We start from the raw sequence: 144,179 nt of genomic DNA, 5'->3' as shown, positions 1-144,179 counted from the left end.
AAGACAGGCAATTGAAAAATCAGTGTCTGGACACACCAGTATGCCATGCATCAACCATTTCGGTATTAGCGGCATTTTGGCATAAAGGCAGAACGAACATCTATTTTCACGACTGTGCACAGCATGTTAATCAACACTAACCGAATTCCAAAATTTTCCGGAATTTTCCCACCACAAATTAGAACTGTTTCGTGATATTAGTTCGGATATCTAGATAGAAATTTATAGTACAACTGCTCTATGAAGTCTTAAATAAATCCCATGTGACCTGGGCATGGTTTTTCTGATGAAAATGCTGAAGACTAGCTTTTCTGAACTGGACAGCCTATAGACAAATAAGAAGTATCAACAACTGGCAAAGTTATCACGTATCGTAACACCTTGTTCTTTTTGGTTTGTGCAAAATTTTCGGGTATCGATGGATGTGTGACAAAATTAGACGTTTTTATCTATATCTTCTCACAGGTACTTGTATCAATTTGACCAGAGCAATATGCAATATTACGAGGTTGAAGATGTCAGTTCCAGCTCAGTGATGCCACGGTTGGCAGAAAAGTAAGTGAATTGTGGAGACAGGTTTAATTCAAACCTGACCTGCAGAAGAATGTTCTGACGTTATAGTGACGTGGTGATTACATTGCTGTTTTAACGCCATTATAAAGAATTTGAGTCAGGAATGCCCCAATGGCATCTTGAAATTCCCCTGTCTGAGAACGGGATGAAACCCACGTCATGGGCACCTAGCGATTGAAAGGCAAGCATCCTAATTATACCCACTAGAAGTAAGAATGCCGGGCCTCGCTGGCTCATATGAGTTAAGATTACACGAATCGGCCTCAATTGCCTGAATTGCGCACGAGTAACCTTAAAGCGCTGACGCTTTCTGACAGTCACGCCCCTTGAAACAATGAGGTCGCATTTTCGAATCCGGATCTACAGCAGTTTCGGCTGCAGCTTTGAGTATAGAGGTTTGTCAGAATGTAGGCCGTGGCCAGATTAACCAAACATAACTAAACGATCGATTTCGTCCACATACTAAAATTCTGAAATCAGTGTACAAAGTTTCATAGCAGAACACTGTTGGAACCAAGAGTAAATAAACTAGCAAATGATAAAAAACATTAAAATGATAAAAAGTAATATGACACCCTCCTACCTTATATGATTGTTTATTTATGATTTACAACCTTCTTAGGTACTATAATCACTTCTCTTGGTCTCTTCTGTCGAGGTATTCCCGCACATAAACAAAAGGAAGGAACGGCTTATTCTCCACGTTGAAGAATACTTTACATGATTTAATTCAGACCAAATAACCTCATTGATCAGATTATACCTTCAAGTTACCATACATATTGTGACTACAAAGCTATCAAGCCTACCATCTATATTCATTAATCATGGGGAAATTTCAAACCTACCTTTCACAGGGAAAAGGGATTCATTCCACAGTAAAATTGATTTACTATAGTCTATTTCATTTAGAGAGTCGCCTACATTCAGCTCTCTGTAAAATCAGTCATACTCGCTGCCATACATGAACTGCTGTCAACTTAACTGTACTGACACTGCCATATTTGAAATTGTTGACACGTTTTAATATTATAAAACCTTAATAAATGATTGTTATTTTATTTCTTGTAGTATATTATCTCACGTGGTGGCGGATTTAGAGATGGGTGTTAGGAAAAGCCGTGTAGTCCATTCGTAGATACAGTAGTGTAGGATGTGTTTCTAACCGTTGTTGGTGCAGCCATTGTAAAACGAATTACTCTCCACGCCCATTGTCGAGCATGCAACTTGCTTTTGAATAATTATGATGTCACCCGATGCAGTCAGTTCTTGGTCTTGAAACTAAGCTTATGGAGTTTAACATTATGAGTTAGAAACAGTATTTTAACAGCATTTTTCCTGTAGTAAAATGAACGTTCCACGTGTCAAAGTGTACAGCTTTGATTGTTACGTGTCACTGGCTAAAGGCAAATTTTGGTAACGAGTATGACTGAGCAGGGAGCTGAATATAGGCGACTCTCTAAAAGAAATAGACTGTAATAGTAGAACACTGTAACATACCATGCAAAAGAATGAACTTTCTGGTTGTTTTAAGAATTTATCAAAGCAATGTCTATACAGCAAGTGGCTTCAATCCACTTTGCAACGCCTATTAAGGAAACTTGGGTTTAAGCATATAAGAGGTTAGGGGCAATTACAATAACTGCAGTGCATATATTTGATCGCGTCGTCTGTTTAGTGGTTCGATCGCTTGCTACCTGAACAAATGGGGGTCAAGTAATCGCAATGTAAAAAGCAATTCCGTGTTGGGATAAAGAAATTAACTAACTGCGATATATGCGTGTATAGTGACTAGGCTAATGTTTCTACAGTAGTGTTTCATGAGTCATGCGCGGGAGATAAGGAAACTGTTAGACTCCACTTCTAGAAAAAACATTTGCAAAGGATCTCAACTGTTAAGTCATTATTCATAGCTGTTTAGTGTATTCTGGGTAATACAAGCGTTGATGGTGCATACGTGTTTACGTTTTTATCACTTAGCGCGTGATCATAGTTATACGCCTAAATCTATAATTCATAGTCCCGAGCTTCCCGCAGGCTGCTAAAGTAAAAACATGGAGGACAAAGAGAGATGTATCAAAGCATGGTTCCTGGTATTTGCCATTCGCTCACATGTAACACGTCTCGTGGTTCCTTAAAGACTTAACCACTGCTGCTCCGTCTGGTCTGAAATGTAGACATGGTTTATCTAAACGGAGCCTCACAACTCAAACCACAGCCAGACTTTCTCATTCAAAACATGAAAACTATGGAAATCATTTACTCATGGCAAAATTTGTCAGTGACCGCACCGTTTTACTTAGCAATAGCCCAGTGTAAGTATTCTTTAAAATCACGCTTTCGGAGTTAAAATGGCGAACATCTTACTCGGCGGAATATGATGAGATAATGAGATTCATTATAAATTATCTGATGATACTTTTCATTTTATTGTAGGGTTGAGAAAGTGGCAGAGCGCGGTTTCCAGGAGCTCTTCGGTTGCCTGAAGATAGTGTTCATATGTGTGGTGCTTTTTACCGTGGAACTTATGAAGTTTTTGTTCCGAACTGTACTGGGTCCTATATTGTCAGGGTTTATCAGCGCTGTGGGAGATCACCTGTTAAAACCGGTGTTTGCGGGGCTCTTTAACTCCTTGCTGCATCCAACTTTTGCTCTTTTGTGGAATATCCTAGCAAGCCTGCACAACGCCTTAGGTCCACTGCTTCAAATCACCAGAGAAATGGTTAGCCAACTGGCCTTGCTATTTGCGGCTTGTCGCTTGGTACAGATAACGACAGTGTCAGACAAGAGAGCCGAGCACTCACAGACAATACAGAATGTTTAGCTGCATCTTGGCAAAAAACAAAACACTTTTAACTAATATTACATTTTTCATGATTCTGTACACCATATTTACTACGTTTATTGTTTTATTACTTGAACTAAATCTTTGACGTCATATCAAAAAGAATTATGATTTTATAAATTAACATTTTATGGTATTTTCATTTGTGGGAAAGCACTGATCGATATATTTTTTCTGCTCCAAAACCATCATGATTCTTTGCTCTATATTTACATGTCGATAATATATATTTTAATAAATGAACTATCATTTTGATTTTATTTCAATGACCTCATTAATATAAAATTTAATCATAATTATGTGGTATTGTTATGAATTAACGTATTTTTGGAATTGCCTTTTGTGAGAAAGGAAAAATAGATATATTTATCGGTTCAAAAGTGTGAAAGCAAACGGCAACCTGCGATAATGTACATTTTTCACCTCATATGTCAACGATACATTTTGCATAAAGAACCGTGGTGAACATGCAGTTCAACGTAAAAGCTGTTAGGGAGTTGTTTGAGTTTTTGACTTTCGAGATGGCTGTGTTTGCGAATGTAGGACACATGGTGTATTCTAGGCATATAGGCATTTTCACTGAATGATGTAACTCTTATTAGTGGGGGCCTCTGTGGCTCAGTTGGTTAGCGCGCTAGCGCAGCGTAATGACCCAGGAGCCTCTCACCAATGCGGTCGCTGGGAGTTCAAGTCCAGTTCATGTTGACTTCATCACAGGCCATACGTGGGAAGGTCTGACAGCAACCTGCGGATGGTCATGGGTTTCCCCCGGGCGCTGCCCGGTCTCCTTCCACCATTATTCTGGCAGCCGTCGTATAAGTGAAATATTCTTGAGTACGGCGTAAAACACCAATCAAATAAATAAATAAATCTTAATAGTGATATGGTGTGCTTCTCACATTATGAACTCCTTATTTAATAAATTTTTAGTTGTACTGTTGGTGTTTTTTTAACATTGCTTTCAACATTGCTTTTAATGTTATTTTCATCATAAAAAGAATCCTGATATTCGCAGCATATAGCTTTGTTACTTTGATTTATTTATTTATTTATTGGTGTTTTACGGGCTGTTGGTGAAGCCGGGCACAGCCCAGGGAAACCCACGATCATCAGCATGTTTCTGGCAGATCTTTCCACGTACGGCCGGAGAGCAAACCACTATGAGCTGGACTCGAATTCACAGTTGTTACTTAGAGGACAGCAAGCTCAGCAAGTTCTAGGTTATGAATGAGAGAGACGGCAGAACAATGTTTTCATGTCTGAAAACTGAAATGAGAAGAATGAAATAGATCTCAGATCTAAACAGAAACTTGCGGATTGAACGTATAAATTTGGCTTATTTGCCAACTATACAGCGGGTAGCATAACAACCTGGCACAGTTGGTTTTTCGTGATGTTGACGATGAATTGATATGGCTCTTTATCACAGCAAATTACGGTATACGCGATTCCGAATATTCTGCCAACGCTACAGCGTATGTAAATGTGTTTGATTTTCTCGGTTGATGGGCTTACTTCTTTCATATACAATACGAAAAATATAGGAGATAAATGTTTAATCTTTGTGTCCTGTGTTACCTTCCTGTAGTGGGACAATGGATTTCACAATAGACAGCGCTTGCGTACAACTTTACAGTGGAAGCAGCGCAAGTCCCAGAATCTGACGCAGAGGGTCTGACACGGAAAAACATGGGATGCCCATGTATCTAGTGGTGATTCACTGTTACAGTATTCAATACAAGAATAGATCATGTTTCCGTTTCGATGAGAACCTATAGGCCGGACAGTGTATTAAGAATAGGCTCGAGTGGACTGATCCATGCGACATATATGTGTTAAGTTATGTGTCAGTACGTAAGTCCCTTGTTCCAACAGAGGTGGCGAAATGATATAGATTATATAGGGATTTCCAGGGTAAAACATTCGAATAGAGCAGTTTCAAAATTCCAAAATGGATCAAAAATATAAATTGTCATCAATCAATGTGGACAAGCAGGAGTTACTTAACTGAATGGATGAAACTATATGTAATCGATTAACACTGAGGGATGAATTAAGGCTTTGTTCTATGATGTTGTACTTATGGCGTTGCTGATTAACGATCTTTCCGTACACTGACACCAATAAATGTTGGCTCTACGTCTGCTTAAGCTTAAGTACAAAACCATGTCGAGCATACTGTATCGACATTTTGCACAAGGCAAGCCCGAGAATGCAAGTGGCATTTCGGGTTTGACAACACTGAATGAATATACGATCAGGCCTCTTAATTGTGAGTTTACCTCAGGCTTTGTTCTAACTAGTAACCACCTGAACATACCCCTCAGCACAATGGCTTAAGCAGAATTAGGTAAAAAAGGTGATTTGATGTTAAGTGCAGTGATGCTATAAAAGCATTGTATTGAACGTCTCCGGTCTACCAACAAATGGTCGAAACAATGCAGAATCTTTGTTTGATTTAATGAAGGACACTTACGGCCAAAGGGTTTGAAGGGCAAGCTCAAAGCATCAAGCTGTCACATGTGGTCCATGTGACCAAAGTGATTAAACGATTATCTATAACAAACCTTGACCCTTATAAAAAGTCCACCTTTCGGTTCAGTGATTCAAAGTAAAAGCAAAAAACTTCTCACACGCATATACGTGTAAATATATACTTAAGTCGTCAGTGGCCCTTGATGTGTATGGATTTAATACTGAATCCTGTGTGCTGGACTGTATTATATGGAACTTAACACGCCCACCTTTGTGAGAGTTCGCACCTGAGTGTCCTTTGAGTACAGAATCAGCCAGTGACACCCAATTAAAATTGTAGCCACAATATGGTTACGAGAGGCAAAATGACACTGTTATGGGGAAAAAGTCATGGTTTGACACTGAAGTTGTCACAGCCTTCCAAGCCCCTACTGCGGCGTTTCTGCAATAGGTCTTTCCTCTTCTGTCGAATTTCCCAGCACCTGATTTGGACGCTGTCAGCCCTGGGGATACGGCGCTGGTGGGCAGAAGCGGGGGCAGTACACTGTGTCTCATCGTCCGACTGGGAACTGTCCTCCGTGCTATCAGCTGTAATGACGGCCCTTCTTCGCTGGGCGACCTTCTCGTGTCGGCGCCGTGTGATCCGCAGAGACCTATCCTGGATACTGCTGACTCTGGACAGGTCAGTGACCAGTTGGTGGTTCGCTATCGACTCGGACAACTCACAGACCAGGTTTAGATCACTAACAGTACCAAGCGACTGACCGTCCATCACAGCCGAACTTCCCAAGGTGTTGTTTGCGGCCGTGACATTAGCCACATCTGTCGCCTCGTCAGAGCTGAAATACGCACTGTCATCTAACCTGTAAATGCCGGAAGTAGAGCTCTCCACACAGTAATTATCATTTTTAGCAGGCTCATTCCTCAGTAGATGAACGTCGTCCTTTGAATAAATGACTTTTCTACCGACACATCTCTCAAATACACTCCTCCATCCGCTAGGAAACTTGATCCCAGGCATTTCAGTAGAACACACCAAACCTGAAAGTAAATGAAAGTAGTGAGATCTCATAGAACTTGTATACAAACGAGAAGAGCTTATAGTTGCAAGCATCTGAATCAATGCGTATATGAATGACACAATTTATGATCATAATATCCTATATTACATAATTGGACAAACATATTTCTTAAGGTAAAGTTCAAACGATCAAAGCCATTTTGCTGTATAGTTGAATGCCTGATATAGTTGTTGCTATCATGAAGCCTCCATTTGTACTAGGTACATGTACCGTAGACAAAACCACTATTCCACAGTGGTGCTCAGTATTAGAGATCAGAGGAATGCCATCCTGACAGAACCTCAGTGAAAATGAACGTGCGCAATCGAATATGTTGGGTCATATATTTAAGAAATAATATTCGCGTCAGGGTAGTCTAACGGTAGTTTTACATCAAATCGATGTGGAAGAGTTTATCTTTTAGGTCGAAGACTCTTCCACATCGATTTGATGTAAAACTACCATTAGACTACCCTGACGCGAACATTATTTCTATTCTATTACCTTGATAGAAGCAAAATGTTTTCGTAATTATAACAAAAAAGCCATTGCGGTATAGATTAACAGCAAAAAACGCCCCCACTTTCCGACACGTTGTTTTCGTCCAACCGAACGTTCTAAAGGGGCGTGACCTAATTCTGGACGAAACCATGATGTGTTTTACAGGGGGTGTTAAAATGAAATGCTAAATATTACGGACGCGCTTCACGACTAGAATGGAATAATAAAAAGAATACATTTGTTTCTCGAAAACAATTCCTACTATAAAATATAGCACTATAAAGTAAAACATCTGCAGGGTTGCTTTCATATTGTCCTGCTTTCAGCTAGGTCGCTGTTATCACGGTGGGCTTCGGTAAGACAGGCACGGTATCAAACAGCCAAAAGCACTGACAGTAAGCCGGGGAGGTAGCTCGTTGCTGGCAGCGAGAGTTTGGGCAGGTCAAAAATTTTCCCAAACTCTGTCTAACAGAGCTAAAGGAGCTGGAAACCTCTGGCATCAGCAAAACGACAACAAAAGTGGGGAGTTCAACTGTTGAAACGTAATTAAAGTCTGAATTACGTACGAAAAAATAATAATTGAAACACACAAAATTAGGTTAAAAATAGTTTGATACTGAATTTTATTTGGTTTACTTGTGTAAATGCTTTGCGGTCGTGTTGTATTCTGTATCAAATTCATAAACACTGGGTAACGAATGTTGAAATAATGGAACACTTCAGTTTACATTTTCAATTGAATGTGAATTTCTCAACATATGTTGATAAATAACAAAACAATAAAAACATCACGGATATGTGTTTATGCTTATTATAAGTAAGCAAATAAATATATTATAATTTATATGATGAAGGTATCATGAAAATAAATATGATTTGCGTTTATTGTATTGTGAAATACAATGGATGGCTATCACAATTTAAATTTGTAATGACGCAATCTGTACAAAGTTATATGTACATTAAACCAGCCCCATGCACGTGTTTCACTCAGTGCGCTGTACCAGTTACGTAAAATCTACACGTCACACTCATGCATAAAGGTCACATGATGTACCAAATTTGAAGATCTGGGTCAACGGCAATATATTGGCGGCATTCAGGCAATAGCGTTTGCGGAGAGGAAACATGAGTAAAACATGAACATTGTGGGAAAAAAAAAAAACAGTTTAACACGGATAAACATCAAACAAGGATTGGTGAGTTGAAAAGGACGATCTACAGCCAGTCCGTTATCCAGAGGATGTGAAGTTGATGTGAACTGTGCTCTTATTTATTGTTGCATTGTTGAACAACCCTCCAAAACTTTGACTGAAAACTGGGATTTTGCCATTTGGATGGTATTGCTACTGTTACGTGTAACATTACAGTCGACAGCGTCGGGCATTTGCACTGGGAGTGGCGTGACTGACATGGGAGTATTTTCCCTCAACTGCATTTTCACTTTCAGCATTTTCTGATAACACACTTGAAGCATGCAGGATAATTTCACGGCGTTTTGAAACGGAGGGTTTGGTGACATAACTCCTTACATTGGATTCACTTGCGGTGGGTTGTCAGACATAACGTCCATCACAGAAACCAGGGCATCAGCAAGAACTGTGGCTGTCGTAGCCCGGACGCAGTGATTCGTGTACCAGCGACTAAGTTTTGCATAGCGGGAAATATCAGACATCATGGATCCGATGTTTTTTTTAGACCCATTGGTTGGTTGCCATACCGTGGTTTGCGGTCAACTGGGACGTTTAGGAGAGGCCGTTGAAAGAAAGACTCGGAGGAAGAATTATCAGGTCCGTATGTTAAAAAAAAAAATTTTCGTGAAACCATTATTATCTCTTTTGTGTAGCATTTAAACGTCCCTATGGGCTTTAAATTATCTGTAACCTGATACTTTTCTTCTTTAAAATAAACGTTCGCTCTGACAGAAAAAATGGCCATTTCGTTTCTTTGTTTATATTTGTCGTCTGCTTTATTCAATGTAAACAACAACCTCTATCCACCCATAGAACTACAATAGACCCGTCCAGAAGTCAAACGCTTCTGTCTCGTGATTGGTGGGGGGGGGGGGGGGAGGATATCTAACGACGTAGAGCAGTGCTTGGGGCTATGGAGTCATTGAATCATTATAGTCTTCCCTAATTGTAAACAAGTAATCTTGCAATGAGTCTAACTTAAAAACCGTTCACGCAGTCATGTTTTTGGCATGGAATCGAAATATAACCAAATCCGACATGGAATGCGGCCAGTAACTCCAGTCGCACTGATGCGAAATACAAGCACAGCTGGATCGATATAATATCCCATTTATCAGCACATATACCGATATATCAGTCCGGCTTATAGTGCAGATCACACCAGCAGGCACCAAAATCCAAGCTGGGTTAAAATCAATTTATCTTTTGACCTTTATGCTTAATATAAATAAATAAAGAGTACAGGAAAGAAACTGACGTGAATATATATCGACTGGGGTGCTAATGACTATTCTTATGTTACTAAGGCTTAGATTTATTGTTGTGAAAAGACAAATTGCTCCTTGTCGTTTTACAAGATATATATATATATACACCCGTGTAACATTGAAACTGACAGGCGAAGCTGCGATCTGGTTTTAGTTATGGTACAAAGGCCTAAGTCATACGGGATTGATTGTCACTCTTACATATAACAGTGTGTTTATTGACCTAAGTGGGTAATATATTTTTATACCTGATCATCAAACAAAAGAGAATCAAAGAAATATGGTGATACACTGGGGAAGAGTGGAATTGGCACATCTCTAACGTGACCAATATCAGTATTTACCCAACCAAATATCACGAGTGTCATTATCACAATATAGGCCATCCTGAACAGAAATCTATTTGAATAACAGAAATGATCGGTTTACTATCTCTTCACAAACAAATAATACGATTGACACTTTAATTACTTGTCCTAAAAATACAGCGAACAAATATTACAATGAAGTGTCTAGACAACGCCTTTATTTGTCCCCATTAAGAAAGCAGGGATATTAAGACTGGTGCTACAGTAATTAGATGTATACCTTTAGTCGACATTTTGCCTTGCGTGTGAACTTTATAACATCAATAATTGACAGGTATTAATTGTTGACAGAATGTTAAGCACAGCCGATTCTAAACACCGGCATGTTGTTTGGTGGCAATATTACTTTGTATTATTATTTAAGATAAAAATTTTCTAACTTTATACATCACGAGATGACAACATAGAGAAAATAAGTAAAGGTATACACCTTAAACAAGGCTGAGATACAACCTATTCATCAGTAAGTAGTTAACAACATCGAAGTATTAAGCTTTGCATATGTGCTTTCTTTCTGCAATCGTCTTGATATAAAGATTTATCCCATTACACACTAGGAATGGTTACCTCTTCATTATCACACTGTAGCCTGTTAACAATTACGCATTTGTTACAGCACCGCACTCTTTGGACACTTATGTCACACAACAACCACTGGACGGCCATGTCGTGATTGCCACACTATACACATTTTGATCAGTTATTTCCTAGGTATCACACTGCACCTTTTGGTCAGTTATTTCCTAGTTATCACTCTACATCCTTTGGTCAGTTATTTCCTGATTATCACACAAAATCCTGTGGTCAATTACTTCCTACCTATCACACTGCACCCTTTTGTCAGTTATTTCCTGGTTATCACAGTACATCCTTTAGTCAGTTACTTCCTGATAATCACACTGCACACTTTAGTCAATTATTTACTCGTTATCACACAACACCCTTTGGTCAGTTATTACCCACTTTTCACACTTCGTCCTTTAGTCATTTCTTTTCTATTTATCGCACTACATCCTTTGCTCAGTTATCTCCTGATCACACTACACCCTTTGAACATGTCTTATTTTATCACACTGCAAGATGTTGAGAGTTAGGTCACAGAACAATTATTTCCTACAATTATCATACTACACCCTCTGAACAGTTAATTCACATATGGAACAGTCTCGTTCGTTTTCATCAATTCTAATGTGTTTCCAAACACATATATTTTTTGCTATTTTTATTTTGACCCAGTTGTGACCCTAGTCGACATTGTTAATCACTTGTACCACCATTGTTTTCCGTTGGAATCTAATTTGTATAGTTGCTCAGTATAAGGTAAAAGACTTTACACTGAAAAGTAAGTCCCAGCGTGTGTAGTAGAAAAACAACATTAACAGCTCTACAGCATTCATTTATTATTTACAACGTAGAGCATTATAATAAAATTTCCGTCACCGAAAAAATATTCGTGTAAAAAGTGACTGCCACAATCTGTTTTGTACACGTGATCGATTGACAGTTCACGTGACCGAAACACCCACTCAGATGTAACGAAATGCAAACCATCTATCTGGAGACCAAGACGCGAACGGCTTTTAGGTGCTTAGATATCCTTACAGAAATCTGTTTATTTCATCATGTTGTGTCTGTATCGCAACAACATTCTTTTAGTCTAAATCAGATAATTAAATTTTCTTCAAATATTTCCCACCCAAACGCGATTTAACGGATGACCACGAGGGATCAGTTTGTACCGGTATTTTTTTCAGATTTAGTTCATTTTTTTCGCTTAGAGTGCTAAAAGGTCATTTATTATGTATTTAGCTTATGCCACATATTACCAGTAATATAAATATGGGGCAAACATATTGCGTGGTGAGTGAATAGTACTGACCGTGGTAACATATGATTGATTAACAGCTACGATTGACTTAACCTGCACTACTGTGCGGCCGTCTAGAGCTGATGCCATAGTTTCGTACAATTCAACCTGCACCTTGACCCAGATTTATAACGTGTTGATTATAAGGTTATTTGTCCAATAACAGCCATTCCGACTCCCCCCCCACCCCCGCCCTCCAAGAATAACTGTAGGTTAATATTAATTCCCTACCTCATTCAAATAAAGAAGAAAGGTAGGTTTTATATGCCAATTAACTATCTGATTGAGAGATTTATTTGAAGCTATAGGCCACGAAGCAGGGGCCCACTTATTAGCACATACATTCAAACAAACCACTTCATTTTACGATCGATCTGATTCTACATCCCTTGCCTATACAGACCTTATTTCGCTTCAGTATTTGGTGAAAAGCCGAATAAACTAAACCATATTGAAGAACGTCCGAAAACTTGTTTATTACCTAAATGTTCAACATTTACTATGACACGTATAGTTTGAGTGTTGACAACAGTCGTTGAATTGTTTATTTAATATTGTCTACCTATCAAGGCATATACCTACGTGTAACCTTATCAGTCGATTCCTATTCATATTACTTGGCCGTAGTCACGATAACGAAATATTTGTTTGGCAAGACATAAACCACTAACTAAACAACTAATGTTTAGTGTACCAGGTACACTCCGTTACGCTCTGACGCTCAGACAAATTCTGACAAGGTTAAGTGTATTAGAGATCAAGCGTCAAGAAAGATAACATTGACTGCGTGAAGGAAGTAGAGTAGTAATTGACAGGTTCTGTGGAAGTGACTACAGAGGGGGAGAAACTCTATCCCAAACCCACTGTAAACCCTTTCCTCTGTAAACAATGGCGACTTATTACTCTGTTTGAATGGCCTTCCGCCTGTCCGACAATTACAGCACTCCGCAAACATAGCGTACACTGCTGTTCTCAGCGGTCAGTTTCCTGGCCATTCAGCCATGCGCTGACATGTGACAAGCATTTAACACAACGTAGTGATGGTCGAGGGGAACCAACTTCCGGTTCGCCAGGCAGACTGCATGATAAAGTAACGTTGGTCCATCTTTCGACGCGCTGTAAGTACCAGTACTACTGCCATGTGGGATGCTTGTAGGACTTTGGTATACACTACCAAACTGATTTATCAGATAAACCACCCAGAAAAAACACAGACCCATAATTCAACTGTTTGTCATATATTTGACGCAATACCAGGATTTCTGCTTTTATATCTCTGGCGATATCTTGTATGCAAGGCGTAAACATGTATCTTTTTTTTTGCAGTGAACTTTTCTAGCCGTCATAATCAAGAATATTTCACTTCTACGATGAAAGTCAGTGGAATCGGAGTGGTCGGGGTAAACCACCGACCTTTGGCATGTTACTCAGATACTTTCTCATGTGTAAGATAAAGGTTTGAATCCCATGTTGCTGAAGACAAACGGTCTGTCACGAACGTAAGGCTGCATGCGTAAATATCTCCACGAGCACCGCCGACCGCTAATTGTTACAAGTGCTATCAACACACGAGCAATTAATGAGCTGTCATTTAGAATCTCCCTGTCCTTGCAAGGTCGGATTGAATCCAACTCCCAGTGATTGGGGGTCGCACACCACTTATCCAACTCCCACTTCCGTGCTTAAATGCAATCTAATCGTGTACCAAAAATATATTACAGACATTAAAATGAATAATAATAGTTGTTACTATTTTTTCAAGTTGTTAAAATTGAAATATTAAGGCTCCTACCCGAAGAGTTGCGTCCTTCTCGCTACAAGTTTTCATACATTGTGATTTTTATTTTCTGAACGCATTAATTGCTTGCATCAATTGGGCTGAATCTTTTTTCAAAAGTCTGGAAAACTACATTAATATATCGAAAATCCTTTTTATTTAGCAATAAAATTAATAAGCTAATGCTTTACATCATTAATTTATAAATAAACAATCAAAAGTATGAGCGTGGAAATCTCTACACAGAAATGCTTTATCCAGAATTATAGATCTGTGGATATGACCATGTACATGTGGTACATGTGGTTCAAGCTTGCAATGCTAACTATAAAGCATACGTATCTATAATATCAGCGTTTTCTGTTGTAACGTGTAACATGCATTGGTAAAACCATTATCACAAAAAATCCTAAGCAAATATGCCAACGTAATAATCTAAAAAATTGCCAGATATTTTCATTTGATAATCATGGCCTCTTCCCTTTAACTGGTACCCACCTGAGATGTTGATGGCGCTGCTGGTGAATTGGGTATATCTGGTCTGACAGGTGTCTGTTGACGGGCAGAACTCGTTCTCCCTCAGAACATTTAGCCTACCTCTTATATAGACCCCTGTACTCAACAACCCTGCTTGAACAATGCGAGTCACTGACAGTTGAGTAGATTGGCCGAGGGTACTGTCTGGTCAGTCTATATTAGCTTAACTTCGTGTGGCTAACCTCTGGTACGTGGTCAGCCACGGTTTGAGGCAGGACGGGGTGGGTTAGGGGTGTATGCCTGACCGCCACTGTCAGGTATAAAGTTATTGACACCATTCGATCAAGGCTCACCCCGCTGCCAATATCTGACTCACGCTTTGTTTATGAATCCTCCCCCCACCCCTCTTTTAAACCACAGATATTGTGTCCCAGGAACGTCCTGTTTTACTTCGCCGTCTTTTACTACCCAGGAGACAAACTCACTTATCTGTTATTCATTGGTATTTCTATGCTTGACGGAATATCACCTAACCTCGCACGTGGATGAGACTGACGCATGCTCTAAGGTGAATACCGGCGTCCTCTCTCACGCTGATAAATGGAATCGTCAATCACAGTGCTTCACAAGTTACATACACTTGTGTATAGGTTAGCCGGTGCAAAATTACCAGAGATACCTCTACAAAAACAAAGTGGACCCCTGCGTCGCGGAATGCCTTTTGACTGACTTTTGCCAAAACACAACGCGGCAATAAATTCTTCTATGTTATTCAGTGTTAAATCAAAACAACTGTACCAAAAAGTTCATTTGGTGCTTTCTGGTGGTTTTGGTCCACAAGAAAAAAATTACAGGGTTCCAGATTTAATACATAATCTTCGATTTTCATCAAGTGAATGTTATTATTGTGAGACAAAATAAGTTATAGGGTGTGAGTGTTAGTGCTAAATGTATCATTAATTAATTTATTTATTTGATTGGAGTTTGACGCTGTTCTCAAAAGAATCTGACAGCGATGAGCTGAGTGCAGAAAACCGGAATTTCCGGCGTGAGCCCCTGAGGCTAAATCGGTGCGTCGAAACAGACATTCGTATACCAGCCGTCAACCTATAAAGACGTTTCTGGTCAATAATCGCAGGGCCAATACCCAAAACGATCCGGTTTGACGGGAAGGTACGGATATACTCCCCTGATCGAAAAAAGACTGATGTTTTTTTAAATAATTCATTCATAGTATAGGTGGTTATAGAATACCTTGATGTTGCGGTAGTTGTTGTAATATTAAGCACAAGAAGGTGTAAATGGAATGTGTTTCACTTCGCCTGTAATGTGGAGCTGGAGTCTATTTGATATATTCTGTAATATGGAATGTATATGTGGGGCTGGAGGATAATTTAATTCCCCGATAATGTGGAGCTAGAGAATGTTAGCTTCCCCGATAATGAGGAGCTAGAGGGTGTGTAACTTTCCCAGTAATGTGGAGCTGGAGGGTGCGTAACTTCCCCAGTAATGTGGAGCTGGAGGATATTTAACTTCCCAGATAATGTGGAGCTGGAGGGTGTGTAACTTCCCAGATAATGTGGAGCTGGAGGGTGTGTAACTTTCCCGGTAATGTGGAGCTGGAGGGTACGTAACTTCCCCAGTAATGTTGAGCTGAGGGTGTGTGTCTTCCCCAGTAATGTGGAGCTGGAGGATGTTTAACTTCACAGATAATGTGGAGCTAGAGGGTGCTTGACTTCCCCGATAATGTGGAGCTGGAGGATGTTTGACTTCCCTGTTAATGTGGAGTTAGAGGGTGATTGACTTCAACGGTAAAATGGAGTTAGAGGGTATTTGACTTCAACGGTAATGTGGAGCTGAAGGGTGTTTGGCTTCTCACGGCAATGCTGAGCTGGAGGGTGTTTGACGGTCCCGGTAATGTGGAGCTGCAATGTGTTTGACCACCCCTGTAATGTAGAGCTGGAGAGTGACTCCCCATGTAATGTGGAGCTGAAGGGTGATTGACTTCCCTGATAATGTGAAACTGGAGTGTGTTTGACTTCCCCTGCACTGAGGATCTGGAGTATGTTTGACTTCTCATGTAATGTGGAGCTCGAGCGTGTTTGACAGATAATGTTGACCTACACTGACCTATGTGTTGTGGTTGTTGTTGCACATCAGGAGATGGTCAACCTGTAGCCTTGAATTTTTTCAAAAAAGCAAGCTGCTCATTAAATCTGGAAAGTAACATAGGCGGATATTGGTTTATTATAACTTTTGTTTTCCGTTAGTGTTATTACATTTTGTTTACACTTCATTACAGGAGATATTATGTAAGGGTTATTCAGTAATCCAGATTCTGTTGATATTTGGGACGCAGTCCAGAAACTTTTCTTATAGTTGATTGATCATGACATAGGGTCTTACTTAATCTGCATAAAAATATATTCTACTCCGCTTTCTGTTACGGACCGTATGCAAACATACATGTTAAATAGAGAGGACCTTTCAAATAAAAGTGAGTGTGTTACGCAACATACAGGCTGGTACCTCCCCGAATGATAAACCGTCTTGCTTTTTATTTTTGCACATAAAAGGTTTTGTACTTGTTGATTTGTGTTGGATTTGTTTTTAGGATTTATATATACTGTACGAATGTCGGGATTTCCTTCAGTGAGAAAGGTGCTCTTCCACATAGATTATAGATATCACTTTTGATATCACAAAACTTTACCTGCCTACGTGTACGTCACGCAACAATCAGACACGACTTTATTCATACCCTGAATTTAAATATCTAGGTCAGCTATTCAGCTTGAAGTTGATTGATCTAACATTCTTGAGCTCTGCGCATCATGAAATATGCTGTTTTTTCCCAACTTTTTTTTCATTTTTAGGGCAGAAACGCTGAAACGATGGCACCATAAAAAGAAGCTGTGACACGATAATGTGAATATTCTTTCCTCAAGTGATGATCGCCTCAAGTCACTACCATACATTCCTGATGAATTGCCCAACATTAAATACACATAATGACAAAAACGAGATAAAACCTTCCATAAAGGAATTAACCATTTAAAACATTGATTTGCCCTCGGTTATCTTGCAAATAAAATACAGGCAGATAGAGTTGGTGGAAACTGGGGAATATCCACATACAGGTGATTCCCCACAAAGGGTTATAGGCACCTAGCACATAATTATCTTTATATTGTTATGTAAGAATGGAATGGACTTGCACTCTTTATTTCTAGGAAACTGAATCTCATGTAACACTTATTCCAGGAGTAAGATATTTATGTCCATAAATAAGCTCTACAGCGGAATAAACAAATGGGCCTGTATTTATTTATTCATTTATTTATCTGCCATTTGTATTTTACGCCGAACTCAAGAATATTTCACTTAATGCAGCCAGCACTATAATGGGAAGGAACCGGGCAGAGCCCGGGGGAAACCCAAGACCATGCGCAGGCTGCTGGAAGACCTTCCCACGTATGGCTGGAGAGAAAGCCAGCATGAGCTGCACTTGAACTCACAGCGACCGCATTGCTGAGAGGCTACTCGCTGCCACGTACATTAACTACTCCGCCACGGATGCCCCAGATAGGTTTTTTGTACAGTGTATATTGTTTTTATTATATGTAAATAATGTTGTTGAATAAAATTGGCTTAGAAATAAGATTATTTAATGCAATGTGTGGAGATAAATAAAAAGTATTATTAAATCGTTAACTTGAAAAGTAGACCTATATATGTCTTCCTGTCTTATCAGCCCTAATCAATCATTCATTAATATCAGCATTATGGGCTGACAACTCAAATGAGCTCTTAGTGATTCCTATCATCCCGTGCACGAAAAGATGAAATTGCAATCTGCTGTTAAAAACAGACTCGTCTGAAACAAAATTAGCCGCATAGTTAGCACAATACGTCATTGAGGAAGTTGATCCCGTTCAAACCTGACGAGTTTTAAATCTGTAAATCTTCACTGTGAAAGACGTGTAAGGTTGTGTTAAATACGAACCTGTGTGGATAGAGACTGGTGCATGACATTACGTGGACATATGACCAGTAGGCTTTCGGTTTAACATGTGCACTCATAACATCAGCCGCCATACCTCACAATGATGCAGTTCGTTGGAGCTGCAGAAAAACACAGGCCCATTGTCCGTTATACGAGTACTTTACAACATGCGTGAACCAGGGAAATACACCAGCTCTACGAAGGATGTTTACCTTGACAGGATAGTGACTTTCCTTAATACGTTTCCCATCACTCTATAGCGTCTGGAAACCAACTGGCAGTAAGTTTATAATTTAGTATTTTGACATAGCTGCGGAATTAAATCTTTGTATCGACCAACATGAAGTGTTGAGAAAATTACGGGGAATAACTGCTTCTAATGTGTCAGATCGATGGTAAGCCACATTTACCGCATCTTCACGCGCGCGTTAAATCTTCCCTTGCGTAAATGGATGTCAACCGAGTGGTCCCTATAATGAACTAACCTGTTCTGAGTCTCACCGAAACAAAGCGATTCATAACAGTCGTATTAATTCACAAAATAAAATGAGTTTCAGATACAAATAATTACACCTATATATATATACAGTTAAAAAGGAATCCCCCGCTGACGATGTTTATCACCACTACCTGTGAAGGTGTAACTTCTGAGGACGGACAGGTAGTGTTGACAGTAGTGTTCGTGATGCCGAGCTGTCGATGTATGTTTCACTCCTCGGAAATATACACAAATATAAGCGTCAAGTCCGACATTCATATACCATTCGTAGTCCGTAAAAGGCCTTAAAATCGCAAGATCCATTTCCAAAATAACGTTGAACACTAACTCCCAAAGACAAAGGTATGTAAGAAATTATACAAATAAGAAATAAAGCCGGCAACACACAAGAGAGAAGCGGTCATCAGTTTTCAATGATGCCGGGCAGACAATGAATATTCCAGGCATGAATTCCATATCAAATTCGTAGTCCGTGAATGAGTCACTTCAGGGTGAACTGAGATGAAATGTACGTAATCACACAGAGACGATGAGCGATACAAGCTCCAAAATAACGATTTAATTTCAAAAATAGCAGGTGGCCAAACACAAGTTCACAACATGCTACGTACAGAAAATGGAGTGCAAATGACTAATGTCGAATGGCGTGAATAATATCTCTTTGGATGACGGTAAATATGACTGCTCTCAAGTAGACCTGAGTAAATGACTCCTCACAAGGGGATTTGAATGAATGACTAAGAACTTCACAACTCCGTCGCTCATATTTATAGACTAACGTAAAAGAAAATTCTGGATGGTTTGATGGTAAACATGTTTACAATACCGACACATATTTCCAGAATGTATACTCTATGCACAATAACACCGAAGCCTCGAGAACGCTCGACTGAATTACAGCACAGGCTATATATAAAGATGTAGGTCAGACACTGACCAATATAAAATAAAAAATATGTTTAAAAACTGTAACAGAAAATTATCTGAGGAGTAGTTACCTTCTTCAGTGGGACAGCTTCGGGAAATCTAGTATCTGTATCAATAACAGTCAAAAGATCCTTGTATCCTGACTTCGTTCTAGGTAATGGACCAACGCAATCAATGGTTCACCAAGAGCAGCAATTGGAATTAAGGGTGCTAGGCTTACGCTATGGTGTGGTTTTCTTCCAGTTGACAGGTGTGACATGTCATAGAGATATTAACCACATCCTTGTGAATCTTAGGCCAGTAAAAATGGCGAGTAATTTTACTTTCTCTCTTTCTAATGCCTAAATGGACCTATTGAAATCTCATGAGCCATCCTAAGTATTTCCTGTCTGTAACTTTGATGTAAGACAACTTGATTAAATATTGACTAATAATCGTTAGCTGACACATAAGGGGGTCTATACTTTCTTCTCAACAGCTTATCCTCCATATAATAATCAACACGTACCTCAGCTATTTTCTCCACAGATAAAGCAGACTTATTTAATTCCGTTAACTCGGGATCTGACTGTTGTTGCTTAACCATATCAGATCGAGAGAACACAGTTCTGTCTAACTCATGACCATCCTCTACACCATCAATATCATGAAAGGAAGTTTCAGATAAATTAATATTGCCCGCTGAATTTCCAATGGTAATAGAAGAATTGTCTTCCTTCTCCCAAGGTCTTTTCTGCGACCTGGTAACCACACAAGAGGGAAATATACCTGGAAAGTTCCGGAAACCAGACATGAGGACACACCTTATGTCCTGCTAAGTCATTATAAGCAAAAAGGAAATACCCTCTACAGGCAAAGTATTACCAACCCCTACAGTTATTTATTTATTTATTTGATTGGTGTTTTACGCCGTACTCAAGAATATTTCACTTATACGACGGCGGCCAGCATTATGGTGGGAGGAAACTGGACAGAAGCCGGGGGAAACCCACAACCATCCGCAGGTTGCAGACCTTCCCACTTACGACCGGAGAGGAAGTCAGAATGAGCTGGACATGAACTCACAGCGACAGCATTGGTGAGAGACTCCTGGGTCATTACGCTGTGCTAGCGCGCTAACCAACTGAGCCACGGAGGCCCCTAAACCCCTACATATACTAAACCAATAACCAAATCAAAAGTAAGGGTAACCTCCAGTACTGGAAGAGACATGAACTTTCCATTAATACCCTGGATCAAAACATGTCTGTTTGCCTTATCAGAATTTGCACGAATCACATCTGCCAACATCAAAAACTGACTAGTCCAAGTATCCCTAAGTATAGCAACAGGGGAGGTAACTCCATTACCAGTAACCACACCTTCAGAAATGAATCCCCAGTATGTCTCTGCAGTCTGCACTACCTCCTTAACTTGTCGTTTAACGATAGGAACAAACACATGAACTCTTCTTATCGGAATTCCACGTTGTCTGGAATTTAGGTTGAAATTTTTGTCCATTAGTATTACGATTTAACTCATATTCATCGGGCAAACTGGTTGCGGTCTTAACGCCCTTGACCTGTTCATCTAAATAAACCTTGACCTTAAATTCCTCCAAGACAACAACCTCCCTAAAATTCTCAAAAGAATGATCCAACTTCAGAGACCTGTACCAAATGTCAAACAGTGTTTCTTTACCCCTGGCAAACTCCATGTAAGTTTACAACGGACTGTTTCCTTAATTGTCTGAACTTCTGTCGATAGGTCTTCGGCGCAACCTCATAAGCAGACAACACCGCTGCCTTAAGTGTGTTGTAATCTGAAGACTGATCTAACATCAAAGCAGAATAGACCTCTGCAGCTTTACCTTCAGTAACATTGTACAATACCCTTCAGGCCACTCCATGCTAACAGACGCTTTCTCAAAGAACAGAAAAATCTTTCTACATCCTTATCATTAAATCTGGGCTTGAATGTTGAATGTTTCGAGCCAGTGAAATCCTTGTTGACCACGACTAACAGCTTCATTATCATTACTTTTAAACTGGAGTTCCTTCAGTTTGAACTCTAACTTCAACTTCTCTCACTCACACTCTTTCTCTTTCTCCTCTTTTGCTTAATTTCTCTTTCTTCTCTTTTTCTTTCTTCCTTTTCTAACTTTCCACCTCTAAATGAAGTTTAGGCAACTCAACATCACCACTTTGGTGATATTACCTAACTATCCACGATTGCACTTTTTCTAAGACTCTGGCTTAAGTCTAATTCAGACTAGTCAGATATTTTCCTTAAATCTCCTTCCTTAACTCAGAAAGGCTAACAACTAACAAATCCAACTATCAAGGAATGCCTCTACATTAAATTCCTTATAATTCCTTATAATATTCCTTATAATATTGTGTCATAATGACACAATATAGTGCACAAAGAAACTAGAAAAATAGTTGTACGAAATGTGAATTTCTGTTTGATCCAAAACAGGAGCCAAAACTCCGTTAAACAAGCTGGGAATTGACGAGCTACAATCTAGCACAAGCAGGTTTTAGTTCCGGACATGCCCATAACATGTAAGGGTACCACTGTCGGAGAGTAAAGATGAAAAACAAACTGACTTGTTTAATTCTCATATCTGCGATAGGCCTTACACAAGATCAAACAAAGAGACACGAAGACGCTTGAATAAGTTCAATAAGTTGAATAAGTTTAAGACATACATTTGAACAATATTCAGCTTTCAAAGGCGAGTCAATCCATATAATTATAGAATCCACAGTTAAGAGGAATTCCACGCTGACGATGTTTATCACCCCTGCCTGTGAAGGTGTAGCTTCTTCCGGCGGACGGGTTGACAGTAGCGTCCGTGATGCCGAGCTGTTTGTTTCACTCCTCGGAAATATACACAAAGTCACTTTCATCGGGATGAAATGTACGTTATCGCACAGAGACAATGAGCAATAAAAGCTCCAAATTAAAGTCTCAAAAAATAACAGGTGGCCAAACACAAGCTCACAAAATGCTACTTACAGAAAACGGAGTACAAATGACTAATGTCGAATGGCGTGAAAGCCGATATCCCCAAACCCGATGAAATCCTTTACAGTGGATGACAGTAAATATGACTGCGCTTAAGTGGACTTGAGTAAATGACTGCTCACAAGGGGATTTGAACGAACTTCACAACTCATAATTATAGGCTAACGTAAAGAAAATTCTGGATGGTTTGATGGTAAACATGTTAACAACACCGATACGTATTTCCAGAAAGTTTACTCTATGTACACTACGTACAAACTAAATTCATAAACACCGAAGCTTCGAGAAAGCTCGACTGAATTACAACGCAGGCTGTAACGTGCACTGAGGGGAAAATGTAGGTCAGGCAATGACAAATAAAAAAACAGGATACAATGTTTAAAGATGGGGTTTGTAAGAGTAATCAGTATATTGAATACAATTGTGTAGAAAGAGTTTTAATGTTTCCTGGCATCACTTCCTGTCTGATTACCGTGACACAAGTGACCTCGGCGTTGGTCAAGATTTCTATACAAAATTTGCCGGTGGTGGCAGTGATGTGAAGCGAGGGTGGAGAGCGGCGCATGCGCTCTAAATGGTTTGAAGCGTCTTGTGAATAGGTTATTTCTCTTGATCGTCTTTGAGCATCTGAATTAGTGGGTCCTTCGCAGGATAAATTTTTTACTCAGTTATTTATTGAAGGTTACTGAGGTTACTGTCACCATATACATGTATAGCCGTGTTCTGTCTTTGAGTAACTGTGTAACTAATAAAATGTTATTGGATATGTCTGTGCTTTTGTGGTTAAAATATAGATTGGCAGAGGAACTACCATCCCAGTTCAATAGGCGAAGGTACACGAGCGCTTCAGATAGCCGGACGTGTTTTAGGAGAATTTTGGAAATTGAATCATGGTAGCAAAGCAGGATAAACAGCTAGATTTTTCGGCGGCACGTATATATAGTTTGAGGTCCTGAGTGTATGTAGTTTTGGGGTTTTGAAGCAAGAAAACTACCATACCAGTCAAGTAGGTTGCTATGACATAGCAGATGATGCGTTTTAGACGACCTTTAGTAACTAAAATTATGGTTGGAAGACAGGATGAACAGGTCTGTTGGCGACACGCCATGTATAGTCTTGGGGTCTTTAGGCAGCAAAACTACCATCCTAGCCAAACAGCCCAGGATACAGTGGTCACCTAGTCCCCCGAGGTTCTGGCCTTTCAGATAAGAGAATTCATTTTAGATGACTTTTGGTTCCCAATGTAGGCGTCTAAAAAGACATTCGTTCGTCAACCATAATTTACGTCCAGGGTTAATAATCACAGGCCAATTTTCAAAATAACGTCCAACACTATATTGACTGAAGAACTAACAATCAAATCAGTATATACAGTGCGTTACAAATTAAGTCATTGTTTTAACTTAATGTTACAACATTGCAAAATCACGGTGCAATTCTTCATTAAAACTGTCTCAGGTTTCTAAAATGCATCTTGGGATGAGACAGTTGATCTAATCTTAACTGTTTGCTTCCTGAAGCACTGTCATATTTTCGGCCTGTTCTGCCGACGAAAAAAATAGATATCATAATTTCAGACTGTGAGCCTAAGCATTTACACTGTGATGTATGTATTGTATGATTCTGGTTTCCATTCTGTTATCACCCTCTAGGCCATAGACGGATATCTTTCTGGAAAGTCGCCTGAAGTCGTTTTTCTTACTCTTAAAGTCTGCATTCCTGCCCATTAGCAGACAACAAGGATTCAGATCTGTCTCGTGTCAGATTTGGTACGGTATTTAAAACCGGAATGAAACCAGAATTTAACATATCAGAGGAATCAAGAGAATGCTGCTCACTGTTCCTTCCCGCATCCGGTTAATGTTTACGTGTGTTACTGTTTAAACTGTTTCCTTTTACAACAAGAGAGATAGTTTAAATTTTGGCATTGAGATTATGCTTAGTTACATAGCAATGTACCGAAGGGTGAAGAATATGACGTGTATAAAGTGTATATATCTCCTCTTGTAACGTTTGTTAGATCTTTACCTGGATCTTGTACGATTTCAATCAATGTCAAAACTTATTACCATAAAAATTAGTGCGTCAAGGTGCCGAAATTGATTGATGTTTTACGCCATACTTAAAATATTTCACTTATACGACGTCGACTAGCATTATGGTGGGTGGAAACTGCGCAGAGCACGGAGGAAATAGAGGACCATCCTCAGGTTGCTGGCAGACCTTTCTACATACCACTTACGACCCGATAGAAAACCAGCCTGAGCTGGACTTGAACTCATAGCGATAGACAGAATTATGAAACAATGCAAGTTAGATTCTGTTAACCCCTTCCATATTTATTCGTATGAAATAAACGTCTTCACCCAAAGTTTCATAAATTTTACAGAGAGTATATTTCTTTCATACGAATAAATATGGAAGGGGTTAACAGAATCTAACTTGCATTGTTTCATAATTCTGTCTATCGCTATGAGTTCAAGTCCAGCTCAGGCTGGCTTTCTATCGGGTCGTAAGTGGTACGTGGAAAGGTCTGCCAGCAACCTGAGGATGGTCCTCTATTTCCTCCGTGCTCTGCGCAGTTTCCACGTACCATAAAGCTAGTCGATGTCGTATAAGTGAAATATTTTAAGTATGGCGTAAAACATCAATCAATTTCGGCATCTTGGAGAACTATTGCCTACCGTTATATGACTACGTGCTACTTTTGTATTTTAAATACTTTCTTAGTACTTTGGTGGTTGTGTTGAACCTGAACTTGTTGAAACTGTTTGTCGATTATTGCCGGACCGGAAACCTCCAATATGGTTCTGGCCTTTAGTGTTGTCTGAAATGGACTACCCGATCTTCAACACAGCCGGCTTGGTCAACGTGCATGGTGTATTATCAGCCTATCAGAGGGCGTTATATCCATCTTCCGTCGACCGGTGAAATCACGTGGCGTTGTGATATAGACAACATAATAGAGACTGCCTCTGAGAAAGATAAGGATGGGAGATTCCCAAACGCCGACAAAGATCTCATCAACTTCATATTCTTTTTCATGAACTCCTCCTGTCTGTCTGTCTGTCTCTCTGTCGGTCTGTTGCGAGTTTACGCGGTTTTCCTTGTTCGATGTTACCAAAGGACCTGATATGGTCAGGCAGGGAATCAGCCGCACTGCGAGAAACTGCGAACCTCGAATGGCGAAACTGACAAATGCAGTGACTATGGCAAGCATGTGATTTGTAAAGCTCGAAACATTCAGTGAAGGGATGTCTCGTTCATAAAATCGAAAAATTGTAGTCGGCTTCAGTCACACTGAAATATCTTTTCTCTTGCATAAGACACTGTAGAATTGTAACAATGACTGAACCACTAATGTAACTTTCTGAAAAATTCATGAGCGCACAGTTATGTACAAATCAACTAAATGAATATATAACAAATGTATCTTTCAGCCTTATGCTTCCGCTACGCATAACATGCTAATGTTAATGATAGCTAGAGGACCACACTTGCTCTCAACCAGGATGCACGCATGATTACGCTATAGTTGCCAAATGTTACGTAATACCACTGCTTATCCATTTTATCCATTCTAATTCATGATAAAATTTATGTGATGCAAGATGGCTTTATCTTTACTCACAAAAAAGCATGTTTCCAAAGGAAAAAAATGACCAACAATGACTTGTACTCTTCTTCGAGGTGCAGCCTGTTCTCAACAGGGACTTCGTTAATTTTGCTGCATGACAGATCATCGCAGAAATACTGATTTTAGACTTGCTAAAATATGACAAAAACTGATCACATTATAAAGTTTATGTTTTACATATTAAGACAAACGTTAACCAAAACCGAAACTTTGACAGCACGTAGAAATACACACATGAAAGTCTCAGTAAAGATATTTTTTCTGCTTAACGTTGATCTTCATACTGTAAATTAAAACACAATGTCTGGTTTAAACGAAAAATTGGCACTTCTGATCGAGATTGCATTATTATTACTATGTATCCATTTGTTTTATGGCCATATAACTTTTATGGGTGCTTCTACCAAGATTTATTCGTCTGATTTGGAAATTTACAGATGTGCAGCCATTTCGAAATTTGCACTTTCTTATTGTACTTCTCAGGAGTCGATTCTCCGCCTTACCCTACCAGGTCTTTTGATTCTGTCACGTCAGGCAAATCTTAAGATTGGGTTCTGTCTCAAATAACTTTAAAAATCTTCTACCATTAACGCGAAAACGTAAGCCCCATAGCTATCAGTTTACAAACTGCCTGCAAATGCATCTGATCGAATTAGCAGTTTTTCGTATAAGTGAACTTGACAAAAAAGTCTAGAGACACAATAACCTTCAGTCGTAACACTGTCATCGCGGCATTGATTTATGTCGGTTGGTCATCACATGGTTCCTTACTTTGGATACGGATGTCTTTTTTGTCCACTTGTACTGCCGTGCGAGACGAAGGCAAAATGTGTCACCTGGTGTCAATCAGTCTTGAGGTCAGACGACAATTCACTGGTTGTCTGTCCTAGCGACTCACCACCTGCCTATTTATTAATCACCCTATTGTTATATCTTACCTGTAATTTAAAACCGCCTTCATAGTTCCGCAGGTGCCTTACCGTCGTAATTAGTATAGTATGCTTTGGCGTGACCATTGTACAATAGTTGGCTGTACCATTACGAGTTGATTTGTGTGCTTTAAAAGAAAAAAACCTCTGAATCTCGAAGTAGGCATCATTTAACAGACCACCTTAGCCTATACAGAAGGACACTTTCATTTATTTTATTCCTACTTTTGTGAAGAGAGTTAAAGGCGTTCACCTGTTTGAATTCTAAGGTGTGCTTTATGGACCATACCATCCGTGTTTAGAACTCGGACGTCACAGGAAGTTTTTCCAACTGTAATCCCGACACGGAATGTTGGAATTACTCTCTTTACCCGTAAGTAAAAGATTATTGAAATAATGTTCTCAAAAATTCCTTCTTTCTGGTGAAGATGAGGAAAAAAGCTGATGATCTTAGATTTCTCATAAAGTCCATGCTGGGATTCGACTATTTCAATGCCTTTGAACACTCTTCTAAAAATCTAAAACGAATAAATGAAAGTATTTTTACGCATAGTTTTCAGCTGTCTTTCTTTTCTTCATATTTTAGCTTTCTTTTACTTTAAGTGTAAACATACGTAGATGTATTTATCCTCAGGCTATCGGTTGCATTTTAGGCCAAAGACCATCGCTCGTTATTTCAATAAATAAGTCCTCGAGTCTTCGATTGCACCAATCCATAGGACCACGTTATTAAAGAGCTATATCTCACTCTCGACGGCTTTCAAATGGACTTGTTCTCTAAGTTTATTTACCTAATTTTAACGAACTGCCTTAATGCATACGGGGAGCATGGGGTTAGTAGAAATCAGATAAGTAATGAAATTATTATTTATTTAATTCAGTTTTAACAGAATCAAATATACCCTTGTAGACAAAGTCTCCAAAATGAAGACAGTGATATTTAAAAGTAGGGAAAAAAGACATTTTTTAGAGTAAGCCAGTTGCTAGTTCGACTTCAGGAATTGGCCTTGGTAACATATTAACTAAACAGCTTGAAATTTCAGCTGTAAATAGTTGTCAATATTATTGCTGTTTCCCGAAGCCCATCTTCAAGTGACGTCTTAAGTTCATGTTTATTCAGTTAAAAGCTATATTCCAAAGATTCTGGGATAACGTTGAAGTTGAATCTATGCGTCGAAACCGACATTCATATACCAGCCCTCAACCAATATGGAGGTCAATAATAGCAATCCTAATTTCCATAACGACCTTTGACACAAACCACCAAGGAACTAAGAAAGTATATAAAGTACGGAATTATAAATTATTATTCAATCACGTAAGAGAAGCAGACAACAGTTTTCAATGATGTTGGAAAGGCACACGGTATGTTCCAGGCGAATGAGTGAAATCAATGTTCAAGTTGTGTACCATGCTAGAATAGAAGTTGTCTATAATGAAATACGTGTCTCAGCTGCGCTTGGATTGCAGCTGTTCCAATGTGGCCATCCAGCTCAACACGATAAATATGACCCCTTGCCCCGAGTTAAGTGGAATGAGGCATGACTCATGAAGCAGGGTGCCAGAGATTCTGGACGCTTTGTACATACTTACTTACAACAGAATTATACCCATTGTAAAACTTTCAAAACTTTGAGTGATGGTGTTTGATTGAATAACCTTGACACACTAGTGAATGAATTAATAACTTGTCAGGTTGAATAAAATCTTCTCACTACACGCAGGATCTTACAAACGGTACAAGGCAAGAAATGTGCACGACCCTTTGATATATTTCTGTGAAAGTAAGGATAATTTACATTGTTAAAACTGAAAATGTCGCTCTTCTCGTAAAGCCTGCAAGATGGGAAACCCCTTCGGTCTTTGTACAAATATAAATCCAGACAGACACCTTGTGAGTCCTGTGGTTTCCTGTAAGTCCAGCAAAGGTGGATATACATCTCTCACAGCCTTTGTTATATATGGATTATTTAAAGCTAGCAGATCGTCCATACACAGTTTAGAGGCGCCGTCCGAGGGGGTTAACACGCCAGCACAGCGCATTGAACCAGGAGCCTCTCACCAATGCGGTTGCTACGAGTTCAAGTCCAGATCATGCTGGCTTCCTGTAACGTCGTACGTGGGAAGGTTTTTCAGCAACCTGCGGATTGTCGTGGGTTTACCCCGGGCTCTGCCACGTTTCCTCCCACCATAATGCTGGCGCCGTCGTATAAATGAAATATTTTTGAGTACGGCGTAAAACACCATTCAAACAAATCAATAAATAAAATATACCGTTTAGTGAATGAGAAAGATGGGGCCTGCTGGGGATTACTTCTTAATAGTTTCTGTATACAGTCGTATTCATATAAGAATAGGTATATAGTGAGCAAAAAAAAGGGTGGCACAATTTGTACCCATACCAATTTGTACCCAAGGCATACGCTGTTGACATACGGTTTCGCCGGACTGAGTACTAGCATTTGTGTAGATGTTAGTGTGGATCTGGTTTTTACCTGAGTATAGATGACCTAAACAACAAAAGAGAACGTATATTCCTGTTTGAAACGCAAGGACATTATGTGAACAGAGTAAATATAGGTGTTCATATATACCGAGAAGCGGAGGGCTTGTGAGGGGTAAGCGAAAATGAAAAAAAGAGGGCCGGTCTAAAGACAGGAACGGCGGAAAGATCGAAAATATGAGGTAAAAACAATTTTCGCCTCTTATAATATTTATGGTTACGATACCACAGATTTAATATCGGTACTTGTAATTCTGATTTTGGACAATTGCAGTTTATTCCGGGGAATTCACTTTGCCTTTGTTGCGGCTTTCAATTGATACATCGTCTCGATGCTGTTTTTGATGGACTTTTATGAAGTGAACTTTTCTGTACGAATAGAACATTTCAGGTGCTAAAATAGGATGATTTCAACCATTTGCGACTCCCTCAATCTTGTTTTTCTACAACAAGAACAAATTAAGTAATTAAGTTACAGGAACTATTGAATAACTCCCTAGGTACACTAGAAACCTATCTAATTTCTCAGTTGATGATGTATTATATATCCAATTTTATTATTCAAATTTTTCATTCTTGCTTTTGGTTTAAGAGTATGACGTTTGATCTTGTTTTTTACGCAACATTGTAGCTAGATGCAGCCGATCCACCGGCGACACAATTGCTCTCAGAATAATACAAGTAATTTGAACGTGTTCATCTTGCTTATGACTGTCTTTTGTGTACAAAGAATTGCCATCTCATAATTCAGGGGAGAGAATATATATGCACTTTAATTTGGGTTTCCAGATTGATACCGGTAGTCTCCCTTATAAATATTCTTATTCTGGAATTTATCTATGTCCTGAGGCTTTTATGTAATGGATTCCGTTGCTATCAGTTACCCGGACAAGTGTATTTGAAAAGTGTTTTGCGTTTTAAGCTAAGCAAGTGAAATGACTTAGTTAAATGGTTTGTAAAACACTTGAGCAAAACTGTCTGAGGTCTTGATAAATGTCAACCAAACTTTTACCTTATCTCCTGCAGCTGTTGATAAAATTTTTAGTAAGAAACTTTTTAAGAAAGTGTTAAATGCGATGTCCTCGTTAACTTTAAGACGGTCTATAAGGCACTTGCTTGCTGCAACTATCAGGCCCTTGACAAGTGAGGTTGCGTGATCGAATTCAACTTTCGTTACTTTGTCAGCGGGTTTAAGTCAACAGAATTGCAGGGTACGTTGTGAACAGGGGCGATTACTCGGTGAACTTTGGCTCCGCCCATAAGCCTGACCACCATATAACAAAATGAATTCTTTAATGCGGCGTTAAACACGACAAATATATGACGGGAAAAAATGAATAACCTAATACACATAGCAATCTCAAACAAAGTAGGCCTACGTGGAAAATTTCATAATGAAAAGTAAGAAAAAATCATTATATTGAAACAGGATTGTGTGATATGATGTTTTATTGGCAAACATATGTTTATGCTTTTATCTGCAGATGTTAGATTATTATTATGAATGTCCCTTTGAAGCAGCCTTGTGCGGCCCGAGGCTACCTTTCGAAATAAAAACCCTATGTACTTATGTTTTTCCGAACTACAAATGTATAACAATAGACAGAGCAAGGGTTAAGGAAGAATTGTGTGAATAGTTCAAATGTAGACGAATGCATACACTCCTGTACCTGTAAACAGCTCTAGGGGACACACACGGACAAAACAATGGTCTTTGACCCATGAGGTTGCGAGTTCAAATCCAGCTCTGTTTAGGCTTCTGCGGGTACTTTGCGTCATGATTGTCAAATGTTTTGCGCGGTTAGTTTGTTTATTATCCCAGGATCTGTACAATTTCTAACTCTTACTTAAATGAACAAACAAATGTATAACCATAAACCTACTTGAATGCAATCATTATGACAATGAAAGGCAGCGCATGTTGCCACCACACAGCGGACTGCACGCAAGTCTTGTTGAGGACATATAAACGCGGCCACTATTATACAGACTCTTATAGTTATCCATTAATGTAAATCACTCTACTATGGCCGCAACACATACTTTTATGCGATCAGCTAACTATTTTGTATAATAACTTTCCTTATTTTTTATATTTGCAACATGACTGACCATTTTCTGGCGAGAACTTGACTGCCAATGCTTTCTACGCATTTTCTTTCTTTTTTATATGAATGTATTTTAATTTCTTAGGGGATGCCTAATTAATATATGTTATTTGCAGCATTATTATATTCTTACAGTATACATAATACAGCCATTGTCTTAATGTGTGCTTCTTGTAATAAACGTAAAAAAAGTCTGTAAACAACGAGTTCCAGGGGCTGGCCACAGCTAAATTATATAACATTTAATCCATCGTGACAAACCCAGTCATTAAAATTAACAAACTGTCAACAAATCCTTTATTAAATCACTTCCAGCCAAGAGGATAATTAACACATGTAATAGTACAGAAAGATGTATACTGATATAAGCGCGCAATATCTAGTGTCTTTGGAAGCAAGCCATGAAAATAACAAGCATAAATTCCCTTAAAGCGTAAATGTTGTAAGGGATAGTAGGCGCAGGATAAAATACCCAGGAATTAAAAAAATTGATCGACATACCAAATGACTGCTTAGTGACAGTCTAATACACAATTCTAATATCACATAACAACGGGTTTTCTCTGAGTCGGTTTTCAAAGGTAGACGTATTGCAAAAAAACACCTTGGGCAAGTTAAAGGCGAACTTTCCCAAGTGTAACGTACAAGCTTGCAGGCCATGTTGGTAGAAGATTGAGCAAACTGTGAAAAGAGTCGATCGCATCTTTTCACGAAGGCCCCTACGAACAGTGAGAGCGAGGTAATCTACAAAATCCCTTCCCAAGGCTGGGATAGAACCCACACCACTTGTGCGTCGTGGTTAATAGTAAGTGAAGTTATCACGGCAGATACTATTGTTTTGTTTTCGTTTTTATCATATTCTGAGTTTATCTATGCGAAATGTAGGTTTACACAGCGATTTGCACTCTTTTCTGTCCCTAACACTGTTAGCTATAACATACAAGCTTGTCTTTAACAAAGCATAAATTATCTCCTTCAGTGGTCTGCAATTATAAATTGGACGAGACAAGGGTTCTAACTGTAGGTGTGAACACGAACTGAATAAAGACCGAAAGGATTGTTCTCACTTTCACAGGAGCGTGAATAATTTACCCCGAATAATTGTTTTAAATGAGGGATGTCAGATGTGGCACGTCTCAGCGTATTAGTCCCGGAGCGATGCAGCAGCCCGCTGACACCTGAGGAAAGTATTAAACCGAGAAATGAACACCTGTTGTCTCACTTAACTATTTGTGAGCATGGGTACTTTAACCGACACACGCTTATCTCCCCTTTCTGTAATTATCCGAATTGTTAGTTCACTTGCTCGTAAAGCCATTCCACCAGATAAACCGCGCTATGTCGATTCTAAAACTACCTTCAAAACACTCATTTTTTAAGTATATTTTTATTGCATTCGAGATCTATTATAATACTTGAAGTGGTGGTGTAGGCGTCACAAATGAGAAATGTATTAACTTTAATCTTCAGCAGAATTATTTTTACGTCCCAAAAAAGTATGAGGTGAAAATATAGCCACCAGTCTCATGAGGTTCCCGGGTTCTTTGTCAATTGGGATAAAACATACTCACCGAGGGCCGTGCAACGTTCAGATCAATCCACCAAAATGCCCAGGAATACCGCATAATTATACATTTATTTTAGCCGGTGACCCAGTGGAACTTCGTTGATTGTTTAAATTGTTGATTGATGCTACATGTACACAAACGCGCATTGTTGAAGATATACTGTTTATGTTAATTGCTTTTGTGCCAGTTTTATCCAGTCACCACATTAGCGTGTATCCAGGAATGTTGCATTTAAAAACCTCCCAAAAATCCGACTGAAGTATGTGTTAATAATATCTCCATCGGCCGGCTGGGGTATGAATATCTGTTTCGACGCATAGATTTTTTGCTTTAAGCGGATAAAATGTTAGACCGTCAGTCCACAAGTCAGAAAAGACCTCTGTACCGGTAGCTTTTAAATCTATATGGGGGTCTCCTGTTAAAATGTGCTCTAAATTAAATAAAGTATTAAAGACGTAAATCACAATTGTGAACTGATCGTTATAGCATTATGAAAATAAAGAGCAAAGCATTTAGGCAATCTTTGAGAATATCTGATATCGCTTACAATATTACGTGCTGACTGGCTAATGGTACGTAACTAATAGTTCACGTGCGGCAGAAATGCACAATACATGTTAGAGGAAAGGCTGTGTAATCGAATCCATCTCTGTCTAACAAATCCACGCTGTCCTGACACCCACGCCAGTATATACATGCAAAAGAGATATGGCTGTCTGCATTTATCGTCAAACAGTTTACAGATGCAGTGCGCCGGAAGGCCACTTTTTGCACTAAAATCTTGTGTATTAATGCGTTTTCGTCACGACAAACGAAAGAAAATGAATGTAAATACTGACTTGTGTATGTAGTGTAAAATAATAACCTATTTTTTTTATAGCCTTGTGGAGAAGATATGCTTTTCCAAAGGAAATGTAGCATTTTTCTCTATATTTGCTTGAGAAGAAAGGTTTCAATAATCCCATACATTAAGGTGAAACTAATGTAAACAGAAATTGAAAACAAACAACTTTTCCACTGAACTAGAAGTAGATCAGGGATCTTTCATTGCTAAACTGAACATATACCAAGTTCATATGGTCGCACGTGGGAACGCAAAATGGGGATATTTAATCCGGTTTATTTGTCCCAGTTAGCGAAGTTGGTTTTAAGCCAGTTTTTGAGCTTGAGCCGGTTTATCTATGCCGTGTGAACGGTAACTGGATTAAATGTCCGTGTGCATGGAGGTCAGGATGACGTCGTAATGACTAAACCGGCTTAAATCCCTAAACTGGTTTAAAACTGGCTTGGTCATATGGTTTTACAACTGGGGTATAAGTTAAACATTATGACAGTACTTTGGGGAAGGTTGGGGAGGGGGGGGGGCGACAATTCACAGTAGTTATATGGGCTGATATGGATGAAGACAATTCTTAGAAATAGAAACTGTTGAACCTAACAGACACTTCGTCTCATTTAAATGTCCTAGACAAAGATAATTCGTATCAATTAAATGTGCACCACTGCACAAAGATATTCGCATAAAAGGAATGTATTAAATCAAATGTACTGAACTTAACGAACATAATTTATATAAATTTATCACGCCAAACTAGAACAAGATAATTGAAATGAATGTACTGTGTTTAATTGGACGTTATTCTCCACTGCACGGCAATGGTGGACAATGGACAATAAACAACAGTGAAGTTTACTCATCAAGCAGCATATTGTGTACTCAGGATTTTATCCGTTTGACCGTCTTTTTAAATCCTGAAGAGAAAATCTGTATTCTTTCTAAGCTGCATAACTAGGTCACTATTTAAGGCTGCACCAACAGGTCAAAGTCGTTCTGTCCGTTTTTTTTGTCAGTCTGTCCAACCGTCAGATTTGACATTCCATCTTGTGACTTGAGCTATTCGCTAAACGATGGTCCTTTGCGTGGATGTTGCAGCTACTGCGAATTTACGCTTGTTTACATGCAAGACCAGCGAGAAAACTACTGTTACCGAACGAAATGAAATCACTCGCGCCACGTAACATTAAATGACCCGAGATTGTTGTCTTCTTGAAACAGAAACAAAATGGCTGCGTTTAAAATTGTCTACCTATATGGACAGATGACTTGTTCCACACAGAACCCTTCGCACTCATTAGGTATACGTGTATTAGGTACAGCAGCTGTAAAATAATTCATTATTTTCAACTCAGGATACAGGAAGCCAAGGCACTGCTATCTCATCGAAAGAAACTTAATCATGGTACAATAACACTTCACTGGGGACGCTAAAAATAGTTTACGCTAAATGCTGCACACTTAGCGTCTTATACATGGAGCCTTATCGATATCAACACCATCTGGGTTGTAACATACATCTTCAGCGTTTCTGTACTAGTATAAAGTTATGAAAGAACTGATGACATATGTTTCTGTCTGTAAACACTCTCGCGACCCGAAAAATTAGATTTATTGAAAGTTCATTAAAGTTTATTGGCTTCAAACACGCTGTAAAATCGTAAATTGCACTTCTGACTTTGCGTAAGGCCCGTCTCTTAATCAGTAACATTTTTGTCCGTATTGCGCATAATGCGATGTCATGCCTTGCCCAATATCGTGTCTTAGATATCGTGAATAATGTGTGCTGTCATCCACATAACTGATATAGCACTTAAATTTGAACCTAAAAACGGCGGATCTGCAAAGAAGTCATATCATATTCTTTTCCGAAAAAAGGTATGTTTCTTGATAGATGACTTTAGATAAGTCATTTTTCTCACCTTGGGCTGAGGGTGATAAGCTGTCGGGAGGCTCCCTGCCAGGCAATGTCCGCGGAGGTCGAAAAACGGGAATGTTCACAAAGCTTATAATCCGAAGCCGAGGCGAGAATTTACATCGTAGCTCGATTGTTCGGCGCGAGTTCTTCCTTCTGGTGAACTCTTCATTCTACAGGTTTGTAAAACTATATATTTCACTAATTTTAATAAACCGAAGAAGTTCTAGGAAACAAAGTAATAAATTATTCCCAACGTTTAGCGCGAATACATCTTTGTGTATTTCTTTTGAAGCTGTCGAAATGAGCTATGTCTTCTCACGATATTGATGTGGTTTAACCTGAAGTTCCCACGTCAGTGTATCTTGAGAGAGAGGGAGAGGTGCTGCGGGAGCTTAAGTTATTTTGCTTTTGCTTAAGCAACATAATACTATACTTAGGAAGCGTTTGACTTAAGTTTGTCGAGAGACACTCCATCCTGAACTTAGGCAAAAAACTCCGACTTAAGCAATTTACTAGACTTAGGAAGTTTCGTGAAACCGGGCCCAGCTGTCTACTGCTCTTGCTCACAAAGGCCAAAGAGAGTTTCCCAATAATGGAGATGGTAAGAAGATTGATGTCGGACACAGAGACCCGATTCCAACTCCAGTTATTGAAGCAACCAGTCTTTAAATGGAATCTGCTGTGTTAATAGTAACTTGAACACCAAGGTGCGAGAACAGAGTTGAGAAGTAGGTTCAGACACCAGAAGGTGGGGTTAAGAAGTAGGTTCTCATATTAGAAGGTGGGGTTGAGAAGTAGGTTCTCATACCAGAAGGTTGGCTGAGAAATCGGTTCTCATACCAGAAGGTGGGATTGAGAATTAGGTTCTCACACCTGGTGGTGAGGTTGAGAAGTAGGTTCTCACCTCAGAATTTGGGGTTGAGAAGTAGATTTTCATACCAGACGGTCAGATTGAGAAATAATTTTTCACGCCTTAAGGTGAGGTTGAGAAGTAATTTCTCACGCCAGAAGGTTCTCAGAACTGAAGGTATGGGCAGCTCACCGTCCATGCACCAAGTGGTTCAAAAGGAAATACAGACATTGAGAATATAGACGCATGGTGAAAGTGATGTTACCCATTCCGCTATATCTGGAGGACGCATCATAAATGATGACAAACCAGAGATGTCTGATGATATATGTACGCTTTGAACGCTTATGAAAGTCAGACGTTGACGTGCACTAGATTATGATTGATAATAAAATGTAATGATATATACTGATGATTGATAACAGAGCATGTTTGCAAATACTCGGTACACAATATAAAATAATACTCATGGCAAGTACGAGTAATTATTCGATAAAATACCAAGTGCCAAGATCCACATTAATGCTGGCTGCCGTTGTATACTTGAAATGTTCTTGAGAACGGCATAAACGCCAATCAAGTAAATAAATAAAAATAAAAAGTTCCAAGATAACTGATGCTGCAGGAAATTGGTGGCATGTACTATAACAGAGGATACAGGTTTTGAAACAACTGACGGCGTGGGCGTAAAAGAGATTAAAAACCTCAGAACTGTTTGTGTTTCATCCTACTCGTTACTCTGGACGATACGAACAATAGAGCGCGAAGGTGAGCACTGTTAGCGTAACTGGCCAGGGCCCTGAGGGCTTTGGGTCAGCGGCCAGGGTCCAGCACCAGGATTTAGAATCTGAATCCCCGCTGAGTTACTACCCCGACCTACAGCTGGGCACTCCCGACGGGGGAGCCGTCACTTGACGTCGGAGTCAGGCCGGGGTAAGATGTGCAACACCGGCTACTCGTCTCCCACAAACCCAGTCATCAGGTCAGAACAACAAGCGAGATTTACTACAGACTTACACGTTTCTTAGCTGGTTGGAGGAGCACTACTTCAGTTAACTTGTCACAGAAAAGGTTACTGATGTTTCGTCCGTTATTTTAGTGTAATGGAGATCTGAACACGCTAAAATTCTTACAGGACTCATGTGGAGAAGGATGGGTATGGGCAGTGTGTAACAATCTGCATGTATAACGGTTCATTGTTAATCGTGCCGAAATTAATTGTTGGTGGTTGCAGTAATCTACTGGTATAAGTTAACAGCGGGCATGACTATAGTGGGAAGTGAGAAGAAGGGACGATAAGAGAAAGACGTACTCCTCTGTTACATTGTCAAGGCTCGGTCGAGAGTCGCGGACATACTACTTGAGATCAAATCTCGGCAGCCAGTCCCACAGGCCGGCAGTATTTCACCCCTCTACCCAGATCCCCACTCTCTCCAGCCGCTTAAAGACCAGATTACGGGGCAATCAGCAGACGAATAAATAAACATTAGTTTGGGAGAGTGCTAGGGAGCTCATTGATCAAGCGCCTGTACTGACAGGCTACGTCAGTCGCTCCACCTCAGATGCTCAGTGACGGGCTGACCAGGTAGAGTGGATAAGCCAACAGGTCCACCCACGGGGAAATCCGAAGACACCATGCTGTGGACAAAGCTTATCATATTAGGTGAGTTCCATTCAATTTTGCTGAGGTCAATATAATTTCAAATCTCTGACTGTAAACTTTACAGTGAATGCAGGTATGGGAATTTGAGACCAATTAGCACTCTATGGTCTTCCCCAGTGTGACAGGTGTTTGAGTCGCGCACCCGCTGTAGTGTTTGTTCCTTTCTGCCCAACAAAGATAAATCTTCAGCAAGTAATCATCGCAGAAGACATGAAAGCCCGGTCCCGTTATCAAGTGGCGTAGATCACGCGCCCAGATTGACACCGAGGCCCTAGCTGCTCGGAGAACAGCGAAAACATAGCGAACACTGCCGATAGAATCTAAGGGAAACACACACCTGTTAGTTAAGGGAAACAATGGCAAAGATGTGTGGGCAGGAAATACCAGCTCGTTTTCTTCGTGGTTATGTGCGATCGTTTTTGGGTATGGTGCGGATGGATTTGTTAGGTGCTGTGACGACGAGGTCATGGCCACCGGAGAACGGGATCACACTGCCTCAGATAAGAAACTTGAACGTGGCCCGCCGCTCCCACGATTGGTTTTCATGATATAAAAGAAGAGCTTAGACTTAGAGGAATGCTTGAGAGTGTTTTGTGTGAACCGGTAACCCCGGACACTTGGATCGGGACACTTAAAGGGTAACCGTCAGTGCTCTGGGGTAGGAAGTTTACCGGCTGCTCGATATACAGCTTGTGACACACCCTAGACTATACCCTACCAGACTAGGAGCATTTAACACAACGGCGTCTTACTTTCAGTTGTGTTGATCTTACGCGGAAATGTTTAAAATTATCAGTAGGCAATGTTTTCATGTAATTTGCTACTATGTAGTGTAATTTGCTATTTATGCATTGACATTGAGGCATGAGGCCGTATTTCAGTGGTTAGGTGTGACCATTTGCAAGGTATCGCGATGTCGTCGATGCTGTGATTTTTCTCTCCACGCCATACATCTTAATTATATATATATATATATATATATATATATATATATATATATATATATATATATATATATATCTGGATTTGGTTTGCATTTTGTGCATACAATACTGGCGAACAAGCATTCACAGCTTAATTTGTCTGCGTGATGTCACATGTAAAAGCTGTCACTTCCTTAACTGTCCATCAGCGATTAGATGAAGGCAGATAGTGTCTCTATGCAGTTAGACATTTTAACAGACATTCCCAAGATAACAATGTGTTCGGTGTGATTCTGGAGGTTTGGTGTGCCTGCCTGGAGGTAGTACCCGGATTAGAGCACACTGTGGTATGTTGATGACTCAATGAGGCGGAAAGACGCGTGTTTACTATGCCAGTCTCTCCAACACGTGCACGTTTTTCCCATGTCAAACGGGCGTTTTTGTATAATCAAACACTTGTTAATTTCATCGTAACAAACACCATACTCGACCTGTCTAGACGCAAGTTGTTTATTTCAAAGGAAACTGATTAATTTTGGTTTTGAAAAAAAGAAAGGTTGATCTGAAATTCGTAACGTGTTTGTACCTGACACTGCCTGGAGGCAAAAGTTGAATTAATTTCAAATTACTTACAACGTAAATGAAAATTTATATTATCAATTCTCAGCTGGAGTTGGCGTGTGAATTGGAGATGAGGCAGCTGTGGCATGTAGCGGACTGCGTCAAAGCTGTTGTATGTCATCCTGGCTGGGGTAAGGCCATAGCCTTTTTAACCAAGTGTGAAATGGCGAGTAGCTGTGTGGAAGACGGGCCGGGCCATCCCTGATAACGTGCTCGTGTTTTACAACAATCGCCCAATTAACTGATGCCCTTTAACCTTAGCTGTTAATCTAGAGGGGGCAATGCCTTCAGCACGTCGATGTGGACTGCCCCGGTCTCCCAGTCCGCATTCTTCACGGCGCTTCGCCCTGCACCTGGAGCCTGCTCTCTGGCTTCACAGGTGCACGATGGAAATCTAGACGTGACGTTTTAATCACTTATTTGTCCACCAACAGGCGGTAAATTAACAAAAAATGTTTCTCACATTAATTATTGATTCTGCGGACTGCAGCTAATTTATTTACAACGCTACTTATTTTTAGAAAATATGTTCATTAATATACTGTTTTGACCAAATGAATTGACCCGAAAACTTTATTTGAGCAAGCGCACTTGGGAATTGTGGTGATGTACAGGAGACCTTCTGGGCGAATTCTGTGCAACAGGTGACTCGGGTGAGTCAGATGACGTGGTACTATATAATCGTATTACAGCAATCGCCAGGTGATGATTGGTGTCCACCTGCAGTTCATTAAATAAATTCCCGGAATAAGACTGAAGCGTTAATATTAAAAATTTGCTGCAGCAGAAATGATGCTGCACTGGTTGACCTTGCGTCGCGAAAGTGGCAAAGAAAGATGACGGTGTGTGTCCAGTGTTGCGTGACAAAGGATACATTTGCTTCTTCACTAATACATGAAAAGGGAATAGGTTTACGAGGTGCGATGAAAAGATAGTACTCACAGAAGATCATTAGCACAACCTAAAACAATATATTTCCCAATTAAGCTGCATTCTTGCATCACAGGGAAACCTGATACGTACAATATCTATACCAAACGTAATATTAACCTGGCGAGGCAGATCAGGTAAAATAATGTGGCAACAACATATCATACAACTCCAAAGGGACGCCAGGTACAGAAGCTTCCCTTTTCGTATCGGCCACCTCCTGAAGAAAGGATTGTATAATACCTTTCTGAAGACACTATATAAACGATAGGCTATATTACAGAATTGCCCGTCTTGTGCAGTTCGTCTGCAGGAGTAAAAACCTGTCGAATCCAGGATCACAAATTCCGGTGCAATCCTACTTACATTAGTTACACGAGGAGTTCAATTTCAACTGAGGTCATCAAGCACACCATTGTATCAGCTTTAGATTGGTTACTTATCACATGGTTATTATTTATGTACCATGCAGTACATTGTGTTTATTTACTTATTTACGTCATGCTCTACGCCGTGTTAAAGAAATTTCATTTGCATGGCTAGGCTAATAAGTGGAGGGACATCTGGTGTGAAATTAATTCCGACTTATCATGTGCCTAAACGAAAGCATCTGGTAAAATGCTTTCGGTCCTATCAGTCACTTCCACGGCGATTCTGCATATAGCAACTTCTCCGTCCGTACGTGGGATGGTCTTTCAGCAACCTGCGGATGGTCGTGGGTTTCCCCCGGGCTGTACCCGGTTTCCTTCCACCTAGATGCTGGCCGCGTAAAATACCGATCAAATAAATAAATAAATGAATAAATAAATAAATCACAATAATAACCGTTAGTATGTTATCGTTAGCATTTGTTTGCACTTCATGGTCATATGGTACAATATCCCTCCAACAGCACAGTAGTACATGAAACACCACGGGGTCACAGGGAACAATATCCCTCTAACAGCACAATAGTACATCAAACACCAGGGGATAACATGGACGAATATATACTACCGCACAGAACAAGGGTAGAAAGAACATTCCCATCCGTACTCTGTCACCCTAATGATAGGGAAACATTACTCTCCCAACAACACATAAATAGATAAAACATCCTCATTCTATCACAGTCTTGCATTAAATATGTCTAATCATTTCATCGACCTATTCATAAATAAATGTCAGAACGCTCCATGTGCCCAACCCGATTTCAACACGATCCCGATGTTACCTTACCAGCTCAACGTTTATCACCGTAGGAGCGCCTTTTCATTCCAGTCACTCCCTGTGTAATTTTGGTCAATTGTTTAAAAATCTTTAATTTTGGAATTAATTTTAAAGAATGTTTAAAAGTAAGTTAATCTTGATTTAAGCCCGATGTATAATGACGTAACTGACAAGAACAACAGAACCACTTTTTTTATCCACATCAGTAAGAAGCTAATCAATATCGCACGGTGTCTTACGGTACACCTCGTTGTGCTTTAAATGCCTAGTTTAATTGTTCAGAACAAGGTGCCATTGAGATTTTGGATGACCTTTTCCGATGACATTCCAGTGACCTTGGTGTCGTATTATATCTGTAAGGCACAATTCTCTTTCAGTATTTTATTTGAACTAAACTGCAAATAAACGCCTTATTGGGGACGTTGACGTTTTTATCTTCCATCACGCACATCTGCTTTTACCTTACAATATATGTATGTATTGAAGAAACGTTTACGTAAATGCTGTGATTGTTCTTATCTTGAAAACGCTGGCTTATGACATTTATGCTGATCTCTTTTACACACAACGATATTATTTTGTGCTGATGAGAGGAATCGGTTGACCGATTTTTGTCTGATATATTAAGGCGACCAAGCTTGTGGTCTTCATCACACGGGCAAGCTCTTTTTAATCACCATGCGGACAGCGTTGTTAAGTTAAGACTGAAATGCACCACCAGACAAACAAAGTGTGGTGCAAAGAAAGAGTGAATGTTCATAGTGTCCCGCCCTTGTACTTCAACAGAGGCTCAAAGTGCTATTCATCAACAAACATAGAAACCATGCACGCGGGTAAGGTGTGAGCTTGCTATATACGCTTGTTCACTAAAAACGTTCAAGTTCTATGTGTCAAAGAAGTTATCAGTTACCAAGAGACAGCAGTTAAAGTCTTCATGACGCCTAAGCGGCAAAGCACTGATGGGTAAGGGTTCTGTAAGAACGTGGTTGCCAAGCACAGCCAGAACATGATGGGCAAGCGTTCTGATCAAGCACCGTCTTGAACGTGGTGGCCAAGCGTTCAGTCAGGGTCTGGTAACCAAGTCCCCCGCCAGACTTTGGTGGCCAAAAGCTCTAGAGCCAGTTAGACAATCTGCCTGTCAAATTCTGGTCACTAAACGCTGTCAAAACGAAGAGGAACTGTGAATTGGAACCGCTTAGGCCGTGACAATCCAAAATGATGTAATTCTCACTTAAAGTAGCCGTTGAGGTCGAGACATTTTCTTTTAAACCAAGTGTCAAGCTCCAACAAAACCACAAAACAGGTTTTAAATGAGATCAAGACCTAGTTGGTCAAAATCACATTGTCAAACTTTCAGCTAAAACGTAAAGGTTAGTACATGTAATTCAGCGCAAATATACAGTTTTTTCAATCATACTTTCAAGCTGAACTGAGTGACTGAATTCTAACTTAGTCATTCCCCAATCAAAAGCAGAATCCATAACTCGGCCTTCCTCTAGACGAAAACCAGACTGTCCAACATTTTGTCAAAACCAGATAATCAAGTTATGCCCGACAAAGGGTGCTAATCAAACTCTGAGTCCAAAACCAGAAAATCAAGGACTCGGTCAAATCAGATAACCAAGTTCAGTCAAAATAGGACAATCATGTGGCAGGCAAGACCAATATATAACCATTATTTCAGTCACAGGCAGATTGACAAGCTCCTTAACTGATTCTCTTGGCAGGATTAAGGCATATATTAAGAAAAGGATTAATAACTCCGTAAATTGCTCGAATATATGTTTAACGTTGATCGTGAGTCAGTGATCAAGGATTACGTCACTTCAAGCTTCAAATTACCTAACCAGTTTCTGGTCCTTGCCTCTTGTTTGTATAATGTTTACTGATTATACCACAGTTGTGTTTTACTTTTCAGGATGCCTGCAACTGATTGTTGCGGCGTTGGAAGAGAATACGGTGGAAATAGATTTACGCTTGGGATATGTCCGTGGTTACAGCCCTTACATTACATTCCTGAAGAGTCCCGAACCCTCGCGGACAGACGAGTGTGACTGTCAGGCTGCTGTCAAACTTGACCTCTCCTCAAAATACAAAGGAGTAAAATTCCACCTGCATTACGGCCAAGTTCCTCAACTTTGGACGTTTCACGTATCCGACTCTGCCAGTGGGGACGGATACGGTGAAGATGTTACTAGTAGTAATAATGCCGAGGCTCATATCCATAATAGACAACTCCGTGTTTACGGCAATAAACTACCTGGTTACATGGATGCCACGATTAATGGTGGAGCGCTGCTGAGGATAGTGGATAGAGTGGTGAAGAATGGAACCAAGACCGTTGTTGACGTGTCGGACGAACGAATTCAATGGATTGACGATGGCAATAAACATGTGATCGAGTCCAAGTTTCTGTTCGCTTTGAGCGGGCAGAAATCTTTGTCTGGTTTGGTGGATTATGATTTATATGCTGGCTTCAATCGCGTAGTTGGGGGACAATTCCGAAACGGTTCTGGACTCTGTATGGCCAAGATTATTCTGTATGAAGGTAAGTCATCTCTATCATCTCAAGTTTGCGTAATATTATCATTATTGTTATGTATTCTATATGAGGTTCACAGGAGTTTTCTCCCCTGTTCATAAACCGTCTCAAGTAAACAATTTGTGTTTCAAGCGAGAATCTTACATATGCGCTTTCCATATTTATGGTAGTATATTTGCAGTATTAGTATTGTTAACCTGACAGAATTATTTTTTTCCCTCTTAGTAGGTTGTTTGTACTCTATAGCGCTGAATCTCAATGATAACATCCCAGTCCAGGGTATTCGACACTGTGAAGAGCGTTAATGGCCCATTAGAATTTACACGCCCAGATTGCTTATCGATCTACTTCTCGCCTAAAGTTAGCACACTGTAAACAATTTACTCTGCTTACCAATCGTTAATGCCAGTTTTTTCGCAATACCAGTTACCAGTGTTCTCGCATTATTTGTATGATCGTTATTTATGTACATGTGATAATTTGTCCGAGGCTTATGCCGTTAAATGATGGCGTTGTGTCTGCATCCCCGCATCATCGGAGTGCTGACGGAAGACATCGGGCTGTTAAGGTTTACGGGCAGTAAAGACGGGTTATGGCAGGCGGTCGGTATCAGATAGGAGATACGCTTAGTTAACGTGAAATGAGCGTTCCTAAACCTGGCCGTACATCAGCAATCTGCTTATGTGGCTTGACAGTAGAGAAACCTGCCCAAGTCTTTGCAGATGTTAACGTTTGGGGGTTGGCTAGTAAGATTTGAGGGGAGGTTAACATAGGTGTTTTATGTCAGATTGACTTAACAGCTCCACACCCACAGGTGAGCAGACCGACCAGTGCTGCGAAGGAGTGGTCGGGTAGACCGAGAACCGTGCTTTAGTAGCAGGATATCATCTTATGCTTTGCACCGTAGCCACATGTACACGCAGTTTAATTCTTGAGTCATGTAAGGCGATCTTCCTTGTCCACGGATTAAATTTAACTTAATGTTCGTAATAAGGCGTTAGCCCCAAACCAACATTCAACTTTTGACATGTTGTCAATTAAATACACAGTTTGACTGAAACGCTCTGCTAAACCCAATGTCGTAATGAAATTTCCAAAAGGAAGCGCTGTTCCCGTGGGATAAGACTAGCGTTTGTCACGTGATCACTGAATGGAAGGGTGGTATCTTTGATATGTACCAGCAGAGCCCAGCTGAGATCAGGCCAGAAATTAAGAAGGACCAATAACAAGACTTCGCTCGGCACGAAAGATAAGACGGAATAGAAAATGAAATCTGATAATAAGCGATGCGAGTAAATGAGTTGCTGCGCTAGGAGAAGCCTTTGGCTGTTATTATTTCCATGTCCTAGCTGAGTGTTTCCAGCTTTCATATGGACAACATATTGTGCGGCTGATCCCTTTGTTTACTTAGAGAAAGCGGCGTTTGTTGGTTTTCCCGTCTGTCATTAATTCTGGCGATCAGCTGGAGGAGTACAGAGGGCTGGTCCATGGCGCTGGGCCAGGCTGCCACAGACAACAGCCCGCTCCTTGGATACACCGGAAGTCCCAGCGTAGGTCTGTGCCTCAGACAAATCATTTCTGAATGAATCTGGTTAGAAGAGAATACCATAGACCTTAACGTAAATAATTGCTTCCATCCTTTATCTGTTAGAGTACCCTTGCCGGATGTATCATCTGTGCCAATATTAAGAAACGAAGATACATTTCCAATTTATCCGGCACAAGATCAAAGAGGTGCTGAGGTCGTGATATTTTGAGGTGGTATTCGTTCATGAGGTGGGCAATAAATGAAATCAGGTATTGTACCTGGTGATCTGGCCGAGTCGGGGTACGACTTGAGACCAGATACTAAGATGGCTTGAAGGGGGTCGGTGATAGATACAACGAGGTATTTAGTTGTTTCTACGCAGGTAATGTTTGAGTTTGGAATTGGATTGAATGAATAATTAAAGGAGAAGATTTAAATATCAAACAAATACCATTGAAAAGAATATGCATTTCCTCGCGGGTACATGCCATAAAAATTCTAATATGCACCTGAAGTTGTTAAATTATAAATGACGTCAGCGCCAAAATCCGCTGTGGGCGACTCCATTTTGCCTAACAACTAGTCCTGAGGTGTTCTGTGTTAGGGGGAGAATTGCCGTCGGGAACCGCCGATGTGCAGTTCGTACATTTCCGGTAGAACTCTTCTTCCCAGAGGGTAGCGAACAGTACAGTTCGTTTTCCGCATGACGATCGGGAAACCGGAATGTTGGACGTAAGTTCCGAGTTTACACGAACAAGCCGGCAGTTTTAACGACTATCAATGGCCGAGAGGCAACACACCCCCAGCATAAATTACAGGATGTAAAAGATGGAGGACGCCTTGGGCTCAGCGATTTATGACAGCTTTGCTGTTTTCAGGCCGTGTATGGCGAGGAAAAATCCCAAAATTATGCAGCAGGCACCACCAGATAGAAAAAAATGTGCTCTTTTCAGCCTATAGTGTCATTTTTTTTAAAAAAGTTTTCTTCTCCTTTAAATGTCCCTGAATTGTCATTAAGAGTGGAATATTATGCGGAGATTCGATTTGAGCTTGCGACTGGAATAGTATGCGGTGTTTCTGTATACTGTTTGTTCTTGGGACTGGAACACCGTGAGGTGTTTCTCTGTACCGTTTGAGCTTGAAACCGGTATAATGTGAGGTGTTTCTGTGTACGGTGTAAGCTTGGGTCTGGTATAGTATGAGGTGTTCCTGTGTAGGGTGTAATTTTGGGACTGGTATAGTATGATGTGTTTCTGTGTACGGTGTGAGCTTAGGACTGAAATAACATGAGATATTTCTGTGTAAGGTGTGAGCTCGGGACTGGTACAGTACGAGGTGTTTCTGTGTACGGTGTAAGCTTGGGACTGGTACAGTACGGGGTGTTTCTGTTTAACGTGTGAGCATGGGATTGTTATACATGTAGCAGTTTGCTCTCGGGACTGATGTAGTATTATGGTGTTTTTGTGTAAAAATGCTGTTGGGAGCTTGTGATATAGTATATGTTTGTGTGTACGGTTTGAGTTTTGACTGGTATAGTGTGAGAGGTTGCTGTGTACACTGAGCGTAGGACTGGTATAGTATATACAGTGTTTCAGTGTACAGCATGTTTCGGAATGGTATTGTATCAGGTGTTTCTGTATACCTTTTGAGCTCGTGAATAAATAAGGTTCTTCTGCTCATATTTTGGTACTGTGTGTCGGTTTCAGCTACAGTGTATTGTGTGACGTGTAAGTTGTCTGCTTTGGTATTGTACAAAGTAGTTTACATGTGCAATGTCATCTATATAGAGGCTGGTACTTTTATATCGGGTAATCTAGCATACATTTGAGCATATGGGTGAACACGTATGCTGGACTGGGTCTTTTTCATGTACGATTAAAGCTTACAACTGTTAATTCAACGGTTGTTCTTCCTCGGACGGATGCATTCAACGTCACAGACTAAAAACGCCATGCATTGTGCGATTTGAAGTATATTAAAACCGTAAACCGTCATTCATTTTGACATATGACAAGTGATTATCTTGTTCATTTAGATTCGGCAACAAACAAAACAAGAAAGTATGAGTAACGAGTGTTGGAAATAACAAGGTAACAAGGATACGTTAAAAATGTCGTCTTAAAAAGAAGAGTTGTTTGATGGATGGCAGAGTATGACATTCAGCGTTCTGCATAAAACACCCATGCTATAATCATTCTTCACATCCTACAGTGCTTAGTGCGCAGACAATGACCCTATTATGCAACTGATCTGTTTTGTCTTTAAATAATGCTTTCTGTGTATAACCCATTTTTATTTCATTACTGCTGCGTATAACCCTGTAACAGTTGTCACGATGATGTCATTCTTTATTTACACAATACACTGTGAATTTGAGGTAAAAGTGGCATGCGGATATTTTGATAGGCATATTAGACAGTTAAGCAGCTATGTTAACAAGTTACAGCGTATGATATAAGTATTCTGCAAATCGCGCAAGGCATTTTTCAGTGACGAAAAGTCTAAAGAAGCGTGGAAAATAAGTATTATAAATGTTTTAAATCAATTGTCTTTAAGCATGTGTAATAAAGTGCAGGAAATCTGGAACTGATATCCATCCCATTCTTCCCAGCTTAGCTTTCAGGATACTGATGTACGCTCACACTCGTAGGGTGATACGCTTTTATGTTGTCGATAGCTAGTCAAAGCTGTACTCCACAGCAACATTTTTCCTTTCATCATGAAATAATCGGACTTTATATCAGTAGATTGTTGTTCCTGAATCATCAAGAGCATTGCGTTAAAAATTAACACCAATATACTGGTACATCAACAGCATCTGGGCTTGGCCAACCGTTATTTTCAAATCCACCGGCTAAGCTCGGCATTATCTTGAAAACTAAATACTCGCAAACGTCTAGATTACACCTTGGAGATTACACTATGCTGACAAAAAGTGTTTTTGACAGGAATATTAACGCTATTTATTCTTTTCACAACAAACAGAATGTAGCAATAACAGTTGTTGTGAAAAAATAAAATGATCTTGATTTTGTTATCCATCCTTGTAATCTAGTCACGTGATTCGAAATGGCGGTGGGCGAAATTCTCCACTAATTGTAACCTCCGTTTTCGTTATATCCGTACAATAAGATGACATGAAGTTGCACCCACGGTCTTCCCATGAGAGCGCTGCATGGAAGCTTTATACTCCCCATTTCTGCTGCGCACTCACTTTGCAGTTTGAGAAATCTATGTACCGTTATAACACCAGTGAAGCCACCAACTTGTGATCAACTTCAGAGCGTTTAAACTGCGTAGTGCAAGCAGAATGACATCGTTATGCAATCACCTTATTATGGCTTATAGCTTCCTTCAGGTTTTTTTGGTTTATTATTTATCTTACCCAAGAGCGATCATGTTCTTAACTGCTCTATACTAAAGTACAGCATGTTGTTTGTTACACATTTTGGTATATGGAGTGAATAGCCACTATTTTGCAAGGTCTGGGAGACCTCTATGGAAATTATTCGTCATAAGAAATCGTTACTTTCCAGGCTTGGAGCTTTTAGTGTTACATTGAAGTTATGTGCTCATCCTCATTAATGAGTTAATAAAGTTTTTTGTACTAATCTTTATCAGGAGGTCGAATAGCGCTAAATTCTGTTCAGGCCTGTTCATTAATATTCATCAACCGGTATTTGTACAACAATGTCATCAAATCTGTCAGTTGATAATCATGATCTTGTCGTATGTAAACTTTACACTCAGGCATGCGTGTAAAGTCTAACAGAGATGAAATTACGATGTAACGGTATAAGCAAGCGGCTGACACTGTTAATTAATGACAGCCGAGGGAAAATTGGATGGATGCACGTCCGGTGGCTAAGCACTTGGTGATGTTGGGGTCATTAATTACTCAGCGCCCTGACAGAGGTATAAACGTTTTCAAACAAGCCGCCCTTCTACGGAATTTTGTGTTATCATCTGCCGGTGTCACTTGTTTTCCTTATCTCTTATTTGTTGATGTAATTACTGCATCTACACTCTTCACCAATCCTTTGTTTGTTCATATCTGATCTAGCTTACTTGTTATTTCTTTCTAATTTCCGTCTAATCTTTATGAAATCAAATTGAAGTATCTCGTCATTTAGAATTTGTCTTATATTAGACAGGTTTCATAATTGTGGGTAAAAATTATAATGAATGAGTTTCCCATTACACAAGGGTCAGAAGCACAATCTCGGCTGTATTGTGAGGACATGCCGCATTGTGGCCTTACGTATTGGTAGATAATATATTATAATATATTAAAAAAAAAACTTTATATAATCTTTGCTGTAAACTTCTTTGGGGTTAGCGTGCCATAATGACTCCGGAGCCTCTCACCAAGTTGATCGCAGTGAGCTCAATTCCAGATCATACTGGCTCCCTCTCCTCTCCGTACGTGGTAAAGGTCTGCCAGAAATCCGAGTTTGATAGCTGGTTTCCCCAAGCCGGGTTTCCTCCCACTAAAATGCTGGCCGTCGTATTATAAATGAAACATTTTTGAGTACAATGTAAATCGCCAAACAAAATCAAATAACTAAATATAAACTTGTTTCAATCCATAAAGTAAACCTGACAAAAGAAAATATTGGTTAGGTAACTGGTCACATTTAAACAGTTTCATGTAATTTTCAGTTATTTTTATTTACTTAAATATCACTATTTCTACTTTACTAGTTTACATGCTCGAGAATAATTCGACGTACAGGTTCACAGGTGGAATCAAGAAAAATCTTCTGTTAGGACGCGTCAGCGGTAAACTGTTTTCTAAAATGGTAACCCACAGACCATTGGTATTAATTCCAGAAAGTATTTCGGAAAAGCATATCTATGGCTTTCAAATATATATTTTATCGTGTTTATCTATCACATACTTATTATATTATATTATGTTTAACTACTGTACTATACCATAAACACACTATCTATGTTTATACTTATCATAGGATATTACTGCATACTTAGGGAGCTACACTGTGAATTAGACCAGAAGGCAATAGTTTAACAGACAGTCAGTATTAAAGCCATATGACGTTAAAGACGCCCCCTTCAACGCTATATTATGGAGCACCCAGCCACTCCAGTTTATACGGGTATATGGTTAAGAACAGCTGATCTAACCAGCCCGCTCTTCACAGACGTATCGCGTTTCCGGACAAATAACGTACCAAGTAGGCGAAACAACATCTGGATTATAACTTTAACGAGCCGTTGTTTGAAGAAAAACGAGTTGTTTTTTTAATCGGTGACTCGCCTAAAAAAACTGTAGTGCATACAAGGATGCTTACACTTTCCAGACCGGCCTAAGAGCCGAACGTAATTGGTCTCAGAGTATGTTGATGTATTGCATATATGCATTTGAGACGGAGAAAGCCATAGCTTCAACTGGTGCGATAAATGTGAAGCCCTGGGTGTGAAGAAGATGGCCGGCAATATCAGCGAACCAACAATGGGCGTCTACCCATGACGCTTTAAAAGTCTTAGTTCTGCCAAGCGAATCATTACTCCAGTTTCACGATTGTTATGAGTCAGATAGTTCAAGGCATGGCGCATGTATGTATTTTTCAATCATATGTCGACGAGGAGACATTAAGTGTGTGTAGGCCTACATGAACAGTCCATGCCGCCAAAGTGTTCAGCCGCCACCTGAACACTGAAGTATCATGCCGAAGACACCAGACACTATCCAGTCACATGAAACTGAGACCAGGCCAACCAGCCCTGTTTCCTGGCCCTGACCCCTCAGTGTTGAGCATCAAGCGAGGCAACAACTAGTACCATTTTTAAAGTCTTCAGTATGACCCGACCGGGATTTGATCTCCAACAAAGATTGATTTGATTTGATTAATGTTGTCCGCTGTACTCAAAAACATTTCACTTATACGACGTGACCAGCTTTATGATGGGGGGGGGGGGTGGGGGGGCGGGGAGAATGCGAGGAAAAAACACGACCGTTTGCAGGTTGCTCCAACAATGAATGAATGAATGATTATGGCTTCGCCAATCTATTCACATATCGGGGCGTCCCAAACAATGATGATTTGCTAAACGCCTTTCAGTGAATGCAGGGGCTGGAATTTGACCGGATCATTACAGCTTACGGTAAGGTTATTGGCTGAGAGCCGGACATCAGTGGAAGTGAGCTTGATTAACCTTTGCTCACCTTCTCAGACTTCTTTTATCACTGACAATAATTAGGAGCTGGGAATAGAAACTTATCTGTATGAATGAGAATGATTCAGATTTAAAACACCATTTAATGACCATCTGTTCTAGCACCATTTTCTGTTCTAGCCCATCTCTAAGGCCAAACAATAAAAATGCCTAAAATAAATATTTTGAAGTATTGCACAATTTCACAACGTGATACGATTACAAGGTAAGTACCCATGAATTTTAACAGATCTGGATAGAATAATAAGTTCCTGACTTTCCTGACAATATGTTACTGCACCAAAAGTGTCTGACTTTTCTGACATTGTCCTATTGAAGTAACTTCCTGACTTTCCTGACAGTGTGCCATTGTAGCAAAGACTTGACTTTCTGGACAACGTGCTATTGGAGTTAGTTTCTGACTTTCCCATATTCATTCTATGAACAGAAACTCTTTGCATTTAGCTACGTTTACCACCATGATCCAACAGCAGAAACATCCAATCCACCACACTCGATAGCTAATGAATATCCAATCAAATTGCATTTTTCTATAATGATGGGAAGCAGTGACGAAGCAACAACATGCATAGATTGTCCGCATTCACGGATCATAAAACAATTAAAATCTGATTATTTAAACAATTTCCACTTTCTAAAACAGTGTCGGCAAAAGAGGCAGAAACAGGTAGACACGTCATAAACGTGACGTTAAAGTACTCTTTGTGCGTTTGATCGCCTCCTCGAATCGATCCGCAAGGTGTTTCGTACTCCTTTTTACATGCGGTGTCCTCTCCGGCGGTACGTGGGAAGGTCTGGCAACAACCATCGGATGGTTGTGGGTTTTCCCCGGGCTCTGCCCGGTTTCTCCCACCATAATGCTGGCCGCCGCCGTATAAGTGAAATATTCTTGAGTAGGGCGTAAAACACCAATCAAATAAATAAATAAATAAATGAAAAAATGAATAAATAAATAAATAAATAAATTACATGCGGTGTTTAGGCGCCATTACTTCACGCTGCTTTTTACATGCGGTGTTTAGGCGCCATTACTTCACGCTGCTTTTTACATGCGGTGTTTAGGCGCCATTACTTCACGCTGCTTTTTACATGCGGTGTTTAGGCGCAATAACTTCACGCTGCTTTTTACATGCGGTGTTTATGCGCCATTACTTCACGCTGCTTTTTACATGCGGTGTTTAGGCGCAATTACTTCACGCTGCTTTTGACAGGCACATCTGGAAATTTGTATTTGCATAAGTCCTTTGCCAACTTAAGCAGGTACGTGTCTGATTGGATAACGATGACAGTCTGTTATGTTTAGCGCAACCGCCGTTATTATTTATTTATTTATTTGATTGTTGTTTTACGCCGTACTCAAGAATATTTCACTTATATGACGGCGGCCAGCATTATTGTGGGAGAAAACCGGGCAGTGCCTGGGGGGAAACCCACAGCCTTTCCACGCACGATCAAGTTAGTAAGCAGTGTGATATAAAAGCGTGGGTATATGCATGAACTTAAGTGTTTGGCTTGAAATAATGAAAATGGACTTTTCTGACAATATGCTACTTCAACTAGTTCCGCATATATTTTCTTATCGTTCCTGCCATCGGGCAAGTAGTACACATATAAGGTCATGCATTGAAGTATTTCCATATCTTTAAGTTCATCGAGACTACTTTAACATGTTTTGGAGATAATGACAAGCTGACTTCAAATTACAAGCTTGTGGCACTTTGATTTAGCCCAAATAAATACATTTTAAAAGTGAAACAAATCTTATCTCTTGTAGTGATATCTAATGACGCTTAAGCTACGCGTATTCAAAGGGGTGATCGCATCCATGTTTATTATAGTTTTTATAAACAGTATAGCGGTCAAAGCACGAATGTTATATGTATATATGTATTTATCCTTGGAATTATCCATGAGTTTGAAATTTGAATTTGGATATCATGTTTTGGAAATTGTTGTTTTTTTTTTTTTTTTTGATTATCGACTTGGAAATCCGATTCATGGTATACCAGTGGTATAAGAAAGTAGAACTTGACGCTGAGTTTTTACATTACACCTGTTGCATTAAGTACAAAATGTAGGTCATTGTTTTAGCGATAAGGACACAGGACATGTTGACAAAGACTGTTTTGACATCACACACAAAAGCTGGGGATTTCCCGTAAAGCATAACATAGAAGCACTCGGAGGCATTTTGCTGAAAATGGCACCAGTGAGATAACTTTACCCTTCAAGGATTTAGCATCAAGTCACACAAACATAGTCAATCACAAGCTGTCAGTGGCGGAAGTGAAATTCAACAACACAAAACGTCCAAGAGTTACCCCCAGTAACGGGAGACATTTTGCTCAGGACGCCAGAAGGGACCGCATCAGCGTTTGTGCTTGTGAAATCAATTTGATGCATTTATGATCACTTGCAATAAAAGAGCGACCGACATACCTACGTATGTATTCGACCTAAGTATTTTTTTTACGGACTATGAGTTGGAAAATTGTATTGGGTATAATGCCAAGATTATCGACTATCTTCCGTGTATACTCCAAAACTGAAATGTTAACTGCTTGCCTCTTACATGTTATCAGCTTTATTTACTATTTACTACTCCTTTATGGTTTACGGGTGATATTTTGAAATGTTGACTACTCCTCTCTTGAATGTTACCAGCTTTATTTACTACTCCTTTATGGTTTACGAGTGATATTTTGAAATGTTGACTACTTCTCTCTTGAATGTTCTCAGCTTTATTTACTACTCCTTTATGGTTTACGAGTGATATTTTGAAATGTTGACTACTTCTCTCTTGAATGTTCTCAGCTTTATTTACTACTCCTTTATGGTTTACGAGTGATATTTTGAAATGTTGACTACTTCTCTCTTGAATGTTCTCAGCTTTATTTACTACTCCTTCATGGTTTACGAGTGATATTTTGAAATGTTGACTACTTCTCTCCTGAATGTTCTCAGCTTTATTTACTACTCCTTTATGGTTTACGAGTGATATTTTGAAATGTTGACTACTCCTCTCTTGAATGTTACCAGCTTTATTTACTACTCCTTTATGGTTTACTAGTGGTATTCTGCTGACATTGACAGTAGTGAGGCACTTCCACACTTCCACTGATGAGTGGCATACCCTACACACAATTCAGCACAAGTCTGCAGAAATTTCTGCAGAAAAAGTCATAAACTACGATAATCCATGACAACAGGCGTCTATATACACACGATACAGAGAGAGAAAAAAACAGAAACTGTCTTCTTCACATTGACAGTCTTGTTGTCAGACAATTCTTTATTTACAAGCTGTGCACAAGTAGGTCAACGCCAAATGTCCGATACAATGGCTTACTAGCGTCAGGCATGGTTGTATTCACATTAGGATAAGATATTGTAATATTATAAAGTACACAACGAGAGGGTACCTGTGATTAGCGAGGTGTTTTTTCGTAGCGATTTCCAGACACCAGTTATTTGACTTGATGACGAGTCTAATGATTTGTTAAGGTCAGGAAACGACGTTAGATATAAGTGTTAGTGAAAATGCTTTCACTGTCTTTAGCTTCTTTTCACGTGTAAGATTGGTGTCCAATCTGCTCTGACCCTTAATCCAAGTATTCTGATTGATGGCACTCAGGATGAGCACCAAGTAGAAAATGAATAAAAACACTCGTTTGGTAGAAGCTAGTTTGGGGTATTATTTTGTACAAGTACAAATCTGAGAATAAATGACCGAGGTTTAACGACAATTTGGAAATAGATGAAATGTAAATTCTTAATAAGCTCGTATGATAGTCCACCGATATAAGATATACACTTCAAATAGTTAAGCCCAAGGATTCAGTGTGTTTGCACAAAACTGTCCTCAGCTGTTTACAGACATAATGAGCGGCTATTCTTGTATTGAAACTTTTACTTATGCTCGTGTTGATTTTTGCAATTTGGGGTCAAACTCAGAATGGATTCATTTATGGCAGTTTAACAGTATGGTGAGACTCTGTACTTGGTTTCAGACGTAAACACACGTGAAAAAAAGCAGTTGGGTATGAAATATTAGTCTGCGATAAGTGCTGGGTGGATTGGCGAAGTGTGGGGAGGAGAAGGCGGGGTGACGGCACGAGGTGTTGAACGATGCTGCAATAACAAGGCCATGTATCATTAATACGAGGCTGACCTACAGCTCTCAACACCTCCCTTTCCCTACAGCTCCTCTCCGTGGCCCGTAGGCGCATGCAGCCGGCAGCCAGACGATTGATGGCGATGCACGGGCTGCTACTCATGGCCAGTCTGTGAGCCAGCGATGCGGAATTGGCAAGCTGGCAAAGAGAATACATTTTAAGCCTGCTCTCCACTAGAATAACCTTTCTATTGATGAATTGGCGAGCTCTACTGACATGGATATCACCGCTTGTGTAGATATTCCGGCGAGAAAAAGGCTGGCGATATGATCACTTTGACACAGAGCATGTGTGCTCAGGATGCGATGAGCGGCAGCAAGGCTGGCAAGATGAGAATCGCAATTACTGGGTAACGTCTCTTCATCAGCACCTGTATGGCCCAGCTGATAGCACTATAGGCGCTGTGCCACTGACACTCTTCATGCTTGTCGGCGGCGCCGTACAATGGCAGTATGATCGGCGACTATTTCAGGGCAGCCGAATGCACTGCCGACAACAGGTGGTAACATCTGAATCCGTCCTATTGTAGCACGCCTGTCAAATTCCATACGTATCACCCGCTCGCCATATAGACGATTATGAGTTTCTTGGACACGAATATACGCTCAGCCTTTTCTTATGTACTTCTACAGTATGTATTTGGTGACAAGGGAAGCCGCTTTAATCGAATGTGCTATAATTGAGGAGACACGCCATTAACAGCTGGGCATGAAGTTATTCTTCTCAAGATGAGGTTTGTGCGTCTTAGTCAGTGTCTGTGCCTACTCGGACTCTTGTTGAGTGTGTCGGCAATGTACACACGAAGAAAGCCCCGTCGGCGTTCAGGTAGGTTAACCCGCGGTACCCGGACGACTGCTGCTGGACGCTTCAGTCCGCAGCCTATCGCTACACAACATCCTCAACACGATATCTGCAGTAACTTACTGGCCCGGTGAATAACACCCTTAGCTAGTCACTTTGCCGTCCACCTTTAGATGCCAGCTGGCTTGGCACTGTGCTCGTTCATGAAACCTTCTCAATGGCTCTGGTGCCCGCAATAGTGTATTTGTCTTGGTTGTATATAGCCAGTCAGTTAAGTAAATTCTTTGTATTACTTAATTTGAGAATACTAAAATTGAACTAGTGCCCTTGCATGTAACTATGACATATCAGTGTAGTGGACAGTGTAATATTTCTGCACTATTTTCTGCACTTTGTTGCACCATAGAGGCCAGTAGAAAGTTTGTAAAACTGTCCACTATTATGTGGAAACGTAGGCAATGTATCAGTGGTGTACCAGACAGTGATTCGCTGCAGTACGATGCGCTGTACTATACACAGAGCTGTTGTACTAGACACTCTATCACGGTATCACCAGACACTTTCCGCTATCCTCACAGACGATATGTCCCAGACTGGGGTAGACAAACTGACACACGTGTAAGACTATGTTTGACCAGACATACTCTAGTCGCTCACATCAAACAATCAACTTGCCTTTTCCATGGCAGTCTGTCAGTGTTAGAATCACGACAAGCCCGTCTCCTGTCAACAGAGATTATCACAACATGCTTTACCCCTCCGCTTCCCAGCCTTCCTTTCTTAAGGCATTGTGTTTGTGAGCAGCGATAGACCTGTGATGGTAATCCCACTTTTAGTTAACCAGTATTTACCCAGTTCAAGTGGACCTGGCGTGGTAGACACATATACATTATCACCAAAGATCAGCGCAGTACGACTAAGACAGGATTTGACGGTATTTATACTTTCAGAGAGAAGTTTGCGTGTGTGGATATATGGGTATAAAAGTAGGAATTGTATGCTGAAGAAAAGTTATAGATTTAAAGAAAATGAGTAAGTCTTTCTTGATTTTCTACATTTTAAAACTTTAGTCACAATTTTGAACATGTTGTTTTCATCAAAGAATGGAGAACAGCGTCAGTGTCTATGTATATGTGGTGTTGTATATTGCCTTTTCATTGTCTCCAGAATGCTATCCTATCATCTTACACAAAATATAAAAAGCACTGTTGTCTTTATTGGATACTAGGATTTTCCAATTAAAATTTCAATTAATTGCTATGGGCTTTTTTTTTTTTGTCCACTAAATATGCGCATTTTGGACGTTCTAAATTAATTATCCATTGTTCAGTGTAATAAGATTAAACTAAATATAGACAATCCTCATTACGTTAAACAGCTTGGAAGTGAAAAAAAAAACGTCATAGCAATTAATTGCCATTTTATCTGAAGCGTTGAAAATTATGTGTGTCTGGGAAAAGGTTATATCCTGGATTTTCAACAGGGCAAAAATATGTCATGTCAGGCCGCGGGTCACGTGATCTGCTCATGCATAATGTCACAATTAAACAGCAGACACACTTCTATTTCAACCGCCTCTCTCGCAGTATACTCTTTTACGATTATGTACTTTTTAAAATTTCACTTCACTTTGGCGTTTACAGAATTGTCTGTTCAAAAATCACCCCCAACAACTATTACTGAAACTAATATTCAGTCTGGCTGTATAAAATATTGTCCATTTGTGTTGCTGGTGCCCATGTATAAGGCGAAATGTTCTTTGCCCAATACCGAAAAAACCTCTTTCAGTAATACATTATGGTCTTGATAAAGCGAATTGCATGCCTTGTAAGTGGTAAATTAAGAAGAGGTTGGGTTACCATAGTGATACTTTTGGTCAGTTGTCAACTAGCACACTGTCGTTGCCTTTCTGAAATCCTTGAGGTCTGGACCCTATGCATTGTTTTGTGAGATTTATTTGTGACAACAACACAGCATTTTAGTATAACGTCTAACAAATTGCAACAAACATCATTGATCCTTTTTATTTTTACTTACTTCCGCTTAAGTCAGAGTGCCAGGGCACTGACAAAAGGCTGGATTTCACCAGTGATATACGTGTGACCATTTGCCAACTTTCACATTGTCGTCACACTTCTCTGTAAGTTTTTCATAACCCCTCTTTAGGGTTTACGTCAGATTAATGCAATACTTGAAAAGTATGGATGTTTTGTGTAGGGTCTGTGAATACCACCTGTGTGATCCCATTTTCTCACAACACAATCCTGTCAAGTTAACGTGAGGAATATTTGTCTTTTCTGTTTCTGGATTTCTTATTTTTTTTTATCTGGATTTCTTAGTTTAATCTTATGGGCTACTATATCAGGTTATCACAACAATAACATATAAAACCCGAATTGATGCAAATTATTGCCTCGGGTTTGTAAGCTGTAAAACATATGACAAGACTGTATGAGGAACTTACTAAAAATATGCCAGCAAGCGCAGTGTGAACTTGGACACCAGAAAATATGGCATGAGACCGATGACGCAAACAATAAAGATCCCGAATAGGTTTAATGATTAACGCAACGAAAGCCATATCGTGGCGAACGACCACTGTGTATATACAGTATGGATAACGAGACTTTGAAATATGACTTCAAGATGGAAAAAGCATTGAGAATATATGTGGAGACACAAAATTATCCAAAGGACCAACTGTACTCAATTGCCACATATTCATGTACTTTAGATAAAACCAGTCCACAAGCGTTCATTATTATTCGGGACGCTTAAGTCCTGTTTATCCTGGAGCAAATCATATACTTTTTCACGAAGAGTTTTATTGAAAGTACACTACTGTTCATGTTAGCATAAAGTGTAGTTATTGCTATTAAGGCATAGGATTGTTTGAGCGATGTTTGGTTATGTGTGTAACGGATTGGTGGCTATACCTGTTGGTTTGGTTATTATCTTCACATTAATTCCTGCAGACGCTGCCTGACTGAACCTGGCTGAGTTTCGTGAAAGATCTGCAAGTATATTCTCCGTCAGCAGTTCTCTATTTAAGCATGTTCTGTCTACGAGTTAGTCTTGCCAATTCCAACCGCCTTTAGCAGTTCTTTGGCCAAAGGGGTGTAAGTTGGACCACGGCCTTTCTAACAACTTTAGGATGAGGAAATACTTGGAATTTAGTCATAGTGTTGATGTTAATTTTGTATAATTAAATTAGATTATGTTCGCGATTGGGTGTGTACGGCTAATCAGACATGCCGGGACATGTTGAGCACCGGGACTCCGTTGATTGACGCAAGTTTATGGTCATATTAAGATTCCACGCCTTCACATGAGATAATAACATTTTTCAACGGATGAAGGACGGAGTGAAAACACTCTGGGTATCAGTGAGGCAGAGTTCTGGCGGGTGGCCAATTCAGTTACGATTGTCTAATTTGGCAGCGTAGGCCCACAGGAAAACGGTTGACGTTTTCTAGGACGACCGATCCTGTGCAGAAAGCATACCCTTCATCGCAGAATGGATTTCTTGCTTTGATAGAGCATTGGGTACTTGCGCAGAATTGCTTATGTTGAGGTAATCCTCCAATATATCGTACTTAGGTCTTGTCAAACACACTCAGCATAATGCTTACTCTAGAGCCTTGTTCGACAAGTAGTGTTGTGTTTAGACAGTTGTGGTAATTGAGAGACCCATTAAACACCTCGGTGTGAACAATGCTATTATCAGATATCTATGTCAACAATCAAGGCTTTTGGCAATTTGCTCGGCGCAAAATGCCGATGCTCTAGTCTTTTCTGGACGGTGAATATTAGACAGGGCTCAGACTAGACAAACAAACAACGTCCAAACACGCATCAGCCACCAGTCTGTAGACACAACAAAACACTTTCCGCGCAGCAACATCTCAGTAAAGCTTTGAGCTAACTAGGTTCATGTGGCCAAACTGATTGGGGTTTTGCCCTTTCGGTAAAGAGGAATGGCAACTGTTTGTTCTTGTTGGTGCACAGTGTCTATGTTTAGCTTGCAAATGATATTTATTATGTAATAATGACAAAGAGGGGTTGGAAAGTACAAGACTACAGGAATAACGCGGATGTCATAAAAATGAATAGAGACTAGACTGTAGATTAACGTGTTTAGGGCTGTATATATTCCTCTTTATTACACTCTGTTACTGAACTAAATTTAATGAAGCAGAAGACTGTATCTTTGGCATGGAAGACGATTTCCTGTCTTTGTTCACTCTTTAAACGCAATTACCATTACATATGTTAATGTTAATTAGCCCATGTATTGTGCAGTTTGCATCACGGATAAGCAGAAACATGCTAATCCAACTCACTGCCATTGATGACCTGTGAAGATAATTATTTATCTACCACAGACGAAGGTATTAATTTTATAATTGATTTTTAGATTATCTTTATCAGACATATCCGCCTTGGGCAGAGTGTAAAATGAAGTAGTTTAGATGAATGCTATATTACTGTGACTATGGTGTTCGTATTTGATCGCATTATTTGATATAATGTTGTAGTTGCCCTTCACATTGCTCTCTGTGTTTTTATCATATATGTTGCCTGTAGGGTGTTAAAATGTTAGTTTAAAACAGATGATATGTCTTGTAGTGTCGAACTAAGTATCTCACATGCTTCTCTTTATAGTTAATGCTGTTAAGCAGTAACAATCTACAAAGTCAGCCGAAACAGTTTAGGCTATAAATTGAGGTACGTAGAGAAGCGGAATACATCTTGACAAGCAAGCTGTTGCTGTTTTTCTGAGTGTCTTCCCACCGAGCTAATTGCCGCTCCTTGCCGTGGCAGCGGGATAGCGAAACATAGTACTTGTGTTATTATTGGCTAATGCTACTTAAGGTTGACCGTATCAGCAGCCGACAGGATAGCGAATTCCTCCAATATTCTGCCGTGCCCCACCTGCTGGCGAAGCCGGCTTTGGTTTACATCAAATACCGTGCGCGATGAATGGCGAATCGTATCGGGTTGACAGTGAGGCCTAAAATATGACGGCACAAACCGCCATGAACTTCCGCCTCTCTGTGAAAAAATAGTCACCGGCAGTCGAGAAAGAATGTGGATCTTCGCTAAGAAGTTTGGAGGAATAATGGAGTTAATTACCAGGGCAATGGGCGCGCTTCGTGAATAGACGCAGGATGCCCAACAGAAATATGGCTGTAGCTAGGTATTCATGAAACTGTAAGACTAGAAACTTTTAATCTTTTTGTAATGCACACATCCAGCAGTGTGCGGTCTTTTTTGCACTCGCAGTTAAATCACTGTTTTACGGTGGATGATTTCCGTCAAAACACTGTAACCCTTTTTGCCCATCACACAAATATTGAATTGACCAGATTAAACAAAGACAGAAACATATTGATTTATTTTTTCTAAGATATATTGAAATTTTCAGGTAGATAGCAAAAGATTATTGAATACAGGGCAAATTTTAGGTGAGTCATTTAAACATTTCATAGAGTAGTTTCAACTCCATCAAATCAACCCTTCCCAGACATCAACCCTCCTCCCACATCTACCGGACCTTTTTTTCTTCTAATAAGCATAAAATCATAATGCTGATCGCAGTCATATAAATGAAATATTCTTGACTACGGCGTAAATCACCAAGCAAATAAATAAGCATACAACGACTATTTATGAAGTTGTATGTAAACTGTCGGAGTTTAGTAGGTGAGGAACGCGCAATCTAGGGAATTTAAATTGACCTTGACCTCGGTCTTGACAACATAGCTTTTTGCGTTTGACCCATACAACAAAGATCGAGTGAAGATTGCTTGTTACCAAAAGTTGCTGAAATGACGTTGGAGTTGATTTATGACCTATCGGTGAACCATTGAAACAACGTCATGTAAGTCAGGATCAGCCGTAGTGGGGCGTTGTAACACTGTAATTACGGCGTTATAGCACAGTATGTGATCGCGGTGTTGTAACGCCGTTTTAACGCTATTCTGTAATTCCGTGAGGCAGAATTTTGCCATTTTATTTTCATCTACGCTAGGACGATCACGTGATCTCCGACTTTTAACGTCGTACTTGGCAATTTTTCAGTCATATGACGATGAAGGAGTTCTTAAAGTGCATGTAATGTGCCTCCTTGCTGCCGGACGGATTTCCACCGCTCTTTTGTCTAGTGCTGTTTTACTGACACGACTTACCGAAGGCAAGTAAGTCGCCCCACCCAAGCCATTATACCGATATGGGTCAACCAGTCGTTGTACTATCCCCTTAATGTTGAACGCCTAGCTAGGAAGCTACAACTTCCTCTTTTAAGGTCTTAGGTGTGACCCAACGGTAGCGGACGCTCTATCAACTGAGCCATCGGGTCCGGTCTGGTAGCGGAAGAGATAGATTGTTCCCAACACGCATGTACACATGACGTCAGTGAACTCTGAATGGCTGTCCGTGCGCAGAAAAAGTATTTTCTTCTGGCAAGCCAGTTTTCACCACGTTATGTTGTTTACGTATCACTTTTCTTGCCCTCAGGGAAGTGAATCACAAACTTAAGCATCCTCGTCGTACACCTTCATTGTTACTGTTTACCCAAAGGTGGCGGGGGCATTCAATCTGTCGTTTCTTTCATCCAAAACCTTAGCCACATTCGTGTATGCGAAGTATCTTTTCGAACTGTGTGAACACTAATTAAAAAAGACAAAGGAATATATCAAAGCAGTTATGTGTTTCTACGACACTAGCCCGAAGTTAGATTGAAGACGCTACATCGCTACAAAACATAATTCTAATTAATCTTACAGTAAAAAGTTGCAATAGATCTTATATTAGTAATGTGGACCTATAAAAACATGCAAGGCCAGTTTTAAAGAATGCTAGGAATCTTTTGCGTCGTATGCCTCCAGTCTGGCTGAAAAGGCAAACATGTTAGCCATTTGCTAAAGTGGCATACGTACATCATACGTACTATATGGTATCATGAAGTTGTAATACAGGCCTCCAGAACGCTAATCTATCTTCACCAATAGTTTTTTCCTGTCAGCTTCATCCTGGAAAAATTTCATTAAAATAGGAGGTGCAGCTTGAATGTACACATAGCCGACATATAAAGCCGAAGTCCATTATGTTTTTTTTTTTTTTTTTTTTTGGGGGGGGGGGGGATATGTGGGTTGTGAGACATCGGTATATGGCAGTTTTATAGACAGATGCATATCAAGTGCTAACCACCGCCTAAAACCTACACTTTCTCTGGGTAATGTTTTTTTAAAGAATTAGGGCGGTCTTTTCCAATATGTTAGCTGTCAGAAGAAGCACAGCGTACAATTCCTCGCCAGGAAGAGGAAAGAGAGCATTCCCGTGTAATGTGAGTCTGACCCCAGCCTGCTGCCTGTCCGGTGACAGCTCTAGCCAAGCCTGACAGATCACTTCACTCTGACGGTGGTGGCTTCCGATTTCACATATTTCTTTACTTGACTAAGTCTTCTCAGAAAAAGACTGTTACAAAGAACTATGGGTCTACATTTTTGCTATTTTTGAACGCTGATCCCCTTAAAAAAAAACATTGTATATGTACGATTTTTGTCAATTCTGTATTGTGGAAGCTGGTAATTTGAGGATAGCTTTTGTTGAGATATACAGTAGGAAACCCCGGATTAGCGTCAATGTGTAAATAAAGTGGTGTTTAATTTGGGTTTGTGTACAATAGTCACCGGTTGCTGTCAGCCGCCGGCCCCAAGATTCCTTCCCAGTTACTAGCCGACTTGGACAGACTGACAGACAGGCCTTGTGGTGCAGCTTTTACGGATGTCCCTGTCACTTTGCCGTGAGACTGGTATTTTTAATCTGTGATTTGGAATGCGGAGTATTTCCAACTAGAGAGGATAGTGGAGTTTTCCCAGCGATTCCTTCACGATTGTTAAGCAGTAACCAATTATTTGGTTTGTGTCGTGTTTGCTACTCCATGACAAGTCTGTTACTTTTAACTTATCGTTTACGATTCAGCTCTGTGTAAAATCGCTCATACACCATCACTCTTCTGTCACGATCCTATGGCACGAACATTACCATGGCACTTCTGTCACTATCACATCACAGGAACGGAATCATCACACTACTATCACGACCTCATCACAACAACGACAACACCACATTTTTTCCCACTGTCCCGTCACGTGAATGACACGATCACACAACTTGACAAGACTTTGAAATCAAATCACAGGAACGACAACAACACCTGTCACAATAACACCATCACACTTTTATCACAAACTTATCACAAAGGCGACACAATCACGCGTCTACAATGATCTCATATCAAGAAACACACCACCACAGTTCTATCACCATCCTATCATACGAACGAGAACATTACACTTCCATCACGGCGCCATCATACTCATATCACTACTCCCATCACATGAAACACAGCATAACACTATTGGTAATGACCCTGTCACATGAACGACACCATCACACTCCCCACACTATCTAATCGCAAGGGTGATAACGTCACACTTCTTTTACTACTCAATCACAAGAATTATTACATCATACATACATCACAGCAGCATCACAACTCAGTTACTTATATCACAACCATAATATCATCGTCACAACTCAAATACATACATCACAACCATCAGATCATGACACCATCACAACCCAGTTACGTATATGACAACCATCACACCTCCTCACAACCCAGTTACGTATATGACAACCATCACACCTCCTCGCAACCCAGTTACAAATATCACAACCATCACACCTCTTCACAACCCAGTTACAAATATCACAACCATCACACCTCCTCACAACACAGTTACAAATATCACAACCATCACACCTCCTCACAACCCAGTTACGTATATGACAACCATCACACCTCCTCACAACCCAGTTACGTATATGACAACCATCACACCTCCTCACAACACAGTTACGTATATGACAACCATCACACCTCCTCACAACCCAGTTACAAATATCACAACCATCACACCTCTTCACAGCCCAGTTGCGTATATGACAACCATCACACCTTCTTACAGCCCAGTTACGTATATGACAACCATAACTGCTCTTCACAACCCACCGGCCCGGATAGCACAGTTGGTAGAGCGTCCGCTTCGGGACCGGTAGATCCAGGATCAATCCTTGATCGAGTCACACCTAAGACTTTGACGTTCAGCATGAAGGGGATAGTGCAACGACTGGTTGACCCGTATCAGTATAATGGCTCGGGCGGGGCGGCTTACTTGCCTTCGGTAAGTCGTCTCAGTGAAGCAGCACTAAATAAAAGAGCGGTGGAAATCCGTCCTGCAACAAGGAGGCACATTACACGTACATGCACCCTAATGATTCCTTCGTCGTCATATGACTGAAAAATTGTTGAGTACGACGTTAAACCTCAAGCAATCAATCAATCAATCTTCACAACCCAGTTACAAATATCACAGCCATCACACCTCTTCACAACCCAGTTACAAATATCACAACCATTACACCTAATCTACGTATATGACAACCATCACACCTCCTCGCACCCAGTTACAAATATCACAACCATCACACCTCTTCACATCCCAGTTACAAATATCACAACCATCACACATCCTCACAACCCAGTTACAAATATCACAGCCATCACACCTCTTCACAACCCAGTTACAAATATCACAACCATCACACCTAATCACAACCCAGTTACAAATATGACAACCATCACACCTCTTCACAACCCAGTTAGAAATATGACAACCATCACACCTCTTCACAACCCAGTTACAAATATCACAACCATCACACCTCTTCACATCCAGTTACAAATATCACAACCATCACACCTCTTCACAACCCAGTTAGAAATATGACAACCATCACACCTCTTCACAACCCAGTTACAAATATCACAACCATCACACCTCTTCACATCCCAGTTACAAATATCACAACCATCACACATCCTCACAACCCAGTTACGTATATGACAACCATTACACCTCCTCGCAACCCAGTTACAAATATCACAACCATCACACCTCCTCACAACACAGTTACGTATAAAACAACCATCACACCTTCTCAACAACCCAGTTACAAATAACACAACCATCACACCTCTTCACAACCCAGTTACAAATATGACAACCATCACACCTCCTCACAACCCAGTTACGTATATGACAACCATCACACCTCCTCGCAACCCAGTTACAAATATCACAACCATCACACCTCCTCAAAACCCAGTTACGTATAATGACAACCATCACACCTCCTCACAACCCAGTTACAAATATCACAACCATCACACCTCTTCACAGCCCAGTTTCGTATATGACAACCATCACACCTTCTTACAGCCCAGTTACGTATGTGACAACCATCACACCTTCTCACAACCAGTTACGTATATGACGACCATCACACCTCTCCAGTTACGTATATGACAACAATCCACATCTCATCACAACCCAGTTACATATACCACAACCGCCACATTCCAGTTGTGGGGCGGGGCAGCGTCACAACTAATCAATAACTGAATAACGACACCATTGTCGATCCCGATGTCATCGATGTTGGATTGTGATGTGTTGTGATTGTCAATCACAACACATCACAATCCAACATCGATGACATCGGATCATCGATGACATCGGGATCCACTCATATCACCATCACGACCCATTTACCACCTTCGTTCTCACCAAGGGTTAAGACATCCCAGAACCTGAAAAGCGTCACATTCGTGAAATATTAGTAAGGCAAAAACACCAAACAGAGAGATAAATAAATCAAACAAACGTATTCCTAGTTAATCACGACGCTATATCAAAATCAAATGGCCACATTATCTGCTTTACGCTTACCCTTTTATGCAGAGCAGTAAGTTCATCCATTCACTTATTCTGGTCTAAGTCAGTCTTCAGACTTAAGTTCCTGAAAGCGTTGCTATTTGCTTACACGATAATTTAAGTACAACTTATCACGAATGACATCGCGCAGTACTGATGTAATCAAAACGTTGCGAAACTGAACTGTTGAAATATGACATTTTTTTCTTCATACACCACTATATAGACTACCAGTATTTGACATCTGGCTCCCATTTTCACTTTGGCTAGCTGAGATCTTTATGTGTTGGGTTTTAGTAATTCAGAGTAGGGTGCTGTGTTTGTTTACCCTGAAGAGTAGCCTCTGAAGATTAGGGATCTCGGGGCCTCGTGATCTGTAATAGCTGGCGTCAAAGCAAGCTATGCATTTCTGTTTATCTAATTAATTGGACGTGAGCGAAACAGTGAGAGATGAGTTTGTTTCTATAATGTTCAGTTTTGTTTAGCGTTTTGTCTTAGTTTATTATGTTTTATCCCATAGGATGTGGCGACAAAATATTCTCTGAGCGTACTGACGTCATTGTAAAAGTGGTTGTACGATTGAGGTACCATGACAGGCTTAACGCCATTCAGATAAATAAAATGAAATATTTCTTCCTCTTATCAGACAAAACTCCCAACCTTGCCATGATTCGCATAGGAAATAGATAAATGTGAATCACTTCCTTGAAGCGGATGAGAAATTAACTTGTCAAGACTCAAACATGTTAGATAAAAGCAAGGTTAGGTTGTGTATGTATTGCTATCTTGCAAACCAGCCACTACATAGTGATATCATACCAGCTCAGAGAACGAGATGTATAACTGTTAAGACGCCACATGAAAAGACATGTGCTAAGTAGATGGTACATGGACATAAACAATAGCTATGTGGGCGGAGACACGGATTGAAGGGTTACTAAGGGCCGTGTAAATTGTTAGTATTTATGCACTTACATGAACAGTTACAATAAAACCCTGCCTGAGGTAAGTTGGCAAGAGGCTGTATTTCAAGAGGCCACATGTTACCATTTGCCAGCTATCACTCTGTCTTCGCTGTACAGGGTTTGCTCTATATGATGTCAATAAACTCGATAGAGATCGTCTGCATGAAAATATCGCTGATATTATACAAAATAAAATATATACGGAAAGAAGAATTAGAGCAGCGACGACTGTAATAGTTGACACATGGTTAAATATAACAGGTGAAATCTTGCCTCTTGTCAAGTCACTTTACAGGGTTTTATTCTAACTGTTCATGTAAATGCTTACATAGTAGCGAATTAAACGCCCGTAGCACTGAAATTTAACAAGAATTAGGTAAATATAATATATTCAGTGATTTTAATAGCTCATAAATAATTTTGTTTACATCCTGGATAGCTGTCCAGGTATCTCAATAAACCAAAATGGGAGAAAGCCATTCGAAATTAAGCGCCTTGAAGCTCCCTTTCTTGCTGTTGTATTTTACAGAGCTCCTTCACTTTCAAAAAATTTATGTTCTAAGGGAAGGTTTAAATGAGAAAACTCATAAAATCTGGAATGAAAGGCTTTTCTATATTATAACCGATTTGCAGTTTAACACTGATTACTTTGCACGTTTTGGAGAATCGTGTGAAGCAGAAGACGTTTCTCAGTTTTGTCTGATGTTTCGTCATTCAGGACCACTTCACGTCAATCAAGACTGATTTACTTCAGAGTAATTCCAGCAATTTTTCTTTACTTAGCTGCTCGATTCAAGGCCACGCCATGAGCAGTAAGTTACACGGCATGCGTCGCTCTGTACGTTCGCTTTACATCACTGCCATCACTGGTAACAGAAATCTTGAACAACGTTGAGGTCACTGGGGTCACAGTGATGAGACAGGAAGTTATGTCAGAAATCACAACAATCCGTCTCAACCTTTGTTTCTAATAATACTTTATAGACATGCCTTCTCTTTATCTAAAGTATGTAAGCCTACAATATGATCCTAACCAAAATCTGAAACAATTTTATTGATGAATAATGATTAAATAGCTCCGCGCGAGTACACAAGTGGTGAGGGAAAGCCTATAGGCACACGTGCATCTCATGATCTCCAAAGTTTGTCTGGTGGTGGCAGTGATGTTAAGCGAGCGTAGTGAGCGGCACATACGCTGGTAAGGAATATAAGTAATTTCACGTCACGTAAGTAAAATTACCCGGTAACTGCCAAAGCCTTTTGTTTGCGAGGACTCCACGGTTATACTAATTAAATGTTGCTACAAATCGTGAATTTATACTGTAGTGTTGTCATGTTTGTTTTGGTCTCCGTTATATAATTTTAAGAATTTAACTCTTATGTCTCTCAGCAATCAGTATATTTCTCTATATCTATGAACAGGTCCCTACTACTAGAGTGCCTGTTAGACACCAGGCTTTGCGGGAGAACCATATATCTGCTGAAAGAAGTCAGGGATCCCCGCTGCCCTTAGCTAGAAGTAACGTTATCATATTATTATTACCATAGGGCTCAGGATGATTTTGTGGGTGTATTGCCCTATTCGGGCTATGGAAGTCTGGGTCGTGAGGAGAAATAGTGGAGCCTCATATCCCACAGACGCACACCCGACACGCCTGCCATTCAACGGAAACCCTCTCGTCAAAATAGTTCATATTTCAACTGGTATTTGCTTGTCGCTCACCTCTCGCTCCTGTCGAGCCTTGTGTCAACTCCTGTTGTATAGTACATGGCCGCAGACAAAACGACAATCTAGCAGACCGAGAAGCCTAATTTCTCCTCTTACTCCAAAGATATTCTGATGTGGGGCGTTTAATTACCGTTGTATAGAGTACGGCTCCTTTTACATAATGCTCTGGGTTTAAAGTGGCAGTTTCAGCTTTACCGTAGGACTTCAAATGGGGTTTTGTGGGATTAAGTAAGGAACCGTTGACTTTCTGATGCGGTGTATAGTAGCTGTGGTTCACCAACATGGCGAAACTGGCAACACATGCATGTATTATGAAAACTATCAGTAACCATTTAATTCAATTCCTGTATTGAGTATTTCGACAACTTTAACTCAAGGCGTTGGCGATTACTTATACTGTATCTCCTGTTTCCATATGGTTTTAATATCGACGTCCTTTGTGGGTGTGCAAAGCGTGCTTTCATTCTTACTTCAGAATCAGTCCTGTTTTATTCCTGTCAAGTTAAACATTTCTGTAATTAATTTATCTTGGTTTGTTTGCTTGGGAGGGTAGCTTAAGACATTAGTTTTCACTTAATACACTCGTGGCGGATCATTAAAAACGCATATGTAACGGGATAAAAAGACTGGTTTCTTGTTCGGACTGGATGACAGATTGCAACTATTTGACTGGTGCGAGCAAAGGCAGGCAAGAGATGACAATCGTTATAACATCAAAAGCCACAAGCCCTCTACGCCTTTGTGAAAAATTACAGAGCGATAAACTAGAGAAAATGTGGATAAGCTGCAGCTGACTAAGTAACCATATGTTACATAAGCTGTCTGCTTAAGGGGACTAACTCTCAGCACTGTGGAACGCGGCGTGTGTAGTCAGCGTGGATACATAGCCCAGCCACAGACCAATCGCGGCAGACGAGTGTTACGACGCTGGCGATACCGGGTAATTGGGTGCAGAGGAACCAACGGAAATGTCAAAACAGATCCTCCTTCGAAAATATCTTTGCTGCTTAAAACATTTCAAATAGAAAAGTAGCGAGGACTTTAAAATACTTGAAGCATCTGTTATTTAGATCGTTTTTCGCCGCTGGGCTAATGGCGAGTGAGAAAATTAGGTTGTCACTTCAAGTGAGATACACGTCAGGTTAGCCACTTACAACCACACCGAAACGACTGTTGTGCTAGATCTGCACATCTACACACTTCACATACCAGTTCCGTATAAATCTCGATTCAGACAGCTCATTTTTTTATTTTCCAGTGACCTTTCGTGTAAAATGTACATTTATACGAACCTGGCTTGATCCCTCAACCCCCAATAGCAGTGGTAGTGAAGTGCTCTCTGACGTGGGAAAGGTTGCACTTCAACAGTGGGGATTAAGCTTAATGATTCAAAAATTGACAGATTTGTGGTGTTGTGCAAGCTTCATTCTGTACATATGTGTTTTTGGATGTGGTATTATTTGTAAAAAATAATTTACCTGCGATGTGATGTCTGGGAAATCCTTTGCCCTCAGAAATTTTAAATAGCTGCTCATTATCTGCTGATGTTAATCATTGACAGATATCTATCAATAAAGAATTGGGACATACTTTTGAGTTCCAATCTAATATTTGAATATGTGAATTGGTCAGCTCTTAGGGCACAATTCTATATCACGTTACCTGTGGACAATCTGGTAGCGTAAGTGAATTCTGATTGTCTGATTTATTGGTTTCAACACTACCGTACTTTTAACAACAACAATCAACGTGGCTTTATCTGTGTCTGTAAACTGTATGGTTCTGGCAAGATGTCATCCATATGTATTGAAGGAAATGTTGCATATAAATAGCTTTATCGTAAGACTGCATCTGGTAATACAAGCCCACTAAAGAATCATCTTTTTTACTGATCAAAACATCTGGGAAATATGGTGAACATATCACGAAAATATTTCTTTCAGGTCAGATAATTGCCTTAGGATTGGAGCAACGTGCCTGTTTAATTGAACAACATACTAACTTAATATAATAATGCTGTTTTGCTTAAAGATAATGGGTTATGGTCGTCGATGTAAAATTTATTTCCGGTTAAAGTGGTGAATATCTGCAGTAAGCATTATGATCTGGAATTATTTTTAATCATTAATTGCCCTACTTATTTACATCTAAACCATATCAGTGAAATTTCCGTCATGAAATGTTACGGGATAACTATATTAGAGTCAACCAAAATTTAATACTGACCAAAATATTGTAAGCCCACTCGCATATTTCGTGACCGTCTGATACGTGCGCCATTGCAGACTGTGTCCAAAATACTTCATAACCGAATAGGTCTGACTGTAGCATATTGCCAAATTGTGATACGTCTAGTATCATAACTAATACAGCTTTCATCTGCACCATTTAGGCCTAGTGTATGGTTTTACCAGTGTATGCTTCTTTTGTGAGTATTCTTCCATTCAGTGTTTCAGCAAACATGCTAAACTGCCATACATTTTCCTTTTCTCTTGCAGGCGGTAATGAATGTGAAAAAGGAACGCACAACTGTCATAAAGATGCAATCTGCGTGAACACCCGCCGGTCGTATATCTGTCGCTGTAAGCCGGGGTTCGACGGATCGGGCAAAATCTGCGTGGGTAAGAATAAGGCACCTGTTTGTGCTGTACCGTGTATATAATCTATTATTACAAGACATAATATAAAACGAAATATAAGTCCAGGTGGTGTATCGTTTGTGAAAACAGCATTGCATAAATTCAGAGGTGTATATTATAGTATGTTTTTCCACACAAGCTGTTTAAATTAGTGTGAGATATGTTGATAGCTGTCATCAGTGTAGTACGTTGTTTTCATCTAACAGACACAAATGAGTGCGCCAGAAACAATGGAGGTTGTGTACATTCCTGTCACAACACACCTGGACGCTACAGCTGTAGCTGTTTGCCAGGATTCAAACTCACATCAGATGGGCACAACTGTCTAGGTAAGCAACAATATAGGTCTCACAAAGCCCTGGGGGAAAAATCCTCATTATTACCGTCCTCTAACACCAGTACAGGTCACCAAACTCAGCATGCATTATACATATCTTTTTTAGGAATTTGAAATATTATGTTTTGCTTAACAAGAAAATACACACTGCACATGCTGGGGAATAAACACAAGTGTAGTGTACCGGTAATTATTTTCTCTCAGTTTCAGTCAAAAAAGTCGTTCATGAATCATACTGAATAAGATAAATACTAGTCAATGGGATCATTTTGTTTTTAAACATTTCTTTTACACTTTAGAAACGTGTTCTAGTTTTAATTTATTAAAATCATGTTTAGTCACTCAAGAGATGTGTTTTTTATAGAATACATGTGAGATGTTTACATTGTAATGTGGTAGGCATATTCAATAAACATAAATAGCCCAACATGAGTTTGTGTTTATATTAAGTGTAAAAAGCGGATAAGCATATAGCTGTCACTTATTTACTGTTTTGTAATTCCTTGTGATAATTTCTTCTGGATACTTTCTCTCTTCTGGATACTTTCTTTTATCTACTATTGCGTTTAAAGTGGATAAAAAGACATCATAATAATTTACTGTTATTGTTTTTTGAGTACAGACATAGATGAGTGCAGGCTGAACAGAGGGGCGTGTAGGGGTGGCCAGTGTGTGAATACAGTAGGCAGTTATCAGTGTCATTGTCCAAACGGGCAGATATCAGACAACTGTCTGTGTAAGTACATGTCTACTTCACCATCACGATATCACTGGGAGAGATTTGGCACAACTGTCTGTGTTAGTACATGTCTACTTTATTATCACGGTATCACACGGACAGGTTTCAGACAGCTGCCTGTGTAGTACTTACATAGACATTATCACTGTAACACACATCATTATACCATTGTGACTGGTCACATTCTACCTCCGTTTGCCCATTGTTAACCACAACTGACGCATGGTTGTAAATGCCCGTCTTAAAATCACGTTGTCACATGGTATAAGATGGGTATCTTCTGTCACAATGTTTTAATACATTTGTGACTATATATGTTGACAAAAAAACAAATCAACGTCCAGGTGAATTTTCACACTACAGAAACAGAAACTTCCGCAATGTTTCTACGTCACAAATCGACGTTATCTCTCTGTACATGTCTGTATTTATATTCTAAATGGCTACCGTTCATCTTTTATCTGTATTCCCATTGCTGGAATTGTATGTAGATAAATTTAATGGCATCTAATGCCTTATTATGAAAAGGGGTGCAAACATTCCCACTTAGTAATGTGATACATTGCCAGTTGTAGCGATATTAAAGTCTTGCTGTCTGTGTTCAAGGAAATTATAACCCCCTTTTTCATTGTTGTAATGACAATGCATTCTTAACCCATAGTAGCAACTGATTGGTAAACATTACCCTCTTGGCATGAACACAGGTATGATGCTAAAGTGGGTGCCATTGCCATCAACAGTGGATTCATATCCTCGATGGAGGGTTCGCCCGTTCATCATGTAAAGGGCATGTGCTCTCACTCATTACCTGATGGCAGAAACCTGCGGATTGTCGTGGGTTTCTCCCACCATAATGCTGGCCGCCGTCGTATAAATGAAATATTCTTGCGTACGGCGTAAAACACCAATCAAATAAATATATAAATAAATCATTACCTGATGCCTTAGAAACATTGCAAATTCTACACACTTCACAACTTGTATGGACCTGCATTGCATCTACATTAATTTACCTTCAATAAAGTCAGACTTGAACTGTAATAACTCAAAGTTGTTTCCTTCAGCAGGATCTTGGTGCCAAAATCTTTTTGGTTGTGCCCATTATTGTAGTGGGGACGGCAGTTGTTCTTGTAGAACAGGATACAGATTACACGTGGACAAGCGAGACTGTATTCGTAAGTAGACAAACGTTATACTGTTACTTATTATTGTTATATAACGTCCGAATGGTGCAGGGAAATCGAATAGTTAGTGTACCAATGGTGAATTATTGTTCAGTACTCGATAGTAGGCTACATGTAGAAACAGATAATAATACTGTTGATTATATATATGAGTGAAACCAGCGAAATAACTAGACTGTGATAATGATCACTAGAGGAATCGATCATTGATAATTTTACAAATCGAAGAAGAATCGAAAAATGCGGCAAGGCATAATTATTAATCAGACTAGATACCGGCTCAACACTGACAGATTCAGTTTAGAATCTGTTTTGCAAATGGAATATTGTACTTTGTGTTTACTTTTATTTACCAGCCACGTGTAGTTTTGGGAACGGAGGTTGTCAGCATCACTGCACTGATTCAGTGAATGGTCCTGTCTGCAGCTGTGCGCCAGAATATATAGGGCTTAACGGCAACAAAACTTGTATAGGTAAGTTAGAGTTTGACCACCAGATGTTCAGGCATTGTACTGTGGGAAATAGTGCGCGGGTGATTACCGCATATTGCCTTTTCAGGGGCGTAGTGGATCTTCGGGGTGGGGGGGGGGTGAGGGCGGATTTGACAAGAATGAATGTTAAGAGGTAGGTAAGAAATATATGGCGAAAATATTTTTTTCGTCGACTTGAGCGGAACATTTTTGCCTCGCTGGGGGGCGCCCCCCCCCCCCTCCAGCCTACTTCCCCTGCATTTAGTCGTTTCAAGGGTAACTCATGGCCGTCAGTAGCACTGGGCGTTTGTTTTAATTTTGGCTGACATTTATGGTCCCATGTTAGTTCGACCCCCATGGGACCTGTTGATGAAGTTAGAAGCAGAGTATAGTTAAGATTGCGCAGCGGCTATTAATAGGATATTTAGGTATATTTATGTAAGTTTTTACACGCTGACTGATATAAGAAATGATGTTTACCGGTTTATTTATACAAAATATAAGCACATCCTCTACCAGTGTCAATCTTGGAGTTAGGCTGGTGATATTTCAATGAGTGCGAAGCCCTTTTCCAAACCGCATAAATGTGCATGTAATTTTATTTTTTCTGTTGTCAAACATTGTACTTTTCGACATAGTAAAAGTACTAATAAATAGTAAAAGTGTGAGTGGTGGAAATATGAAAACATCCGCCAAAATTATTTAACTTGCTGATACACAACGCTTGGAAGTTGCAAGCGAATTTCTGTTTCCAATCATTCAAGTCGTTGTCGGTGTTACTGAAACCTTCACTGTGGCCTTCCCTTTGAAGGTAGGAAATGATGGGCATGTTTACTGGTGGGTGTTGCCCAGGCGCACAGGGCTGTTTTTGTCTCTTGTGATGGACAGACAACAGTCTAACCTCACAACTTTGCAGTAAAGCTTTGTCATTCGTTTGAGAACCACGTGAAAAGAACCAGACACTGCATCCATTGCTACCCTTCTAGAATATGCCACAGTTCTTTACTTTGAAAGGGATGATGTTGTCAGATTTTATTCTGGAGCCTGCTAACAGAGAATAAGCAGATCTCTGATTCATAAGGACCGCGTCCCACGCACACAAGTGGGCGAAAGTGAAAGGGTTTCACAAAGGTTATCAGAGTTCAAGCCTGCATGATCTAAATAGATGAGTGGGACAGAAAACGCGGTTATACGCCTACACTGCAGTGAAATACATTATTTTGGATACTTTTGACACTTGAAAAATTAATAGTAAGCGAACAAAAACCACTGTTACACTGGTTGGCAAGCCTTTATTAAAGTGCAGTCATGGGTTAATAAGAAAGGGTGTTTGAGAATCTAGGAAAAACATAACGTTACGGGGTTTATGAGACAAAAAGCAAAAAGCTTAAGGTGGAAGGAAATGCTGTGACATGTGTAGGCAATTCTGTGCGATCTCTGAGGCGCAGATGAAATGGCTTTAAGACAAGCCCGAGAAAAAAAATTTCTGCAAAACCGAAGTTTGTACAAAGAGGTCTTGGGAAATAGCAAAACGTCATGGGGTTACAGAATTTGTTGACTTGTTTCATATGGAGAGAATAGTTCTGTTAATCATAAAAATACCCTAAGTCTTGTGGCATTGTTTCGCAACCTGGAATTTAAGGCTCACCAAAAAACCCTTGCTGTAAAATCCAGAGAAACCAGACCTTGTAAGCACAAGGAAAAAAGTTAAGGACACAATAAGCTGTATTTACTGTGGAACACCAATTCTCTTTCCATGACCGACCATAGAAACTTTATCAGATCTGAGAAGTAGATGAATGCCTTCAGCCATATGACTAGGAGATTATGATATCGGTAAATCAAAGTCGTAAGAGCTTAAGAGACATTGAGAAAGGATGTGAATTTGGAAACAATCGAAACGCATTTGTTCAGACTCAACCAGGTGCTAAGGAATTGACAATGTTTGACCAATTTAGAAACAAAGAGCCAAAGAAGAAAGAAGTTTTTGTGCCAGGTTAACAAGAACCCGAAAGCCAGTTTGTGCGACACATATTGGCGTATGCAAAACAGATTATAGAACTATTCAGTGAAAAGTTCAAATTTTCTTAATAAATCGTATGGAAATTGTGCTATATTATATACCTTTCGGTACGTGTTTTCAACGACTTGGTATAAAACTATGTATATGTTAATATATTGCGTGTGATATGACTGATTGAAGGCTCCTGTGGAGTAGACAATGGCGGCTGTCAGCGGAAGTGTGACGATACTCCTACAGGACCTGTGTGCTCCTGTCCTAAAGGCTTCACTCTACATCATGATGGGAAAAACTGCACAGGTAATTTGCAAACTTAATGGCTCTAGGAGGTTATGATGGCAAATTTGACCCACTTTACCAGAATAATTACTTCACTAAGCGTACAGGTTCGAAGCAAGTTGCTGTACGATGATAAAATTATTGTTTACCTGGTTGGGTTATACCAAGGACTTTAAAAATGATACTTGTTGCTGACTGACTTGGTGTTCAGCACTGACAGATTAGAGCAAGGAAACATCACTGGTTGGCCCAGTGTCACTGGGTGAGGTGTCATGTCTGATGTCTACGGCATGATAGTTCAGTGGTGGCAGCACTCTGGCGGTTTAGACTCGCCCTTCCATAAGTAGATACATGTACACACACAGTTAATGACTCCCCGTCCTCATATGATTAAAAAGTTGTTATGTACGACGTAAAACCTCAAGCCTACATACATATCTTTTGATGACGTTTTTAGGAATTTTTCACTTGTCAGGTGGCACAAAGGTTTCTGAAGGGATCCAGCCGCTTTTACCAGATACAAATCAAACAGGATTTAGATTTGATCCGCTGACCACATGACCTCACTAGTCAAAGGTGTCTGAGGGAATGTTAAAGGGTACAATTTGGAATCCAAGCGTCCAGCCCGACATTCGTATTACACTTACAGACAAAGACGAGGCGTTCAAAATCGATTATCCCAAGAACCATGTGCAAAGCGACGACTAAAACACCAGTTCCAAAAAGGAATATTCGCGAGACAAGTATAAAAATAGGACCTAAAGCTGATAGCTGATAGCATGTAAGAAAAAAGTAGTCTTCAGTTTTCAGTGGTACAAGGACATTTTCAAATCCAAATCAAATTTAAAAACGCATACTCCATGACTAATTTTCAGGTTGAATACAGATATGGGTGACTCAGCAGCGCTATGATTGCAGCTGGAATAAAGAGAGATGCTTTTGCCTCCCTTGCCCTTGGTTAAGCGAGATTAGATAAAATATTTGACAACTGCATGCATGGAACAGATCACCAGAGGTCCCGAACCCTCAGGCCGTGTTTGCCAAAAATGGTCTTATGTACACTGTAGAAGTTCAAAAACAATCAGTAATTGTGATCTCGTTTGAAAGCATCACATTTTATCCACAGGACTTTTCAGTTCCTAGAAGGAATTTCTACAAGTATGTTTGCGATCGCTGTGAGTTCAAGTCCAGCTCATGCTTGCTTCCTCTCCTGCCGTACATGGGAAGGTCTTTTCAGCAACCTGCGGATGGTCGTGGGTTTCCGCCGGGGTTTTTCGCCGGTTTCCTCCCACCATAATGCTTGCCGCCGTCGTTTAAGTGAAATATTCTTGAGTACGGCGTAAAACACCAATCAAATAAAATAAATAAATAAATACAAGTATGTTATGGAAACTTGTTTTTTATTTTTACATTGATAATTAATCGAGTATTTCTATCGATTATCATGAAAGTGTTAACCATGTATATATGTTGGCATGTACTTTTAAAGCTACCTATATGTTTTTTTATGATCCTCATAGATATGGACGAGTGTAAGGTTAACGGGGGAGGATGCAGTCATACGTGTGTGAACACGTACGGGAGTTATGAGTGTGTCTGTCCAAAGGGCTACAAAGTTACCCTGGACGAAAAGACCTGCAAAGGTAGGCGATTGCATTGTTGTTGTATCAAAAATTGCTTCAAAATACCAGGTGTTAAAATGATGGTCTGTTGTGAAATGCGTATTTTTATAAGCAGTTTTGATCAAAATGGGGAGCTATTTTACACTGTGCACGATTGTCTTTGTTAAGTGTTACGCTTATGCAACGCGGGAAAGTTTATCTGTCTGCTTAACAAAAGCCCCTGATAAACCCAGCTGCAATTGGTATTTGTGAAGAGACCCAGGTGAACAGTGCTCATGTTTGTGCATTGTTTGGATGTGATGTTCTAATTACCTGTTGTTTGCAGACATTGACGAATGTGGGATGAACTCGACGTGCGACCATCTCTGTGTGAACACGCCCGGGGGCTATCATTGCCAGTGTAGGGCGGGCTACCAGCTGTACGGGATGACACACTGCGCAGGTGAGAAACACGCACACGTGTCATATACGACTTGAGGATCGATAAAGAGAGATTTTCTCTGACCACCTGTCTAAGAGAGAAACTGATAAATAATTGTACAGTATAACAACGTAATCCCCTTAATGTCCCATTGCATTGTAGTATTCAGTGTGGGTTAATAAATTTATTTATTTAACTGGTGTGCAACACCGTAGAGTGTTTTGAGTGATTCCTGGAATAAACCATTGGCCTTTGATAGTGGGTTAAGGAGAAAATGGCAAACATATGTGACATATATAACACATGATTAACACATTCGGTTTCATATGGTCAGTTTGAAATACACCGTTCCATATTGAGTAGCAAGTAGAGCAAGTCATATTGCTGTGAAATTTCATTCTGTTTCAACGAGAGTAGACAAGATAGAATAAAAATGTGGTACTGTGTAATATGGTTCAGGTTGAGAGGAAATTATATGGGGAACCAAACCTGTGACCTTCCCATGCAACAAATGTATAGTACGATGCACAAAAGTAGCAAATTGACCTTGTAATACGTCACTCGCATGTTGCAGTCAACTCTTATCCCAACTGAAACACATAATACTTCAAGTACGAAGATACTGACCCCAGTGATAGATTATGCAACCATTCCTTATAGTCGATCGGTTCCAGATCTACGTTTTTAATTGAAAGATTCATGTAACAAAACTATGTACACACCAAAAGCGTCCGCCATTAGTGGTGGTAATCAGTACGGGTACAAACGTATGGATGGATACGTGTTTGAAGTTAGTGCTGAAATGGATGGATATAGATGGATGAAGGTTTATAGTCAGTACAGGGAATGGATAGATTAATAATAGGAAATTATTCACTTGAGCTTACTGACTGGTGGATAGAGTTCCATTTTGTCAGCCGAGTGCCCATTTTGGCTTCCTCCTTTGATACGTGGACAGGTCTGACAGCAAACTGCGGATTGTCGTGGGTTTCCCCCGGGTTTTGCTCGGTGCTCTTTCCCTATAATGCTGGCCACCGTTCCATACGTGAAATATTTTTGAGTATGGCGTAAACCACCAATCAATCAAATAAATAAATAAAGAATCCTCCGCTCATTGGTTGATAGCAAATGGTCGTATTTACAAAAGTTTTTAAGCGCCTTCGTCTGTCTAGATGTGAACGAGTGCAGCATCAATAATGGTGGATGTCAACACAAGTGTCAGAACAAGGAGGGAGGTTATCGTTGTTCTTGTGAGACCGGCAGTGCTCTCCACCCCAACAGAAAGGACTGTGTCGGTAAGTTCATGTCACACCAAACTGGAGCGCACGCCTGAGGATGATTTAAAATTTTGTCCGGATCATTACATGTAACGTATGTAAAGCCCATTTATGCAAATTACTTGGTGTGAAACATCTGCTATCTGCATAAAATATCTGTGATACAGAAAGTAAATTATGGAAGGTTGTAAAATAAAACAGTGAAACAAAAGATTGATGTAAGCATTTAATTTGTGCGTCATCGAGTGCTTAATTGTAAACTGATAAATTTATTGGAGACATATTTCACTTGAAGGTGCTGATAAATCACGTTTATGTAAATGATATTGCGAAACGAAGACAGGTCTACACCTGTTATGTCAGAGGTCATTTGTAAGTAGGCCTCCGTGTCATGTAAGTATTGATATGAAGGATTAAAACTAATTTAAAATCAATGGGTGCACTTGTGACGAAGATTAATTATAAAATGTTTATTGACTGCAGTCTACAAACGATGTCTTCCGCTAAAGGCTCCCGCCAAAGTGGATTTAAAATGCAGCCAGACTGTCGACGGCCAACAGTGTGAATTTCGCTGTCATAGCAACGCCCATTTCACGGCGGTGTCTTCCCAAACATTAATCGTGTATAAGTGCGGACCGTCCACCGGTTATCAGTGGTCCCAAGGAAATAACACCACTTCTCTACCAAGCTGTTCAGGTACAATAATGCAGTTCCTCACAAGAAATATCGTACGGCCTACATGTACATTACCTAACGTCAAGCCCACAACTTAAATATACTTCCCCAATTTAGTTTAATTGTGATACCCAACTATTTAGAACTTTAAAGTCTTACTTAAAGTAGTATCCATACATTTATAGATTAATTACCCGGAAGTCTCTAGAAGTATTTTGTACCGTTTATGTACATATCTGCGTTTTCAAGAGAGGATGCATTCCTTAAACTTTGGATATAAATAGCACTTATCTGAACATGAATGTCGCTTATCTGTATCGTTTTTTGTTTTTTTTGTTTTCAAGAGACGATTAAGTCCATTAGCCATAAATACGAATAATGTCTATCTAAATATCAATTAAGCTTATTTGTCATTTATTTTAAGAGAGGATACAGGCTATAAACTGTGAATATGAATAAAGTTTATCAGATTATGAATAACGTTCGCCTGAATGTTAATAATGTTTATATCTCCTCTTTGTTTTCCAGACGCAGTTCAGCCACCCAAGATGCTGAGGAAAGCCCGGTTCAGGTTTGCCGCTAAGCAATGTGACGTGAAAGAGGAAAATAAATTCCAGTTCGTTGAGAGTCTGAAAAGAGAGATTCTAGGTGAGAACTAAAGACTTCTGGTTAATTTAACATACATACATTCATTTATATGTACCAAAGCAAGCCTTATGAAGGACTGTTGTATATGTTAAAGGAATATGAAATAAACTGGATAGATGAAGTAAAACATCTAAAATTTGGATATAATATATGTGCAGTATCAAAAGTATCGGTACATAGATAGAGAGAAGCAATGTTACTGAAATAGATACTGAGGAATAGCGGGAAGTAATTTATCGCCTTCAAATCACGACCAGTACAATACAGGCATGTCGTTGGTGGATATCAAGGCATTGTCAGATCGAGAAGTGAAGTTCAGGGCATGCGTAGCACCAGTCAAGTTGGACTCTTCTAGCAGTGCAGTTTAATACATAAAACATGATGTATAACAAAACAGCTGGATGTGGCACAACATTGTAAAGTGTGGTATGTTGTTCAAAGAGAAGGGCAAAGAATATCTAGTAGTTTACTGACATTTGATCTGTTTTTGTGTTTCAGTTAAGAAGAGATATCGCTGCACAGATCATTGCAACTTAAAGTTTGTCACATTTAAATGTGCCAATAGACGGAAGAAAAGAGGGCGGTCAAGTAGTGAAGACAATACCTTAGTAACAGCGGAGTTCGAGCTGCAAGTCAGTCCGAATCTTCCTTCAGGTCTGTACATGAAGTCTATGTGTATAGCCATGAATAACTCATACAGCACATGCGCCGCTCACTGCTTTCGTTTTATATCACTGCCACCACTAGCAAATTTGGCACCGCGGGAGTAATGTCAGAAAACGCAACAACTCTGTCTCAACTTTTATTTCTAGTAATAATTTATATACATTCAGAGGTGGGGAGACGGGGGGGGGGGGATGTCAGTAGTGGTGGTTAACTTTATGAAGTGCTCATTGGCGTGTGTTTCTATAGTACATAAAATTTTAATATTATTTTTTCAATTTTTATTAATTTCAGAGAAATGTAATTTGGAATGTGTGAAAAGACGTACCAAGAAAAAACTGAAACAAACAATTAAAAAACTGAAACGGTCGATTAACCGGGATAGATTTTACATCATGTAAGTATGTGTGGTTATTTCAGAGTGAAGAAGCCGACTTTAGATAGTATTCATAAGTTCTGTAAAAATCTCTTGCTAAACTCGTTATTGTATCAAGCTCATATACCATTTCTTGTTACTGTATACACTCTTTTTGCTAAAGCTCTGTTCATCTACATCTGCTTGTATATCCATCATTGATCTTTTTAGGTTTGAAAACAACCGCCACAAAGTCACCAAAAAATCTTTTAAGGCCTCAAGACTTAAAATGGCCTGCAGACCTGGAGAGGTCCTTGCCAACGCTAGATGTGGTAAGAAACATTGTATGTTTACTGAGCGAAACTTAATGTGTACTAATATGTTTAAATTTAACTTCATAAAGATGCACACATCCTTATATAATTAGGTATTTAATAATGCCAGATAAGGTCTACAAGGTATGTACTACAAACCAACGGGAGTTTCTCTAAAAGTGTACCTCACTGTTAAACCTGTGGGGTAGTGTGACTTTGGGTATCTTTCGTGAGCTTGTTGGCGCGCATTATAATACGGACAAATAATTAATATAATGATTACGATTTCAGTGGCTTGCAGCATGGGCACGTTTTATGAGGACGTTAGCAGGAGTTGTCTACCCTGCCCGGAAGGCACTTACCAGGATGAGGAGGGCCAGATGACATGTAAACAATGTAAAAAGAGAATCCACGGATCAGGCATGCTGGGGGCCAAAAGCGCCTTTGAATGTGATTGTAAGTTATTTTAATCATACTGGGTTTATTACATAACGTTTAACTGTGGGCGGAAACTTTCAATTGGAGTTTTGGAATACCGATATCCTTGCCTGCAGGCCGATGTGTTGCTATTATTCACAGTGTCATAATTCATTAGTGGGCCTCGTGAGAAAATGGCGTTTATACAGCACACGTTTTATGGACCTATTTTGCAAAGCTATCACAAAGGTCTGCGTCAAGGTCATTTATTTTTGGGCCTATGTTGTTAACTTTACTCTATCATCGATGTTACACAATGCGCACCTTGTTTTTAAAACGTAATTGTGTACATTACAGCTGTGTGTGAGCCGGGTTATTATTCGGAGGACGGAAGTAAGCCATGTAAAGCCTGTTCTCTGGGGTACTACCAGGAGGACTATGGCCGTACCAGCTGTGTGCCGTGCGGGCCCGGGATTCGAACCTCCGGCTACGCCTCAAGGCGCTTCCAGGACTGTATCGTCACAGGTATTGTCTGGTTGCTTACTTGAGTGTTTGTTTAACACTTTCATCTCAGTTAACTTTTTTATATAATGCTGCCTCAGTAAAGTGCCATTCCAACTATACCACACATGACACCAAACTCAGTTCATTGATTCCGTAAGGCATTATTGTCATCTACACTATTATTTTAAATGTTTGGTTTGATGCTGAAAGAGTATGTCTGTTAATTCTTTCGAAAAGCTTAGTTGTGTTCATGAACATCATGGATGAACAAGTACATCGAGGCGCTTAATTGGCTTGAGGTAATCCGGCCACCAACTCGAGGGTTCGAATCTCACTTGAGTGTAATGTATCGTGTGTTTATTGAGGAACTTGTTTAGTTAGATTCGGAGAGTTTGTAATTTCATTTTAGGATCTAACCGGCTCCATTGTCCCAAATTTTAATCGCCGTAGTATCTACCATCAAATAAATATAGTGCACATTTTCCCAATGTTAATCTATGTAATATGACATAGTTATATATGTTAATCTATATCTCTTGTTTGAACTCATGCGAAACTGATGATGTTTGTCTTCAGCTTTCTGTCTCAAATAGCTTTCAACCCCTTGTATTTTTCCAGATGTATGCTCACCCGGTTACTACTACGAGAAGTCTCGCGAGATGTGTGTACCGTGTCCTATAGGGAAATATCAGCCTCAGTCTGGCCAGAACTTTTGCATCAACTGTCCTGGTGCAACGATAACGGATTTCCCCGGTGCTAACAACAGCTCGCAATGCAAAGGTTTTTGTTCTTGTCTTTATAAACATTTGTTTTCGTTTTTGTCTTGGTAATTACATTATAAGATGTTTTATATTATATCACAGAAGGGAAAAATAGATTTGTTGTTTTAAACTGCTGCAGTTGTATCACGAAGACAATAAAACTGGCAGAGGGAGATAATTATAGCATATTAAAATTAATACAGTGTGAGTCTCGAGAGCTTGTTGTCGGAAGATCACCCTTGTCCTTGCATTTTCTAAGCGCCAATGTCGCTTTGCCAGTCAAAGAAAGCAGTACAAGGTCAATCTTCACATGGGTCAGTTGAATGTCATTAATTTGTTCCCAGCAAGACCGCAATGTTCTTACAGTAACGTGTTTTATATCACACCGCTTTAAAATAAATCATACATTTATCAAGCCATGGCATGGGACCGAAGCTAGTTTCAGATATTAGTGTCTTCTGAAATTGGGTCAGTTGTAAATGGGTGTTGCTTATCGTTGCACAAAATGGCACCATGTGATAGTGGCAGGCTGGCAAAGTCACAATAGATGAACTTTTTGCCAACTTTATACGTATGTATTTGTCGTATGCAGGACAGATATTTCCTTAGTTGTTATTATGCAAATTAGACCAATAGAGAAAAACGTTTATATATGTGTGTCACACTGAAAGGATGATTTCAAGGTTAGATCGGGGATTTCAAGTTGTTTAACAAAACCAAACCTTTACTATCTCCAGTTTAAAAGGGTTACTGAATCTCTCTAACCTGTATAACATGGCGCTTACAGGAGATGTACATATTCGTGCTGAACATCCCAATTTAGGTCTATTACAAGTAGTCAGTCATCATGGCTGAAAACCACGGATCCTTGAACCAGAAGAATTGGTATAAAACAGGTGTTTACTTTGATCTTCTTGTTTGTGTCTGTTGGCAGACAGAGAGTGCGGAGGAGTTTTTGAAGAGTTCCAGGGTTATATTCAGAGTCCGAACTACCCCGGCAATTACCCGAACAACGTAGAGTGCGTGTGGACGATCAAGCCCGCTAAAGGTCGCCGTATCCTGGTGATCATCCCGGAGATATTTCTGCGCGGGGAGGACAAGTGTGGGGACCAGCTTGTCATGAGAAAAGCCGGTTAGCTCCCCCTGGAAATTTTTTCATTCCAATTTTTCAGCATGTTCACCGATTTATCTTATTGTCCTTTGACGACCTACATTAGGCTAGATAACTTTGAAGGCAGTGATAGTTTAAGTAGTGAATCGGCATATTCTAACCACTCAGGTATATCGTTGAAATGACAAAATTCCTTACACAACGCCATAACCATGCCATTAATTAACTTAATTTCATTTTATTCGAACAAATCAATTCCGTCTGTGGTGAATGGCTTAAAATTATTTTAAGCACAACACAATTTTAGATTCTACATAATTCATCTTTGAACCCATGACACTGGAATTAAGATGTAACAAATACCCCGGTACATATCTGCAACTAGACGATGGATATATTCGAATGAGCCAACCCAGTGGACAAATGGAAGCAGTATTGAACAGAACGCTCTGCCGTCGTCAATTTAAGATATACAACGCATTGACCTACAACCTTGGCCTGATTTGACAAACAGACTTTGGATATCTTTCTGGTTAGAGCCGTTACATAATTGTCGTGGCACATTCCTATTTTCCAGCTCCTGCCACCTCCCTTCTAACACACGAGAGTTGCAAGACCTCCGAAACCCCCATAGCTTTCACAGCCCGATCCCGCAAGTTATGGATTCAGTTCAAGTCAGATGCGAAGAACACGGCGGCTGGGTTCTCTATTCCTTATGTTACATATAATGGTAGGTGTTCGCTCCCCATGCAGTAGTCTTTTACATTCTAATATGTGTTGAGGACACTCGGAACAAGCTGGTGTTCATGCAAAAGTGTCATGTAATTGACTGTATCCATTTTGTACTGGTATTCGATAATCGGTCATCTTTTGTCTTTAATTCTAAACCAGGTTCGCTGAGTTTAATTATTGAATAAATGGCACTTCTTTTCCAATTTCCACTAAACGTCGTATCCTGTTAAACGCTTTCTTTATATTGGCCGAGTGATTGGAGTGCTAGCGTGGGACAATGATTCAGGAGCTTCTCGCCAAAACGGTCGCCTTGAGTTCAAGTCCAGATCATACTGACTTCCTCTCTGGTCGTAAGTGGGAAGGTCTGCCAGCAAACTGCGGACGGTCCTGGGTTTACCCTTTCTTTTGTGGTTTCCTTCCACTATAATGCTGGTCGCCGTCGTATAAGTGAAATATTCTTGAGTACAGTGCAACACATCAATCAAATAAATAAATAAATATATTTATCTGTATTGCAGAGGAATACCAGGGTCTGATAGAGGACATTGTCAGAGACAGCCGGCTATATAGTTCACATCAACACAGAGAAATACTGAAGGTGTGCATTATAATCTTAGATATTCACATAAAGGATATAAGCAGTCAGTTAATAATGAAATGTTGAACATACTTGACAACGATGTTAGAATAATGTAGATCGAAACGTTGCAAAGAAATGAGAAGTTTTTTAGCGACAAAAAACACTGTGAAGTGATGATGTCTTGTTTTGAAGTAAATCCTTACTACCACGTTTAAAGTTCTATGGTAACATAGTGTCATCCAACATCTTTCTACGATGTCCTCAAAATAATACCTCATCCCTTTCAAAATATTATTTTGGTACCACAAGATAACATCTTGCTCTTACAAGCAATTATCTAAAATAATACCTTGTCCCTTTTCAAGCAAATGCTTGACGAGGGTGTTTGAATGTACATAGAAAAGTGGAAAACTAATTAACCGGAAGCTGTTATTTATATACAAACCCTGTGATGTTACTCTTGTCAACTTCTGAATACCTCTTCAACAAGTAATATCTTGAAGAAACGATGTAATATCTTGATAATGAACCGTTGACATTCCTTCACCTACAGAATTCTTTATTGACGGATGGTAAGAGACGAGACAAGTTATCATGAAGTGCTAACTTCTTTGTTTACTGCTAAAAACACTACTTTCATTTTGACTCATGGAGAAGGAATGGTGTTGTCACATAGGCAAGTCACGTCGATTCACGTCGACAGGTATCTTCGTGAAAAAGGCCGCCATAGGTTGTTATTAACTTCTTTACTGCTGGATTGTTTTGACATAATAGTAAATAATTTTAATGAAAATACTGAAGAAAGATTCTTCTGCTAAACGCGCGCCAAAGAGTGAAACAAAAATGACAAATAAAGAATGACTCCTTTACGACATTCCACAATTATGTTTAACCTCAGCTGAATTAATTTTGTAAACATGCTATGTTTTCTGGTGTTGCAGGATAGGAAGCTTTTAGCAGCCCTCCTGGAGGTGATTGCTATGCCCTACAACTATTTTAAGTATGTGAATGTATCACGGACTATGGTGCCTAGATCTTTCATTCGGTTGCTGACTCCAAAAGTGCGGAAATTCTTCGAAGGTTAGCTGGCCTGTATGTGTATATATGTGTTTTGTTGGAGGAGGTCACGAGGTACCCAGTTGTGGAGAAGATACCAGCCAAGCTGTCTCTTCACGGACCCCTGGGGAAGTGTTCTACCAGGAGGTTAATGTCTTTGTCTATATTTGTATGTTGTGATGTGGACCGTAATGTATGCAAGTTAAATTGCCTAAATAAGACAGCATTGACAATGTGCCTCTGCTGTAACAGACTGCTTTTCGCGTATCTGAAGACATGAGCTTAGAGATGTTGAAGGTAATCAAGGAAGGCCATAGCGGAAAGATGGCTGTTTGGACAGACCTACATGGTCTTACACCGGACAGTACTGATGCCACTTGTAGAGACAACTGATGAACTGACACTGTGGACAAGTGCGCCTTTAAGGAGAATGTTTCGGTGGGACTTGCTATAAGAATTTCCATTACTGTATTGTTTGACAACATTTCAGTTCTGCAGTTGTTAACGTCTGACCATCATATTGCCTTGTAAATGGGGTCACTCGTCAACAACGTCACACTTGGTAAATGTATGTTTGTTAATGGCTTTGTACGGAGTAAAATTGACACAGACCGAAACTTCAAAAGTTTTCGTCAGTTTCATGCAGACCAATGTAATCGTGTTTGCACTGTTATCTCTTATTTTCACATCGCTATTCCTGTAATAATCTTTCGATTTGTTATTGACGTCACTGAGTAACACAGCTGTTTCGATCAAATTCCTATCACTTCGGAATAATTTAAATGTCTGTTCCTCCACCATATGAGCCTGTAATCATATAAAATTTACCTTCATAATGACTTTATTAATAAGAGGTTAGCGGCAGTAGGTGTTTTTTCTCCATACACTAGAAACTCACACATGTTCATGGTATCCCTATGATCATGGCATCTCCTGATACCATGTTCAGGGTATCTCCATGTTCATGGTATCTCGTGAGACAATGTTCATGGTATCACCATGTTTATGGTATCGATGTGTTTATGGTATGGCAAGGCTCATGGCATCCAGTGTTCATGATAGCCACATGTTTGTGATACCGCCATATTCATGGTACCGCCATGTTTGTGGTATACCCATTTTCGTGGTCTCGCCATGTTTATGATCTCCCCATAAAAAATCCGCTGCTTTCTGTGCAGTGTTCCCAAATTATTGTCTCTAAATCTAAATCTCAGTTTATAACCCCTTTGACCTGTATAGTACAATACAGGTGTGTAGCACAAAGTGTGTTCATGTAGTTGATATTTACATTAGCAAGTGCCATCATTGTTCGGTTACAAGGCAATCGACGAAGTTGCCACATAGTGGACAATTAATGAAGTCTTTACTAGTTTGGTCTCTCTTGATTAATTACTACCCACATGTTAAAGGCATTAAATAATGTCCATATTTTATTTCTTCACAATTACATAATTACCTAACTATAATGAATGGGATGATCTTCCTTACATTTTTCTTTTCTATTTGCTACTGTAAATGGTTGCCATGTGTCTATAATCAAAATGGATATCTGTTTATTTAATTTGGCTTTTTTGCAAGGACGTAACATTATCTGCAAGCCCACTTTCCTGAGGCCCTGACGCGGATTTTGTTTATTTATCTTCTGCTTTGTTCATTATCCACTTTGTCAGATTTAACTTTACTAGAACACAGCAGTAATCGACAAGCTTGGATTGTGTTGACTTTGCCTCAGCTGTATTCTATGAAGATAGGACATTCAATCTTGTACTCTCTCCATAATGATGTGAGTATTAAAATTTGATGAGAGATTTGACATTTTGAAGTCTTTCATTTAGGAAGTAAAATTAATGATGAATAATAAAAATGACTCATGCTTTTTTCTATTCAACTGATATATTCTTATTCTGGTAATAGTCTTGCTTACATTTTCTTTATTTCTTCGGTCTATCGATCATCGTGAGTTGTCAGTGGACGTATAGGCTCCCTTTGGTGTTTCTGGAGCAGACGTTGGGTCTAGTCCCATGGATTTCATCTGAACACTTATATCTAGTAGATAGTCCAAACACTCACACCTACAAGACAGACACCTTCGTATCAAAAAACTTACAGGGTCATTGCAAGTGCTCAGTTGATAGAATAATAAAGCCAAAGTTGTTGTTTTGGTCACATTGCACAGGATATGACGTCATGACCAGCTCTTCATAATGGCATGAAACCCAACTTAACTACACCCCAAAGGACATCTTACAACCCACAAACACGACACAGGTAGTGTCATAACTGATCAGGTTTACACTGACAAGGGAGGGTGGGGGGTAAGACAACCTTCCCATTCAGTTTCCATGAAGGACACATGAAAACGGATGTAGACCAAGACATCCTAAAACAAAACTTATAGTGTTATATTTCAATAACAAAAATATCTGGGACAAACCTTGGTGAACGGGTGAACTACATTTTCTTAGGTTTCTGAATAATACGATGTAGGAGGAGCTCCATAATTTGTAGACTTATTTCGAAAAGGTTCTATGTACATGTAAACATGTGTTAGGTTAAAGATTCTCACTCTCATTGCTCTAAACGAAGAACAATTATTTCAGATAAACTTCTGACTTTGCAAACAGACATGGATGAACAACTTTGCCCTCGTCGAAGGGGTCGTGTATCTAAGCAAGAGTCACAATATATTTCTCGATTATATATTTTACAGACAAACATTTTATACGAAGCAGATAAACGCTTGCGCTTACATAGTTTTGGCACGTCTCCAGGAGTCGCCCCATATGTAAAACCCATGCCTCCGGACAAGAACTGCAGGGCTTTCTGGGTAATCATTCATGGCTTTTAACATGGCTTCCTGCGAACAGACAAATTACACACATGTATACACACCATGTACTTATGCGTCTAGCCTCGGGTAAATAGAGCCAATGAGATCCACATAACACAGAATATTTTTTGAGCCGGTACAGTGTACCGTCCTGACAAATTCACTGCATGAATAAACTTCCAAAAATAAGTTACCTGAACATTAAATAATGCCTTACGGCATAGACAGCAGCGGTGATAGTGTGATATTTGGCAGATGGTCACACCTTACCGGCGAAATAAAGCCTCTTCTCAACTTAGTTAGGGTTTTATCTTAATTGTTCATGTAAACACAAACATACTAGCAAATTACACTTCCCCTAGCACCATAGTTTAAGCAGAACTGGGTAAAAAAATGCATACATGTTAATTACAATTTATTAGACGTCGCTGGTCTACACCATAACCAAGATAGCCAAAATTGTTGCCATTCCTTAAATACTTTTGGATGTCATCAGAATAACAGATTAATGTTGCACCAGGTACCCCCAAGAAACCACGTTCCTATTCGACAGATAGTTTCATTTCATAAGTTCCACGAACATTCCAAGCACTAGTGCTTTATCTGTAACAGTGGAACCAACAATTTAAATGTATTTATTTATTTGATTGGCGTTTTACGCCGTATTCTAGAATAGTTCACGACAGCGCGGTTATATGTACATGGCTTTGAAATATGAGAGCAACACAGAGTAAACGCTAACGGCTTGGGGATAAATCCAGCAGCCTGAATGTGGTATTCAGTAACATAACGACATATTTTGTGTGACAATTCTCATAATGGATCCAGCAATATTAAGATGTTCCCAGTGAGTAACGGTCTGGGTAATCCATGGGGATGAGCTGTGATGTACTATGATACAAATATGGATAAATTAAGTAGCAAATCAGAATTTTTAATAATACCTTCAAGTCTCTTTCCTCTGGCGTATTTTCCACAATAGGAATAACTAATGTGTCATCATACCGGAAATTTATACCTGCAATTTAAATTAACTGATTCATGTGAATAATAATTGAAAACTTAATATTGCGAAAAAAAAATTGCTTAAATAAACCCAGAATATAATTTTAAGAATTGAAACAACATTGTCATATTTGTGCTATTCACAGTGAATTATGACGTTCAGATCTTTATCTCTTACGAATAAATTTGTAATTTCAGAATTATTGTAGGATTAAAGGAACACGATATGGTTCGTGCAGCTTTTACATATTGAAGACAGCACATTCCAAAAGACAGAGTCCCAGTTTAGTGAATGGAAGAATACACATCTCTGAAAGCTGAGAAGAATGAAACAAATTTCAGATCTATTGAGGACCATAAAAAGTACAACACACCGGTGCACACTGAGTAGTGTTTTAGTCCATTTCTGTAATAGATTTTTGGTGTGATTTTGTTTGTTTCTTTGGAGTTTTACTTCGCTTCCATCATTATTTCGTTCATATCACGAGGATGTCACCTTGTAGCAGATCAGACCCAGTGCCGGCATAATTATAGTGTTGCCTCGCTAAAACACAATGTTGAAATTGGACACCAGACACGACACCCTATCCAGACACACTATACTGACACTGGCCGACCAGTGCTTGGCCATTTCCTCTTATGCTGAGAGCCTAGTGAGGTAATATCAAGATTACCGATGTGAAAGTATAAATAAATTGCCGAACAATGAACATCTCAGCCTGGAGAGAGGGCAAAATGCTAAGGCCTGTGTTACCAAAAAAAAAAAAAAAAACAATACAAAAATCTGCCTATCTACCCACCTGTTTTATCATTTATGATGCCTTTGATCATCTCCTGATAGGCTATTCGGAATTCCCTCCCCGGGTTCAGTATTGTGGCCATGACAGCATGTTTAGAATGGGAGTGAATGACAGCGCCCGCATCTGTGAAGTACTATGGCGAAATGTAGACAGACATGCGCTCCAAGAACTTTCATGCAAAGTCCATTACGCAGAACCACACGTCTATGAGCTAGTGCACTATTATGTATACATGCATGTATGATCATATATTCATTCATTCAGGGGCCTCCGTGGCTCAGTTGGTTAGCGCACTAGCGCAGCGTAATGACCCAGGAGTCTCTCACCAATGCGGTCGATGTGAGTTCAAGTCCAGCTCATGTTGGCTTCCTCTCCGGCCGTATGTGGGAAGGTCTGTCAGCAACCTGCGGATGGTCGTGGTTTCCCCCGGGCTCTGCCCGGTTTCCGCCCACCATAATGCTGGTCAGAAACCTGCAGATGGTCGCGGGATGCCCCCGTGCTTTGCCAGGTTTTCTCCCACCATAATGCTGGCCGCCGCCGTATAAGTGAAATATTCTTGACTACGGCTTAAAACACCAAACAAATAAAATAAATAAATAAATCAAACGACTCTAGAGAATTTTTCACCAGTAAAAATGTATGTATGTACGCTTGGGGTTTTACGATGTACTTAACTTTCAGTCATATAAGAACCTGGAGTCATTAGGTGTGTGTATATATACTTTCTTGTGGCAGGTATGACCCGACCAATGTTTGAACCCGAGTCTCCTGACTTTGAGGCGGACGCTTTAACCACTGGGTCACTGGAGAGTCCGGAGAGTGCCAAAACTAAAACCCATGTGAAACACCCCTGAGATTTTTGTTCTCTAAGAGCAGTAAGTGTGGTTACCCTACCTAAAGTGATATGGACAAACATACTTCCGTTAGCCATACCTCTGGAGATGAAAGCGTTCATGAACAAAGGTGTGCACTGACTCTTCTTAAGTTTCTTCTGAGGTGGTGGTCCTGAAATGTCCTCATCCTTTAGAGACTGGACAAACAAGTCCTCCCCCTGTCAACACACAACACACACTTACTGAAATGTCCTCATCCTTTAGAGACTGGACAAGCAAGTTCTCACCCTGTCAACACACAACACACGATAACTGAAATGTCCTCATCCTTTAGAGTCTGGACAAACAAGTCCTCCCCCTGTCAACACACAACACACACTAACTGAAATGTCCCCATATTGCAGAGACTGGACAAACAAGTCCTCCCCCTGTCAACACACAACACACACTAACTGAAATGTCCCCATCCTGCAGAGACTGGACAAACAAGTTCTCACCCTGTCAACACACAACACACACTAACTGAATTGTCCCCATCCTGCAGAGTCTGGACAAACAAGTCCTCCCCCTGTCAACACACAACACACACTAACTGAAATGTCCCCATCCTGCAGAGGCTGGACAAACAAGTTCTCACCCTGTCAACACACAACACACACTAACTGAAATGTCCCCATCCTGCAGAGACTGGACAAACAAGTTCTCACCCTGTCAACACACAACACACACTAACTGAAATGTCCCCATCCTGCAGAGACTGGACAAACAAGTTCTCACCCTGTCAACACACAACACACACTAACTGAAATGTCCTCATCCTTTAGAGTCTGGACAAACAAGTTCTCACCTTGTCAATACACAACACACGATAACTGAAATGTCCTCATCCTTTAGAGTCTGGACAAACAAGTCCTCCCTCTGTCAACACACAACACACACTAACTGAAATGTCCCCATCCTGCAGAGACTGGACAAACAAGTTCTCACCCTGTCAACACACAACACACACTAACTGAAATGTCCCCATCCTGCAGAGACTGGACAAACAAGTCCTCCCCCTGTCAACACACAACACACACTAACTGAAATGTCCTCATCCTTCAGAGACTGGACAAACAAGTCCTCCCCCTGTCAACACACAACACACACTAACTGAAATGTCCCCATCCTGCAGAGACTGGACAAACAAGTTCTCACCCTGTCAACACACAACACACACTAACTGAATTGTCCCCATCCTGCAGAGACTGGACAAACAAGTTCTCACCCTGTCAACACACAACACACACTAACTGAAATGTCCTCATCCTTCAGAGACTGGACAAACAAGTCCTCACCCTGTCAACACACAACACACACTAACTGAAATGTCCTCATCCTTCAGAGACTGGACAAACAAGTCCTCACCCTGTCAACACACAACACACACTGACTCAAATATCCCCATCCTACAGATACTAGGTAAACATATGACCCTGTCAAAACACACAACAGGGCACACGACTCGAATGTCCTCAAACAGGCCCTCACTCTGTCTACACAGAGAAATAAGTTATTTGTTTATTTCATTGCTGTTTAACGGCGTTATCAAAATTTTGACACTTAGATGATGGCTACTGGGTTTTTTGGGTGGTAAAGACAAATGTAAAAGTAGTGATGTAGAGAAGTAGTGAGGTCGGTCCTCTCGCAACCTCCAAAAATGTACCTTGACTGCCAGACCTTTTGTATACAGGGCGAAGAAGCCGATAACGAGGTATCAAGGTAGAAGAAGGTCCCCCTTTGACTTCCCCATCAGTGAGGGCCCATGGAGAAAATCAATACCCACCTTTATTCTCTCCTTTTGTACACCAGAGGGCGCTATGTATATCTGACCTCTGAGAAAAAAAACAAGGACAAACATTAAAACCCTCACGTTGCAGAAACAGGTATGTCATTTAAAGAAAACATACACATAAACGCCATAGATATTTTTAGGTGTTTTATATTTAATCATGATGAAGCCATAACCAATCAACCATAACCAACTGGTCAATATAGTAAGTGAATAGTGTTTCCACCTCTTGTACCAGATCCCATTTATTATGTAACCGGACTTTCAGAACAGACTTTCACGCCTTGAGACAGCGTCGGAGGTACGTAGCCTCCTAAGATTAGTTAATTTCAGTGCGCGTGTTATTCATGATGTTGCGACAGTGTCCGAACCACTGAGATTGTTAACCAGGAAAAACGTGTCGTTCTCCTGGGAAAAGAAGGAACAGAACGCATTTGATACGTTGAAGCAGGATCTGTCTGAAGCGAAGACACTTGCGTATTACGACCGTACCGCAAAAACGTGTGTGACTGCAGACGCGATCCCTGTTAGACTCGGCGCGGTGTTGTACCAGGTTACTAAAAGTGGTGACCATCAGGTCTTGAGTTACGCGAGCCGTAGTTTGACTGGCGTGGAAAACCAGATAAAGTAGGAGGCTCTTGCTCTCGCTTGGGCATGGAGGGATTCCACCTTTACATTAATGGGACAGACTTTGACATGCTCACTGACCATAAACCGGTGAAGATGATTTACTCCATTTTGGGTACTGAGCTTACAACTGTATTCGTTCACGGTTCGCTATACGCCCTGGAAAACGAATATCGCTGACGCGTTGTCAAGATTGACAAAGATAGCGGAAAGACCTGTGCCGACCAGCAGAAACGTCGGGGAAAAATACATCAGATATGCGGCGGAGAATTCGCTTCCAGCATCGCGCAAAAGGATGTAGAACGTGAATCTGCAGTGGACAACTATCAGATGTTCCAGAGAGCATCAAGTCAGGAGACTGAAACTCTGAGAGAGTTAAGCGTTATCGGACTGTTCGGAATGAACTGGGCGTATTAGGTCAATTAGTCTTGCGGGGAACGGCAACCTTCCGCAACATTTGCGCAAGCAAGTATTGAAATTTGCACACGAGGGCAACCCAGCAATCGTTAAAACCAAAATGCAATTGCGAACGAAAGTGTGGTGGCCAGGTATCGATCGAGGGGCTGAAAATTTATGCAAGAGTTGAGCAAGCCACCATCCCCTGAACGGACACAGAGATCACACGGTGATTGTCGACTACTATAGTCGGTACTATGATGTCACCAATGTGAAATTACCAACGTACTCCAACCTGATAGACCGTTTGGGCAGAATGTTTGCTACCTATGGAATTCCGTATTCCATTACAACAGACAATAGTGCAAACTTTGTGTCTAAAGAGTTCGAGGATTATCTGGCAGAAAACGGAATTCTGTACAGGAAGTCGAGAGACAAAATAGAACAATCCTGAAACAAACAATTCCTTCATGCGTACAGCAGGACACCCAAAGTCACAACCGGTGTTAGTCCTGCTGAATTGTTGTTTGGCCGAAAACTGCAAGTAAATTTACCCGACTTGAAAACAGACAGTCGTGGATACGATTCCGAAGTGTGCGATCGTGATGAAGATGGCCGGAACGCGACATCGAGGTTGATGACACTGTCTTAGTTCAACGACATGAAAACAGACTTCCAGCAATATACAAGAATGTGCTTTACCCAGCAAAGGGCAATCAAGTCGTAGTAAAGGTCCCTGACGGCAAAAGCTGTTGTCGCAACTCAACATTTGTATAGAAATATGGCAAAGCTGAACGTGACAAGGCATTCGCCCCTCAGGAGGATGAACCAAACTCCCACACACGCGACAACATGGTTGAGGAACCAGAACCGCCCATAACTAGGTCCTCCGGATTCTGTGACTTTATCATGGACTGATGTTTATTGAAATGGTCAACCTTTTGCTTGACAGTTACAGACTTTCCAGTGAAGTGTTTGGTATGGTAAACATCTTTAAGGTGATGTGTACTTTTGAACTATGATCTAAATATTCTAAAAACAGAACTTTACATGATCGTCTTTGTGGACACCGTTGCCTGATGACATTTCCAACGAAACCAATTAATTTGTTAAATCAGTTTAAACTTTACACTCCACACCCGTAAAGATTAACGCTAAGACTGTGATTTGTGTAGTACTGGAATTAATTTCTGGGGAAGGAAGGGATGTTGTGTTTCCACCTCTTGTAATAGATGTAACCGGAAGTACTCGCGTGTACGCACATCTATATGTTGTAGTTGCATGGTCAGCATGGTGTGCTGAATACACTCACTTGATTAGACTCCGTCTCTGTCTTAAATCAGTCAAATTCCAGTAAGGGAATTCAACAAAGTGTACTACAAAAAATAAAATCCACTAATTTGAAATGTTCGCTGGATCATCCTAAATTATAAGATGGGTAAAGCTTGAGAAAAAGTTCTTCCTGATTTTTGGAGCCTTGTTAGCCAAAACATCTACACTGCTGGCATGTGTTGTTGGCGATAAGGTTCCTCACCCTTAGGTCGTCGGATTGATCTCACTCAATTTTCAGCCCTTGAATCTGTGCTAATATATCCAGAGAGACTATGTAAATCCAAAATACCGATAACACTGTTATTAAATACAAAACTTTGTATGTTCGAAAAAATTAAACTGTTACAACAAACGACATGCATAGCCTACTTAGTACTTTGTTTAGGTCTGTGATTGAACATGACGGAAATCGACATTTACTAAAGACATACTCATATTTAATGCTGACACCTCCACCGGTCCCTGTACACCAACCCAAGTCATAAAACTGTCTGCACAACTCTGGAATAAGATGCCTGGGGTGTTCCTGAAACAGCAAAAAGTACACAATTTTTCAAGATATGTGGTTTATTATTTATTTACTCAATCATGTTCCTTTTTAGTATACGACGGTGGTCCGTTGATTAAATTCCATCACAATGGTACTTCTAAACGCATGAGATAATTGCCCTAATATCTTCCGTCAAGGGAAGTAACCTATATGCTTTACGAAAATGCGGACCACGGGTGTATAAGTCCGGACTGCCCGAAATAAACCACCCACTTTAAGTTGGCCAGTTACTGACGAACTTTTCTTTTGTGAAGTCCATTCATGCACATCATATTAGTGGAAGAAAAGTGATCTTAACCAACGTTATAGGGTAGGCAAATGGCCACATGACGTTAGCTAGATGGAGTACTTAATGTCAGGGCTGCGCCCGCGCGCATGTATTTGCATGTGTCCTCGCGTTGGAAGAGTAATTAGGTGTCTTGACAACTCGACCACGACCAGCTATTGATTTATTTATTTATTTGAATCACTATATACTGTAATATAATGGCTTTGAGCTCAATAACGGGAAAAACGACATCGTCAATAGCGCCAATATTATGGCATGTTTTATACAATTTAATTTGATTTTGAAATTGAATAATTCTTTCCTCGGTTTCGCCTAATCTATGGGATCTGACAGGGCGCCCCATTTATATATGAGCCTATGCTTTATTTATTTACTTAAAAGGATCTATGCATGGATCTATATATCCTCTTCCTTGGGCCTCCGTGGCTCAGTTGGTTAGCGCGCTAACGCAGCGTAATGACCCTGGAGTCTGTCACCAATGCGGTCGCTGTAAGTTCAAGTCCAGCTCATGCTGGCTTTCTCTCCGGCCGTACGTCGGAAGGTCTTCCAGCAACCTGCGGATGGTCGTGGGTTTCCCCCCGGCTCTGCCCGGTTTCCACCCACCATAATGCTGGCCGCCGTCGTATAAGTGATATATTCTTGAGTACGGCGTAAAACACCAATCAAATAAATAAATAAATAAATATATTCTCTTCCGCCGTCTCTTCCTATACACAAGTCTACACCAGTAAGAAAGAACTAGGGTACCAGCCCACAGGGTCCATTATCCTTCTACATTGTGGTTTTACCTTCAACTGACTTGTGTTTGTATGCCAGAATATTCCCCGAGATACTGCGGACACTGACGGCTGGGAATAGCCCGACATCTGCCAGTGGCACATAGGCCTACGTCTGCATTCCTTATATGCAAGCCATGAGATTTTAGAGCGGCCGAGGTTAAATTGTGGATTCTTAAAATCATGCATGTTCTAGGGCGGCCGAACAGTATTGGCAGCGGATATGTGGATACAGATATATAGGTCAGTTTGCTGTGCCCTGCCTGGCGGTAAATGCATGGCCCTTGTAGGAGTGCGTGTGCTCCGCAAGCCTTTCGTGGTTAGATTTTCTGCAGAGCGTCTAGAATGATAACAAAAACACGCTCTGTTGAAGTTAAAAGCGCTCTCACCTCGTGGTAACTGGACATAATTACTCTGCCGTCAATCTATTTGGGATTTCTGCGCATATTTCCGGTTTGTGACCATCCTTCCGTCGACTATAACCGCGTTCATTTTTTCAACCTTGCGCCTTTGCAACCGGAATGCAACCCTTGTAAAAGTTGCCTCCCTTACCACACAACTGAGCACTTTGGCGCATGTCAAAATGCTTAACTTAGCACTTGCACGTTTGGGTTTATATTGTACATAGTCTTTCGATGTAGTATTGTTTGGGAGTATTTTGTCATATATATATATATTTAGTTTCGCCTCGGTGGCAATCGTTTTCATTACCAGTTATTCCCTCCATAACCATGTAAATATTCATAACTGATGCCTGATTTCAAACTGTCCAGCACCCCCACCCCCCCCCCCCCCCCACCCCCCACCCCCCAGCATCCTCTGTTATGACCCCTAATGGTCCTGTACGGTTTGAAAGCAGCTGCTTTGACCATCCTAAGCATTTGATAGCGAAATTTCCACTGTGGCGTAACTCAGGCCTGTCGACCTCTTATTTTTCCCCTTCCACCCATCCCTCATTGTTCTTTTTAAATTTGCTAGCTTTTGCCAGCTTTTGCTGGTTCATTAATTCCCCCTGTGAAAGTGGTCTAATTTTTCGTTTCTTTGGGTTTTCCATATGCATTGGATAATTTTTTGTAACAAAATGAATTAAACTATATTGCCTCATACTTTTGTTTTTTTGTTGTCAGTTGCATGATGATTAATTTCAACACTCCAAAAACACGGGTCCATGATTAGGCCTAAGTATTTAGTATTTCAACTAGCCGTTGAATTTGGCTAAAACAAAAGTCTTGCGGGAATATCATTTAACTTTATCCTATATACGTTCTGTAAAAAAATGTAACTTAGCAACTTACAAGAAGACAGTTGTGATTGTTTGTTTAATTAACATTTGTATATATCGTTTATACTTGTACAAATATGAAAAAATGAAATAGGGTGTTGGCCATGAACACATGCATGGGACAATTTTTGAAATACAATTAGTTTTTATGTAATCATGTCATGTCGAGGACCATATAAATGTTTCCTTTTTCTCAGATGTTCTTACAAGAATAAATAAGTAAATAAATAAGCAAACTGATATAAATAAGTAAATAAAAATAAAATAAGGACACAAGATAATATTGATTGTGCATGTCTGTGGGTTATTTAATGTCTAAGTTAAAATTATAGATGATCAATATAAATGACGACATACATATGTTTTGACACCAGGCATGTAGGCCTGGACTTACATTCATGACCACATACGCATACCCTTTTCTAAATAAATAAATAACATGATGGAAAAAAAATTGGATTATTTTCTGTCACCCTAAATAGGCATACTTGTTCAATGCGATGTATGGCAGCAGTGGTTTTGTAAAGACTGCAACACTGCGTGCAGTTTGACACTCTTTGTAGTTCTCGTTTGAAGCGTGAGAGTGCGAGGTTCGTCTGCTCGAAACAGCCTGTGGGGCGAAAATGTCAGGGAATTTTCTGCGGTCGAGCACAAGGCTAGTAAACGTAGTAAAATGTTTAAATGTTACTCCTCCAGTCTACAGATGTCCTGTGGAAATCTCAAGACATTTCCATTTACACAGTAAACGCTGTAGTGAGTATGCGGTTGTTTGTCATTGAGTATGAATTTGGAAACAACAACAACACATGGTCCACAGCTGTGACAGTGTGTGCACATTTGTCATGTCAGACTGTAACTTATTAGCTGCAGGATTGCATTTGAGGTCAGACATAATACATTCATTTCACAACAAATGTTACGGACAGACAGGCATTAGTTATGTCACCTCATAAATATCAAGATTGGATATGGTTGTTGTGCTAGTATGGACAGAGGTCATTAGTTCAATAACTTCAGTCCAAGTTTCTGTCATCTAAATGCTTTTACTTTTAGGTCATGAAGTTTAGAACCTCGTGCTCACTACTCTTGCTTTTGACTAGCCTGGAAAGACTCCAGCTCCTTTTCTTACATTGGCCTTGCGTCATTGGAGTCTCCATGCTAGCAGTATTAATTTCATACTCAGCAAAGGTCCATGCCGATTCTCTTTGTAATTGAACAAGTCTCATGTAAATAAAAGACACCAACCTAAAGACTTGATTTCCGCATTCATGGCACTGCCATCATATGTCCCTTCTCGCTTTAGAATATATTTGTTATAGCCATGAAGGCTTCCACGGTACTTTCTTCTATGACGTGACGGCCATATTGAGCAACTATATGTAGGCCTACATACATGTCCTGCTTCATAGTGGAGCAGTAGGAAGATGGTGGCCACAGCCTAGGAGCGTGTGCAGTGGAAACCTTAATGGCTATAATAAATCTGTGGTGGCATATGGTGGTGGTGTAGTGGGATCGGAAAGCAGGTCTTTAGGCTGTTGTAAGTTATTCGATAACAAAGGCCTGAACCTTTGTTGAGTATGGAATTAACACTGATAACATTGAGACTCTAATGACGCCAGACCAATATAAGAAAAGGAGTTGGAGTCTTTTGTCGCTTAATTATAATCATTAGGAGTTTCCAAACAACATTGCTTGTGCTAAATTAGCCACGTCATCTTCTTGTTTCACCTGCACTTGCAGCCGTTCTCTCCTTGTTCATAGTTACTGCTTGCCAGTTTGGACAGCATTTTGACGAACGAAATCCTCAACACCTGTTCTCCATTCGTGATTGACGTGTACCTGCCATTGTGTGTACACGGACTGCTTACATCACACAAGTCTTAATAATTTTAAATGGAGTGACTTCTAAGTAGAACTGTTTTATGCCGTCAGGCTTTATATGTGATGCAAGCTCTAGCCAGAATATTTGGACCAAGTTTTTGGCTGCTCTACTGTGGTTTTTACTGCAGGAGGGCTCTGCTCAGTTTCCTGTCACCATAATGCTGGCTGCTGTCATATAAGTGAAACATTCCTGAGTATGAAGTAAAACACCAATCAATAAATAAATAAATAAAATACTGTAGGAGGTTAATTACCCGTCAAGGGAGGTACATGTAGATGTACCTGTCAAGGGGTTATGGGTTCCCCTGGGAAATATGACTTACCAATGAAAGAAAGGCGAAAATGCATCACTCAGAATGGGAACTTGGGGCACAGTAATTGGAGCTTTGCTATTTAAAAGGCGGTCTGAAATTTTGTCACCGAATCTGCAACATGCCTTTAGACATAATATCTGCTGTAAGTTCTCATCAGAATCAACAGCTTCAAAGTACAGTAAATAAGCAATACAGTCCATCAGCTGCAAGCAGCATCAAACTCATGATGTTCAGCACTTTGATAGCAGCATCAAACTCATGATGTTCAGCACTTTGATAGCACCATACAGTGCTGCTCATTGTGAGTACTGTTTGCCTGTCAACTCAAGGTGTTATTGCTTGATTCTTAATAATTGTCTGTTGACCCGAGGGTTTGACACATGACCAAAGATGTCAGAAGTAACATGTTGAAAGCCTACAGTCTCCAACTTCTCTGTAATCTTTTCAGTTGTTTCGTATAATATCTTTCTAATCTATAAGAGCACGGAAATGTTTTCATTGTAGGTATTTCAAGTCAAGTGCCAATGCTATTTGTTTGTTATCTTGCAGATCCAGTTGAAATTAAGATGCCAAGCCTTTCTCCGACTATGACAGAAGGGGTCATAAAAAAGTGGATAAAACAGGAAGGTATTACACCTGTATATTGTGCTACCTGAATACGACTTATAAGGGCAAATGTTTTTCATGCTGTAAAGCGAAATTTATTTTAGTGCCATGTGTTATTTCTCTATTTGAAACTAAACTGTGAAGTTTGAGTTATAAGCCTATGATGTGTAAGCATACCTTCGTTTAGCCTTCATTTTTGAGATACTTGTAATGTATGTCATTATTACTCATTGATTTCCCAATTAAATATAAAACTTTAATCTTATCCTAACTGAGCTGTTCAAAAGAGGTACACATATGTCTATTGTGATGGAGCTAATTTTGGTGAGTTAAACATTGCAATGTTGAAATCAATGTTATACCACCAAGCAAATAAAAAAACAAACAACTAAAATAGCTGTTCACATTTGTCATCAGAGGTGTATTTTAGCTTCCCTTGGAGAATAAATATTACAATTATTCACATACTGTCATTCTAGGAGAGGAAGTCAAGGCAGGTGATGTTTTGCTGGTGATGGAAACGGACAAAGCTGACATGGAAATGGAGGCAGATGAAGATGGAGTTCTTGCTAAGATCCTGGTCAGTTCTAAACCACAGGAAGTGGTTTGTGATGATGAATGCTATTCTAAGTTTATGTAATATTTTAGAAATCAATACAGTTGTTTTGCCTGTATGTTGCCCCAAGCAATTTAAAAATTAAAAGTATTAAAATATTATTCTATGATTGTATATAATTGTATTTTAAATGTCAGTATTATTATTTAGTTTGTGAAAGTCCTAGCCAAATTCAGATTGTAACTTTGAAAATTACCAGGGAAATTACCAGTCTTAAAGCCAAATGTCCATTGATCTGCCTAATGAAGATTTCTGTTAAAATAAGTATCCTACTATCAACATTACATGTAGGTGTACATGTAGCAGCTCAATTTAAAGCCCATTAAACATGTACTAAAATTTGAGTTTACTGGAAACACAGTACAATACACTGTGTATTGTAGATGTTTAATATCAAACAAAGGTAATGTTTACCTCTACAACTTTTATACGTCAAATTCACATCAAACTTGCCTTGCATGCATTTCAATTTATTTCTGTGTATTTTATTTGTGAAAGAAAGAAAACAACTGTATATTCTTTGAAGTTGGACTGACAACTTTGAAGGTGGACTGGCATTGGTCAGTATACATGAAGGTGACTTTCAGTGGACAAAAGCATGTCATGCTCACTCCTGGAGTGTACTGTTCACCATGTTCTCTGGACCACGACATTCTTTTGTTCAGAGGTCCTACATGATAATGAAATGCCAGTATGGTATGTCAGTACATGTATCTTTTGGTTGTAGGTACCTGCAGGAACTGGGGCTCAAATCCCTGTGGGCCAGCTGATTGGGGTGCTGGCAGAGGAAGGGGAGGACTGGAAATCTGTGGAGATACCTGAGGTGACAGCTACACAATCCCCATCTAGTTCTGAATCATCATCATCAGTCACACCAGCAGCTCAGACAGGGGCATCCGCAACTGCCAGCCAGAGTGGGCAGACCAGGTATACAGTCTAGACTCTGATGTCAATTTAAATGTCCCCTTAATAATAAAGTGGAAGCAGATATCATTCTGTACTTCAATAAATTCTTTATAGCAAGGAAAGTTTCACAGTAAAATTTAGAAAAGACTGAAAAGTTCGGTAGGCTTTGCTGAAAATAGGAACAGCTTTTTAGATGGCTCTGATAAATCCATGATATTCAAGATATTGTGCTGTTTACTTGTTTATATATTTTATTGGATTGGTGTTTTACACTGTACTCAAGAGTATTTCACTTATACGGCGGCAGCCAGTATTATGGTGGGAGGAAACCAGGCAGAACCCGGGGGGAACCCACGACCATCTGCAGGTTGCTAGTAGACCTTTGCACGTAAGGCCGGAGAGGAAATATTTTGTTGTTTGAACACTATGTTCATGTATTTACATTTTCAGCATTTAAACATATAGGCATGTTCATGTAGGCATGTTTACAATAGCTGATAAGCGACATGTCATAGTAGCAAGTCTTATTCCACAAATGAAGCACCAGTAAGTTTCACATTTTTTTTAGATAACCAGATTTTTAGTTGTATTAACTTTACCAAATTATTTTGTCAGTTCATCTTATGGCCCATCTGTGCGCAAACTTTTAGAGGAGTTTGGAATAAAATCGTCTGACATCCAGCCCTCGGGACCGCATGGACGCATTGTAAAGGGGTGAGGACCATTTTTATCTTCCAAAATTTCACTTAAAATGCTAACTAAGAATGAGTGCAAAATGTGCATCACAGAAGTTTATTTAAATGTAACTGTATAAATTAGTAATGTTGAATCAGCCCATAACTAATCTCTTGTTTCTTGTATTCCAGTGATGTACTGCAGCACATTAAAAGCAAAGCATTGAACAAAGTTGCTCTGGACTCCCCAGCACCAGGTGGACCATCCTCCCAAGCTGCCAGCCCTTTGCCCAGTTCTTCCCTCAGTCCCGCATCGAAACCTGCCCTCAAGCCAGGGGAGACTTATGTAGATATACCCCATTCCAATATGAGGAAAACCATAGCTAAGCGACTCACTCAGTCCAAGGTGAGATATGCCAGGCCTCCAGAGTAATGTATTATATTTGTCTTGAATTGCATTATAAATACCCAGCAATGCTAGGTGAAGAGATCTGAAGAGCTCTAACCATCAGCAGTCCTCCACTGAATTACCTCCCTTGTCACAAAAGCGTCTGTGACACACCCTATTTCTTCAACCTTTTCACATATGAAAGTGTAATTTTCAGTGCAATTTATGCACATTTTAAAATTTTGTTTTGGACTAAAAACTACCATGGTTGGATTGCCCAGTTTCTAGACTTCACGAAAAATATAATTTTATCAATCAACTCAGAAAAATGCCTCAGAATATGCTTAAATAAACAATCATGTGAAATGGTTGAAGAATTACAACATTGCAAGAATAATTTTTGATGCATGGAGGTATGAGAAATGATATAATGAATCCCACAATCAAAAGATTTTGGTGCAACAGCAACAGTTATTTTTTAATGAACAGAATATAGAAATATCTATGCAAAATACCGGGAATTTTTATTCAGACACTAAACTTTGTGTATTCTTTCTTGGTGTAATCTCACTGTAGATAAATCAGATTCCCTTGTGTATACCGTAACTGTTATTATGACTGACTATTCAAGTATAAGACATGTGTACAACTTGTATGTATTAGGGTAAATGTGTGTCTGAGTATATGAATCTATTTTCTTCTCTGTGGTACTTAATACATATTTGTGATTCTTTAAAGGCCTGAACATGAGCATTTGTTTTCATTGTTTTCTTTGATAAGGATGATCTTTGATAAAGATAAAATGATGACATCATAATGTTAAATGTTAATAACATCTTGTTACAGTCTGGTGTACCGCATACATATGCCAGTATTTCTTGTGATATGGGGAAAATATCTCGGCTACGCAAACAACTCAAAAGTAAGTGTTATTGGGACAGATAGTGGGTCAATAAGCAAAATCTGTTTAGCCTGGCTTGTTCATTTTATCATTGATAAATGTGTTGTTGTTTTTTTCCTTTGGCTCAAATTTTGATATGCAGTTTTGAAACTTAACCTGTATATTGCTGTATTTAAAGAACTGAAAGTCTCTCAGTTTAATTACTCAAAAACTGATTACTTATTATGAGAATGCAATGTATTTTCTTCCAGATATCCAGCAAATTTTTTAACTTAAAATTAACTTATGTTCTGGTTTATTTTGTTGCAGAAGAAGATGTAAAGGTTTCGGTCAATGACTTCATCATTAAGGCAGCAGCCATTGGCCTGCAGGTAAGAATTACTTCCCATAATAATACCTCTCAGCATAAGTGTCACAGGGTTTTATAATACTCTTTTCTTTTGATACACTGACTTCAAATTTTGCTTTGATTTTTCTGACATGAAACAATCTCTAATCAACATGATCACCTTTGAAATAATTTAATATGTGTATAAACTTTACTTCATTATTATCTTAAGTGGGAAAGTTTCCCAACAACCTACGGGTGGTTGTGGGTTCCTTCCACCATAATGCTGGCCGCCATTGTATAAGTGAAATATTCTTGAGTATGGCATAAAACACCAATCAAATCAAATAATCAAAATCATTATGATCTATGAAAAGATATATGTATCTTCACATTTACGTGGAGTTGATTGAGTGCAGTAAATTGTCAGAGTTGTAATGTTAAATCTGGCATTTTTTATTTTCAGCGCAACCCCAGAGTTAATTCAGTGTGGCAGGGAGATAATGCACAGTCGTCAAACACTGTGGATATATCAGTGGCTGTGGCTACAGAAAATGGTCTGATCACCCCAATTGTCAAGAATGCACCCTTCTTAGGAGTTGATGACATTTCTAACACTGTCAAGGTAAATTGGGACTTTATTTATTGGTTATTCAGTTGTTGTATTCTAATGTGGCTGTATGCGGGAAGGTCTTCCAGCAACCTGCGGATGGTGGTGGGCTTCCACTGGGCTCTACCTGGTTTCCTCCCACCATAATGCTGTCTGCTTTTGTGTAAGTGAAATATTCTTGAGTACGGCATAAAAAAACCAATCAAATAAATAAATAAATACTTTAGAATGCTATATTTAATATACAATGATGGCAATTTTTATGAAACTGCAGTGCCAAGAGTAAACCTCTATCCTTTAGGGACTGGTGAACTCTCTGATGTGGGACTCACATCATATTGATAGTGATCAAAGAATTCCTTGCAAGACCATAAGAGAACACCATCAACTGTTTCTTGCCATTAAATACTTGTGTGGAATTATGGAACCAGAGCAGTGTTGTAAATCCTCTGCTTGAGAATGGGATCGAACCCATATATGCTTTGAAGTTATACTGTTTTTAATGGAATATAGCACACTGTCTTGTGTTGTGATATACAGCTTTTGTAGTGGACGTTTTAATAACTATAAAGGCTAGCATGCACAGACAGTATCCCACAAGATCATAATACCCATGGCTGGAACTGAAGTTGGACAGCATCTGCTTCTGATAGATGAACACTTGAAAATCTCCAAGTTGTAAAATTTGGATTTGGTAATACAAGCCATATGTGATTGAAAAAAAAACGTGCATCTCTTGGAACATTAGTGCCCCTTACCTACTTTAATGACAATGCCATTAATTTCTATAACAACACAAATGATTATGAATAATCTGTCAGTATTGTCATTCAGCAAAGCAGAGGGCCCTGCTGTTCTATGAGTTGCAAGATTTGCTTCCATTTGTTGGGAGATGGTGAGCCTAAGTCTTGTCAATTAGTAGAATTGTTTTCTTTTGACCTTGGTCTTTTTTTTGTTTTTTTTTGTCTGTTTTTCTAAATAGTCGAGGTGCATTCAGTTCAGTGCCAGAGTTTCGGTGCTTAGATGTTGAAAATCACATTATTTGTTCCGGAATTTTGTAGTTTTATCATGTATTGGTAGCACAGAAGAGCATGTAATGTCTTACTCCAACTGTGGGTGTCCAACAACGGTTCAAGCAGTTTTACAGTAAATGTTATGGGTGATACCTCAGAATATCTCAGCTGCACTTTTACAAGCATATAAAGCACAATAATGTGATGGCTGTGTTCCACTGCCCTGTGCGCATATTATTTACAGTAAAAAACAAACTTCATAACTTATATTTAGTCTGTAGTATTAGAATCAGTGATATCCAGTGTATGGCTGTGTGGTACAAAACCACAAAGCCCATACAAACAAAATTTATTTATACATCATGTGGATATTGTTTGTTTTCATAAAGGAAATGGCAGGAAGAGCTAGGATAGGTAAACTCAAACCCCATGAATACCAAGGTGGATCATTCAGGTAAGATGTGCCAGAGATGTATCCCTTTGACAGTCACATGCTTCTACAAAACAGTGCGATGGTCTGAATAAATCTGTTATCATTAATGTTGTGTATTTGTGTGAATTTGTTCTTCATTTTATACCACTCTGTTACCTGATGAATGAATTCCTTAATATGGCTGTATGTGGGAAGGTCTGTCAGCAACCTGTGGATGATTGTGTGTTCCCTCTGTTGTTGACCTTTTCACATTCTCCCCTTGACCATTGATAAAGGGAGAGTCTTTAACAATCATCCATCATCACCTGCAGAATTCTTATATGTCTGCCAGCAGCTCAGTACAAAATAGAAATTGTCACACTGATGCACTTTCTCAAGTATGTTTATTGCTATATAGATGATTTGTCATCATCTAAATTAATACTGATCTCTAAAGACGTACTTGTACATGCATACATATTTTATTTTAATCTGATTGCCTGGATCCAGACATAAGCACATTTGTAGATGTTATAGACAAATATATAGATATGATTTCCATGTAGCAGTGAATTCTATCAGTTCATCGTTTTGCTTTCTGTTTCAGTATTTCAAACCTGGGCATGTTTGGTATCCAGGAGTTCACAGCAGTGATCAACCCTCCACAGTGTGCTATCCTGGCAGTGGGCGCCACCAGGCCAGAGCTGGGGTTAGATGGCCAACCTCAGGCTTTAATGACTGTCCAACTATCTTATGATGGCCGTGTGATTGATCATACAGAGGCCTCTCAGTTCCTGGAAACCTTCAAAGCTCTAATAGAAACACCATCATTAATGGTGTCTGGGTTTGTAGCTTCAGGGCTCTGATACTGCTCACAGGCCATTTGGCTAGGAAATCAATGACCTCATCTGCGGACTCCAGAGATATACGCAAAATATTGTTAGCCTTCAACTGACATGGATTGTGCAACAGGGAATTGTAGAGATTCGGAATATTTATTATATTATTGTTAAGTGTGTTCATGGTTTCAGTTAACCAGGTTGATAGCTTTTGCTGGCCAAGATTTAAATGCAGACTGCACTGCATATTTCCATGGCAACTGGAAGCATTGTTGGATTGGTATGAGCTACTCCACTAAAAGAAAACTTTCCTTTCGCTATTTGATATATATTAGTCCAGTTCAGAAGTTTTCTACAAATTTTCATCGAAATCTATGTTACAAGTTACAAGCCCGAATACATGTTTGTTAACTTTATGCCTTGAGCAAGCTGTTAAATGCATAATAATGAAAACGGATGTTGTACAAAGTATTTTAACACTTCAGAAAACGTAATTACATGAAGAGGAATAACTGATGTACATATGGAGGAACTGATGTACAGGATGTAAGCACAGCGAACTGAAAGAACAAGGAATTCCTTAAATAGATCTGACGTGTTTAAACTGAGCCCTGCTCAACCACTGATTGCATCACGCTATTGTACCAGAGTTAGCTTTTCAAGAATAAGTCAAGAATTCGGCCTGTGGAGAATTTGCTCCTTCCAAAGTATGATAAACTTGAAAATTATAATTTTACCTCTGAAAGTTCCCTCTAGATGACAGCATGTCAGTTTTAAGCATTTTATAATGGAAATAGCATAATAATGTTAGGACAAGAACACTTTGGTACACCAGTGTTTAATAAAAGAGCTTTATGGTACAGTTATTTTTGATTGTATTTTGAAATGAGCCTGGATGATTTCACATGGTGAGGGTCATGATCTTTTTAAGGACGCGATACTTTGACTACCAGAAGCAGTACCATTATCCACCTTTTTAAATCTATATTTTGGTGATATTTATGTAATGTGTGATAAATTTGGTAATAATAACTTTGAAGTTTCTTTTATGTAAAATAAAATGTAAAAAATATTTCTCAATTCGGAGTTGTTAAAAGCCGATTTCATCAGAAAACACTTTCAGTGGTTTTCTCTTGTTCATTATTTCATGTGGGAGAAGAAATTGCTCTAAACCTAACAAAGAAGATCTGTAAATTGCTTTTCTGCTTATCTCAAGTTTACTACTGTATGTGAAATCACTCTAGCTCGTTTCTATGAAGTTTTGACTTTTTAAGCAGCTATATCTCGAGGGACAAATAAGATAATATATATTATGCATGTTAAGGATGGAAACTCTTTGTTTAAACAAAATTTTGTTGGGATCTGTATAGGTTGCTTCAGATAATGTAATTTAAATTTATGTCAATGTAAAGTACACTTCACAAGATCAAAATGGGCCAAGCCATAGAAAAGGAGCTCTGTGGTACAATTTGTGTGTTAGAAAGGTCAGTGTATATCCCGTGAAGCTGTCGTTGGATTATTCAATAGGAGTAAATAATGTTTTACCCGGTACTATGTTCTTTTTCATTCATTATTTAAAATGGTAAGCCTTTACTGTAATTGGCTTAGTACATGTAGTGAAAAGAAGTGTTGGTTGTATAAATACAGTTGTGTTTTCTTTAATACATAGTATGTGCTTATGACAGGAAAAGTTCATCGAAGGTCCACATTCACAGAAAGGTCATCTCAATGAAGTTTTTTTTTTTTTTTTTTTGCCCTTGAAGTTTGGAGCGCTAATGGCCTGTTTTTTTTATGGAAGTGTTATTACACGCAATTCTTTTTGAACTATTCTAGTTTGAGGCGTTCCTTGAAAGACAAACGGTTCCAACTTCTATTTGCCATTTAGTTGCAACTGAAGGATACAGTACTGCTAATAACTTTACTCTGAGACACACCGTCTTCTTCTGTACCCTGTTGCAGGAGGTTGTTTTATCGTTGGACGGTATTGGTGTCTGTAAGGATGCACGGATACCGCCATGATTGTTCCACCAATCTTGACATTGGGACATTGTGGAATGTAGACCTCTATAATATTAATATACTCATCTGTAACCCTTCACTCTCTTAGGCATATCTTGCGTCCTGTACAATCTCATCACAACTTTCTTCAGCGACTGTTCAACACTGTGCCAGTATATATCGTCAATGTTGCGAGATTTAGTGGAGATGTTTTCATACCCACCAGAATAATATCTGCCGTTAAGGTTAGCATTACGCACACAGGTTGTGAACCACCATCCGCAGTGGAATTTCTGTGCACAGTTGTCACTGATCATGGACGGGTCCTGATGGTCGAACGTCATGAAAGAGCCCCTATGCACCCGGAGTCCGCTTCCACCAAACCCGCTGTATGCGTAATAATTGTCAGGTGCGTACAGAGTGTAATATTCACTCTCGCCGCTCACGTACACGAAGTTGCTCTCCGCGTAGTAATACTCCCCTGCCCAATCCCACATGTCAATTTTCAGCTTGTATGTCGCTTGTCTGGTCAGCTGATGAAGATGTTCGTTCCCGATCCAGAATTCGTCGGTCAGCCGCCCAAAGCCGGCCTTGTAGTCGGACCAGTCCCGGTAGAAGTCCACCATGCCCCCATCACGTCTCTGTATGACTGTCCAGGCGGCGCCTTCCTCCACCTGGCAGTAGACCCGGAAAGGTTTGGAGGCGTTAACAGGGAAGATGGTGTACTGGCCACTAAACATGGGTTTGGAGGACATGAGGTCCTGACAGTCTGAAGCGATAAAAGTGGAAAGTTTTCTATTAGAGCAACCCACATTAGTATTGTAGTAATACAGAACTCATTTATTTAAAAGAGTATTTCACTTAAACGACGGTGGCCAGCATTATGGTGGGAGAAAACTGGACATAGCCCGGTAAGAACACAGGACCATCCGCAGGTTGCTGACAGACCATCCCACGTAAAGCCGACGAGGAAGCCAGCATGAGCTTTGACTTGGAATCTTGGCGACAGCATTGGTGGGACCCTCCTGAGTCATTATGCCGTGCTGGCGTGCTAACCCCCTCGGCCACGAAGGCCTCCAACCGAAAAGAACCTGCATTTACGGACATGTAATGATAATGTTACTTTCATAATAGAAGTGAAGATAATACATCATGTTTATGCTTACTTTGACAGGAGGTCATTATATATAGTAACAGTGGAGGTAGGGAATGTGGAAAATTCTGTCTTAAAAGTGTTGGAACTGAACCACCACCACGAGTGTCGGCAACATGTAACTGGTTGTAACTTGTTCCTTCATTTGCAAGCCCTTTTATACTTTGTAATTGCAAATGTGTGCCTGCCACAGTTATCTGAAGGTAGAGTGTTCATTCATTTCAAAGCCCTGGTAATTGCAAATGCGTGCCTGCTACAGTTATCTGAAGGTAGAGTATTCATTCATTCAGCAGTTTTGTAATTACGTGTGTGTCTCTGCTACAGTTATTTGAAGGTAGAGTGTTCATTCATTCAGCAGTTTTGTAATTACATGTGTGTCTCTGCTACAGTTATTTGAAGGTAGAGTGTTCATTCATTTGGAAGTTGTTGTACTTACATATGTGTGTCTGCCGCAGTTATCTGAAGGCAGCTTGTTCATTCATTGGAAGTCCTTTTATACCTTGTTCTTACATATGCAATCAAGGGATGAAATGACATTTTTTGCATGCGACGGGTCGTAGAATTCACCCCTGTATTAAGATCAACCCACAGAGCTATACAGTATTTGCATCTGTTGGTGTGACAGGACTCGGTTCTCAGTATACACTGATTACTACATGGAATTCTCAATACTTATTCAAATCATGCTGTGAGAAATATGCAGCGCGATGGCAGATGTTTGGCTATAGATAGCTGTGCACGCTTGAGCAACAAGTATGTGAGGTTTCCACTAGTTGGCGGTCGGCCTCTCCATCACGTTATCGCTAGGAACAATGCTAACAGCCATCTATAACGTCTTGGCACCGGCAACGCTGTGTCTCCACCATCTTCTGCAATCTACTGAAGGCTCTGCTAGTACCGTGCCCGTTGGGAGTTTCCGTATGGGCGCGTCATTTGTACCCATCTCTGTTACGATCTGATGCGGAGTCGACTGACGGATCTGCTGTACAGATAACAGTCCATCTTCTCAAGTACCAGGCCCATCGACGATCCATCATTGCATCAGTAACAAGGATTGATCCATTCTGACAGCCTTGAAGACATAGAATAAATGCTTTGTATCATTCGGCTCTGTTGAGTTGTAATACATTGAATGTGTGTAGTTTCAGATTCCTGATCCAAATCCTGGAAAGTTTGGCCCTGTGTCGAAAGTGTCGCTTTTTAATCCATTGGTTTACAAACAAGCATCATGTATGCAAAACTTCATCAAGAACTGCAGACGTTTTTTGAAATAATAATTGACCAATATACTAGAAGTCTATAATGATGTAAGTAACGCGTTTTTTTTATCTACGTGTATTCTTTTAGCAATGGAAACCGTTTACTAGTACAACTATACAGCATATGGTAATATATTACAGGTTTGCTTGAGGTGATGCAGAGCATACGCTGATGTATAACAAAGCATATGTGGGATAGAAACCACAGATGTTTGAAGCAAGAGATATACCGTATTTATATACAGCGGGAGAAAACATCAGTTATTTGTCATATCAGATACATAAAAAGTCGAATCTTGTCTATGTTCAGAATTTATGTGACAAAGAGTTCAGAGAAAAACGTCCTTACAGAAGCGTATACATTTTAAAAATGAGCAAAACTCACACATATCACCTATACAGTTCAAAAGGTGTAAAGTTATCTTTCCTTTTAATGCTTTATGTCTGGTGATCGTTAACATTATCTATATTTCTGATTTCTGCTGGGTCCGTTATCTGGATAGTGGAATAACACATGCTGTTTATCTGAGATTATTGCTCCCCTCCAGACAAGGGTGCAGCTGTGATTTACAGACCAGCCTTGCTGAAGTGTCAGCCCCAGCACCCTGCTCTCGGTGATGTAACACGCCTGGTATGTGCCAAGTGGGCCGTGTATACAGCGAGCACTTTCACACTGATCGTATCTCACAAATGCTCTGTGTATGAGTTAACGCCAGTTGTTTTTCCATAAGGAATGTATAGGCAGCCATTTGTACGGATCACAGCTGCTGCTAGTCTCAATGAGTGTGGCAAAACAGAATGGCAAATATACCCGTACTATACACAATGTCTATATCTGCTTTGTTAAATTAGTCAAAGTGCGTACATACACACGATCCACCCCCACCCTAAATAGACAGGAACACCTTTTCTTAATTAATACAGAACCTAGCGAGAAATTTGGTGATCGCGTAGCGATCGACAATCGGAAAGTTTTTTCTAGATCGATGACCACAAGACTCCTTAATTACCATCGACACAGCCAATGACAGGAATTCCGTACATAGACATGCAAAACAAGGTTGGTAGCCCGACAAAGAAAACCATTGGTCAGATTTTAGTTATGTTAAGAAGAACTTCTTAACATTTCGTGGACGGAGTAAAACTCCGATAAAATGTTAACGATAAAATTGTGATACTAGAATGTCATTCTGTTAAATGTTCATTCTTATTATTTAAAAAAGTGCCATGATATAAATATACTGATACTGGGACTCGTTACATTTCAAAACTGTTACTGAGAAATTTTCTTGTCTGTATTTCAGACGACTATCAAATACCTTACCTCTTGGGTAAACGGCCACATAACCTGACGACACTCCCTGTTCCGTCACAGTCTCGTCTTCGGATGTTGTGTCAGTGGTTTGTAAGGAATCCTGTGAGTGCATTACTTGTGGCACACCTGTCGTCAGCGGTGTCCGTGATGTCTTGACTTGCTCAGGTGTTGTGAGCGTTGAGGGTACGCCTGCCGGTGTCACAGATACCTGAGAAGTCTGGACCAGCTTGTCTGGTTTAGAATTGGCTTCCGGTGATACAGCTGTGTTGGATATAGGGGATGTCTGGACATTCTCCAGTGTACTAGAAGTAGATGGTGCAGAATCTGGTGGCTCTATTTCTGCTGCCTTCTCGGACAATACATGCACTGTATGGTGCTCCTCTTGCGGGGTACTACAAGTGCAACTTCTCTGTCCAAGTTTAATTTTCTTCACCAGTTCTCCCATAGTACTCGTTAGCTGAGTCAACAGCAACTTTTGTTCTTTGTGTTTCAACTTAAGACCTTCCACTTCCTCTTTAAGAAGGATATTTTCTTGATTTTGTCGCTGTAACTCGTCCATTATGAGGTCTATATGTTTACGTAATTGTTCGTTAGAAGAGGACGAACTGTGGCAATGTTCGGCGTATAAAAACTCCTCAGTAATCACTGGCTGACAGGTCACATGCTTTGTGAGCAGGTTTGTCAACAGGAGACAGAAACCGAAAGCTATCCAGTTTTTGAACGCGGTGGCCATGCTTGCTTGGAGGCCGTTAAACAGCGAGCACTCGGAACAGAGTCTACCCTCATTCATTTCATATCACAGCCGCGGATCCTAGCAGCTATAGAGGCGTTCCAAACTTTTATTGTACCAGTTAAAATGCTTGCTGCTCTGCATTTGTGGCTTAAGAATTGGCAGCGTAGGCCTATGAAGTATAACGGTGGTCCCTCGCCGCATTTGATGCATCTCTCTGGGCATCCACTAAACTCATAAATCCTGTTATCTTTCCACAGAGTGTCGGTACTGAGGGCAGGCCAATCTGCCGTGCGACGCCTTTCTAATGATAACGTCTACATTCAGAAGACCAATCCAAGTCATTAAGTTAAATTAGCTCAAGTATCACAGTACGCTGGTTTCATAAATACGGGTGTAGAGTTTCAGGCTCTGTTACACATAGCCATGGCTCGTTTAACAACTGGACATTGGCTTAAATGGCTATCACATACCGTGGTATGTTTTAAAGTCGCAAAGTCGTAAAGTTGTGGGCCTATAGATGTCACTTTCTTGGAACTGGTAAAAATAGCAAACTATTCAGTTTTAAAACAAGCTAATGTTTTGTACCCATGAATGAAATTTATATTTGAATATACTGGATTAAAGGAACCCCATGAACCATTGCTGTAGTAATTTAATGTTATAAAGCTACTGAGAACTATGTCTTGCTTTGATTGTATCCCCCAGTGAAAACAATTGAACCTTAACCCTTTAACCACAGGCTTCTACCTAGACATTTTCGGTGTGGACCCGGTTAAGTACAATAAAGCCATTAGACCTTTATCGCCATTCTGCGCGGTAATTAAATATATACTTTTAAGATATTTTCAAACAACTTGTTGTATACAAAATATTTTTAATAATTTAATAAAAGTATTTTGCTCTTTATATGTCCTGATGGTTGATACTTCATGTATCATTGTCATGTTAATAACCTAACCTGTTCCGTGGCTCCAAACTTCATTTGCTTGCAGTAGATCTGCACCTAGTCAAATATCAGCTAAAATGCTCCCTACAAAATTTATAACATACATCCAGTGACTCTCATATGCTTCAGTATGTTTGAAAATTTAACAATCATTATAGATAATTAAATATATAAAATATATATTAATAATACATGTATAACCATACTGCTGGAGTTATCTTTGTTTTAAATCGGAAGGATTCATTTCTCTGAGGCGATTAAGTCTACGAGCTGTAATACATGATGCAGCTGTCAGTGTTATTTTGTAATTAAGATATACAATTTCTCAGCTAAATATAAACTCACGTGACGAACGACACGTGACTACCTTGTCAGTATTGTTTGTTCTGGTAGAGTTATCCGATATGTTCACAAGTGTAGAATGGAAAATCAAGTCTCAGTGTTTTAACTCAGCAGGAGTTATAACGTTTAAACAAGAAACATCCAAAATGTAAAGGTTCCTGAATTTTTTTACCCTTACATACGGTGATAAAAATAATTCTTTAAAAATGTAATTATTTTGTAACCCAGAAGTGTTTGCAACACATAGAGCAGGTAAAATTTTTCACGTATAAAATTTGTTTGAACAAACCAAAATTCAGTTTAAGAGCGCGTATCAGATAAAACTGTTGACACGTTTTAAGGTTGTAATGTCTGAAAATTTTGTATAAATATCTAACAATATTTGTCTGTTGTATTGATCGAGAAGCGCAAAATTTTTAAAGAATATTCTAATTACGCATTTTATTGGAAAAGTTCACCAGGAAGGCTTGTGCTACTTTATAAAGTACTGCTATTGTTTGCACAGAAAAGTAGTAATGTTAATGCTCAACATTACATCTCTTAGTGCTCAACATTACAACTTTTATTACTCAACATTACATCTCTTAGTGCTCAACATTACAACTTTTATTGCTCAACATTACATCTCTTAGTGCTCAACATTACAACTTTTATTGCTCAACATTACATCTCTTAGTGCTCAACATTACAACTTTTGTTGCTCAAAATTACATCTCTTAGTGCTTAACATTACAACTGTTATTGCTCAAGTTTACAACCGTTAATGCTCAACATCATAACCGCTCAATATTATAGCTGCTAGTGCTCAACATTACAACTTTTATTGCTCAAGATTACAACCGTTAATGCTCAACATCATAACCGTTAGTGTTCAACATACCAACCGTTATTGTTTCACATTACAATTGTTAATACTCAGCATTATAGCTGCTAGTGCTCAGCATTACAGCTGTTAGTGCTAAACATTACAACTGTTAGTTCTTAACATTAAAACTGCTAGTGCTCAACATTACAACTGTAAGTGCTCAATATTACAGCTGTTATTGCTCAACGTTGACCGATGATGTGTCAAACCCACTTCATGCTTTTGATGCCATATACGCATAGATCCGGGAATCTGTGGAAAATTGAAAACTGCAGGGTGACATCATCTGGATTAGTCTATAATCTTAATAACCGACAGTGTTTTTAAAATTTCAGATTATTATTTTAATATTTTGAACGTTCCCCCCCCCCCCCCCAAAAAAAAAAAAAACCCTTCCCACGAGTTCTATCATTTTCCCCTAAGGGCTGAAGGACATGATGTCCACATGTACAATGTATCTTTCCATCTATCTAACGACATGTAGAATACACTCATATCTGGCATAAAACCTCAAAGCCTTGAACACCCCAGCCTTGCCCTTATTCGGTTGGTGTAATGGTATCAAAGTGTTCATATGCACGATTTAGACGGAGGTAAAGTATCGATGACAAGAGCGACAACCCTGCAAGAGGACACCAAATCCGCCTGAGCAATGCAATGGAGTAATTCCCCCTTGAACAATACCAACCCTGCGCTTGTTATTGATCGGATAATGTGTGTAACGCAGCATTCAAGACCTTCACTTCTACGACAGTTTAAGGTTGCAAGTGTCCAGTGCTTAGAGTACACCACCGACCTACTGACAAACCTTCGCAAAGCCCAGCCAGCAGGATTCGAGCGCACACTGGAACTGACCATGGACTGCTATTCATAAAGATTTGTAAGAATTTCTTAAAGCTTAAGAGTAGGCCCTAATAGTAGCCAAATACTGTGATATTTCTCAACATTTTAAAAATAAAAACAACACTTAACCCCTAATTACTGTTTCTTACTTCTTAAGAATTTCTTAAGAATCTCAGAAACAATATATATATCGCCCTGAGTTGGAGACATGCGGGAAATGTATTTTGCAGCTTTAAATGTTTAAATGTATATGAATTCTTAGCACAATTCTATGAATCATAACATCTAGTGGGTCTGCCTGATTGTTTTATAGTATAGGTTTATCCCCATGCTTCCAGTTTTGTCCGCTTACAGATCTAGTTTTATTTTTGCTTTTATAGAGTACGGATACCGTTATGAAGCATCTAAATGGATGCATTCACTATACGCTACCTTGGAGATATTCTTTCAAGGTTACAGTTTTTTGCTTGTGTGTTAGTATTTAAGAATGCGACAATGCCTTAATTGTTTCTTTGTTTGGATATTTTTTTTCTCCGTTCACTTGCTCCTGAGATGGATCATTCCAAGGCATGTCTGGCGTGACTACAACTTGTACATTTGCTTTGTTTGCTCGCTTAGGGTTGTAAAATTTCGACGTGCCTTCTGTGGTGGTTATGGTACGACGACTGCAAGATCTCATGGTAGCAGACTGGTCCACATTTGTTTTATAGAGCTCATACAAACGCCATGCCAAAGATCTGTGACGGGCTGCCCCACCTAGACACATATGACTAATGTCAAAGCGAGCATTAGCTGGTCTTTTCCCTGAAGTTGAGGTTTACGCAATTGAATATATACACAATCTAAGAATATCAGTTTTATTGTCTTATAATAACTCAGCTGGAGACTAAACTACATTCCTGGCGCCTTATGGAAACACTCACTCTACCATAGTAGCTCGGCTTAATGAATTGTTTATAAGATGTCATTTATAATATAAAAGCCCACGCTACTTGTGTGTTTTCTCTTCTCACAAATAGTATCTCAATGCAATTAACAACAAACCCTTCTGTCGTTTCACTGATGGATAGACAATTGTCATAACATACTTGTAATTCAAAGAATATTGCTCTAAAATTGATGTATGGTTCTGCTGTGAGATAAATAAAATAGCACATGAATATTTAAGATTGAACAAAATTTAGGAATTGACTATAATTTTCTCTGGTTATTGGTTTCAAAAGAGAGAAAAGACGGTGTACAGACTTCATAGTGTTTTTGACACCCAGATACCAGTCATCACAGTGGATCCGTTATCCGGAGTTATCTTATCGAATGGAGCTCCATTCTATAAATTTAATTTAAATGAATTAACAAATAAAGGGAAACCTGGGATAACTTTTGTTTTTGCTTGTATATTTTGGATATTCGACTAGAATTTCAAATTACCATTAATTTATTTTGCGTAAATATTTATATAGTGCGAAGATTGGCTGTTTGTAAATCACTGTCCTGTTAATAATGTGTTTAACACAGCTAGGAAATATATTAAATCTCAATCTTTATGCACGAAGTAACCTGGCCTAATTTCAGAGTATTCCGTATTGGGACGTGGTCTGAATGCCTGTATGTCCATCGGGCATATTAACGTGAGATGTTGGGCAATCATATTTCCGGATTGTCTTTTATACACACAAGAAATGTATTTATACAAGTGTGAAAATGAGGGTTTAAGTCATTAAGCATAGTTATTTAGGTAGCAAGTATTCTGAATGGCCAATTGTATGGAAGCTTTGCTATTTAACATTGGTCCATTCCTCAATATAAACCCTCATAATTGTATATATAGCACTGAAGTAGGTTTAAATGCTTTCTACTCCAGGCGTAGGCTTGTTGAAAAGAAGTGAATGAAGACATCAGAACAGATGTTAGTACATCACCCGTCGATCAAAATGGACGTTTTGGGTGCATTAATCGCAAGATCAATTTCCAAGACAACATAAAACACAAACCACCAAAGAATTAAGAAAGTATATACAGTAAGAATTTAAGATGGATTCATGGAAAGGGCAGTAGTCAGTTGATGACAAGTTTCAGTGATGATGGTATATATGTTGTCGAGTTAAGCTTTGATTGGAGCTGTTCTTATATCCAACGTGGCGGGCGATACATTCAACACGATGAGTAGACAGCCCCTATAGACCCAGATTAAGCGGCGTTAGACACAGTTAATATCCCAGACCCTGGAAACTCCGTCCATATTAACTTAAAGAGAACTGTACTCACTGTAAAATTTAAGAAACTTAATAGAGTGAAAGTGTTTGATAGAATAAGGTTGAGACACTAGTTTTTGCAGTAATAATTTTGTGACCTTGATTGAAATCGTCACAAACATACAGAATGTAACAAACGCTCTACAAAACCAATGTTTTTGGTCGCTTTCAGAGATATCTCTAAATCATTGCACTGACAGCTATGTTTTCAGGAATACTCGCTAATTGGTCTACGTGGACATGATATCAGTTCGTCATACAGCACTCCTTTGTCTTCTCAAGATAACAGCCGCTCAGTTTCATGTGTACGTGTGTGGCTGAAGTAAGGCACCTGTGGTATTCAATTAAACACAGATAGTTCTGTGCTGTATATTCTGAAATTGTGAAAATGTATGTCCGATCTCACGCAATATTCCGCTCAGTGCAAAATGGATTCTAATGGGTAGGATGGGAAACTATAACTGCCAGCTCTCAAGTTGTAATACAAAAAGTATGATCTTTTCATCGGTTATTTAGGATAAAGTCATTACTTTGGAGGAAGTAAAAATGAATGCAACTCAGTGTCCCAATATTCTATACAGAGTAATATTTGTGGTTTACATGTCTACAGTGCAACGTATAATTAGAAGACTAAGCGATACACCTGCACCAAATTTAGAATGACAGCGTGGAGAAGTCACAACGTAATATATTGGTTGTGAATAACAAATAAAACATGTATGTCATACAGTGTAAACGACGAAGCACATAGAGTAAAACCATAACAGCGACGGCAGTGTGATAGTTGACAAATGCTCAAACGCACGTAATTGGAGAAATGGCCTGAATTGGCCTGAATGCAGTTACAAGGTATGCATACGATATACATGTAGAAGGCATGTGCCCGGCATTTATGGCATGCAGGTGGTTGGCGTGCCAACGTGGCGCAATAACCCAGAAGCCTTTCACCTGCAGATGGTCGTGGGTTTCCCCCGGGCTCTGCCAGGTTTCTTCTCACAATGCTGGCCGCCGTCGAAAAGTGGAATATTCTTCAGCACGTCGTAAGACACCAATGAAATAAATCAAATAAATAAATCGAGGCACGTATATGACATATGTTGCAGCAGCGGCATATATATGACATGCAAGGCATATAAGACACATATATATGGTATATACGAAACACACATACAGTCTACTTTCATCCTTACCTCTTTTGTAACAGATCCAAACATAAAACTAAATAATAAATATAGATCTTTCTAAAACTGCGTGTGTTGAGAATGTCATACTTGTATTTGTTAGTAATCTTATCAGTCCTTATCAGCTTTTACATGAGGGCCCCCAAACTCGTAGACATAAAATAAAACGTATATAAAAGTAAAATATATTTATTGAGTAAATATTACTACAATAAGGAAACAAATATATTTCCATCTGCATGTTAGCATTTCTCTTTCTGCCTAACAGGCATCAACTGTGAAGGGCATAAATCATTTTCAAGTCTTTGATAGATTTTCAACACCTTTTGTTTACATGAGATGGACGTTATATTTATCTTTGCCCACATAATCTAAAATCAACAAACCATTTTATAGAAATAGCCTGGAATAAAACATAACGAACATTATTCATTCTTAGATTATAGAGAGTCTGTGAATAGAATATTGCTTAATGGCGTCATAGATCTGATGGCTTGGCATATTGGTTTCATTACTTAGCATGTACAAGTACCTTGTGCACAGGTATCAAAGAGTGTAGGCCAATCGACTGAGAGTACTCAGTCAGTGGCTAAATCAGTGATATATTGATGGTCATACCACAACGTGAATTAGCATTGCCACATCAATATCTAATAATATATTGATACTGGACTTGATCAGTATGGACGACAGGCAGTTAAAACTAGGTACCCAGACTTTAAGGTCCTTTTTAGGGGGCGAAGGTCATCTGGTTGACCGGAAATAGAAACCTTATGGACACCCGTCTGATCTTAACAAGCTGCATCCAACGGGAAGTCGCATTGTCCAGTTTCCAAGAGACATTATATAAATCTCACGCTATCTTGTGGTCTATCAAAGAGTAAACAATTCTGTCACATATATTAATTTATACAACATTAAAATAGCCTTTCGGTGGATGGCAATCCTCACAATCACATCTGGCAGCTAAAGTATCACCGTCTTAGAACAAAGTCATTATATTTCAGATTAAATGTTTAATTCCATAACAACATGCTACGTACGAAGAAATCTAGAGAAATCTGAAGCTTCGATGAATGGAAGTCAAATCAAGACCTCAAGAAAAGAGTATCTCAGATGTCTACCCACAAAATCTTACAAAGCGATTTGGGCTACATATGCGGCGATGAAGGGAAATATATTTCCTGGGGTTCAGCTGGCTGTACGTGTACATACTTCATTGTTAACTGCCCGTAGAACTGTCATAGGACGTCTCAGAACTGATTAAACAATATTTAGAGAATACAGAGAAGCGTAATTTTCGAAATATATTGTTTGATATTTACTGTTAATCAGACACACTGAAAAACACTGAAATGGCGGTCAGTTTCATTGGTGGAGGAAAACGGAGTGCCCGGTGGAAACCGCCGACATGTGATGCCATACTGGTCAATGATAAGTTGCCATCAACGAACGTAAGAACTTAAGAAAAGCGGAGGATCTAGAAATTCCCTGCCCAAAACATTTTTGAACCCGCGCCTTTTTTGTTTACTGTTTAAGAGCTGATGGCATGATTTATTGAGCTACATAACACTATAGCGGATAAACGTGTATGAAATAGCAAGTAGCACCATATGCGGTACTAACTTAGATAATAGAGCAAGATATTTCAATCAAAAGCAATGAACCTGTCTGATTCGCTTTAACGATTGCAGTTCTGATTGTTAAAGAAGAGACTAGATTCGCTCTATTGTTTTCATGGCGAAACGGCTGTGCTCCCACACATCAAATTCCCCATAGCTCACGCAACCAGCGTACAGATAGACCATGCTTAATGTTATTTATTTATAGCAGTTCTTTTTTTGACGTGCTGAATTGTTCATGTTTACTTGGCGTTAACTACTCGATGGTTGTTCTGGGTGCTAAGTCTTTTCTGCGGTTGACTAGTGCTAGTGGGAAAAGACGGAGGGTAGGGGTAGGGTTATGGGTTGTTGTGGTAGGTATAAATGGTCGCTAAGGAGAATGGAGTAGTGTAGGGGGGGGGGGGGGTGGTGTTTCTAGATATACAGGAAACATACAGCAACATACATGTAATGGGAAGAAACACGGGAGGTAATTTTTGCAATATGGCTTTGGTTGCTTCATCATAGGCAGAAAATAAAGTGCGTGTGAAATAATAAAAGCGATTATTTACACAATAAAAAAGAGTCCTTCGTTATCTTGAACTCTTCTTCCCTGAGGCACTAGCCATGAGAGTTCTCAAACGGCTGCTCTGGCATCGTCAGTCAAAATCCAGACCTATAGCCTCCAAGGACTTTTATGCTACATGGTCAAGCACAGTGTGAAATTGTGCCAGGCAGAACGTTTCAGTAACACGCTACATATATTCTCTTTTTCGCCGTCGAATATTCAAAGCGTGCAACAATACCATTGTCTGATTTAACACAGACGGAAGTCTGATGGCTAGCTCTATAACTCTACATAGTTACAAGCTACTGTTTAAGTTTGTAAACATTGCTAAAAGATGACAAAAAAGTAATGTTATATGAAGTGGCTGAAGTCTTTATATTTTTATGCCCGCTTTGGAGGTACTGTTCCGTCATTCAAAAACTGTTTTGCCACAAGCCGGTAAACAAGCATCTGGTATCCATTTAACGTCATGATTGGAACAATGTGGGTAATTATAAGGCCCATGCTACACTGAGAGTAAAGTTGTCAACACGTTCAGATCAACTAATTTAAATGAAACGAGAGGACGAGAACCGTTAAGTAGACATTTAGATTCCTCTCGCTTTGTCTACATTAATGAACAAGGTTTTCATATAACAAGCATATTTTTTTAGCAGTTTATATGCAAAACGGTGTTGAAATAAAATGTTGTGTGTGTCTATCCTATGCGCTGTTGGTGATATGGCACATCTTCCCATTATTGCACAATAATAAAGTGCATTTGTTTCGGTATATCTCATGCAGATAGTTAAATCCCAGTTTGTTGTATATACGTCAGCTAGACGAATGGGTAAAATGGATAGGCCTATACATCTAATTCCACATATTACTAAAAGCTAACACTGCGTATTTCGACGTCGGAATACCTAGGTTTTTTCACCGGATTGTCTAATAAAACACCATTATAACAATTTCAGGGGCCCGGTGATACATGGCAGAGACACAGAATACGTATGTCAGGGTATGCACATATATGCAACTACATTTACACCTCAAAAGCTTTTACCATATGTAAGTATTATTGTGGATTTTTATCGACATACCAAAGAGTCACGGTAAGATAATTAGCAACCGTCTGCCGCCATGTACAAGTCTGAGAGTGTTATCTTTACAAAAATCTGCACTTCATGTTATTACAGTTATGTACGACATTTGGAACCAAAATTAATTGACGTACTAATACACACACCTGTCTTAAATCATACACATACAAATCACACATGATGAATGATGGCAAAAAGCAAGCTCTTAAAATGAGATTAACTGAATTAAAGCGTGAAAACCTCGTTCTTCCAATATATACAATGAAAACCAGTCAATGACAACAAGGCTTTGGACTTAAAAGCGATAATCAACGTGTAACATTCTTTTCGTCTTGAGAATGGTGTTAAACAACCATCTACTATTTATATAATAAATACATCAAGTATGTACATTTTACAAATGTTGTTTTCGTGAAAGAGACAATAGTGTACAATAATTGAGAAAAATTTGACCGGTGAAATTAATTGCAAATATCGTCTTCGTTTGGCGCCCTAATATGTTATGGTAACATATTTTGAGAAACTTCTGTGCAAATTGACTGCAATATATCTTCACAGATCGAAACAAAACAGTCAACGATAGAACAAGAAAACAAAAAACAAAAAAACAGCTAAGAATCCAGATTCTTTTAGTTCTGGCACTTGCGAATACCGATTGTGGAATCGAAAAAACCATGGCAATATATTAAATGAGCTTTATAAGACATTTGTATGGTAGCCACCGGTCCCACTGATGTCTGCACTCATTCTGAAATTCAAGATGCTTGAATTCTGCAGTGCAATATATAAAATACCCAGGTTAATGCAATACATAATCTCAAATCTGATCTGTGTTTTTTTCTTCAGAGATTTGAAACAGAATTTAAACTTTTCGATGTCGCCTTGAACACACGTGCCACTCTCTCCTCTGTGACAGTAGGTCATACCCAAGCCTGCAGAGTCATACAATATTTATGCCCTCAGATTTCTCCAGTCCTGCCACTATCCATCTACCTACGCTCTCCAGCTCAAATGGCTTCATAAGAAGAGCTCCTCCAGATTGCAACCCCCTCACCTTCAAAGTATGTAAATATTTAATCAGGGGTCATTTTTTTACTTTACCAGCATCTATATCAAGCTTTACACTACCGGTATGTAGAAACAATGCACGGATAGTTTGAGGTGTTGGTGGAAATGATGTAGGTGGGAAGAACCAGGAACTTCAGCAGGCAAAAACAAAAAACGGGGGTGGGAGGAACCAGGAGCTTCAGCCTAAAAAAAACGGGGGTGGGAAGAACCAGGAGCTTCAGCCTAAACAACCGGGGGTCGGAAGAACCAGGAGCTTCAGCCTAAGCAAACGGGGGTGGGAAGAACCAGGAGATTCAGCCTAAAAGAAAACGGAAGTGGGAAGAACCAGGAGCTTCAACCTAATCAAATGGGGATGGGAAGAACCAGGGGCTCCAGCCTAAACAACCTGGGGTGGGAAGAGCCAGAAGTTTCAGTCTAAAGAAACGGGGAAGGGAAAAACCAGGAGCTTCAGCCTAAACAACCTGGGGTGGGAAGAACCAGAAGTTTCAGTCTAAACAAACGGGGGTGGAAAGAACCAGGAGCTTCAGCCTAAACAACCGGGTACAAATGGTCATAAAAACTAATTTACAGCTCTGAGTTTATGGTGGATGATAAGCATCAATTGTTAATGCTGGCTTGTCCCACAAACAAGGCACTATCTGTCTCTTTAACTGCCACTTGCCTCCTTCTGCCTAAGAGCAATGTCATTCTCCGTACATCAAGTTTACGCTTATTCAGATAATGTATAAGATGTAGTTCCAGAGTGTCAACATCTGCTGGAGGCGGATGTACTCACTGGGTCGATAGTACGTTGTCGTCGAAGCATAACTGACAAAAGTTTGAGTGATGTCCGGTCTGTCTCTATCAAGGATGTGTCAGTTTTTATCTATACATCAGCGTATACACAGCAGGCGTCAGTATGACGGACTGAAACGTCAAGGAAGAGGCTAAAGAATAGTCATGTGAGTATGACGTCATTCCTCTTGTCTGCCAGGAGGGTCGTGGGTTTCCTCCGGCCTCTTTCCGGTTTCCTCCCACCATAATGCTAGCCGCCGACATATAACTGAAATATTCTTGAGCACAGCGCAAAAACACTAATAAATAAATGAGTCAATATAGGTGTTAGTATATTCATCTGCCACTATGACGTCATCTATGCGTGCAATTGTTCATGACTAAAATTTAGCTTAAGATTATTAATAATATATTTGTGAGGCAGTACAACTTTCCCGCCAGTACCCTATTTGATATAAGAGCTGTTGTGACACTGCAGGAGACGGGTTTTTCAAGCATTCGCAAGTTGTGCCTGGCGTAACCTCTATGACAACATTTGGTAAAGGGATAAGTTGCCATGGTAAATGTGGTTGACATAGTGTTGCCGCAGCGTTGTAAAACTCCAATAGTCCTCAGTTTCATGCTGACGCAAATACACCAGTCATACTGTAATTATCCAAACTGCCCTATAATAACCGGTCAGCTGATGGCAGTCAACGATACAACGTTACAGCCAGTCAACGATGTACAGCAAGGTTGCTGCAAAAGTTATTTAACATAATAGTAGTTAACGATGTACAGCAAAGTTTTGTTTTACACCTTCCTGTTACAGCCAGTCAACGATGAACAGAATACTTGTTGTCATGGATCCTGTACTCTTACAGCCAGTCACAACTATTCAACGATGTACAGCAAATTTGTTGTCATGGAACCCGTCCTGTTACAACCAGTCAACGATGTAAAGAATACTTGTTGTCATGGATCCCGTACTCTTACAGCCAGTCAACGATGTACAGCAAAGTTGTTCTCACGGAACCCGTCCTGTGACAGCTAGTCAACGGTGTACAGCAAACTTGTTGTCATGGAACCCGTCTTCTTACAGCCAGTCAACAATGTACAGGGAATTGTCACAGCCAGTCAATGATGTACAGCAAACTTGTTGTCATGGAACCCGCCCTGTCACACCCAGTCAACGATGTACAGGAAATTTGTCGTCATGGAACCCGTCCTGTCATAGCCAGTTAACAATGTACAGGAAACTTGTTGCCATGGAACCCGTCCTGTCATAGCCAGTCAACGCTGCACAGGAAACTTGTTGTCATGGATCCTGTACTCTTACAGCCAATCAACGATGTACAGTAAAGATGTTGTCATGGAACCCGTCCTGTTAAAACCAGTCAGTGATGTATAGAAACTTGTGATGGAAGGCGTCCTGTTACAGCCAGTCATTGATGTACAGCAAACTTGTTGTCATGGATCCCGTCCCGTCACAGATAGTCAACGATGTACAGCAAACTTGTTGTCATGGAACCCGTCCTGTCACAGCCAGTCAACGATGTACAACAAAGTTGTTGTCATGGAACCCGTCCTGTTAAAGCCAGTTAACGATGTATTGTAAAGCAGTTGTGATCCAAACCGTCCTATAAAAGTCAATCAACAAGCTGTAGCGAAGTTGCTGTTTTTGAAACCATCCTGCGGAAAAATTAATGCAATCGAAACTGTGTTATAAACGATCAACTACCTACCGTCGCGTCAGTCAAAGATCTACAGCAAAGTTTTTATCGAACCTGTACTGTAAAAATCAATAAATGACCAACGGAAAATTTGATAAAAGTATAGAGTCGTCATGTTCATGATTTCCGAATTACCTATAAAATGGCAAAAATCTTTGAGCACTTGAATGCAGTTGTGTCCAAAGCGTAATTTTGTAACTTTTTTTTTTGAATTTAGCAACATTCTTTGTATTGCAACTGTCCATACAAATAGCAAGTCTCTGGTATACAATACAGTATATATATTGTGTATATTTATACTTAAGAAAGTCCACTCTGCGTCCTTTGATATAAGTGATCGTTTTCTTTGAAAAAAAAAAACACGTTTGTTTGTTCTCTAGCCACAAGGCTGAAGTGTCAGTGTCATCTACCATGTATCGTTTTTATACCTTAAATCAAAGCTGTATTTCTGTTATCAATGGATGTGAAAAACTCAACATCCTTTGATTAGTGCATTCCGAATATCACATAAATTTACAAAAGGATAGTGTATATGTTGTAAAAAAAAAACAGCTGTTATGCAAATGTTGTTTTTATAAACGACCACATCTCGAAGCAGTTCCGCCGAGCTCTACGCTGTTGAAGAGTTTCATTAACAATCCCTCTTATAGTTGCATCGATCCAATCTGAACATGTGCCAAGCACGTTCAAGTCTTGTGTTACACGCCCAGATTTATAAACCCACACCCAATGTCAAACAGAATGAAATACTTTCTCTCGCAATCTCCACAATCTGCCTTGATAGACAGCACAACAAAAATTTAGTTGCAATTCATCTCTTGATATTTCAACTTTGATTGAGAGCCGTAGTTTTTCAGCTTATCATCTAGTTACGTCGCTCGGCGTTTCCCCACGATACATGCCCGCGAGTCTGCGGAGCCGTCGATAGCAGGCAAATTTACCCGGGTGGGCACCAAACGGCTCATTTTACCCGGGGAGATTACATAAAATATACAGAAGAGAACAACATCTCCAACGCCCCAGGCACATTGTCTTTATTTCCCATTAATCATTGATAACTTCGCATTCTTGTCTCACGACCCAAGGCTAAATGGAAAGATAATGCCAAATACTCACACCAGAAGCAGTTGTATCAGTGAGTTCTCCTTCATTAATTAACGCTGGCCATAACCGTGGTCTGCACTAACTGAAGATAAAGCGGGAGCATGGGAGGACGACCAAATGTTACCATCCAGTCAGCCTCACCCATTCCTTCTACCACAATCACAGAAGTGTATACGGCACATCCAAAACCAACTCTCCCACATCTTACTTGAACTGCCTGCAAGCAAGTCTTTTGCTTTAAATTTTATTGAACTGTTAAGATAACCCGAAAGCACGGACATCAAAGAATTTTTACATTTCAACACTCACCTTTCATGAGAAGTTTGTTGACAATAAGCCGGTTCTCGTAGGACAGATTACACCGTCCTGCGTTCATGTGAAGACCTTTTTGTTTTACACCCATATACCATGCAAGTCTGTATGTTACACGTAGGAGACTTTGTCGGTAACTTGAAAACGTCAGTAGTTTCCCCTAAAGAATGAATCAATCATTCAATCAAATAAAGCAATTAAACAATCAGGTAAGCAATCATTTCCGGACGTTAAAGGTTGATGCTCGAAAATTTATCAACGACATTACTGATGAGCCTGTTATCGGAAATCAGATGACTGCGTAATGCCTGTTAAATTACAGAGAGGTGAAAATATCTGCGCATTTGTCAAAACATTGGACTGCTAATGCATTTTGAAGAAAGAACTGAACATTAGGTTAGTTTGTATCGAAAAATTTAAGGACTGAATAGGTTCATTCCAGGGGACATGGTTTAGCTCGAGGCTAGCTAAGAACTTAAGGTTAGGTCCAACAACTTTTCTAATAAGTATGACTGGCCATAGGGATATTTTCCTGTCCGTTTAACAGCAAGTGTATAATGCGGTAATAACGACAGGCGGGGATCGGTTGTATATACCGTCATGCCGGCAATTTCCATACTGCCGAGAGCACTGCTTTGCCCTCCTCATTTGTGACACATCCCTGAGACCTCTTCCGGTGCGTGCCGTCTCTGATCATTTCTCAATTGTATGATGTATGTTTGTCTCAGCGCTGATGGCACGAACTTTTGATACTCAAATATAAAAAAAAACCTAGTCATTCACAGGTTAGTGAATTTCACACGTTCACATTGCCACAATCTGGCTGTGATTTGGTCCATGTGACGTAAACCAATAATCATACATTTACCCAGGCCCTCAAGTAGATCGCTCCATGTAGTATCTTTTAAGGCTTCACTTATGATTTCAATCCTTTATATTAGATTTTACTATTTTATACTATGTTTACATGATTTGTATTTTTTAGTGATTTTTAGTTCTCATAACGAGGCTTGCCATAAATGAGTGACTCAATTTCAAATAACATGCGATGCAACTTTGCAGCTTGCATTCTTATATAAACAGTGTGGCAGTTTTAAGACTTTTAGCCATGATACGTTCAGGAAAAAACATATACAAGTGTTTAATTACACTAAATGGTTCAGCTCACTGCCGGCTATGATAGCTTTCTATGCACACCTTTCATATTTCGGAAGAAAATGTTTTTTAATGGCTTGTTCTCTTTAAAACAAAAATTAAATTTCTTTAATTCACAAAGGAAACATGTCATGAAAAAATGCAGCAATTACTAATGGTGGCAGATGTCTGTGCATAATTAATTTTTGTCAATTATTTTTATATTTTAAGCTTTATAATTTTGAATTCATTATTAGCTGGTGAACTACATTTTCAGCTCCTGTATGCGTCGATTTACTTATTTATTTATTTGATTGGTGTTTTACGCCGCACTTAAGAATATTTCACTTACACGACGGCGGCCAGCATTATGGTGGGTGGAAACCGGCAGAGCCGGGGGAAACCTACGGCCATCCGCAGGTTGCCGACAGACCTTCCCACGTACGGCCGGAGAGGAAGCCAGCATGAGCTGGACTTGAGCTCATAGCGACCGCATTGGTGAGAGACTCCTGGGTCATTACTTTTAGTTAGCGCGCTAACCAACTGAGCCACGGAGGTCCCCTTTATGCTTCGAAGATCTTCTGATGCTCTTCATCAATGGGTGGGGACTGACAATTCCACTGAGGTCTGTCTGGATACATAGTAAATCTGGTAGGCTGTGAGTCCCATACCGTATTCATTAATGGCTTGTGAGTCCCATACCGTATTCATTAATGGCTTGTGAGTCCCATACCGTATTCATTAATGGCTTGTGAGTCCCATGCCGTATTCACTAATGGCTTGTGAGTCCCATACCGTTTTCACTAATGGCTTGTGAGTCCCATACCGTATTCACTAATGGCTTGTGAGTCCCATACCGTATTCACTAATGGCTTGTGAGTCCCATACCATATCCATTTATGGCTTGTTAAGGTTACTTCAATACTCCTCAGACAGTTTGCAAATAGTGATTGCTGTGCTGGCTGTCAGTGATACTTCTCAGTATAATGACAAACAATGTTCCTATTACAAGTCTCTCCTGTGGGTAAAGTTTTTATATAAACCTGTCACCAGAAACCTTTACCACAGAGCAGAGAATAAACACGTTACCAAAATCACAATATTGTCCTGATACGATTACGTCCTATCAACTAATCGCATCCCCACTCCTCCACTCCTCCAGTCTGGGAGTCTACAGGGTTACACAAAGTCCACTTTAACTTTATACTAGTGTTTGCCGCCAGTACGCTGTGATCCAGACAAAAGGCTGTTAGTACACAAAACACGATGGACAATAAACTATAGATGGTAAATTTAATCGGGTATCAAAGCGTGATAAACAAAACAACACAAAAGTAAATTCCAGAACAGACAAAACGTTCGTTAAAGTGGTGAGTAGTGGCTGATATAATTTCAGCTGGTTTTGAATCTTGCCTTGACATTCTAGAACTGGAGTTTTGGGTTGTGCACGCAAGCCTTACATTATGTGTTTCTTTGAAGAACATTGATCTTGTCGTGACAAAACTACAGACTGTTCAAAAAGCTGAAATGGAGACTAATTAATGACGGAAACTTGAAGTTTGACGATTTGAAAACTCCGAGTTTTCCTGTTGCCTTTTCTCTCTAAATTGCTGAATCGTAGCTCGGGTTTCGTTATGGCTCACAAGGTGTGTAGCCTGTCTGATCCCGCAGTTTGATTAGCATACATAACGAGAACACCTGTAAGTTTCCGATTGCAGCCTGACGACCGCCATTACCGCGGCTCATTCATCATTCACACTGAGCCTACAGTCAGAAGTATAGTTCGCTTCACTGCCTTCAGTTTCTCTATAAAATAGATGCTATAATCAATAAACTGAACGCTGAAGGAGAGAGATGCTCATGTCGCCGCTTGTAACAATACAACTTTCCTATCCTCTCAACGGATTAGGAATGCGTGTGGGTGACACACGTTGTCATCATATGGGGGTTCTCTCCAGCAGCACACTTCCAGGGAACATCACTCAACTAGTTTCCCAAATTTCTTCTTAACTCAGAAATGTTCTCCTTATCGAATCGGTGACTAATTTTATTTATTTACTAATGGTGGCAGATGTCTGTGCATAATTAATTTTTGTCAATTATTTTTATATTTTAAGCTTTATAATTTTGAATTCATTAATAGCTGGTGAACTACATTTTCAGCTCCTGTATGCTTCGATTTACTTATTTATTTATTTGATTGGTGTTTTACGCCGTACTCAAGAATATTTCACTTATACGACGGCTGCCAACATTACGGTGGGTGGAAACCGGGCAGAGCCCGGGGTAAACCCACGACCATCCGCAGGTTGCTGACGACCTTTCCACGAAATCAGTGACTAAAGAGGGGCATGTAACAGAGGTATATTTTCGGCTGAGTTTCCTGAATTGTGGCAGGTTATTAACTTCACTGGATATCGCTATGAACAAACGATTTTGGTGATAAATATAGACCTCTTCATGACATATTAACAATTTACCAGCTAAATGTGATCGACAGTTTATTGACACAGTATGGAATTACCTGCCACTCATTTGGACACAGCTGAGCTTGAGATATATCAATACCAATATTAGCTAATCGACACCAACCAGAAGCGTAAATCAATCCACTTGATTCTTCGCTTTTCTTGCTCTCATTTCTTTTCGCACAAACGATCCACGTGTACATTTGTTGAAGGTAATTGTCGTGCAAACAGATTTACATGCTCCTATTAAGTATCAGAATGTTCCAATGCACATTTACTGCAGTGTTTTATCGCATAAAATTCATTTCAAATTAGACATCAGGCCTTGGGGAATCGATGGGACTGATTTAACCTGTCGTATTGTCTTCACACTTCAAACGGACACATAAAATGGACGCTAACATTTCACAGCTCCGTTTCCGATTCCTTTGATAGTGCTAGAGGTGACTTGACTGATCCTTTGAAATGTTTCGTTTCGTCCAAGACATTGAAACAACATTTCTACAAAACAAAGCCATTCGCATTTCTGTTAGCATTTTGTTCAGATAGACCATCCTCTTTCAGGCTAAATCAATGGCTGCGGCTAATATTGGGGTGGGAAACAGCCATCTGGTCTGGCAAAGCGTGGAATATTGCGACAGTTAGTCGCATAGATTTTTTCGTTAGATAATAATACAAATGCAAAATAGTCATCCTCAGCCAAGCCTGGAAGTTGATTTAGGACACTTAAGGATAAAATGTGAACTAATATAATGCAGAGATAGAGCCACACCCACGTGGCCTTTACCCGGTACGCCACTTTTCAGACAAGGTCGTCTTGCTAGGAATGCTTAAGACAGAGTTTTCCAGTGTTTACACGTAGTTAAATGATTCCCTTTAACTAAAACAGGGAGGTTCTTAATCACACAATTCCTCCTTAAAACATTTCTGTTATCAAGATTGATTTCTCCTTTTTAACGATATTTTTTTACACCGATCTAAAGATTCTGCACGTTTATCAGTGTAATGCTTCTACGTTGATTTATGTATCCTCATACTGGTATTGGTATAAAAACCACCTATGAAAGCAGAACAATTTGCTTGACCTCATGGTTTCAGACTGTTGTTTAAGGCTATACTCAAGAATGCTTCACTTATATGAAGACAATCAATTTTAAGGATGGGAGAAACCGAAGTGCCAGGGGAAAGCCATATCCCATTGGCAAGTTTCTGTTGAAGTTTTCGATGTGTGACTTACATACTTGCACACCGTTCTGTTAGAGGACTACACAAACACTCAGAGATCAACTGATAGATGAATTAGAGTGAGTAAAAGAGTGGGTTAGAGATAGGTGAATATAACGGGCCTAAGTCGCGTGAATAAGACAGATCGGAGGATATAGGGTGCGTGAATGAGTGGATGAGAGATCGGGGATATTAGGGATGAGGAAATGAGTGAGTGATACATCGAAGATATAAGGCTGGAGAAATTAAGGTGAGTACATGAGTGGGTCACGGATTAGGACGGAGAATTTAGAGTTAGTTAGTGGGCGAGAGATGAGGGATACAATACCGGAGGAAATAGGGTTGGTAAATGATTGGGTGAGAGATAGGGGGACAAGGGTGGGATTGGGGGAGGGGGAGGGGGGTGTTGGGTTATAGTGAGTAAATAAGTACGTGAGAGAAAGAGAGATAACGGGGGATAACGGGGATGTGAGTTCTGGTGAGTAAATGGATAGACGAATAAGTCATCATGTACAAATTATTTTTGTCGTTTTGTTCATCACTAGCAGGGGGATATAATTATGGCGAGGAATAATGGTGAGTAAATGGGGAGATTCTGGAAAACATTGACAGCATAGCACTGTGGATACTAAAGGTGTTTTATTTAAAAAGGATGTGAATACTCCAGAAGACGTAGTCTCTTTGATTGACGGTCGAGTTTTATATAGCACAAATATAGCTTTAATGATCACCGTCTCGTACATTTCAGACTGTACACGTCTGGATGGACAAGAATGATGTCTGTTAAAAATGCCGAGGGACAGAGAGCGGCGTGATACACACAAACGTGCTTCCACGGACAAGCTTTTCTTTTCACCAAAGACATTTTGATTTTTTAATCGGCAGGTTTACAGCATTTATGATCTATACGACAGTCATGCAGGAAGTATGAGATTTTATTACCAGCACATTTTCAGACTAGTAAATCTGTTAAGATTTTACAATATGGGTAAAGATTTAGTGCTCACGTGTCTCTAACGTACGAAGGCGAATGGTTATACATGTGAGATATGTCGAGACCAAACAGCTTGCACAGCTCAAATATGGGTGATCGGAACGAGTTGTTTATCTTGGAACAACATGTTAACTTATACAAGCCAACATCTTTTAAATTGTTACGGGAACATATGGCATTCGTCCTAACCTGTTGTTATGAGATATAAGAGTGATGTTCTTTCACTCAACCATTAAGCCCTTATCGATCAATCAAATCTCAATTTATAACCAAGAAGTGACACTGGCTAAAGTGAACCTGTTTACTCCAATGATGTGACATGTTTTTGTATAGACCGTCTGTGTGTTGGGCCCAACTATGTCGCAATTCCTTACAGGTGTAGGGTTAGTACGAAACCACACAAGGCATGGCCATCTTGAGAGGGGATTCCCAAACACTACAATACAGGCTTGAGTTCAGTCCTGAAAGACATGATGACGGCCCAAGGCAGTAGCGTCCGGCTAAGCAACCCTGTCACTTCTGTTCACAAATTGGGGTCGTAGTTATGGCCGCGATTTGCAGGGCTGCGTAAATTGCCCTTTAATAGATGCATCTCTTCTTGCAACGGGATGTGTTTATAAACTGCGTAATCTGGTTTTCATCTCTGGAGAGGTATGACATTTTTGTCTTGGATCAATTTGCTTCTGCCCTTGTTCTACTGACGAGGTTGGTCTTTGCGATATGATAAGATGCGATCGTGGGGTAATGCGGGGGTGGTGTGGGACATATTTCTGGTTGCCTTTGTTTTGTTCGTCATAGCACCATCTTCCACTGAACTCAACAGTTTTTTGGTAAATGTCTTACTTCTCAAGAATATCCGCATTCGTCATATATAAGCGTGAAAGAGTTCCCAATATAATTCTTAATCCAAGAAAACGTGCTTCCCGATAAACTAAATGCGTGTATTCAAATATAGTATAATGGCCTCAGAGAATGACAAATGTCGTGTAGCACAAACGGTGCTTCCAAGGTTAAAATGATTGTCACACGGACAGGGCAGTTGGGATGTCTTGGTTTTGTGTATAATTGAAATGTGTTGAATGGTAGAGGTGTACTAGGTGTTAGTTTACCTTATGGAACACTTGGTCTTGTACATTTGTTGTTTTGTGAAGAATTGAATATGGTGAAGTAATGATGTATCATGCGTTGAACTATACGTGCTAGCTTTACCTTATATGGAACACTTGGCTTTGTGTATGTCCGTGCAATGTCATAAATTAGTCCAGCTTCTGGGATGCGACGGGCGCTAGACCCTCGCATCAATTTCAAGCTAAACTAGCTTTTGTGACCTTTCTGATATTTTCGACCCACTCCCACCGATGGGTAATAGACTTTTCTGCGGTTTTAAAGCTGCGTTGCGCCAGATCAAAAGGGTGCTGGTGAGGGTACAAGAAGCAGAAAGGCGGTCGTTCTAATATCAGTGTGCGTTTGGCCCTCGAGGTAATGAGAAAAGCGGGGAAATCAAGGCAATGGTGTCTACTGGTCTTTTTTTCTGCTGGACTTCGTTAGACGAGCTCTCTGGCTCAAACAAGCTGCGCACGGCTAGAAAAGGAACCGGAGTCCGGCTAGTGTGACAGATCAATACCCAGTCAAAGAGAACACACCGATCGGCGGCAATCAAGCCTCGGTGCAAATCAATCTGACATTAAATGCCACATGTAGCCAATCAACGTTGCCAGTGAATAATTGGAAAATTCTATCGTCCGTTAAGAGTCAGAATTATCACGTCATCTGTGCATGGGGCGTGCTTGTAGGAAGAGTGCCCGGATGTTGACAGGGCCAGGCTTTAAGGTGATACCTTCCGGTAAGGCTCGCTCTCCGCTCCCTGTACGTCTTTAATTACCCATTGACGCGGTTGTTGTTGTATTAGCTGAGCGGAAGTTGTTTCTCTCACTTCATCTCAGGCCAACGTCAATACCCAGGGCTCCTAACGACTAGTAGGACTAATAACCTGGTCAGTTCATTATAAAACACGACTCAAGTATCACCCACTTGCTTTGTCTTTCCACTGATAATTTACAAGGGTTTCCAAAAATACACCATTGTCGTAGGATTCTATGGCAAAGTTTCCTATCCAGTTTCATGCTTAAAAACGCTGAGTTGGTGGTCAGGAAATTCAACCGACAGGCCTCCAGATACAAAAAATCACAAGGATACTGTTAAAAAGTCAAATGATAGCGTATGATTATGACTGTCGTGCCATGGGGAAGCATGCTGTGTAAATAGCTTATAGAAAATCCAATATGGGAGGAAAATGACGAAGAAACACTTCATTATTAATAGTATTAAACAAAAAACGTACAATCTGAGAAAAGGCTTCAGTCGTCCTAGGAATTCTAGACCAGTGACGTCTAATACAATGCAGTTACCATCATTGCAAGTTCTACCTAATTCTTTTTGAGAGGGGGGCGTCTAAGCTACTACTACTACTACATATGTTTAAGCATTTACACGAACAGTGGAATAAAAGCCTAACTGATGAAAATTGACAAGAGGTTGGATTTAACGGGTTACGTATGACCATTTGCCAATCGTCACACTGTTGTCACTACTCTAGTTTTACTCTCTATATGCTGTAGCCTTTAATGACACTGGGACACTTCACCTTGCATACAGTTCACATCACGGGGAAATTATACATCAAAAGCCTTGACTATACATGTCTATAATGTGGTATACGAATAAAGCATACATTTCAATGATTCAAGTAAAATTACTGTGTGTGATTGAGGTAATTATTAAAATTAACCAGCAGGGGGCCGTTCTATACAAAGCAGTCGCAAACTGCGCCTGGCGCAATTTCCATGGCAACACACAGTGAAGACATACGTCAAACATGGTAAATGCGCTTGAGACAGCGTTGCGACAGCTATGTAGAACGCGTACGCGCGTCATAATGGTTTTAGGCACCACACTTAATATCAAATACGTTTAGCACGTTAATATTTTCTCGCTACTTTTACCTGGTGTCCATGTTCAGAATTGTGATCAACTGATCTATGTTTAGGGTTAGCGTAGAGTCACACCGCCCACTGGTATGAGGCTTTTGAAAATAGCTACCATTATGTATCCACCTAAAGCTATGCTTCCACGGACACACGATTGCGTTTCTGTTAGCTCATGCGGTTCCTTGGCACATTTGCTACAAGGCTCGAGGGTTGATTGCCGCGTTTGCCTATTATTCTACTAAGAAATCTGTCCAACCAACCCCAGCAATAAATCCTAGTCGAATGCATTAAAATGTGACATGCTCAATTTTGTTGACGCGTAAAGCGTGAGCTAAACAATTGCGCATAAACATCCTAGCATACTTATGTAATTCAAATTGTGAGAAGAACTATCGGACGAGTAAAACGCAGTCACATGTCCGTGGAAACGCAGAACACCGTGAATATAAAGATAGTTCCTGACCGAAGAGAGCCTAAAATATGTGCCGTCGAATGTAAGTGTTCACTGTGTAAAATGGAGAGTGTAAAACGATTCCGAACACGAAGCACAAGAGGTGTGGATTTACTCGTAGTATTTGACACGGATTTTGTGAAAAATTTACCCTCAGTGAAAACCACTTTTCACCCAACAATACGTCCTGAAAATTTGTACCTCACACGTTGTAAAAATTGCCAGTGACAATGGGTAAGCTGACTTTTTATAAACTCAGTCAATGAAGCCGATTTCTAGCAAGTTGTCAAAGAAAATTTTACCACGAGCAGGTGGTAAACAATTTATTGAAATAATTCAAGTGCAATTACAATGAGAGCCGGTACATACAAATCTATACCTGAATGCACACAACAATAAAACAATACCTTGGTTAGATTAACAGGTTTACGTAAAAGCGTCTGTATAAAAGGGTTATCTAGACTGCCAGATGAATTCCATGGTCCCCTATGTCACGAGGAAAAGTTACTCACATTCACTTTCCAGCCTCCTGAATGGATCACAGCAGGGTAATCCCCCCACAGAACAAAACAGGCAATTTGAAGGGTGATCTGGGGATCTGCAACCCCGATCACTTATGGCTCAGTGTTACATTTAGATACACCCACAACATAATGACATATCCACTTGGGATTTCTCTACTCTCTCCCCTATAGATCCTTACAGCCATTTAAAAGGAATAATTTCATCATTCATTGTTTTTGTGTTCACTGAAACAAGCCACTGTTATATTAACGTCATAGCTAGGAAAGCCCTCTTTAATTCTGCTACATATACAATTACATTAGCGGGATATATCGTTGTTCATTGAGTTGTTTTACTTTCTTACTAGTCTGTATATGTGTGGAATTCTGCAAAACCATGCATCATCGGTGTATCTGAACGATGGGTACAATGCAATTGTGGCATTCTGTAATACGACTATATTGAGAAGTTATTAAAGAGTAAAATTTGTCAAGTCATAGATGCTTCTTTTTTATCCGACCGATGAAGATTTGTTAATATATAAGCCTTCACTGGATTTAAGGGAAACTACATATTGTCCAGATGGAACAGCTTATTTAGACTTGTATCTATATGTAAAGAAAACGAAGAAGTTACTTCCACAAAAGCTAAAGACAAAGATGTTTTTAGGACATCTCGTCAAGCGATTAAATTTATTTAACGCAGCGTAAATATAGACGAAGTGTCCAAAATCTCTAAACCTGTGCATTGTGTGAGTCCAATTCTGTTTAATATCGGACTAGGGATTGTATGACAACTGACATACATATTGCTGATTAAGGGCAACTTATGAAGTAGCATCATGCAAGATTTAGGTACTGGTTAAATGTTCAGCATCAGTGAAAAATGCTGACTTCTATTTTCTGGCTTCAGCGACGTTTTTAGTCGTTTGGTGGTTTATGTTGAACTCTGTTTTGAAAATTGGATTTGCGATTATTGACTCTTAACGTGCATTATGGTTGGCGATTCATAGTTCCTCCGTCGACTACAAGTAAGTCTATATCCACAGAACACATTGCTCCTTTAAAGGGATGCAGAATCGATGCTGATTGGCTGACAGTGGAGATAGGGTTTCTTGGGTTAAATCCAGCAAGCT

The 144,179-nt window shown here is 39.8% G+C and overlaps 5 protein-coding genes across 8 annotated transcripts in view; 3 read left to right on the top strand and 2 right to left on the bottom strand.

The window, feature by feature from the left end:
- The window catches only part of LOC135468558 (uncharacterized), a 7,318-nt gene extending 2,945 nt beyond the window's left edge, over window positions 1–4,373 (top strand). The window contains exons 5-6 of one of the 2 annotated variants that reach the window (XM_064746885.1): window positions 466–555; window positions 3,010–4,373. In XM_064746885.1, coding sequence (XP_064602955.1) covers window positions 466–555; window positions 3,010–3,397 — 478 coding nt within the window. In that variant the 3' untranslated portion in view covers window positions 3,398–4,373. The remainder of the gene's footprint in view (window positions 1–465; window positions 556–3,009) is intronic. The other variant, XM_064746884.1, reaches the window with a different exon arrangement.
- A 34,383-nt stretch (window positions 4,374–38,756) lies between these two features.
- LOC135466148 (signal peptide, CUB and EGF-like domain-containing protein 1) lies at window positions 38,757–91,999 on the top strand. 2 transcript variants are annotated; one of them, XM_064743518.1, is made up of 23 exons: window positions 38,757–38,860; window positions 44,462–45,091; window positions 73,830–73,952; window positions 74,177–74,299; window positions 74,930–75,043; window positions 76,111–76,221; window positions 76,587–76,703; window positions 78,904–79,020; window positions 80,520–80,642; window positions 80,947–81,063; window positions 82,215–82,337; window positions 82,803–83,015; window positions 83,523–83,642; window positions 84,141–84,296; window positions 84,600–84,702; window positions 84,892–84,992; window positions 85,266–85,430; window positions 85,749–85,916; window positions 86,514–86,675; window positions 87,591–87,788; window positions 88,345–88,497; window positions 89,018–89,097; window positions 90,021–91,999. In XM_064743518.1, the coding sequence occupies exons 1-23, from the start codon at window positions 38,833–38,835 to the stop codon at window positions 90,162–90,164; spliced, it is 3,489 nt and encodes a 1,162-aa protein (XP_064599588.1). In that variant the 5' UTR covers window positions 38,757–38,832; the 3' UTR covers window positions 90,165–91,999. The 2 variants fall into 2 exon arrangements, with proteins under 2 accessions (XP_064599588.1, XP_064599589.1); XM_064743519.1 differs by lacking the exons at window positions 38,757–38,860; window positions 44,462–45,091 and adding an exon at window positions 57,169–57,814.
- A 10-nt stretch (window positions 92,000–92,009) lies between these two features.
- On the bottom strand, window positions 92,010–101,912 carry LOC135467903 (methylthioribulose-1-phosphate dehydratase-like). The gene is made up of 8 exons (XM_064745826.1): window positions 101,794–101,912; window positions 100,221–100,315; window positions 97,429–97,477; window positions 95,704–95,821; window positions 94,771–94,893; window positions 93,910–93,983; window positions 92,886–92,992; window positions 92,010–92,207 (listed from the first exon to the last, which is right to left on the bottom strand). The coding sequence occupies exons 1-8, from the start codon at window positions 101,809–101,811 to the stop codon at window positions 92,087–92,089; spliced, it is 705 nt and encodes a 234-aa protein (XP_064601896.1). The 5' UTR covers window positions 101,812–101,912; the 3' UTR covers window positions 92,010–92,086.
- Window positions 101,913–103,279: 1,367 nt separating this feature from the next.
- On the top strand, window positions 103,280–113,888 carry LOC135467846 (pyruvate dehydrogenase protein X component, mitochondrial-like). 2 transcript variants are annotated; one of them, XM_064745739.1, is made up of 12 exons: window positions 103,305–103,439; window positions 104,448–104,533; window positions 105,431–105,508; window positions 105,967–106,067; window positions 106,831–107,030; window positions 107,625–107,723; window positions 107,876–108,089; window positions 108,918–108,993; window positions 109,282–109,343; window positions 109,767–109,925; window positions 111,313–111,377; window positions 111,943–113,888. In XM_064745739.1, the coding sequence occupies exons 3-12, from the start codon at window positions 105,448–105,450 to the stop codon at window positions 112,199–112,201; spliced, it is 1,296 nt and encodes a 431-aa protein (XP_064601809.1). In that variant the 5' UTR covers window positions 103,305–103,439; window positions 104,448–104,533; window positions 105,431–105,447; the 3' UTR covers window positions 112,202–113,888. The 2 variants fall into 2 exon arrangements, with proteins under 2 accessions (XP_064601808.1, XP_064601809.1); XM_064745738.1 differs by lacking the exon at window positions 104,448–104,533 and having other exon boundaries at window positions 103,280–103,439.
- A 367-nt stretch (window positions 113,889–114,255) lies between these two features.
- LOC135467240 (fibrinogen-like protein 1) lies at window positions 114,256–118,458 on the bottom strand. Its single transcript, XM_064745003.1, has 2 exons — window positions 117,909–118,458; window positions 114,256–114,941 (listed from the first exon to the last, which is right to left on the bottom strand). The coding sequence occupies exons 1-2, from the start codon at window positions 118,456–118,458 to the stop codon at window positions 114,256–114,258; spliced, it is 1,236 nt and encodes a 411-aa protein (XP_064601073.1).
- Between the last annotated feature and the right edge of the window lie 25,721 nt (window positions 118,459–144,179).

The sequence above is a fragment of the Liolophura sinensis genome, chromosome 6 (assembly GCF_032854445.1).
Source record: "Liolophura sinensis isolate JHLJ2023 chromosome 6, CUHK_Ljap_v2, whole genome shotgun sequence".
Taxonomy (NCBI): Eukaryota; Metazoa; Mollusca; class Polyplacophora; order Chitonida; family Chitonidae; genus Liolophura; species Liolophura sinensis.
The sequence above is the reverse complement of the archived record's forward strand: the minus strand, read 5'-3'. Positions and strand labels throughout refer to the sequence as shown.

What these genes read in the sequence shown, in the direction of transcription:
- LOC135467846 (XM_064745738.1), top strand. Translation starts at nt 103,310, where the DNA reads ATGTCAGGGAATTTTCTGCGGTCGAGCACAAGGCTAGTAAACGTAGTA. An exon ending in AGCCAGAGTGGGCAGACCAG is followed by an intron (nt 107,031 to 107,624) that starts GTATACAGTCTA and finishes TTATTTTGTCAG; the next exon opens with TTCATCTTATGGCCCATCTG. An exon ending in ACATTTCTAACACTGTCAAG is followed by an intron (nt 109,926 to 111,312) that starts GTAAATTGGGAC and finishes GTTTTCATAAAG; the next exon opens with GAAATGGCAGGAAGAGCTAG.
- LOC135467903 (XM_064745826.1), bottom strand. An exon ending in GAACGCTTTCATCTCCAGAG is followed by an intron (nt 94,894 to 95,703) that starts GTATGGCTAACG and finishes AGTACTTCACAG; the next exon opens with ATGCGGGCGCTGTCATTCAC. An exon ending in CATCATAAATGATAAAACAG is followed by an intron (nt 93,984 to 94,770) that starts GTGGGTAGATAG and finishes TTTAAATTGCAG; the next exon opens with GTATAAATTTCCGGTATGAT.
- LOC135466148 (XM_064743518.1), top strand. Translation starts at nt 38,833, where the DNA reads ATGCTGTGGACAAAGCTTATCATATTAG. An exon ending in CAAGATTATTCTGTATGAAG is followed by an intron (nt 45,092 to 73,829) that starts GTAAGTCATCTC and finishes TTTCTCTTGCAG; the next exon opens with GCGGTAATGAATGTGAAAAA. An exon ending in CAACAGAAAGGACTGTGTCG is followed by an intron (nt 82,338 to 82,802) that starts GTAAGTTCATGT and finishes TATTGACTGCAG; the next exon opens with TCTACAAACGATGTCTTCCG.
- LOC135467240 (XM_064745003.1), bottom strand. Translation starts at nt 118,458, where the DNA reads ATGGACGAGTTACAGCGACAAAATCAAGAAAATATCCTTCTTAAAGAG. An exon ending in TGTGGCCGTTTACCCAAGAG is followed by an intron (nt 114,942 to 117,908) that starts GTAAGGTATTTG and finishes TTATCGCTTCAG; the next exon opens with ACTGTCAGGACCTCATGTCC.